Source organism: Acomys minous (assembly GCF_964271855.1).
Source record: "Acomys minous genome assembly, chromosome: 14".
Taxonomy (NCBI): Eukaryota; Metazoa; Chordata; class Mammalia; order Rodentia; family Muridae; genus Acomys; species Acomys minous.
The window spans coordinates 103459935-103604113 of record NC_140496.1 but is presented as its reverse complement, the minus strand read 5'-3'; the positions used below and the strand labels follow the sequence as shown (position 1 = coordinate 103604113).

Genomic DNA, 144179 nt, shown 5'->3' with positions numbered 1-144179 from the left:
TATATTCTCTATAAAGTAAAAAATATATGCTCTGAGTCTTGATGCAGAAAGAGATTGTCAACTTTATTAGACTTCCTGACACCTTTTTAAGAAAGCATATTCCTGGCTACAGATTAGCTATCTTCACAGACATTCACTTTCTTCTTGGGTCTTTTCAGTGTTCATGTCTATCCAGGTGATACCCTGAGCCTTATTCTTTTTCTTAACCCACATGGAAAGTTCCTCTTTGTATACATGGTATCTCCATACTCCAGCTGGTCTCCATGTCCAATTATATATGCCCAGCCCATCCATCTCTTCTGTGATGCTGCCATCAGCCTTCCCCGTAGGTACCTTCTGGGCTTCCAAAATTTCACAAAGCCCACTCTGAGCTCCGCATCTCCCTCGCTCTTCAGTCTTCATTTTCCCTGCCTTCTCTATTACTGAGAAGCTCTGCTGTTGCACAGACTGGACAGGAAACAAGTTACCAGGGCAACTCACTCTTGCCTTCCTGTCTAGTGTATCGGAACCGTTTGATACTCATTACCCTACAATGTGTCTTCATACCCTCTGTTCCAGTTCATTCCAACAGCCAGTTCTCCATTCTTCTCATTTTGGTGGCTATGACTGACACATTTTCCTCTCCCTTGTTTCTTCCCACTTCCCCTGCCCTCCCAACAAACATTCTGATGTATAAAGTATAAATTAAACTTACTTTTTTCATGAAAATCTTCCCCATCCCTACAAACTCTCCCAGACTATGGTGGAGTCTCATTTTAATGTTTGGCAACTCTTCTATGACTACTGTTATAACAGTACTTTTATAACCCATTCTCTTTGACTGATAAAAATTGAAGCTCCCCTCATTAACATGGTGTACAAATTGTACAATATTTCATGCAGAGAAAGCTCACAGTAATCTTGACTGAGTGAATAAGTTACAATGTTTTTTTTTAAAAACTCAGTATCATCCCTAATATGTTTCTGAAGATACTTGAGGAAAACAAGGAAAAAAATCACTATTAATTAAGAGGCTGTTATTTTAGAAGGTGCTTCTGGGCTACATGATGCTGGAAGTTAAAAAATAATACTAACTCTAATTTAAAGTTAGTGAATCTACATTTTGTAAATGCAACATAGCTGTGTATGTATAGTCATTTTTTTTTATTTATAAACATCATGGTATAACTGTGACATATTTACATTATTTTTTGTAGATTGGTCAGCTAATTCTATAGTAGAAGCTAAAGTCTTAGAAAGTATTTAAGAAAAATTAGTTTAATAATCAAGTCAAACGGATAGCTATAATGGATCTCCTCTCATAGAAAACTTATGTATTATCACATCAACACTCATCTGTTGACTGGATTTACTCCAAAAAGAAACCATAGCACATTAAGCCTTTATTTTATTTTTATTTTTATTTTTTTAGATTTTTATTTTCTTTTTTTTTCAGTTTTTTTTAATTAATTTATTCTTGTTACATGTCAATGGTTATCCCATCCCTTGTAACCTCCCATTCATCCCTCCCTCCTATTTTCCCCTTACTCCCCTCCCCTATGACTGTGCCTAAGGGGGACTTCCTCCCCCTTTATATGCTCATAGGGTATCAAATCTCTTCTTGGTACTCTGGTGCCTCATATTTGACCATGTCACCTGGAGGGGGAGACCTGGTGGCACTCAGAGGAAAGATAGCAGACTACTAAGCCTTTATTCTTAATTGGATACAATGCCAGCCACTTCAAGTTCGTAAAATTAAAAAAAAAAAAAAAAAAAGAAAGAAAAAAAAAACAACCCATATCACATTTTGCTCCAAGTATCACATACCTGGAACAGAAGCAGCCATGTTTTGACCATACAACCATGATACACCATGGCAAAATAAAAATTTGGCAAAACAGAAAGACATACATCCTGGACAGTGCTCATTGTTTTACTGACCACTGTATAGAGGCAGAATGGTTTACTTTCACACTTGAAGATATTTTAGGAAAACAAGGAAAAGTCCCTGTTAGTTAACATGTTTTCTTGGAGAGATTAAAGGAGTTTCTTGGTGCAACGAAGGTATGCTCAGTCATTTCTAACATGCCTTGGGATTCTATTCTTGGAACTCTAACGCCATATCATGCAACAAAGCCATGGGCTTCTGGGATGCAAGGTCATCAGGAGGCCAAATACCTGGGATATGGCAATGAAAAAATTGGTCCTCTGTGTTGTGAGGTTAGGTAATCCATGAAGCCCACAATAAACTGAATCTCATTTTATATTTAATTAAATGTTCTAATGATGGTAATAATGAGATTTAGGGTGATATTCCTATATGATGGAAGATGGTCTGATGTATTTTGATGCTAATTAATAAAAATCCATCACATCTGGGCAGGGAAAATGAGATAGGCGTGGCTAAGGTTCTCGGGCTTGGGGAAGACAGAGAGAATCTTGGGAAGAAGAGAGTCTGGAGAAGAGGAGGAAGAAGAAGGTTGCACCATCATGGGTTAGGTGGAGGAGAAGTACATGGCCAGTGTGGATGGAGACATTTGCCCAGATGAAGAATATTAGCAAGTATATGGGATTATGGATGGGAGACAGCTTGATAGAAATATTTAGAGCCAGATGGCGTGGGATTGGTGCAGGGGATCCCATACCAACCCCACTATGGAAAGTAGTTTAGGGGATTGATATTTGTCCTCCCCCAGGCTAACTAAGGCTATTTTAAAATATAGTAGGCGTCTGTGTCTTGATTGATTGCTAGGGGGCTATATTGCCATAATAATAATAAGTATAGGCCAAATAATAAGCAATTATTAGACGGTACTGATAATTTAACAACAAGTGGTGCTCAATATGGGACAATTATTAGGTCATACTGGTAAATAAAAAACAATACCTATACATATATATAACATTGTGGTCAAAATCTAGCTTCTTTTTGTTTGTTTGTTTGTTTTGGTTTTTTTAAGAGAGGGTTTCTCTGTGCATCCTTGGCTGTTTGGCTGTTGTGGACTTGCTTTGTAGACCAGGCTTTGTACATCCACCTACCTCTGCCTCCCTGAATGTAGTGGAAATTGAACCCAAGGCCTTGCCATGCTACCCAAAGACTCTGCTATTGAACCACAATTCCTGCCCTTGTGAGGTTTCTTTTTTAAATGTCATCAGAGTATCTTTGCTATTTTAAACTCATATATTATTTATATATAAGCCTCTCATTTTGGGATTATGTTTATTGCAAAAGCTTTTATACAATGCCTATTCTCTCAAGTTCTAAATATTTTGTTACTTATTCACTATTCTACTGCTGTGAAGAGACATCATCCTCAAGTCAACTGCTATTTTTAAAAACTCTCTTAATTTGGAGTGTGCTTAGAGTTTCAGAAGTTCAGTGTATGATCATTATGATGGCACAAAGTAGCTAAGAGTTACATCGTGACCCAAAGGCAAATCTAGGGTCTTACCTGTCTCAACATATATACATTTTTCCATCCTTTAGTCATGACTAATAATCACTAGTAAACATTGAATTGGGCATTTTGTTTTGTTTTGTTGTGCTTCAAAAGAATGAAAGAATTCATTTTCTATGTATTGATTATTTTACTTACCATGCTCTTCATTTTTATCCATTTTGCTGCAAATTGTAGGCTTTCATTCTCCTATATGATTAATATTCCATTATAGTTATAAGCATTTTCCTTATCCTCTCATATATTAATGAGGACCTATGCTGACTTCATATATCAGTGTTCATGAATAGTGTCACTTCACACATGGCCGTGCAAGTGTCACTTTGGTATGCTGACTTTATTTTCATTGAACATACATGCAGAAATGATATTACAAGAGCACATAGTTGGAACATATTGCCTAGTATTCAAATGATGAACAACTAATATCCTCAATACATATGACACTCAAAAAAATTTAAACAAAATAAATTCAATATCAAAGTGGGGAAATTATTTAAACAGATACTTCTCAAAAGAAGAAAATCAAATGGCCAACAAATATATGAAAATGCTCATTATCATCAGCCATCAGAGAAATTCTAATCAAAACTACAGTGAGACTTTCTCTGACCCCAGTCAGGACGGCTGATGAGGATGTGGGGATGAAGGGACTCCTTGCACTGTTGAGAATATAAATTAGCTCAGTAGTGTGGAGGAAAACATGGAGACTCCTTGAGTCAGGAAACAGGAAGCACTCTAGAAAAATAAAATACAATCTTCTTCACAACATTCTGTATTGTATATAATATCAACCACTAAGAAATTAGGAAGTTTCCTTTCCCAAACTATTAGTTTACAGGAAAATAGCAATTAATTAAGACAGACTATATTGGGGTGTCATTCATTCCCTCCTTCTGTTCAGCTTCTTTGCCCACTCTTCCCTCTTCCTTCCTTATCACTCATTCCCCATCATTTAGAAATAAAAGTACTGAAAATAGGAACACTAAATTACGTCACTGAGTTGTTTTGTGTCACTTAGAAAACAAAACATTTTAACAAGAATATCACATGTAACTCTTAGCACAACAGAATTTCCCAGGAGAGTCATCTCTACAACTTGAAAACTGTAAAGGGTGATATTTCTAATTATTTATTAATGGCATTATTTATTCCGTTGAATTTAAAAATACATATTTGACACGGAACCTAGTAACACAATGATTATATTTTAAATATTTTATAATTAGAATGAAGGGGAATAAATTGATTAGTATTCATGCAAAAAGAAAAGCATTGAACACTGCACCTAATCAGTACAACACAGGAACAATTTAGAAATACCTGCATGCTTTAAACTCCTGGATACAACAACTCTTTCTTTTTTTCTTTTTTCCAACCTTTACCCACAAGTTAGCAAAATGAACCTGGTCATTTACATGCTTTCAAGTAAGATTCAGGAGATATATTGTTGCCAGATCAAAAAGTTCTGAATAAGTACTGTAATTTTCAGAGAAAATATTATGGGTGTTTGCATCATATTCAGTAATGAAAATGGAAATTATTTACTCTGGGGGCCCTCACCACATTATAGTTAAATTATTTGCATCTTGATAAATGATTTGCATGCTAATGAGCACTTATTCCCAAAACAACCCTACTCAAGTTTTTTTCTGTACTTTCACCCCTAGGTATATATGATGCCGTGTGATACAAAGATATACGAAGTTTAAAAGGTCTACAGAGTAAATTACCTCTTCTTTTTATCTTTTTGCAGATTGCTTTTTGTTAAGCCAGCAAATGTTTTATATTAACTTTGCCGGATTGTTGAAGAGGCCATTAACTCTCTTCAACTCTATAAGATTTCTCAAGCATTGATTTATTTATTCTTTTCCCATCCTAGTGTTTTGCCTCAGACTTCTATGCTCATGCAACCACAAAGAAAAACAGGATAAAAAGCTGTCTTTAGATTGCAAATAAGGCTTTTCCTATTTGAGTAAATTTTAATCCATCTGTTCTTTTCTTGAATAATATTCATCATGCTGCTCTCCCCAGAGACAGGATTTCCAGGGTCTAGTCAGATTGAGCACTGCAGGGAGAACAACACACATTTGATCTGAGCTCTCTGTGGAGTGTGTGTGTGTGTGTATGTGTGTGTGTGTGTGTGTGTGTGTGTGTGTGTGTGTGTGTGTGTGTGTGTTTATATTAAAATAAGTTGATTCCCTCAAGGGAGTTCATACATGAGCTAAAATATAACTTGAAATGTTAGTGGGAACAGGTCAGTTCCCAAAAGGGAAGTCGGTTTTTCCACACTTCCTTGTTGGAGAATGAATAAGCTAATTGGAAAACTAAAAGTTATGGGGATTTGAAAGTAAAACAGGTGAAAATATAACTGGTGATAATTAAAGGCTAATTATCTTCATCCCACAATTGGCCACAGGAGGTTATTCTGAGCCACATGAAGAGGGAACAAGGGAAAAGAGCAGGAGGAGAATACAGGTAGAAGAGCCTACGACTCTTTAACTGGGAGGTTATTCTGAACCACTTGATAAGCAAACCTGGGAAAGAGCAGAGGTGACAACATACAGAAGAGCCTACAGTTTCATTCATGTTCACTGTTAAACAACAGGCTGGTATTGAAACTATGGCGTCTGATACCAAGTTCCTGCCATACACTACCATTCATTTTTTTCCCTCAAATCCCCTTAATAATTTGTCCATGTGACTTATCATGGCAAGGATTTCTGAAGTTTTAAATGTCTCTGTAGGCAACAAAGTAGAATCAAGAATTACATTTTAAAGAAAACAATTTCTGACACACAATACCATTGATTTAACTTCTGAGTAGCTCAACCGTAACAGTATGGTCTGTGGATCTCCTCTTAATTGACAAGTCTTAGACCATCTAGGTCAAGAAAAACTTAAATTCCCCTTTACATTCCAGGAAGAACTTAGGAGAAATTCTGAGAACCTCCTCAGCTGTGCTGAGTGGATACAGAGGGCACAGGCTTTGGGAAGCATCGTAGCAGGAGCCAGGTCTACTAAGTTCTTCTTGGACAGGTGGGAATAAACTATTCCTTATAGTGATCATTTAATGTGTTGGGAAACATGCTTACTCCTCGGCAATTCTCTTCCTGTTGCTATATGTGTGACTATCTCAAAGCCAGCAAGCATCTATATAGCCATACATGAATCTTACTAGAATTGAATGATCCAGAAATGGGCTCCAACCCAAGCCAGTCAGGAATGTCAGGACACTAGAAGAATTCTAAAAAATGAACTTGAATGACAATGACATGTGTGGTTCCCTCTCTCTCTCTCCTTCTTTCTCTCTCTCTCTCTCTCTCTCTCTCTCTCTCTCTCTCTCTCTCTCTCTCTCTCTCTCCTTCATATTAAAACCAGTTTATGCCATAAGATTCTGAAACAACAACCTTCTGTAATTTCTACTATGTGGAGAAATCCACCCACAGCAATAGGACACCAAGCTCACAAGCAAAAATCACAAGAAATGAAGGAAAGCTTTGATGCCTTTCAGGCTCTGACATTTTTGGTACCAAATATATCAGTTCTCTTGGTGATCTGGTCATTCCACTCTTCCTGTAACCATGAGTCAAAGACTTCCCTTTTGGATTAAAATAACTCCTATCAGGATTTTGAAATTCAGAATTTAAAAACTTCCAAATAAAGGTTCATGTAACAAGATATAGTTTAGGAGTATTATCCAGAGGGATTGTTGTCACAGTGTTGCCAGCCTATACACCTTTACCATCAATAAAGAATGCTACCTCTTCCCTATGGTGAGCCTTGGCATTGAATGCAAGGACAATATATCAGTAATTTTGGAGAGAAGAATCAATTATATAATGAAGCTTTTTTTTAATAACACAATGATCCTGGGATCTGGGAGCATCAGACTCAGTTCCCTGAACTTAGAGGTTAATAAGGTGGAGCAACTATAAAGTCAAGGAGAAAGAGAGGAAGAGTAAAGTCTGGTGTGTCAGCACAGGTCCTCAGGGAAAGTAGAAGAAGAATGAAGATGTCTCATAGTACCAAGAAACACTTCCTTAAGCTTTCCACAGCTCGAGAAAAAATAGTCTATACATTTTAAATTCATTTTCGGGCAGTATAGGGTGGTCAGAAGGGATGAGAATTATGTGAGACAGGATAGGAGACAAAGTCTACAGTGACATTGGGACACTGAGTGTGGATAGGTGGACCAGGTGGTCAAGGACCATCTGTGTTTAATTGTGGACTTCAGGGTTGGATGCTATAGAAAACAATACCCATAAGCAAAGACCAGAACTCTGATTTCATTCTTTTTTGTTTTGTGTTTTTCTTTAGGGTTTCTCTGTGTATCCTTGGCTGTCCTAGACTCTCTTTGTAGACCAGGCTGGCCTCAAACTCACAGTGATGGTTTCATTCTTATACTTGAGAAGTAAGTGCATTTTCTCAAAGACCAGAAGGCTGCCATATCCTTCTCATTCACTCCCATCCAAGTCAACTGAACATCACCTAGACATTCAGCTTAGGTATAATCTCTTGGTGAAAGAGAGAAGAGCCTCATAGAACCCTCGCCACCCATGGTGCAGTACTGAAGAGATCCTCCCTTAGGAACCATTGGCAGTTAGTGGTTTCTGGGAGAGAAAGTGTCATTTTCTTCAGAACAGCAGCCACTGGCAAGTTGCCCTTCCTCCAACAAATGTCCCAGCAACACTGGTCAAAAAAAAAAAAAAATCAAACTCACACAATAAGACAAGGAAGTACAAAGGAACTTTTTGAGAAGGGCTCCAGGGAGAAGGAGATGATACAGTGAAGTGGAGGATGAAAACAATTACAAGTCCTTATATAAGTATAAATAAATATATGAAGCCCTTATTTAGTGCATCTCAAAATGCAGATTGCAACCCCTTTGCAGGTTGCTTGACCCTTTCAGAGGGGTTGCTTACGACCTTTGGAAAAACACAGATAGTTACATTATGATTCACATCAGTAGCGAAATTATGAAGTGGCAATGAAAGTAATTTTATTGGTTGGGAGTCACCAAAATATGATGAACTATATTAAAGGGTCACAGCATTAGGAAGGTTGAGAACCACTGCTTTAAACAATAGTTTGATAAAAGGAAAGAGGAATGTGCTTTGAGTAAAATCTGAAAACATCTATCATTTATTTGTCTGACTTCTCTTGTGGAAAATTGTCTAAGGTGGACAGAGAAGCTCAAATAATGAAAATTCAGTTTTGTATATTGATGATGTTGATGAACATTTATATTTAATTATACACTCACATTTAACATGAGGTTCTCACTGCCTATGGCCCATATTCATTATTAAATTTATCTACTATTTCAGGATGAATATACAGTTGAACAGAAATTTTAGCTTTATATGCCATGGTCTTGCATATATAGATACCAGAAGCATGCTAGAAACACTGTAAATTTGTCAACTTAATAGACACAACACCAGGGTTTGAAAATAAATAAGGAACTGATTAGAAACTGATATGTCAGAAAGCTAATTATTATTCCTGGCTGGCTCTTCACCCAGGCAACTTTTTTGGGCATGCTCTGCAGTTGGAGACCAGTAGTCTTGCAAATGTGTGTGGTGCATTAAAGACAAGGGAAAGCTCATTTTAATTAATGGCACAGAGCTAACCCTTCCTCACTGGAGCAGCGTGAGGAGAGCCAGCCGTGTCATCCTCCCTTCTGCTCCACAATATATTTACCTTTTACAGCATTGTCTCAGGAGAGTTCCACCCTGTAGATAGGGACTCCCAGCCAAACGCCGACAGTTAGGAACAGAACTGAAACACTCAAGGCCAAGTCAGAAGTTCGGCTGTCAAGTGTAGTGTTTGAGAGAAGACTTAAGTAGAAGAGTCAAGGTGTGTAGCCCTTTGAAATAAACCATTTGGTGATTAAGATAACGTTCGGCCACAGGCGTCTATTCAGTGAAAATTCAGAATTGAACTCCAGAAGAGGCAAGAAATCAAAGGTTTCTTTTACAGTTGCTGTGTGTGTGTGGGTGCTCAGACATACTCAGAGTCAGGGATTTCCAAGCTTACTATAAAATGATGAACCAGCCGTAGTTGCAATGTAAAAAGAAAAGAAAAGAAAAGAAAAGAAAAGAAAAGAAAAGAGAAAAAGAAAAACTAACACGCTGAATTTTTACCTTGATCACATTAGATAATAACATGTAGAATCACATTCACTCTGCTAATCACTTAGCAGTTGAAATCCTCACATTTGAGAGAAGCAAATTACAACGCCAGCAGGTTAAAATGCTTACCAATTGTGGTAGTTTCTTTCCCATTGCTGTGATAAAATACTCTTGAGAAAAAGCAACGTAGCAGGGAAGAGATCTGTTTTACTTACAGCGTCAGAGGGGATGCCGTCCATCGTCCATCGTTGCAGGAAAGGAGGGTGCGGGAGCCTGAGCCCTGGCAGTCTGGAAGGAGAGAGAAAGAAGGGAGATCAGGTTCAAAAGCCTCCAGGCCTGACCTCAGTGGCATACTGCCTTCAGCTGGGGCCTCCCCAGACAGCACCATCAGCTGTGGACCATGTGTTCAAACATTTTCAGCTTTGAGGAACATTTAATATTCAAGCCACAGCACCAATATTACCAAGCCAATTATTGAAGAGTTGACTAGGAATACTGCCTATAAGTAGTGATGGAACTTGCCACTAAGAAAAGATTTCCTCGAACGGGAAGTGGAGATTATGGGTGGCTTTTTTTTTTCCAGCAGTATTTTGAGGAAAGGGCAAGTGGATCAGATTTCCGGTAGGATCTGAACGAACAGCAAAAGAAATAGGTGAAAAAATAAGGAGGTGTAGATTTTAAAGCAAAGTACAGGACAAAGTTGAAGGTCACAACCATACCTTAGAACTATTTCAGTTTCATTTCTGTTTCCTTGATTGAATACCATGTCCCAGAGCAAGTTAAGGGAAGAAAAGGTTTATTCGCTTTGAAAACCCATGAAAGCTTTAAAAAGCCCCTCAAGGAGGGAAAAGATAGAAACTTAAGGATCACAACACATTGCACCCAGAGTAAAGAACAGAAGGAACGTAAGTGCATGCAGCCTGTCTGCTTGCACTCAGATATCTTTTGTCTTTTTCATACTGCTCAGGACCAAGAGCCCAGGGAATGGAGCTGCCCACAATGGGCTGCATCTTCCTTCATCAATTGACAGTCAAGACATGACTATAAGCCAAACTGTCATAAATTAATTCCTCATCCAGATAATTCTAGGATGTATCAAGTTGATAGTTAATAACAATGAGCACACAGGGAATTAATTGGTAAAAAATTAAATTAGCAAGACCTTGTGGAATATCAGTACTTCCTGTTTACGTGGATGGCAGCACTTCAAGAGAATTTGAAAACTAAACTTACAAAAGCAACTTGGCAAGAAGAGGCGATAAGAACCATGCTTTCAGGACTGTCTCCTGGGTCCCAAGCATCCAAAGTTGTTATTGAATACATGACTCAGACTTAAAAGGCAGTTGTGTAAAGGAGGTGAAAAACATAAAGTGCTACAAGGAGGAAAATGATCAGATCTGCTGATAAACTGAGCTTCTCAAATATTCCTAAAACTCTTATTCCCTAAACATGCTTAAAACTTAACTCCATGCCTGAAACATTTGGGGCTAGGCATGGTATTATAAGTGTGTAATCCTAGCACTCAGAAGGTTAAGGCAAAGAGTTTTGAGTTTGAGTCGCGCCTGGGCTACACTGAAAGATCTCAACAAGCCTGGGATACATAGCAAGCAAAAACAAAGCAAAACAAACAACAAAAAAACTTTTGTTTTATTTTTATAAACAAAATATGAGTTTTTATGACTAAAATAATAATTTTTTCAGGTATTATTAGATGTACAATTATTTCAAACTAATTTTTAGAAACAATTCTATTACTACTGATGACTTAAAGTCACTATTTATTTCAGAAATCCATTTAAAAACAAGTTCCTAATAGGAAATAATAATAGATTCATCTGATTTTTGAAGAATGAAGGTTTCAGAGTTCTATGAGTTTTTAGTCTTAGATTTATTAATCTTATGTACAGTCACGTGTTATGTGGTTTCATAATTTTCCCATGATCCTGTGATTTGTGAATCAGTTGATATTAATTTAGCCATTACCTATGTCCACGTGTGAATCATAATTTGTTTCTAAGTCACAACTGTTTCAAAAGGAGAGAAAGAAAGGGAGAAAGAAAGACACGATCATCACTTAGTTGTAATCGCTGACAGACATGGAGGTATTAATCTTCTGTTTTCAGTGAATATTTTATTAAATTAATTTAGAAAAATATGTAAAAATTACATTTATTATAAAAAAGCTTTCTATCTGTGACAGTGAAATGTAATGAAATGCATTCAAGGCCAGACATAGGCACCTGCCAAAGTTTGAAAAATAAATGACTGTTTTATTATTTTTGTCTCTTTTCTTTTAAATGCAAAGAAATCCAAAGACTGGGAATTTGCTGAGTGAATGGACATAGGCGTATTCATCATTTTTTGTTCCAGCATGTTCTATTCACTGCTCACTTGAGGAAGGTTATGTAGAACACAATGGCATAAAATGTCAGGTTTTGATGCCTGACAAGGTAGAACAGGAATCTATACTTTGATCCTCCTAATAAATGAGACTATGCGTAAAAGTTCGCTCCCAAGAACACTTGTATGTTCCCTTCCTGCATTCATGTGTGCGCATGTTTGTATGTGCATGGGCATGTATACATATGCATGCAAGTGTGGAGACCAGAAATTAAAATCAGGCATCATCTTCTATGATTCTCTCTCTACCTCACACTGTTGAGACTAGGTCCACTGCACCTGGAGCTCACCAATTCGCTATGCTGATTGTCCCAGCAAGCCCTCGGGATCCTCCTGCCTTTACTGTCCAGCACAAACATTACAGTAACCTGCCATTATCCTGGGACACTAGCGACCCAAACTCAGTTCCTCATGCTCCCGTGACCAGCACTTCACCCACCAAGGGATGAGCTTCCCACCCTGCCCACTCCTCCCTTCTATGTTTGTTCTCTTAACTGGAGTTTCTTACATATATAATTATGTAATATATATAATACATATATATATTTATGTATATATATATATATAATAAATATAATTATCAATTTATAATTAATGGAATTATAAATTTATAATTATAAATTATAGATAATTTTGTCAGCATATATTCTTTATATACAGTGGTAGGTTTAGTAAAGACAGTTTTATACAAGTTTTTCAAATATTTTGAACTTGCTCACCTCACCACTTGCTCTCCTACTCTTTTATTTCCTGACTCTCCTGCCTACATTAGCACACACACACACACACACACACACACACACACACACGCACACACACACTTACGTGGCTTTCCATATGCAGTGAGTGAACTACACCTGCCCTACCCTAGGCTATGTATTTGGCTCCTAAGAAGTCATAGATCTATGATGTGTTCATTTGATTATTTGAGAAACTGTTTAGGAATGTGTGTGTCCTTCCTCATACACAGAGGGATTAAAGAAAATCTATTTACTATTCATTATCTACACATATAAGGGTCTCCATCAGCATTTCTCACCCCCAGTATTGGTGTTATTGGGTCAAGTGTGGGTTTTAAGCTTGTAATATCTTGTGCTTCATCTCAGTCCTCTTTAAAGATGTGACATGTCCTGTATTAACGGTGTCATCATCACCCCTAATTAATGTACTGACACTATGGTGCTCAACCTCTACAGAGTAGCAGTAACCTCATTTTTTTAATCTGTTTTCATCCACCCACCACCCTTAAATTCATAATGGAGTTGAGCTTTACTCATGTTTTGGGATATAGATATCACATCAGGCTTCTTGCCTTTGGTTGCCATTCATAACATATGCTTCTCGCACTTAAATTCTGCTTATGGCTCTGATGTCACAGCAAATGGTGTAATGAAAGGAACACAGTGACTGTTACTGAAATTAGGTCAGCCATCAAGGAATATTCTGAAGCAAGCTTATTATTTATCTTACATTAAAATTATTATAAAATTGAAGTCATGGCATGATTCAATTTAGTTTGGCACAGAACTATTGATCTTGATTTTTGCACAAAGAGGTCCTTTTGGACTTAAGCTCTACACCGAAAAAAAAATCAATTTGTTTAAAATGCTTCCTTTGTACCTAATAGCTCACTCCTAGAGCACTGAAATTCTGCACATGAACGGGCCACAGTCTCCTCGTAGTCACAAGAAGCCCCGTGTAAACAAAAATTAGAGCATCGTGGCAAAAGCCCCAGGCCACAGCCATTTCCCAAGATAATTCAATGTCAGTAACGATCCAGGGAAAATGTAAAGCTGCATCTCAGCATTGCAAGGATGCCTCAGATAGAAAGTATTTCTCCTCACTATGTGCTGTACATTTCCCTGCCCTTGCACAGAGCAGCCTAAGCCAGAAGCTACCCACTAGGAGCACTGTGCTTCTTCGCACAGGTCAGAGACATTTTGTTATAATTGTAGAGGTGTCATTTACTGGTGAACAGATATGTAAAATTGGCCAATTATGTAATCTCTATGAACCTACATTCTATTCTTTAACTTAAGTATTCTTACTTATAAAATTTGAAAATGCCTCCTGAGTGTAAAATGCATCTGCCCTATCAGTGACTGTAATGTATTTTATAATTGACACCATGATATGCATTTTATTTTGGGTTGCTAAGGATGGAACCCAGGGCACAATATAAGCTAAGCTACATTTCCAGCCATGGAACTATATTATTTAAATGTTGCAAATTAGTATTTGGGTTTTTAAAAGAGTTATTCTATTAGAATTTCTAAGGCAAAGCAATCAAACAAGAATTGGGGCACCACACAAATACCCTTATAGCTGTTTTAAACTGCATCAACCAAGTCAGCGCTGAAGAAGCGGGTGCAGTGTTTTTCATTAGTTCAGAAAATTATTAATCAACAAGTTTAATAATGGAGAAATTGGAAAATAATTTCTAAAATGTAAGAAATAAGATTTCTTTTCTGTATTTGTCAGCATTTGTCTTTGAAACTCTATTGACTTTATCTACATTAGTAATATTTCCTAGTGAGGTTTAAAGACAAATTTGATTATGAAAAGAAGGAGATTGCTACTATAAACATTGTGTCTCATTGCAACAGAAATATGTCTTCCATGGTCGTTTTTTTTTTCCTTTGCCTGATATAGATTTAGTTTTCTCTCACATACTGAAGCAAATTGTTTCAGTAGTCCAAAGGTGTTAGCAGATTCTCTGCACAGATATAAACATACTTGCTAATCGAATGGAGGAATGTTGTCTTTTGCCTATGATCTGGTCCCATTACACTTCCTTAAAGCTAATTTCAGAATCATTTTCCCATAAAGTTTTAATTGGGAGTGTCTCTCCACTGCAGATCTAATTATTTCCTACTATACCATGAACATGACATACTTCCTGCTTCATATACCCTAAAGGATTTCAATTAATTCTTGCTATTGTGAAACATGAGGACAGTAATTCCTGGACGCTGTGCGATGAGCCTAATTTGTATATATCCAAAGAAATGCGATTAACATAATCATATTTTCCTGGGGGCCGGGTAGAGGACACGAGTGCGCCGCTGAATGTGAACTCTTACATGACTGAGACTTGTTTTCCTCCTGAGCAGAATTTAGTCAAAAGCTGGAGCAAACGAAGGATTATTCCATTTTCTTATGCATAAGGGGGAAGCCACTAATCTTTTAACTCTAGGAAATAAAGGACGCATTTTAATAAGGCTTTTAACATCTGAAATTTGCATAATATAAAAAGAAATTAGACATATTTATCAGGAACTACGTGCAATAAGCAATTAATGGGAAGCTACGTTTGCCCAAATATTCACAATTTTCTAAATAGATCAATAACTCAATAAACAAATTAGCAGTCAAATAGATTAGTGTAGGCTATAATTATGAAAATCAGCTGCATTTCCACATCTCAGTATTTGTACCTGGAATAATGACTGACAGTATCATCACTTGAGTAAGAGTGACCTGCTGGCCTTCTGTAGGAATTTAGGCAAAGCTTAAACATTCACATCATTAATACCCACAACTGCAAGATTCAAACTGAAAAACAAAACAACAACAATGGACATCACTGAGTCCTGCCTCTGATCAGTTTCCTGTGCTTGTGACAAGTCATCATAGTGAAAGGAACTTAGAAATGAAAGTTTATCTGGCTCATTTTTTCCTAGTTATCATCTATCCTTATGGAGATGTCAAGAGGGCAGGAAATTGAAGCTGCTTGCATTTCCCAGCCACAGTCAAGAACAGTGGATTGATGCATGCGTGTCTGTGCTCAGCTCTCTCTCTCTCTCTTCACTATTAATACAATCCAGAATTCCATGTCCTGGTAATGGCGCTACCCACTCTTGGGAGGTCTTCCCACCTCAATATAGTCATGATAATCCACGCAGACATTCATATAGCCCCATACTATGTAGACAAGCTCTCATCAAGACTTGTTTCTCAGGTGATTCTACAGTGTATAAAGATGACAATTAAAACTAAGCATCTCAAAGAATCTTTAAAATAATAGAGACATCTTTAAAAGCCAGATTCTTTAGATCTCTGAGGTTCTTGAGGACTTTATCTAACTATTTTACTTTATCTAGCTATAGAACCCTATCATCTGTTAAATCTTGAATGTGTATTCTTGTGATAAATATAGACTAGTAATTGGCAGAACCATGATTTGATGAGCTAACAATTAGCTTGTACTACTTATGTATCCTAAACTGCCTACAACAGCACTTTCGAGGTATTAAAAGTAAACCTTGTATTATAACTGAGTTGTATGGGTGTAATATCTCCTATTAGAGTAGCAATATCTATAATGTGTGTGAAGACTAATCTTAAATTTGAAATTCTATACCAATGTATCAAAAGACAGGTTAACTCCTGGCAAGACCCAGCCTATCTCAAAGAAGATGATGAATTATCAATGAGCCTCTTTATGGAGAAGGCTTCAAATGTGCCAAACCAGCCACCAGGAAATATCTTCATTTCTCCCACAGACAGAATTCTGTCTAAAAATGTGCAAGCTTGAATGCAGGCAGATTCAACTGCCAATTTCTTCCTAGACAGGGTAAGCAAGCCCTCAATAGTTCCTGCCTCACAAATATGTCTGTCAGATATACTGGGCCACAAGGCTGAAGATGGTGCCCCAACACTACAGAGAGCTTTGGGTGACTGATCAGGCAGCTAACTGTCTCTGTATTTTTTTTTTTTTATTTTGGAAGCTGCTACTCCAGCTTACTCAGGTAATTAATTTTATTCTTTCTCTAGTTTCTCATGGGGTTGAAGACCAGATAATTTAGTTTTACAATTAAGCTTAGTTGTTTAGGGGCTAAGTTATTTTTACATCTACATAAACGTTTTAACTTGATAGAGATGAGATATGATAGATATTGATTTACATTCAAAACTTTAGACTCACCAAGATGGGAGAGATGTTTTCTTCAAGGTTGCCAAATACAATAACCAAAGCACTAAGAATGTAACATTTATATAATTCCTGATTGTTTCATAGTTCTTTGTGTTGTATGTAGTGTATTGTATTTATTTGTAAAAAGAAAACTGAAAAAAGAAAACCTAAGCATCTCAGGTTCCTTGTAATGAGTTGTTAGAAACCTCCCCTCCCGATGGTACAGCCCTGCAGACATGAATAGTTCCTGTTTCACATTTGGCTTTCCTACACATATGCACCTGGTGGATCTGGGTACAGTAGGGTTAGCCTTGACCTCTGGTTCCTCTATCATGGAGCAGAAAGAAACTGAGTGATCTCCAAATGATGTCACAACACCATTTGAATGAATCAAAAGGCCATCAAAGTCCCATTGTGATCTGCCCTGAACACTGCTGTTGACTGGCATTTCAGATTCCTGGGCCACATGGCTCACAACCTCAGCAATAAAATTCCTTAGAGTCACCCTCTGGCTGCTCCTGGTCTCTGTGCTTTTTGTTCATCATTTCCTCATATCAGTAGTGGTTGAATTTTTGATTTCTAATATTTCTTTCCAGCAAGAAATTCTTCTCTACATTTAACCCAGGTCTGCTTGTGCAATTAAAGCTCCCTTGTTCTCTTCTTCTAAGCTCGTGTGTCTAGGCCCATCAGCATGCTTGGTATGAGAAGTTTCTGTATCTGAACATTAATAATAAAAAGGTGACAGTAAGCCTACATATGAGTTCAATGTTCTGCAATTTTGGCATTACTAAAAATATAAATAGAAATCTATCCTGTTGATAATAACTTTTAGAGCAAGATAAAACAAAACAAAACAAAACAAAACAAAACAAAGAAACAATAACAACAAAAACCACAATTCACCCAGTATGTCAAAACCTTTTTAGTTAGAAGTTCCGATTTATGTGCAATTGAAGTTCACTTGTCACCAATGGAAGCATGTTTCTTTTGTTCTCACTTGAAGAATGTGCAGGACAGTTACTTTCTGTTTTTCTGTAGTTTTTGTCTTTCTGTAAATTCTTCTTACTTTCTTACAATTCTTTGCAATCCTGGTCTCCAAATGAGTCATATTTCTATTTTAAACCTCTGTATCTTCATAAAAGGGCCATATAAGTCTTCAGGAGTGCTCCAACTTGATAAAAATACAAAGCAATGATAAAATACAACTGGTCTTGCTCTTGCTACATAGCTAACTGATACATATTTGTGACTTCTTTCTACTACAGTGTCAAAACACTTTGCTTGGAATTGGTGTTGATAGCAACTCTGTCTTACTATATCATGGGCTATTTCATCATATAAAGTTTATTAGCTTGACTTATTTCATTCTCATAGATTATTTTGTAATGTGTTGTAGTATATCTTTAGAATAGTGTCTATTTTAGTATAGCATAAAAAGTATCATAAGAAAAGCAAAATCCCCTTATGTCTCTGATCTCCACATCCTGCAAAAGTGAAAACACTAAGCCTGCATGCTACCCCTTCTTTCTTCTTTCATCCTTCCTTTCTTCCTCCCTTTCTTTTTTCTTCCTTCCTTTCTCCCTTCCTTCCTTTCTTCCTCCCTTCCTTCCTACTATCCTTCCTTCTCCAGCCATCCTTCCTTTACCTTCTTGGCATAGTTAGCTTTGCCAGTATCTTTCAACCCTATTGTCTGAGATTTCCTGGGATTATCTCCCTTTTCTGGAGACTCATTCATAGTGTTTATTTCCATAGATAAAAATCACAAAGTCTCCCAACTTTATCCTTTTGGTTGAGAATTGTTCTCTTGCTCCAAGATACTTTGAGTGGGAAATTACATAGGCAAGGATAGGTGACAACTTGGGCAACGCTGCCAGTCAACACTGAAGGAAAAAGGAATGCTCACCTTATAGTGTTTCCCTCCATTTCTTCAATTTTCTAAAAGAGGATTAAAAATTACTTTCTGTTTTCCACTGATCATTTACTAAGTACACATGGATGTCAAGTAACAATTTGCAAATTTTATTCATTCTGAATATTATATTGTTTTTATCCTTTCAGGGTGAGAGTATCCTTAGTCTTAAGTCAGGTGCTGATTTTTGAGTAAGCATGTAATGAATATTAATCTCCAAACTTGCATGTAGCACACCAATGGAAGTACTATCTTGCCATTCCTTTTATGATGATGGAAAACAGATCCTTGTCTCATACAAAACATCCTGACCACAGTTTTCCTTCCCTCCACTTTCCCAGGCCACCCAACTTCCCAGTGTCCATTCCCACCCACATCAACAAAAAGGAGGCCTCTAAGAGACAACAATCAAACCCAACAAAATAAAATACAATAAGACAAGGAAAAACTCTCACACCAAGGCTGTACAAGGCAACCAAACAGGAGGAAGAGCCCTTGGGAGGATAAAAGGAGTCAGGGACACACCCATTTCCCCTGTTAGGAGTTCCATAAAACCAATGGGCCTTCACTGTCAGTTTGCAGAAACCAATCCTCTGTCCTAGCATCAGCCTGTGTTATTTGATGATCTCCACAGGGCCCCCTTGGTCAACAACTCAACCTAATTCAACCGAGTCCTGCCATTGGAAGCCTTGTCTGGCTACCAGAAATGGCCATTTCATATTAGGATCATCTTAGATGCCAGGATGTTTACATTGCACTAGGCTTCTATTCCACTCCTCAAATGCCCCTAATTCCAACAATTTCTCCCTCCACATTCTCCCTCCATCATCTCTCTCTACAGCCTGATCCCTCCAGAAACCATCCACACCCTTCCCCAGTCTACCCACAAAATCTGTTCTCTTTCCCCTTCTCAGAGAGATCCATGCATCCTCCTTAGACCCCTCCTCTTAATCTAACCTCTCTGGGTCTAAAAAATATAGTTTCCTGATCATTTACTTAATGGCTCATACCCACCTATAAGTGAATAAATACTCTATTTGCCTTTCTTGGACTGTGTTAATTCATTCAGGAAGATTTTTTTTCTAGTTCCATCCATTTGTCTGAAAATTTCATGATGTCATCTATTTTATCAGCTGAGTAATACTCTATTGTGTAAATGTAACATGTTTTCTTTACCCATTCTTCTGTTGAGGGATATCTAGATTATTTCCATTTTCTGGCTATTAGGAATAAAGCCACAATGAACATAGTTGAGCAAGTGCCCTTGTGAGAGGATGGAATGTTTTTTGGGTATATGACCAAGAGTGGGATAGCCAGGTCTTGAGGCAGTTCTGAGGAACTACCATATTAATTTGCATAATGGCTGTATACATTTGTACTCCCACCAGTAGTTGAGCAGTATTCGCCTCGCTCCATGTCCTCTCCCACTTGAGCTGTCACTTGTGTTACCCATTTTAGCCATTCTGACAGGAATGGGATTGAATCTCAAAGTAGTTTGGTTTGCCTTTCCCTGATGACAAAGGATGTTGAACGTTTCTTGAAGTGTTTCTCAATCATTTGAGATTCTTCTATTGAGAGCTCTCTGTTTAGATCTATACCCCATTTAACTAGATTTTTTTAAAAAATACCTAGTCTCTTGAGTTCTGTCATCTATTGGATATGAAGTAGATAAAAATACTTTCCCATTCTGTAGTCTTTGACTTAACAGAAACTTTTCAGTTTCATACGGTCCCATTTATTCCTGGTTGTTCTTAGTGTCTGGGATAACAGTGTTCTGTTTTAGAATGTCATCCCTTGTGCCAATGCATTTAAGGCTATTATTCACTTTCTCTTCTAGCAGGTTCTATCAGTGTATTAGGTTTTATGTAGAGGTCTTTGATCCACTTGGACTTGAGTCTTGTGCCAGGTGATAAATATAGATTTATTTGCATTCTTCTACATGCAGACATTCAGTGTGACAAACTTCATTTGTCGAAGATATTTTCTTTTCTTCTAGTGGGTATTTCTGGCTTCTTTATCAAAAGACAGTTGTTCATAGGGAGTAGATTTATGTCTGGGTCCTTAATTCAGTTCAATTGATCAACATGCCTGCTTTTATGCCAATATCACATGGTTTTTATTACCGTAGATCTGTCATACAGATTGAAATCATGGATGGTGTTACCTCTAGAAATTATTTTATTGCCCAGGATTGTTTTAGCTAGCTTGGGTTTTTTGTTTTTCTATATGAAAGTAAGTATTGTTCTTCCAAAGTCTGCAAATAATTATATTGTAATTTTGACAATGATTGTTTGAATCTGTAGATTGCTTTTGGTAGGATGGTCATTTGTACTCTGGTAATTCTACGAAATCATGAACATGGGACATCTTTCCATCTTTTGATATTTTCTTCAGTATCTTTAAGATTTGAAGATTTTCATCATACAAAATATGGCATACAAAATATTAGCCCAATATTTTTATATCATTTGTAACTATTATAAAGAGTGTTGATTCTTTTCTCAGTCTGTTCTTCATTTGTATATAAGAGGGTTACTAAATTTTTTAAGGTTATCTTATATCTAACCACTTTGCTGAAGGTTTTTATCAGCTGTAGGAGTTCCTTGGTAGAATTTTAGGGGTTGCTTATGTATACTATCATATCATCTGCAAATAATGATACTTTGACATCTTCCTTTCCAATTTTTATCCCCTTTATCTTCCTTACTTGTTTATTGCTTTAGCTAAGACTTCAAATATTATATTGAACAGAAATGGAGAGACTGGACAGACTTGTTTTGTTCCTGATTTTAGTGGAATTGTTTTGAATTTCTCTTCATTTAATTAGATGTTGGCTATAAGGTTGCTATAAATTGCTTTTATTATATTTAGATAAGTCCCTTATATGCTTAATTTCTCCAGAACTTTTGTCATGAAGGAGTATTGGATTTTTGTCAAAGGGCTTGTTTGCTTCTAATGAGATGATCACTTTTTCCTTCAGTTTGTTTAAATGGTGCATTGCAGGGATTGGTTCTTGTATGTTGAACCTTCCTTGTCTCTCTGGCATGAAGCCTATGTGATCATGATGAATAATCTTTTTATGTGTTCTTGGATTGAGTTTGCAAGTATTTTATTGAGTATTTTTGTATCTATGCTTATAGAGAAAATACTTCTGTAATTTTCTTTCTTTATTGAGTCTTTTTGTGGCTTGGGTATCAAAGTAACTGTGGTTCATTGAGTGAGTGGGGTAATATTCCTTGTGTTTCTATTGTGGAATAATTTGTGGAGTATGAGAGTTAACTTTTCTTTCAAAATTGGTAGAATTCTGTGTTGAAACCATGTAGACCTAGTGTTTTGTCTTGTTGCCTGGGAGACTTTAATGACTGTTTCTATCTCAGTAAGGATTATATATCTATTTAAATTGTTTGTCTAGTCTTGATTTAAGTTCAATCTTGAATTAAGTTTAGTAAGTGGTACCTATGGAGAAAAGTATTGTTGTTGTTATTGTTGTTGTTGTTGTTATCATTTTAGAATTTCCAATTTGATAGAGTACAGGTTTTTAATGTATGCCCTTCTGATTTTCTGGATTTTCTCAGTGTCTGATGTTATGTCCCCTTTTTCATTTCTGATTTTGTTAATTTGTATATTCTCTCTGTGTCTTTTAGTTAGTTTGGATGAGAGTTTGTCTATCTTAATGGCTTTCTCAAGGAACCAAATATTTAATTCTTTGATTCTTTATATTGTTCTCTTTGTTTCTACTTTATTGCTTTCGGCCCTCAGTTTGATTATTTCTTGCCATCTATTCAATTTGGGTGTGTTTACTTCTTTTTGATTTAATGATTTCAGGTGTGCTTTTAAGTTGCTAGTATGACATCTCTCCAATTTTTAAAAAGCAGATATTTAGCTGCTATGAGCTGTCTTCCTAACTTTGTTTCTTATAAGTTTGGGTATACTGTGTATTCAATTTCATTCAATTCTAGAAAGTCTTGGATTTCTTTCTTTATTCTGTCTGGACCTATTTTTCATTCAGTTTCCATTAGTTTGTAAGCTTTCTGTAATGTATGCTGTTGTTGATATCCAGATTTAATCTGTGTTGATCTGATATGACATAGGGAGTTATTTCAATTTTCTTGTATCTGTTAAGACTTGCTTTGTGTCTGAATATATGGTCAGTTTTGGAAAAAGTACCTTGAGGTGCTGAGAAGAAGGTATATTCTTTTGTTTCTGGGTAAAATGTTCTGTAAATATCTGTGAGGTATATTTTGGTTTATAACGTCTGTTAGCTTCAATATTTCTTTCTTTAGTTTTTGTCTGATGAACTGTCCATTGCTGAAAGTGGGGCATTAATATCTCCCATTTTCAGTGTGTGAGAGTCAATACATAATTTAAGCTGTGACAGAGATTCTTTTACAAAAGTGTGTGCCTTTGTGTTTGGGACACAGATGTTGAAATGCAGCACTGGAGAGTTGGCCCAGTATTTAAGAACATCTGTCATCACAAAGGAGCTGGGTTCAGTTCCCATCACCCATATGGAGGCTCACCACCACCTCAAGCAACAGCACATGTTGTGCACAGACACACATGAAGGCAAAACACTCATGCACATAAAATAATAAAAGTAAATCTAAAAATTAATAATAGTTGAAATGTCATCTTGGTGCAATTTACCTTTGAAGAGTATGTAGTATCCTTCCCCATCTTTTTTGATTAGTTTTGGTTTGAGGTTTAGTTTGTTAGATATTAAAATGGCTTACTTCTGGTTAGAACATCTTTTTCTAACCTTTTAATTTTATAGCCATTTCCTTCTTTAGGTTAGAAAATTTTTCTTCAATGTTTTGTTGAAAATATTTTCTGGGCCTTTGAGCTGAGATTCTTCTCCTTCCTGTATTCCTATTTTTAGCTTTTATTTTTTCATAGTGTCCCAGACTTCCCAGATGGTTTGTGTTAGGAATATTTTAGGTTTAACATTTTCTTTGACTGATATGTCCATTTCACCTATTGTATCTTTACTGTCTGAGATTCTCTCTTTTGTTTCTTGTATCTTGTTGGTGAAGCTCGCATCTATAGTTCTTGTTCAAACTCCTACATTATTCATTTCAAAAATCCCCTCAGTTTTTGTTTTCTTTATTGCTTCTATTTACATTTTCAAGTCTTGAACAGTTTTTTTTTCTTTCACTTGTTTGTCTTTCTTTAAGGGGTTTATTTACTTATTCTAAGTGTGTGTGTGTGTGTGTGTGTGTGTGTGTGTGTGTGTGTGTGTGTGTACATGCGCTCCTGTATTTCTTCATGAGGTTTCTTCATTTCTTCTTTCAAGACCCCCATCATCATCATGTAGTTGGTTGTAAGGAACTTTTCTTGTGTTTTTGCTATATTGGAATATTCAGGCCTGATGTGGTAGGGCAGCTGGGATCTATTGGAGACATATTGTCCTGCTTGCTATTGAATGTGTCCTTACACTGGTACTTGGGTATCTGGGTTTGGGGTGGCTTTAAGTCTAGGTGCTGATTTCTGGGTTTGTCTTTGTTGCATGGGTATTTTTGTTCCTTGGCTTCTGTTTCCTCTCTGGATTCAGAGAGTGCGATGGCTTTGTGCTGCCTGTCCCACTGACCTGCTCGGCTGGTGGCTGATGTGTTCACAGGGAATGCCGGCGGGTGTTGGAGGCTGAGATGCAGCAGTGAGTGTGGTAAGTTAGAAGAGGATGGTGCATGGGGGCAGCAGAGAGAGTACAGAATGTCTGCGGGCAGCCCACCTGGCCTCTGTGCAGGCCTGGCGTCTGGTTTAGCCCACCTGGCCTCTGTGCAGGCCTGGCGTCTGGTTTAGCCCACCTGGCCTCTGTGCAGGCCTGGCGTCTGGTTTAGCCCACCTGGCCTCTGTGCAGGCCTGGCGTCTGGTTTAGCCCACCTGGCCTCTGTGCAGGCCTGGCGTCTGGTTTAGCCCACCTGGCCTCTGTGCAGGCCTGGCGTCTGGTTTAGCAGAGGGTGTCTGGGAGCTGGTACCCAGCAGTGAGTGGGGGAAGGGAAGCAAGGAGCCGATGGTCTGTAGGATCCACAGAACAGGCAGACATAGAAGAGGGAGGCTGAAGCTGGTAATCTGTTGTAGTGCTAGGGCAGAGCCTAAGTCATTGGGTCTCAGGTAAAAGGGAGAGAAAGAGAGAGAGTAGAGGTCTCAGAATTGTCATTTTTTAAAAATTGTTGGCCATTTGATATACACTGTTTTGAATTAGGCTTACCTTCAGTTACTCAAACTTACAAACAGTTAGGTTTCCCCTTTGCTGTGTTAAAAGATGGACCCAAAAAAGCTTAGAGGAGGAAAACGTTTATTTCATCTTGCAGCTTACCATTTATCACTGAGGGAAACCAAAGCAGGAACCTGAAGGCAAAAGCTGAAGCAGACAAAGTCCATGGAGGAATGCTGCTTACTGCTTGCCATTCTTCATTCCTTCCTTACACAACCGAGGACCACCTGCCTGGGATGGCTCTACCCGTAGTGGGCCCTCACATCAAGCAGAACTCAGGGAAATGCCCTATAGACTTGTGCACAGGCCACTCTGAGGATGGCAGTTCCTCAATTGAGGTTCCAGGTGACTCTGGTTTGTGTCAAATTGACAGAATATAAACAGTATACATGCCACCAGGATAACTATTGTCCTTGCCATTTTTTTCTCACTAAAGCTTAGGTTTTACAAGCTGCATTACTGTTTTAAGTGATATAATTGCATATTTATCACAGTTATAAATTGAAGAATTTATATCTAGTCAAAGAACAAAGACTTACCATCAACTTTCAAAACCCTGAATAGCTTTTAACAGCAGTTCCTGTGAGTCTGACAGGCAGAGGGAGAGTGTAAGGGAGCTGGTCCGAGACAAATAACAAATGTGTTTCATCAGAGCTACTTTCTTTATAGAAAAATAATGAAAAACTATGTTGGCTTAGTGGTTTCTTTCCTGACTCAGTGATGTAAGATCTTTAATGTCAGGTTTCTATTTGTTAAGGAGGAAATTTTGGCACTTATGGCTCAACTTTGGGCCTTTGACATCTATCCTGGAATTCTAACCTCCCTCTTTCTCTAACATTCATGTGTGTTTTGATCTCAGTTCTACAGAGAAATATATTCTGTTCTCATCCTTTCACTCCCTATTACTCCTTGGCTGGCCCAGGCTAACACACTGATATATAATGACATTTTTATTCTGTCTGAGTTCTTATATATTCAACATCAGCGTTCCCACACATACACATTTGAAGGCAGCCTGACACGTTAAAAATCATTAGTTCCCAGCTCCTTTCCTAGAGTGTCTTGGATGTTTTACTGTTGTTTCTACAACATCAAGTTTTCTTTATAGACATATGAGCCAACTGGACTTTTTATGCTTGGAAGTGATTTGGCGAATATTTACAGCTCATATGTCTGGCAACGAGTTAATGTCTCTGTTATACAGAGAATTCCTGTAACTCAACAACAAAATAAAAACCCTGATTAGAATGAGCAAGGAACTCAAATGGAGTGACAGTTCATCTTCACTGTCAACCTGCTGGACTCAGAGTCACCTTGAGACTAATGAAGTCTGAGCTGTGACGATGCTCCCCAGGGGAGTCTCTGAAGAGTGATCTACTCTGAAAGTGGGTGGGAGCATCTTATGAGGTGGGGGGTCACAATGGAATCCAAGTAAAAACATCCTGCCACCAGCACTTTCTCTCTGTTTTCTGGCCAGACGTGCTATGAACTGCCCTGTTCCATGCACTCATACTGCAACAAGGGCCTGATGCCTCTGTAACTGTGAATAAAAATGAGTCCTCTCTCAAGTTGTTTCTGTCAGGTTATTCTGATGACAGTACAAAAAGGAGACAGTTGTAAGTCACATAAATAAATATATGTACATAGAGATGATATAATATACATAAAGATGTCCAACAAGCACAAAATATATGACATTCAGAGCTGTCAGAGAAAGGCATATCAAAATCACAGTGAGGTAAATTTCAAAACATTAAATTAGTTGTTATAGAACAAACAAAAATTGAGAAAAGCAGCAAATACTAACAAGGATGAACAGAAGATAAAATCATGCATTGATAGTAAAATAATGCATATTTTTGTGGACAACAATGGGTGGTTACTCACAGCACTTGCTGAATTACTATGTTATCAAGGGATCCTTCTGACTATAGAACCAGAAGGCTTAAATGCTCAAAACTCCAAGAGACATTTGTTTATCTGTATTCACAGTACACCAGAGAAATAATCAACCTAAGTATCCATCAAAGAATTAAAGGAATCAACTAAACTAAAGAATGTCTTGCCTTTAAAAGAAGAATGAAAAACTGACTTAAACTACAACAAGGATGAATTTTCAGGACATTATTCAGAGTAAAATAAGGCAGTCTAAACAAGATAAATGTTCCATGATCCCTCAAGTAGCCAGAAGACAGTGCAGAACATGACATGCGAGTTGTCAGACTCAAGGAACTGACCCTCTGAACTATGGACCTGTTCCTCTCATGGCGTATGTGTCAACCCCATGTGTATATATTAAAGAACAATTTAAATCCCCAAATAGAAACAAAACTGCAGGTAGAATTCCTGCATTCACTTCTTCAATGAATGGCTTCATCATCCTCACGTTAAATAAGCCAAAAAAATTCATCAAGAATCCTTTGTATTTCGTTCATCTTATAAAATATATTACCAAGATGTTTTTATTTCATCTGAATGCCTCTCAAGTCTATTTTTCTCTTTATAACCATGGTAACTGCATAGCCATAGCAACTATTCAAGTGAAAAATTCATCACCTCTAGCCTGAGCTACAATAGGCCCCTAACTGCCTCACTCTTTATGCACCCATCTTTTTTTTTTTATCACAAACCTAATCTCTATAACACAGTGAATTTTTTTTCTGTATGTTTGATTATGTCACCCCCTGTATTTAAACCTTTTCAATTCAGTTTTCTTGACCTTGAAGTAAGTTCTTAAACCCTCTGAGGCACAGCATGTCCATATAATGATCTTACCTAAGTTCATCTTGAAAGTGGATCCCTTCAATCTCTGCATTCAAGTATTGCTGTTTTATTTTGGTATGTTGCATGATTCATCCTACATTTTTCCACAGAGATCATAAAAGTGTTCTTAGATTTTCTTTGTACTGCACATCTTTCCTTCTTCATTTATCTCACTTTATATTCATTTTTACTACTCATCATCAGTCATTACTTTGTGAGAAAAAAAAAATGGTTCAACCTTACTTACCTGGTCAGCATGTACTGTCTTGTTTAATTTCTCCATAGGACTCAACTACAGAAATTGCAGATGAACTTCACAAATTTTAATACTGATTATTATATTTACGCATGCCCTAACCATCCTAATTTATTCCATTTCTGAGGAAGGGCAATTATTTAATTTGGGGCTGGCATTAAAAAATAACATAGGCAAACTGCTTTCCGTGCATGTAGGATAACTTGGATTTGGATCCCCAGAGCCCACACTAACATTCCAGGCATGGAGGCACAGATAGGCAGATGCTGAAGCTCATTGGCCAGCTGCCCAAAACTAAACTGATAAATGTTCAGTAAGAGATCCTGTCTAAAAGAACAAAGGTAAGGTGTGATAGAGGAGAGATGCTTCATGGATTCATTGGCCTTCCAATGTGCACATGTACCCACAGAAGATTTGCACATATTACACAGAGACAAAGAATTTTTTAAAAAGAGCATTTATCTCTTATTGGTCTGGAAGCTGAGGGGCCCAAAATCAAGGCACTGCTAGATTCTATGTCTTGATCTGTCTCCTTTCTACAGAAGGTCCCATCTCACGAGTCTTTGCATGATCACAATAGCAAGACATCTCACTGGTACCTGCCATAAAAATATTAACAGCATCCAAGAATGCTCCATCATCTCTCATGAGCTAAAAATTTCCCTCAATGCCAGTCACCTAATGTCAGCACTCTTGGTGTTAAGATATTAACACGAGTTTTTAAAGTACACAAAAATCCAGACCATAGCAGACCGTCCCATTTTCTCACAAATTGCTCCATGGCAGTTGTGGTTTAACATTTGTGCATTATACATATGAATGATAGGATATGGCCCCCAGTAGCATAAACCAAACTGGGGCCACATTGTGAAGAATGTCACCACAGGGCTGAAGAACTCATACATAATTTGGTAAAGAATAGAAAGGCTAGATCTGGGTAGGGGTTTAAAGTTTACAGCCTGTATTGTCCTTGGCTGGTGCCTTAGTTTGAGCGGGACCCCTGGACCCAAATCTGCCTATCATAATGCTCTACTTGTAGGTTTCTAGGACCCTCTGGATCCTTCTACTTTGCTATTCTCCCATGCTTGTCTCTTCTAGAGTCCCAATAGGATGTCCTCCAATGGTCAGAACAGTCTCCACACTTGAGTGGAGAGTGGGATATGACTTTCTCACGCACTCTGGTGCCTCACATTTGACCATGTCCCCTGGAGGGGGAGACCTGGTGGCACTCAGAGGAGCATATACAGGGGGAGGTAATTCCCCTCAGGAACAGTCATAGGGGAGGGGAATAAGGGGAAAATGGGAGGGAGGGAAGAATGGGATGATACAAGGGATGGGATAACCATTGAGATGTAACAAGAATAAATTAATAATAAAAAATAAAAAATTAAAAATAAATAAATAAATAATAGAAAGGCAAGGCAGGCAGAGGGATTGGATACCACAAACTGCTCTTCAAAAAGACTTGATGATTGGTTAGCAAGAAAAACAATGATCTGTTAGAAAGTAGTCTTAAAAGTTTTTGTAAAAAAAATTCTTATTAAATTAAGTTGTGGGAATTAGTGTTTATGTATGCAGACACACACACACACACACACACACACACACATGTATGTGCCATAGTGCATATTATGGAGGTCAGATGACAACTTCCAGGTGTGCTCTCTCTTTCATCATGTAAGTTCTGGGGGGTTAAAGTCAGATTGACAGGCTGACCTGTCTTACCTGATGAGCTGCCTCACAAAACCGAGCCTTACAACATTTTATACACACACAAGGACAATAAGAAACACAAAGAACAATAGTGCTGGGCCACAGTTAAAAAATATCCATTCAGTGCAGCACTGTATGAGTTCAGGCCCAGAGAAGGAAGAACAATTGGGCTTGCTTTGGACATGGTGTTAGGTACGAACACATAAAAATGTAATAATATAGAAGTTAATGTGGTTTTTGCACACAATGTGTAATAGATATAAAAAGTGTGAAGAAAATGGAAATAATACTGAATAATGACAATCAGTCTGATATATTCCAATTTCAGACACAACTCTGTCAGGGCTCCTAGCGTGTTTGCTATTTTTTTTTTTTTTGTAGGCCCCCTTTCATTCTCCTTGGTAATGCCCATGCTTGCATCTACATTAAAAGTGTTTCCTAATAAAATCTGCTTCTCACATTTAAACCATTAACAACACTGATTTCACCCCGGTTCTTCTTATCCTCAAGAGTGGTTAGGGCCTTGATCTACACTGTTTCAGCCCCTTTATGTGTACAGAAGTGCTAACAATAGCTCCTCCTTAAGGAAACATTAGGAGGCTAAATTAATTAAAACATAAAAATATTTTAACATGTTAGAGACTATTAAAAATATAGTAATCAGTGAGGAGAATGGGGTGAAGGCAGGAGGGAGTGAGGAACGAGAGGATACAAGTGATGGGATAACAATTGAGTTGTAATCTGAATAAATTAATTAAATAATAAAAAAAGCAAAAGGAAAAAATAATGACAAGGTCTCTCTAAACAAATTATTAAATAAATACAGTAATCAAAATGTTTTGTGGTAAAATTTGAAGTAGAAACTATAAAACAGGAAGAAAACAAGTTCGGTGCCTAGAGTATGTTTGATCCTGCATTAAAATTATTTCCTAATAAAATCTGCTTCTCACGTTTAAACCATTAACCACACTGATTTCACTCTGGTTCTTTTTATCTTCAACAGTAGTTAGGGCCTTGATCTACACTGTTTCCAGCCCCTTTCTGTGTAAAGAAGTGCTAACAGTAGTTCCTGCTCAAGAGAACGTTAGGAAGCTGAATTAATTAAACATAAACACATTTTAACATGTTAGAGACTATTAAAAATACAGTAATCAAAATGTGTCCTGGTGAAATTCAAAGAAGTAGAAACTATAAAATAGACAGAAAACAAGTGTGGTGCTTGAGTAAGAGTGTTTCCAACAGGCTCATCTGTTTGAGTACTTGGTTCCCAGGGGCTGGAACTGTTTGGGAAGAGTTAGAACACATTGGAGGCGTCGTGTCACTGGAGGGAGGCTGTGAGGTTTCACGAGGCTTGCAACATTTCTTCTACCCCCCTCCCTCCGCCATTTCCTAGTTGTAGGTCAAGATGTGAGTGCTGAACTGTTCCTTTGCTCTGCTATCATGGACTCTAACAATCGCCATCTGAAACCCTTAGCCCAATTACATCTTTTTTTTTCCAGAAGTTTCTTTGGCCATGGTGTTTTATCACAGCTGTAGAAAAGTAACTAAGACAGTGAACCAGAATAGGAGGAATAGAAAATATATTTTCAGAACACTGAGAATAATAAAACCAAGCCAATGCTCATTGCAAATCTTCATCATCTCAAAAAAAAAAAAAAAAACAACAACAACAACATAACACAAAACAGGACAAAACAAAAACCAAATGAATTCTTGGGCTGGCAGGATGATTCAGAGGTAAAGGGTCTTGTTGCTTGAGATTGATACCCAGAGCCCCACATGGTGGAAGAAGATACACAAAACACACACACAAACACACACACAAATCCTATACTATATAAGAGGAATATATATCACTTACAAATAAAAAAGTTATACTAGTAAGTGCAGACTAATAATTGCAGACTTTTGTCTCTCTTTTAAAATTTTTATTATTTAATTAATTTATTCAGATTACATTTTAATTGTGTCCCCTCACTTGTATCCACCCATTCCCCCCCTCCCTCCCACTTTCACCCTATTCTCCTTCCCTAGACCTATGAGCGAGGTGGACCTCTTCCCCAACTGTATGGTCACAGGCTATCTATCAAGTCTCATCTTGGTTGCCTGCTTATCCTTTCTCTGAGTGCCACCAGGCCTCCCCATCATGGGGAACTGGTCAAATATGGAGCACCAGTGTTCATGTTAGAGTCAGCCCCCACTCTCCACATAACTGTGGAGAATGTCCTGTCCATTGGCTAGATCTGAGTAGGGCTTCAATGTTTACTGCATGTATTGTCCTTGGTTGGTGCAGCAGTTTGATCAGACCCCCTGGGCCCAGATCTGCCCATCATAATGTTTTTCTTGTAGGTTTCTAGGACCTTCTGTGTCCTTCTATTTTCCCATTCTCCCATAATTCTCTCACCTAGGGTCCCAATAGGCTGTCCTCAGATCTATCTCAAGCTCCTGGTAATTGAAGACTTTCATGGGACATCCCTTTGGGGCTAGTGTCAATTATTGATAATATTGCCTTTAAAACAGTAAGAAATTCAGGGCAAATTCATGTGGGGAAAAAGGTTATATAAAGTAGTAATAAGTAAATAATCAATAGAAAAATTTTGCAAACTATTGACTGGCAATTAAAAGTAGTTTCAAAAGGGCAGAAATATTTTCTGTTTTTATAGCTATGAAATCAAACCCAAGCCTTTCATATGACAGGCAAGAACACTACAAGTTGTATTGTAACCTTAAAAACAAATATTTCCACTTCAAATTATAAACAAATTAGTGTGGTTGTTAAATTATTGTTTTTATTATAAATAGAAAATGGTATTAACTACATGGATGGAAAGAAGGAAGAGAGCAAAGTCACTGGATTCTAATTAAAATGGAGAAAGATGGCAGAATTCAAGGTGCAGAAATCAGGTTCACACATAAAAATTCCGAATTCAGTGGGTATTTTTATGCATTTAATTAAATTGTAGTGCACTTAAAAGCAGCAAATGGGCTCAGATGTTGAGAAATGGGTGATGGACAATTCCAGCCAAAGAGAAGCTCATCAATGTTATTTGATGTTACTTGCAGGAAAAAAACATAACTTAAGAGTGACAACAGTGGTAGAAACAAGGAGAGGACTGAAACACTGAAAACCACTGTCCTTTGTCAGTAAGAAGTTATGAGTGTAGACTAACAAGTTCCCTGAATGAAGCTTTTCAAAAGCTCGATGACTCAGGTATCGAGAAACCTGGCATTACATTCAGAGATGTTACTAGAGCACATTTAGAAATGAATAAATGGGTAGCCCACTTTCACTGTCCTTCCCATCCTCCAATTCTGACTCCCCAGACTCAGGCATAGGTTGGTAGCAGACCCCTTATGGCAACCCCTCCTTTCTCTTGCCTCCATCAAGGACTAAACTGGTCTATTCCTGTAGCCTCCCTTCCTCATCCTTTGTCTCACTTGTCAACACCAAGGCAGCTTTTGCTTGGAAACACTGTCCAGGTCTGATAGAGACCGAGCACTGAGATGGGACATTGACACATGCTCACATTGCTAACCAGAAGCTATCTTCAATTGATAATTCTCACAAATGAGTCATTAGTTTTCTCCAATGAAGTCTCACTGGGTATACAAACTACTTTCAATCTCACCCAGAAGGGGAAATGATTAGACAGTGGAAGTGGTTGAGAGAACGAACGGAGTAGGAGAAGGAGTGCAGAGAGGAATTAGGGTGGGTCTGACCTGGAAAAAAATGGGAGTTGGGAGGACAGAGGGCTTGCACAGAGAAAAGAAACCCTGGTGGAAAAGCTGGAGACAGCCTAAGATGCTGGTAGGATATGAGGTGACTCTAGCTGAGATTTTTGGTAGCCAGGGTCATGGAGACTGAAGAGGATACCGTCTAATGAGACAGAACTGCTAGTGGAGGGAGGAGAACACCAACCCACCCACCAAAACTTTGATGTAAAACTTACTCTGCCTACAAGACATGCAAAGATAAAGATAGAGCAGATAGAGAAGGGATTGAGAGAATGTCCAATGCTTGGGCCAACTTGAGATCTACCCCAAGAGAGAGAGCCAACACATGACACTATTATCTTCTACTATGCTTACAGACTTGAGCCTAGCCGAGCTGGTCTCTAAGAGGCTCCACCCAGCAGCTGATAGAAACAGTTGCTGCGACTGACAGCCAAATATTGGACAGATTGCAAGGAAGTCTTGTAGTCTTGTGGAAGAGTTGGGGGGGGGGGAAGAAGGATAGAAGGACCTGGAGGGTACAGGAGCTTCACAGGAAGACCAAGAGAACCAATTAACCAGGGCACAGGGGAGCTTTCAGAAGCACCAACCAAGAACCATTCATGAATTGGACCTAGGCCTTCTACATATATGTAGCCAATGGACAGCTTAGACTTCATTGGGGTCTTCTAGTAAGGGAAGCGGGGGATATCTCTAACAGGAACTCTCTCTCCTACCTTTTGATAACTTTCCTCTGGCTAGGCTGCCGTGTCAGGTGATAGGGATGAGGATGCTTCAGTTCTGATGTGATTCGATGTGCTGGGGTAAGTGGTTAGGGAGGACTCCCCTTTTCTGGCTCGTAAAAGAGATGGCCTTCAGAAACATGATGGTGTCTTCAAGGAAATATGCATCATATTACATACAGAAGTAACTTGATGACAGCAATGTGGGAAGAGTCAACAAAGCCCTTTAGTGAATGAATATAAACTTGAAATTGAACTTGGAAATTACAAAAATCAGGGGAAAAGAACAATACCAATGCTAAATCCTATCCAAGAGAATCTACCTTAGCAACAAAGGATATTTATTCTTGATAAATGCATTGGTGATATTTATATTGAAAGGATGGGCTATACCATTGTATAAACTAAAATGTTTTAAATACAACTAGTTAGTGGAAAAATAATTATTGGGGAAAAAAGAAAGATTGTTTTAGTCATATAATTGGACAATGCAACATTTAGTCAGAAGGCAGAGGGCTGTCTTCAATGTTCAGATAAACAGACAAAACTTTCGTCTTAGTTTTGCACTTTAATACTTTGCAATGGATTGAGCTAGAAATGATCATAATGAGTGAGTTAACCCAGAAGCAGAAGAATCAAATGGTATATACTCACTTATATCTGCATACTAGCCCAAGGGGCATGTCCCATGAAAGTCTTCACTTACCAGGAAACTGGGATAGTGGGGAGGACATCCTATTGGGACTCTAGATAAGACAAGCATGGGAGAATGGCAAAGTACAAGGATCCAGAGGGTCCTAGAAACCTACTAGAAGAATATTATAATAGGCAGATTTGGGCCCACGGTTCCCGCTCAAACTGTGGTACCAGCCAAGGACAATACAGGCCATAAACTTCAAGCCCCTACCCAGATCTAGCCAATGGACAGGACATTCTCCACAGTTGAGTGGAGAGTGGGGTATGACTTTCACTTGTCTTTTGGTGCCTCATATTTGACCATGTCCCCTGGAAGGGGAGACCTGGTGGCACTCAGAGGAAGGATAGCAGGTTACTGAAAAGAGACTTGATACCCTATGAGCATATACAGGGGGAGGAAGTCCACCTCAGGAATAGTCATAGGGGAGGGGAGTAAGGGGAAAATGGGAGGAAGGGAAGAATGGGAAGATACAAGGGATGGGATAACCATTGAGATGTAACAAGAATAAATTAATAATAAAAAATTTTTTAAAAACCTGACGTAAAAAAAAGTTTAAAAGTACTTCAAGAGGAAACATGCAATATTTATAAAGGAATCAAAGATTTGAATGAATGGCAAGGTACATTATATTTTGGGAGGAATTCATGTCAAATATATCAAATGTGACAAAATTAATCTATATTTTTAAGTTATGATAGAAATCCATTATATATTTCCATGACACTTGAAAAAATGAGCCCTACAACTTATGTAGAACAAAGGGTCACACAGAGCTAGAGACTGCAGAACATATTCAAAAGCAAAAAGTTTTACTTCATAGCTTCAATACTTAAGAGAGCATCACTTCTCCATAAAGAGAAATAAATGTATGTGACAGAACAGAGCATCAGGAAATTATATTTGATGTTTTTGAGGAAAGATGGCTTTACAATTCATTTTTATATTTTAGAAATTAAGTTACATATTTCAAACTGGAAGAAAAACTCATACCAAATAAATTAAAGCATTAAACATGGGAGCAAACTTTAATACAGTGAGAAAATATAGACACAGAATAAATAGCAGAATATGTCAATACAGAAAAAGTAATGAGAATACTAACAAAATATGAAAAAAAGAGAAATGAAGAGTAATAAGTTTTTAACAAAATATTTGGAGGTTGCTAAACAAACAAATTATGGATTAAAATAAAGTTTGGGCCTCCTAAACATTTAAAAATGTCAGTGGCTCATTTCTGTTTTTCAAGAGGTCCATAAATAAAAAGGTAAATAGTAACAAAAACAGTAATAATCAATAAACAGTTTCTATCCCACTACTAATTAGAAACATGAATTATAAAACAATGGTAAAAGGCTACTTGCTATCAACCAAAGTGACAGACACTTTACAATAAGCTAAAAACAATTTGTGATGGTATGACTGAAAATTGAAACTTTATATTCGTGATGTCCAATGAGTAAAGCAAAAAATATTCTAGGCGTTGGAAAGATGGCTCTTACATAGTAACATTTACTGTGAAGTTATACAAACCAAAGTTCCAACTTCAAATATCCACATAAAAAAGTGGCTATGAACTCATGCCTGAGGGTGACTCCAGCACTGGAGCAAAGGTGGGGGTACAGTAGGATCCCTAGGACCCCCTGGCCAACACCCTAATGCCAGGTACAATGAAAGAACCTGTTGCAAGAGAATGAGCCAGCTGCATGCACACCACATGCACATGTGTACACACACACACACACACACACACACACACACACACACACACACTGGAAATACATTATTACTCAACAAATCTACATCACATAGATTAAAAATAAATCTTAATGTGGGCTCCACAATTTTAGTAATATGATTAACAAAACACTACTAGAGATCCTGCTAATTCAAAGACCCAGTGACTCATGTTTTCCTTTTATCTTACCTATTTCTATTAAGTAAAGACCACCATAAGGCCATCTTTTGAAGCACCCATCCCCATCCATGACATCTTTCTGAAGCCAAAAATGCATATGGAAGCCAGGGATGGAAGCACCAGTAATGCCAATGTCTCTGAATGGAATCAGGGGATCATCAGTTCTAGACCATTCTGGACTACAAAGGTGTCCTTTACCTTTAAAACAGGATAAAATGGAATAAGATAAAGAGAGGTAGGGGTGGGGAGAGGGAGAGAAAGGAGGAGGGATGGCTGGAAGAAAGATAGTTAGATGCTGGCTTCACTTTCTTTCCCAGTGTCTTTTTTCCTAGTCTTTACAAAGGCAGAAACTCCTGTGGGCCCTCCTAAGGAAAAGTCTGATATCCCTCAACAGTGTTAAAATTGTTACTTGCAATGTGTTCACTTCTAAAATTTACCTCTTTTAAAGCCTTGAGACTTCTTCCACGACTCTGCAGTAAGGATAAGGTTTTGGTTTTGTTGTTGTTGTTTGTTTGTTTATTTTATATAAAGAGTCTGGCAATAATTACTTTAGACATTGAAGGTCACACAGCCCAATTCCACTCTTCTTTGTTTGTGGGTCTCTGTGTTCCTTGAAATGCCCCTGAACAAGGAAAAACATATTCTATCTTTATGGTTATAAAACAAAATGAAATGAAAACCAAACAACTGTGGGTTACATTTATTCAGATGCAGTAATTTGTGTATCCTACTGTGCAGATGACAGAGTCAGCCTCAACATCTATTGGGATGTCACCTGGCTTCTCTGGTGTGTTGGGACTACATTAGTCATTGGATTGTTTATAATCTTTTCTAATTATTAAGAACAAATAGCAATATTTTTACATGTATATTTCTTATTTGACTTACTCATGGTTTAATTGTGCTCTTCTTCTTTTTTTTTTATCTGAATTCTTTTTAATTCCTAGTAGAAGGTCTATTTGTTCACCCAAAAGATTGTACTTTGGGTTTCACTGACTTTGAACTTCATTCTTCTCTATCTACACCCTTATAAACACCTTTTTTCTCATTTCTGTTAATATTAGGATAAGCTAACACCAATTTTTCTACTCTTCTAATATGTAGAGTTAATCTTCATTGGAATTTTAACGTACTATACTTCTATAAATTACTTCTTAAGCATTGCCTTTATTGCATCTAATAAATATTTAGTATGCTCTGTTTCCACTTTCATTCATCAGTGGTTTCTATTTGTCTCTTGGGATTTACCATTCATTTGTTTAAGCATGCACTACCTCATCCCTGCATGTTGATTAACTTTTTGGTTTTTCTTTTACTGCTATTGATTTCTTGACACAGTCCTTGTCATTAGATACTTTCCTTGGTGTGATTTTAATTTGAAGATTTAATGGGTTTATTGTACATAATTATACTATACAATGTTAATAATTTTTAGCAAACTTTAGCAAACCATTTTCTCTGGGATCAAAATAGCATACAGCAAAAATGTAATTATTGAATTTTGTTCATATATTTCTTTGCCACAATAGAAAGCATTATGGTTCAAAGTTATGTGATGTCATAGCAAGGAGGTTGTCTTGGGACAAAGCAACCATATATTGAAGGTCAGTCTGTTCTTGTATATGTAAGCTGAAACAAGAGCTTCAGAAGATCAGAGTTTCTGAAGATGGAAAATTTCTGGTTCTGTTGTAGTCAAGATGATGTGGCATCAGCATAAACATAGATAAGAAAGTCAACAAAACCAAATGGTCTGAGAGACACATATCTGTGCAATTGTCTTTGACATATGAACCAAAGAAATTTAATGGAAAATATAATCTTTGCAAGTAATAATGCAGGAAGAGTAGGCAAAACATGAAATAAAAGTCACACAACCTCTTATCATTCACTTTATATGTTTATAATGAGAATGGGCACAGATAGACTTTAGCTAAAACTGAGAAATTTCTGGAAGAAAAGACAATTTTAGTAACTTGGTATTTAGTAGATTTTAAAAAATGCAACAAAAACTCTTATAGAAGAAAAATCAATAAACAGAACTTCATCAAAATGAAATGCTCCCATTCTTCAAAAGATATTGTCAAGAAAAGAGAAAGTCTTCTGGAAAAGGCCTGCCATCCCTAGAATCATGGAGACCTGCAGGTCCCCAGGAATCATCAAGTTAGATCTCTGTCCATCCTTTCTGCTTCCTGACAGGCCCACCTGGAACACAGCCAGCAGAGGAACATACAGGTCAACAGGTCCCCAGAAACACAGAACCAGAAGCATGCTATTTTCTGAACTTTACCATCAGAACCAAGGCTCTGCCTGCCTCCCCAAGGACTTCTATCAGCCTCAGAAACATCCAGCCAAGACCAGGGTCAACCAGAAGGCTGAAGGCCAAAGTCAGAATCCAATCAAGAACCAGGACAATGTGTTATCACCAAACCCAGATGTCCCTCTACAACAGTCCCTGGATACACTTACACAGCAAAGCAAAATAATATGACCTTAGATCTAACTTTATAAAGATAATAGAGGCCTTAAAAGAGAAAATAAATAAACCCTTTAAAGAAGTACAGGAAAATTCAACCAAACAGGTGAAGAAAATGAGTAAATCCCTTAAAGAAATATGGGAAAACACAAACATGTGAAGGAACTGGGAAAAATCATTTAATGAAATACAGGAAAATACAATTAAATGAGTGAAAGAAATAGAACTATCCAAGACATGAAAATGAAAATAGGAGCAATAAAAAAGAATAAAACCTGAGGGAATACTGGAGATGGAAAAACCTAGAAAACAGAACAGGAGCTACAGACACAGCATCAAAAACAAAATACAAGAGATGGAAGAGAGACTCTCAAGTATAGAAGATACAATTGAAAACATTGATATATCAGTCAAAAATGTTAAATTTGAAATGTTACTGACTCAAAAAATTCAAGAAATCCAGGACATTATGAAAATACCAAACCTAAGAATAATAGGAATAGTAGAAGGAGAAGACTCCTAGCTCCAAGGTCCAGAAAATATTTTCAGCAAAATCATAGAAGAAAACTCCCCCAACATAAAGAAAGAGATGCCTATAAATATACAAGAAGCTTACAGAGCACCAAATAGATTGGACTAAAAAATAAAATCCTCCCACTACATAATAATCAAAACACTAAATGTATAAGACAAAGAAAGAATATTAAAAGCTACAAGGGGAAAAGGCCAAGTAACATGTAAGGCAAACCTATCAGAAATACACCTGATTCTCAAAACAGACTATGAAAGCCAAAAGGGTCTGGGCAGGTGTCATGCAGACCCAGGAGACCACAGATGTCTGCCGAGACTACTAAACCCAGCAAACTTTTCAATCACCATAGATAGAGAAAATATGATATTCCATTATAAAAACCAAATGTAAACAGTATGTATACACAAATCCAGACCTACAGACTGCAAGGAAAATCCAACCCAAGTGGGCTAACTAAACTGAGGAAAACACAGGAAATAAATAATCCCACACCCCCAAAAAACCATGAGGAAAGGAAGCACACAAACACTCTACCACCAGAAACATCAGAATAACAGGAATTAACAACCACTGGTCAATAATATCCCTCAACATCAAAGGCCTCAACTGCCCAATAAAAATACACAGGTGTAGGCTCAATTTTCTTAACAAATACATTTTATTATGAACTTATTAACTGAGAGTACCTCACTTATAACCCAACTAACCTAAACAATAGGAAAAGAAGATTAAAGAATACAGTAACAAAACTGCAAGGATATCAGTTCCAAGGAATGAATCTCCTGGTGTAATCAACAGGATTTCTTCTGCTGGAACCTGTAGTAACCAGAACCTGGAACCTCAGGAGCACAGAGTCCTGAAGCCTTCCTTCGAGTGGTTCTTTCTGGGAGCATCTCAAAGTGGAGTGATGAACAGACAAAACTATCCCAAGTCCCCAAAGGCCCCGCCTCCTGTTTTGGCTCACATTTATACCTCCTCTCAGCATTTGTTCAAGGATGTTTTCAGCTGCATAAAAACCAATCTCCCCCACATGGTGGTTCAACTTCAAAGGGGATAAACATTACCTGCTCTCTCACAAGTCTTTTTCTCATCCTCCACTTGTGATCTAAACAAGAAAACATGTTTATATCTCCTTCACACAGGCTACCAGAATGAATGAGAAAACAAGACACATCATTCTGCTGCATACAAGAAAAATGCTTCAGCAATAAAGATGGGGCTAGAAAAAGGATTTCTATGCAAACAGACTTAAGAAGCAAGCTGGACTAGCCATTCCAGTAACTAATACAATAGACTTTCAGTGAAAATGAATCAATAGAGATGGAGGAGGACACTTCATACTCATTAAAGGAAAAATCTACCAAGAGCATGTCTCAATTCTGAACATCTGTGCCACAAAAGCAATAGTACCCACATTTGTAAAAAGAAACATTGTTAAAGCTTAACTCATGCATCGAACCCCACATATTAAAAGTGAAAGACTTCAGCATCCATTCTAATGAATGAACAGATCAAGACAGAAACTAAACAGCTAAATAATGAAACTAATAAACATCATAAATCAAATGGACCTGACATATATCTGTAGAACATTTCACCCAAACACAAAAGAATATATTTTCTTCTCAGTACCTCACAGAACCTTCTCCAAAACTGACCATGTACTTGGTCACAAAGCAAGCTTCAACAGACAAGACAATTGAAATTGCATTTTATCAGAATGCTATTGATTAAAGCTGGAACTCAACAACAAAAGAAAACAACTAAAAGCCTACAAATTCCTGGAAACTGAACAACTCCCTACTCATGGATATTTGGGTAAGAAATGAAAGGAAAGAGAAATTAAAAACTTTCTAGAATTCAATGAAACTGAAGGTACAACACATTCAAACTATGGGACACAATGAAAGCCATACTAAGAGGAAAGTCATAGCACTAAGTTCTTTTATAAAGAAATTGGAGAGATCCTATATTAGCAATTTAACATCATACCTGAAAGCTCTAGAACAAAAAGGAGGAGATCCAAGAGGAGTAGATGGCTGGAAATAATGAAACTCAGGGCTTAAATCAATAAATTGGAAACAAAGAAAACAAAAGAATCAATGAAACCAAGAGGTGGTTCTTTGAGAAAATCAACAAGATCGACAAACCTTTAGCCAAACTAACTAAAAGGCAGAGGGAGGGTATTCAAATGAATAAAATGGGAAGAAAAATGACAGACAATGAGAAAATCCAAAGAATCATCAGTTCTTACTTCAAATGCTTATGTCACAAAATGTGAAAACCTAAATGAAATGGATAGCTACCAACTACCAAAACTGAATCAAGATCAGGTAAACAAATTGAATAGTCCTACAATACCTAAGGAAATAGAAGCAGTCATCAAAAGTCTCCCAACAAAAACAGAAGCTCAGGACCGGATGGATTCAGTGCAGAATGCTACCAGACCTTCAGAGAAGAGCTAATTCCAATTCTCTTCAAACTATTTCACAAAATAGGATCAGAAGGAGCATTACCAAACTCATTCTATGAGGCCACAGTCACCTTGATACCTAAACCACAGAAATATTCAACAAAGATAATTTCAGATCAATTTCTCTCATGGACATTCATGTGGAAAGACTCAATAAAATACTTGCAAACTGAATTCAAGAACACATCAAAACTATCATTCACCACAGCAAAATAGGCTTCATCCCAGGCAAGCAGGGATGATTTAATATGCAGAAATACATCAATGTATTCCATCATATAAATAAACTGAAAGAAAAAAACCCACATAATCATTTCCTGAGATGCCAAAAAGCATTTGACAAAATCCAACACCCATTCATCCTTTTTTCTTTTTTTATAATTTTTTTATTTTTTTACATATACATTTATATTATTACATATATAGAATAACCCCCCTACAATGAGAAGAACCATGAAACAATCAGGAATCATGTAGAAGTTACATTCCTATTATTTTGACTATTTGTATCTGGCAGCCTTGAAGAAAATATCTTTCCTATCTTGGTCATCTAAAATTCTGAATGTAAATCAATCTCCATTACATCTCATCATTATCAACTTAAAACATCTATCTAGACCTAAAAACATCTTAACTCCTAAACAACTAAGTTTCATTGTAAAACTAAGCTGCCTGGTCTTCAACTCCATCAGAAACTTGAGAAGGAATAAAATTGATTACTTGAGTATATCAGGAGGGCAGGTTGTTACCTTCCCAAATGAGAAGATGACAGAGACAGTTTGCTACCTGAGCAGTCACCCAAAATTCTCTATAATGTTGCAGCAGTATCTTCAGCCTTCTGGCCCAATATATATGACAGATATATTTGTGAGATAACTATACCATTCATCTTAAAAGTCCTAGAGAGAGCAGGGATACAAAGAACATACCTAAACATAATAAAGGCAATATGCAGCAAGCCTAAAGCCAACATCAAATTAAATGGAGAGAAACAAATAACTTCCACTGAAATCATGGACAAGGCTGTCCACTCTCTCCATAGCTCTTGAATATAGTACTTGAAGTCCTATCTAGAGAAATAAGACAACTAAAGGAGATCAAAGGGATACAAATAGGAAAGGAAGAAGTCGAACTATCACTATTCATGGATGATATGATAATATACATAAGCAACTCCAAACATGCTATCAAGGAACTCTTACAGCTGAAGAACATCTTCAACAAAGTGGCTAGATACAAAATCAACCCCCCCCCAAAGAAATCAGTAGCCCTCCTGTATACAAATGGTAAACAGGCTGAGAAAAAAATTAGGGAAAGTACAGCCTTCACAATAGCCACAAATAATATAAAGTACCTTTGTCTACTCTAACCAAGAAAATAAAAGAGTTGTATGAAAACAGCTTCAAATCTCTGAAGAAAGAATTTGAAGAAGATTTCAGAGATGGAAAGATCTCCCATGCTCATGGATCAGTAGGATTAACATATTAAAAATGGCCATCTTACCAAAGGCAATCTACAGATTCAATGCTATTCCCATCAAAATCCCACACAATTCTTTACTGACCTTGAAAGAACAATTCTCAACTTTATGGAGAAACAAAGAGCCCAGAATAGATAAAACAATCCTGTACAATAGAAAATCTTCAGGAGGCGTCGTCATCCCTGACCTCAAGCTATACTATAGAGCAATAGTAATAAAAACAGCATTGTATTGGCATAGAAATAGGTTAGTTAATCAGTGGAATTGAATCAAAGACCCACAAATAAACCCACAGATCTGTAGACACTTGATTTTTGACAAAGAAGCCAAATACATAAAATGGAAAAAAGATAGCATCTTCAAAAAATGGTGCCAGTCTAACTGGATTTCTACATGTAGAAAAATGTAAATAGATTCATATGTATCATCCTGCATAAAACCGAAGTCCGAATGGATTAAAGACCTCAACATAAAACCAGAGACACTACATCTGTTAGAAGAAAAAGTGGTGAAGAGCCTTGAGCTCATTGGCACAGGAGACAACTTTCTGAACAGAACACCAACATCTCACGCCCTAAGATTAGCAATTAATAAAGGGGACCCCATGAAACTGATATGTTCTGAAGGCAAAGGACACTGTCAAAAGAACAAAACAACAACCTACAAACTGGGAAAAGATCTTCACCATGCCTACATCTAACAAAGGGCTAACATCTAAAATATATAAAGAACTCAAGAAATTTAACATCACCAAACCAAATAACCCAATTAAAAGATAGGGTACAGAACTAAACAAAGAATTCTCAAGAAAGGAATATTGAAGGACTGAGAAACACTTAAAGAAATGCTCAATATCCATAGTTATGAGAAATGCAACTCAAAATGACTCTGAGATTCTATCTTACACCTATCTGAATGGCTAAGATCAGAAACTCAAGCAGCAGCACACGCTGGTAAGAATGTAGAAAAAGGGGAACACTATGTAATTGCTAGTGGGAGCGTAAACTTGTACAACCCCTTTGGATATCAATCTGGTGCTTTCTCGGGAAATTGGGAATAATTCTATCTCAAGACCCAGCCGTACCACTCCTGGGAATGTACCTAAAAGATGCTCCACAATACACAAGGACATTTGCTCAAGTATGTTCATAGCAGCTTTATTCATAATAGCCAGATTCTGGAAATATCATAGATGTGCCTCAACTGAAGAATGGATAAAGAAACTATGGTACATATTCACATTGGAATTTCTCCCTCTTCAGCTATTAAAATCTTGAAATTTGTGGGTAAATGGCTGGAACTAGAAAAGATCATCCTGAGTGAGGCAATGCAGACCCAGAAAGACACGCATGATATATATTCACTCATAAGCAGATATTATCCACATAATAAAGGACAACTACACTACAATACTTACATTCATAACAACCCAGGACCATGTATGATGTGGACCTAGACTTAGACCCTCTTCTCAGATGTTGTAGCAGAGTCTCTTTATGGGTCCCACCACGTGGAGAGAAGGGAGTACTTTGGACATGGACTCTGGACACTGAACTTTGTTCACTTCCCTGTCTCTGACTTGGACTCTGTTGCCTCCCTCTGGATCCTTTTTCCTTAGCTGGGTTGCTTTGTCTTGCCTCAGTGAAAGTAGAGGCATTTAGTCCTGATATTACTTGATGTGCCAGCTAGGTTGGTACCAGGGTGTGGGGGGGATAAGGAGTAGGGAGAATGGCATATGGGGAAGTGAGTGGGAGAGTGGGACTGGGAGGAAAGAATGGAGTGAGGTTATGATTGGAATACATAAAAACAAACAAACAAACAAATAAATAAAATAATGAAGAAAAAAGAAAAGGAAAAGATACAGTGGGCACCAAAAATATTTCTAAAATATACTGTTGTCCTTCTAGGTTTCATCATCATCCTTGTATTAAAAAAAAACTATGAATTAAAACCCCTTCCCTGACCCCAAATTCCATTTATCCTAAACACATGCAGGCATTTCCTTGTCATCATTCTATAAACATTACAGAACAATAACTTCACAAATAGTATTTACATAGACTTACATTATAATATGTAGTTTAATATGAGTTAAAACACACAGTTCTATGTGGAGATCATATGCAAAGGCCACCTTGTGTTATTTGAAAGGGATTTTAGAATTTGCAGGTTCTGGTACCCATAAGGAGTGCAAGGACTCAGCCCTTCACAGATGCTGAGAGGCAACTACGTCCAATGAAAATTAGCATCTAGAATACACAAAGAACCATTGCACATCAGCAAGAAATTGTTTCCACAGAATTTAAAAATAACCAGGAGTAGTCTGTAAGAAATTCACTATGACAAATAATAGAGAACATGACTCGATGGCATTGTCATTACAAAAATGTAAACAGAATCCATGATTGTGGCTAGAATTAAAATAGTACTATAGAAATAATACAACTGAGGCTCTCAAAAACTACTGATTGAAAATGTCTTAGCGGCTTCTCAAGGAAAGTTCTAACATAGCTCAGGCAACGAACTTGGCTAGGTGTTTACTCAAGAGTATATAGCCATGTGAATGTTCATAACAGTTTCATCTGTAAGAGCACAAAATTGTAGCCAGTGAAATGTACATAAACAAATATATGTTAAAATAATCATCATGTGTCCATAAGATTAAAAATAATAGGCAATAAAAGGAATAAATTTGTGATATACTGCATACATAGAAGAGTGTCAACACCATTGTATTGGATGAAAAAAGGTAGGAAAGAGACAGAGAGAGAAAATAAATGGTACATATTTCAATTTGTTTCATCTATTATCTCCATCCTTGCTGAGACAAAATATATGAGAAATAACAACTTGAGGGAGAGAAGCTTATTGTAGCTCATGGTTTGAAGGGATTATGCCTATTCTGGAGAGACAGACCTGGCAGCAAGAGCAGGAGAGAAATTGTAATTTCTCATCAGGCTCTACAAACAGAGGGTAAGACATGTTCTGAGCCATAAAGTCTCAAGATCCCATTCCTAGTGGCCAACTTCTTCCCACAAGGCTCCAACTCTTAAAGGTTCCGTAATCTTCCCAAACAATGTCACCATCTTAGGCACCAAACACTCAAATGAATGAGCCTTCAGGGATATTTCACATTCAATGCACATCTACACACTGTAACATACATCCCATAATTGGGCATCTGTATTGTAAAGGAACAGGAAAAGTGACATCACAATGGCCATGAGGAGACTTTGAGGTTGATGTGAGGTTTGCTATCTTGATTGTGGTGGGTGCACAGACACATACAGATCTAACACTTGACCATATAATGTTCTTTATATGTGTACAGGGCTATATACACCAACAAAATTAGCAAAAAGAAAATTACTTACACAAAATTATAGCTGTTAAATACTACAGCTATAGAAAGAAGGGCAAGGTCTGAATTACCAAAAGGGAAATATCCTCAAGCTCAGTGAAGACCATGTCATCCAGTGAAACAAAACTGAATCTGAGAGACTTGGAAGTGAATTAAAGAAGTGATTTTATAATAGGTAGTTATGGAAAATATACTGGATCTGCGGAGACAATGGCAGATTTGTAAGAAAGAAAAAAACAAATGGCACACAGATTCTTCCTGTTCAATTTTTAGGTAGGAACACACAGAAATCCCTAATTTATTCATCTAAGAATAGATTCTGATCTACACCATACCTATTGTTAGAATTAGTTCAAATGAATATTAAAGATTCCTGCTACAATAGAATTGTAAAAAGCAAATGTTATTCCATCAAAAGAGAATGATCTTTTATATCAAAATATGTGGCCTTTTATGTGTTTGAGGTCAAATTTACTAATTACATTAATCTTGATGATAGAGATTGTTGTAATGACTGTCTGATTGAAGAGTCTTAATCATCTGCAAAAATGAACTTAAGGCCCTCTTAGTCACTCTAACCTGATCAGCTGACTTTAAAAAACCTGTTTCAGTGAAGTTCTGAGGGCCTGGGTTCTACTTTATCAATTAGTTAGTAGATTAAGAGACTTACTGCTAATACAACACCTTTTAGAACACTGAAATAATATGTCTATTACCTGGGCTTTGTTCTCAATTATTCTTCTCATCTTACATTGCCCAGTAAACCCTTTGCTTTGACGTAATAATATGATCAGTGTGATAAGGTCAAACAGATCTTGTGAAAAACTTAAAATTTATTCAAAAAACTTAAAGGACATTCAAAACAACAAAGTAGTTATTACTTTTAAAAATATCCTTGAGCTAGAGTGTTTTACCCACCGTTAAGAGCAAGAGCACTTGGTTTGATTCCTAGCCCCCACATGGTGACACACAACCCTTGTAACTCCTGTCCTGGGGGACCTGATGCCCTTTTATGGCCTCTGAAGGCACCAAATCCTCACATACTGCACCCACATACATGCAGGCCAGGCATTCATATACAATCAATAAATAAATAAGTCATATATATACATATATATTAATTATTACAAGAAATTGAAAAATGAACACTTTAAATAATCAAGAAATACAAAAATATAAATTCATTATTAAATAAAATTTCAAGTGCATAACTAGACTCTTACAATAAAACCAAGAGGAGGAAGCAGGAAAAATTCTTGCCTAGGAGATTACTTTAAAAAAAAAGTTTGACAATAAGCAGCATAAATAGATATATTTTATATTTAAAGGGGATAGATTCTTCAGGGAAAATAAATGGGTTGGGAATGGAGGAGTCGGTCAGGAGGAGGCAAGCAAGGAGAGAAAGATGGAAACTGTGAAGGGAGGAAGCAGAACAAAACATACTGTGATGGGACATTGGAGAAAATCTCTGAGCATATGGGAGACTCAGCCATCAGATATTTGGACTGTGTACAAAGACCCTCAGGAACCCACAGTGTTCACTGAGATCCAGGAGGATGCACAGATAGAGAGGGAAGAAAGGTAGGACAGTAGTCATAGTTGGAAAGGGGAGATCATTTGGGAACAAGGTCAGGGATTCCTTCGCCAATGGAATGCCTGGACAGAGGCAGAAGTGGGAAGACTTTAAGCTGTTTCAGTAATCAAAGCGCCATTCTAGGAAACAGAGATAATAGGAAACAAACTGAGAAATTGGATCCTAAAAGTATGTTGATGCAGCTGTAGATTTAGAAATGCGTGTGGTGGATGGTAGATCCACAGGTTTTGCCGTGAGAGAGAGTAAAGTGAGTCTAAGTAGGAGATGGAAGACTGCGTGGAGCAGGCTTCAGTGGGCACACATCAGCAGCACAGGAGCATGGAAATTCCTGTTCAGTAGGTCAGCACCACAGACACCCTGCTCAGCACCAGTTCACAGGCGCATGGGAGTGAACAAAGCACACTGCACATGGCTCAAATAAAACAGAGTGGAGAGTTCTCTGTCTTAAAGAAGACTGTGTGTGAGTTGTTTCTGCCTCACTTGCAGAATATGGCCAATCATAGGATCCCAAAGAGAAAGCAATCAACTGTAGAGTTTCCAAATTGCATCTCATATTATAATCGGAAGTATATTTACAAAGTGCCGGGAGTGATGACCTATGCCTTTAATCCTAGCATTCTACAGGTAGATGGAGACAGGTCTCTGTGAGTTCGAGGCCAGCCTGGTCTACAGAGAGAGTTGTGGGACAGTCAGGGCTACAGAGAGAAACCCTGTTTTTTAAAAATTAGAGAGAAAGAGAGGGGGTAGAGAGACAGAGAGACGAAAGAACTGCATCTAACTAATGTGTTACAGACTCCAAACTCCAAGAGCTGTGCAGCCTTACTTCTTTATGTTTAAATGTTACTGCATACTAAACTCATCATTGCTTAGGATGTTTAAATAGATGATGTGAAAGTGACCCTACTAAGTGATGTTAAGGATTGGATGAAATAGAGCTAGCCATATGACTCAGTTAGTAAAGGCCTTTGTTGTACAGGCTGGTGCCTTGAGTTTGATACCCGCAAACCTATGTAAAGATGGAAGGAAATAACTGACTTTACAAGTTGTCCTCAGACTTCCACACCTGCTGAAATATGTATCATGCACATGCACATACACACAATAACAAATGACTAAAGAAGAACTTAATTAAATATTTTCCTTTGTATTTGACAAACATGCCCATGTTCTTAACTTTTAACTTTTATTTAATTTTTATTTACTTACTTACTTGTTTGTTTTGAGGCAATGCCACATTATATAGGCCAGAGTGGCCTGGAAATCACTGTGTGGATGAGGCTGGCTTCAAACTCATTTTACTTATTTATTTGTTTATTTTCAGGCAATGTCACATTATATAACCCAGAGTGGCCTTGAAATCACTGTGTAGATCAGGCTGGTCTCAAACTCAGAGATCTACCTACTTCTGCTTCCTTAGTGCTAAGATTAGCATGTGTCATCACACGCAGACCATTTTCTTAAGTTTAATGAACTAAGAATTTAATACCAATTGCTATTTTCTATCACAAAAAAATTTGTTTAGAATATATAGGATAGCAAATATTCTTTATTTCATAATGGAATGAGAAACACGAAAATTAGCAACTGATAATATTTGGGTGCTTATTTTAAGATAACATGTGTGGTGAAGTATATATTTAGAAGAACCATAAACATGGATCCTTGTGGTAACATGTACTAGTTCTTTTGAAAATGAGGGAAGAGGAATGATTTATGTATTTAGCCCATGCATTAATGAAAATAGTGTTGGCTATAACAAGCACATATCCTATATACATACATACATACATATATGTTCTATGTAAAACATTTTATCAGAAACATATTTTAGGAGAAGTAGGACTCTAAAATAAAAAGAAACTGGCATTTTAACAAAATTAATATTCATAGTGGGGGTTTGAATAGGTATGGCCCCCACAGACTCATATGTCCAAATTCTTGACCCATGGGAGTGGCACTATTGGAGGTGTACGCTTGTTGGAGTAGGTGTGTCCTTGCTGGAGGAACTGTGTCACTGTGGTGGTGGGCTTTGAACTCTCCTATGCTCAAGCTCCACCTGGTGTGGAATGCAGTCTCCTTCTCGCTGCCTGGGGATCAAGATGTAGAATTCACTGGAATGATACAGAATGAAGGAAAGGTGAAGCAGGAAAGTGCTCGAAGCAGTGATGTGACAGGAAGCTTAGTGTGGGGCTATCATACTTGGTGTTTGTGCTCTTGTTTATTGGCCAGCCTAGACACCACAGCATCTCCAGTACTCAGTGGGCTCTGTCAGCACTGCCTGGGGATGAGACATCATTCACAGAAGCAAAACATCACGCCTCTGCTCGTGCACAGCACGTAGGAAGAGACAATGGTCACAAACCCTCCAGGCTGGGCTCTATAGTATGTTCGCCTAACTGCTGCGCTCACACTCTGTCGTGTCCTGGTGTCTTTGCCACTCAATTTATGTTTTTGCACATGAGTAGCTATTTTTAATTATACCAAATACATATACTTACAAATAATCACCAGTTACCAATTTAATTTTGCAATTATTCAATTCATTTACATTTCTATTTTTTTTCCATAAAAGCAAGGAAAATTTTCTTAGATTCTTTTAACACCTACTATAACTTCCCACTATTTAAATATCCATTATTTTCCCCCTCTGGCTTGAAAAATAAACTGTTGATAAATCAGCATTTCTGGTAGCAATTAGCAAATCTTCGTTAGTTGACCTGGTCAGGCTGTTTCTTAGGGGATTACTATGTGCCAAGCACTCTACTACTTGGTATTTAAATAAATCAAAGCATGGGTCTTTCTCTGAGAATTTACTTTCCAATTAAACAGTAAATGTCCTACTCTTCAGAAACGAAACTGTTGTGTCAACATTCTCTCTCTCTCTCTCTCTCTCTCTCTCTCGTTTTACCCTGAAACTCAAAGTAGACCATGCATTCCAATGAATAAGCACTGTGGATGCTATCCAACCTCTATTTACCTACTAAGGCGTCTCGCTCTTCTTACAGTACATTGAGAACGGATAGCACTGTCAATAGAGAAATAAGGATGGATCACTCTTACATCTTTTTTTCTTCTTCGGGTTTATAATTTTTAATTTTCTTGGGTTTGTTTAGTAATAAATTACTTTAAGCTACTGACCTCTTGGCTTAGAATAACAATTTCAGCCTTCTGGAGGGTTTGTATAATCATGGAGAACCATATTAAGAGCATAGGTGTAGAAATTGCTTTTCCGTTTCTGTACTGAAACACCTGGGGCTTTATACTTACAATGTAGTCTCTATTTTGGCTTGCAGCACTATTCAAAGGCTGTTAGCCACATCTGTGATGGCTTTCTTGCAGACATGGTCCAAGATGGAACAAGATTTTACATGACAAGAGATGGAGTCATGCTACTTTGTCTTCCAATCTCTTCTTCTGAAGCTAATGGCAGCCACAGAAGACTCACTTGTCCCCATTATAGAGCTACAGAAAGATCTATAGGATGATCAAATTATCAGACTCTGTATACTTCACAACATAGATTATGCCTCCACAAGTAAATGCTTGAAGAGCATGATCAAGTCTCATTTGACCTATAGCAAAGGAACTCAGGAGGCAGTCACCAGTGCACCCCTGCCCCTACTCCATAGAGGGATGCAGGAGGCAGGCATGAGCTTACCCCTGCTCCTACTCCACTACAGCCTGTCACTGCTGCAAACTTCTTGCCTGTTTTTCCTGGTCAGTTTTGCCTTTTTTTAGATCTCAGTAGTTCAACAAACTAATGAATTAGTTTCTGAACTGCAATGTAATCAGAAATGGATCATTCTGGGAAAAGTCTCATTAAATACTGTTATCACTGAGCTGTGATGCAATCTGAGGGATATGTTGTTTCCTTACAGTTTCATAAACAGTTGCATTTCACCCTGTAAATATGTCCTGTGTCCAAGTGTATTTTGAAATTCCATCAGAGGTCCATCTTAATTAAGCTTCCTTTTACTCAGTTCAAGTTTTCCCCTGTCTTAAAATGCAAAGATCAGAGGACAGACTATTTTATGGCTAATATTCTCATAAATTGGAAAACTTGTGACACAAAAATCTGGATTGTACTTTACTAGAAAATAGACCTTTGATCTGTGTGCTATGTTAGGCAGAGATCCAGTCTAAAATTTATGTAGGCTTCTATAAATAATTTGAGGATAATAAAACACAGTTTCACATTTTCATGAGAATCATAGGAAAACAAGTAGAACAAAAGATTTCTATAACCATTAGCAGCCCTGTGTATAAGATTGTATCCAAAATCAATACTGTCTTTTTGTTATTAATGCAGAATATGTATTCTCAGAATAATGAAATAGTACTGTTTAGTTCACGTCCCTGACTTTATATTTCCATTGGCAATGGTGACATCACAGTTTCATATAGAACCAGAGTAATTAGAAAATGTACCACAATTCTAGATTATTGTCTTCAATTCATCCCAGTGGAGTGCTCTAAAGCATGCCTCATCTATAGTGCAACTGCAATGCATCATGCCCAACATTGTGCTGGGTGAGGACATCTGTGTTGCTCTGGGATTCCACACTGTCTTGTGGATTTTGAGAATAGGAACTAGATCACAATTGAAATGTGTCCTGTCTCAGTGCTTGCTCACCTGAGGGAGCCAGACTGAATTCAAGACCAGCCAAGCTACATGGTCATTTAAAGGCTGACCTGGATCATGTCTCATAGCAAAGCAGCAACAATCCACTATGTCAGTACATATGGCAAATTTTCATGTGTTTATTCTAATATTCAGTATCTTTTTGTGTTTCTGTTCTGACTACATGAGATGCTATTAGTATCACTTTTATTCATACAAGCAGTGTTTTAGCAAGAAAACAATTTTTCCTGATTGCATGAAGGTAATAATTTATTTATTGAGAGAAATAAAGATGCAAACACTAAGCGGAGATGCTCTGAGTGCACAAGACAGAGGCTCTCTAAATGGAGAAGTATCAAGGACAAGAAGAATGCCAAGTTTGAGACATTCTGCAGAAGGGGACACAGTTCCCCAGAGATGCCACCATCATTACAGGGGGCAGTTGCCATGAGCAGACAGTTTGCACTTGCTAAAGAAACATTGCTGTCACCCTTGAATTCAAATTCTGAAACAAGTATTTAAATTCAATTCCAAGGTCTTGGGGATTTGATTGTTTTTAATATGGAAAGGTTGAATTAGATTTATACTTAGAAATTAGCCAAAGAACAGTATGTGCAGTTTCAGAGGTGAGGAGAATGGCAGGAAGTGGTAACTGTGGGGATGTATTTCAAAGATCCACATGATAAATAACAGAGCCTTTCAGTGGAATTGAGAACATGGAATGGAATCTATACATAAGGACCTAAATGCTGAGAGGCGGGACGTACTGAGTAAAATTTAGGGATCAGAGAATGCCAGTATGTAGTTCACCCAGAAAACACTGCTCATGAGGAGTGAACCTGGAATGTAGAAGAAGAGACTAGGTATGAGATAAAGATTGGACACATTGATTTTCAGCCCTCACTAGGTATTCAAGTGGAGCTGAGAATACAATTTTAGAAGCTGATGCTGTAGAGAGAGAAGAGGCAAGCAGATACGAGCAGAGGTCTTCTGCCAGCAGTCAATGGAGCAATTTAATGGTGCAGACAATTCTCAGCACAAGATACACAAAAGGCAATCATAAAAATGTAAATTAAAACTACTTTGCGAGTCCATTTTACTCCAGCCAGAATGAGTAAGATAGAGAAAGCAAATGACATTAAGTTTTGGTGACACTGTTAGCAAGGAAAGATTCGTACTCACTGTCGGGGTATGAACTAGGATGACTCATTTTTATCACTCCTGGGCATATACCTAAGGAGCTCTTTTTCCTTATATTAAGTAAAGAAATTCAGTTCTCAGGAACACAAGCTCTGCATGCATGTTCTCTTATATGTGGATCTTAACTTTACATATTTTTATGTAAGCAAACAAGGGATTATCAGAATAGGGATAGAATATGAAAATAGACAGGAAACCATGAGAGGGGAACAAGGGGTATTGAAGGAGGGAGGACAAGAGATCATGGTTGATATAAAAACGCCGAGCAAGGATAGGATGGCAGAAAGAAGGAGCAGGGGTGGAATAAAACAAAAGAAAGAAAAACAGCAACAAAAATGAAATGTTTAAAAACTGCCACAATAAAATCTAATACTGAGAATAAAGACATAGAGCAGTGGCTAAGAGCACTTGCACCAAGCTGGTCTCAATCACACAAAGACCCTCCCGCCTCTGCTTCCCAGTGCTAAGATTAAAGGCATGTGCCACCATGCCAGGCACAACAAATGTTTCCTTAAAATGTTACCTGCCACCAACATCCCTTTGACTCATGCCACAAGCATATCCTATGCAGCTAGAGCTGTTCAGTTTCCTGTGCATCCCCCAGAAAGAGTGAAGCAGCAGGACACTAGGGATGCTAAGTTCCATTTGCTGAGACACCACAGGATAGATAATTTCATTCAGGGAAACCAGTGTAAATCATGGCTCTGTGATGCCAAGTCTTCTCGTGGTTTAAGTCTAGTATCTAATGACTCGTTCTGGGTGTCCTTATACCCTCACAAACTTGCCTTCAACATCTATAAAGCCCATGGGAAGAATCCAAACTCAGGCTCACATATCTTAAGTCTGAATGTTGTATTTATACGACACAGTAAAAATAACCGAAAACCTACTACACATTATTGTTGCAACTCTGTCCATCTTGACAAATGAATCTTCATTAAGACTTGGATGTTTGGCTCCTCCTAGAAACATGATGGAGGTAGCCTATGCAGCCAAATAGCTCGAGGCCCCTTTGGTACATTTTCTCCTGTCGGCTGTAGCTCCCTGGAACAATCCTAGAGGACACATCCTTTCACATTAGTACATTATTCTCAAGGACTGCAAGTGCACCACATTAACCATAGTAGGGGAAAGAGCTCCCAGTCCTGAGAAATGGACTCAGTAAGACCTTGCCTAGCAAGGGACTAGGGAGATAAACAGGCAGAATGGTTTAGACCTAAGACTCTTTTCTCCTGGACAAGATGTGGAGAAGTGAGGCCTAGAGAAACCTGAATGGGAGGCCCCTCAGCCATGGGCCGTGTAGAAAGAAGCTTCATTAAAGAGAAAATAAGTTCCAGCAATGTGGACTGTGTTACCTCTGAGAGTTCTAAACCCTTGTCAACACCATGTCCTGGGCTCCTCTCCCTCTTCTGATCATCTGTAATAACAGGCTCCCTATGGGCATCTCACCTTGACATCAAACAAAACTGAGCCATTGGAGTATTTTAAGCAAACTTCCCCACTCATGTTCCAAAATGTATGTTCCTCTGAAGAGGAAATCTCCCTCAAAGTTTCTCAAAAGAAAAAAAAAACAGTTTTATGACTTCACCTCAACAATTTCAGTGAAAGGCTTTAACTGTGCAGCTCAGACCAGTTAACTGTGCAGAACAAGACCAAAGGCATGTTCTTCCTGCCTCAGCCTAAGGGTCCTTAGAATTATAAGCATGCTCTACTATGGTCCATTATATTTAATATTATTTTTAAGATATGGTTTTACTTATGTAAATAAGCACTTTGAAAATACTTCTAAATATCTACTATTTTTAAAAAGAGTCTGTTTCTCTTTGAAAACTCAAAATAAACTCTAAGTTTTGTCTTAGAACATGATATTAACTGATTTGGATGCCAGTGTTCCTGAGATGATTCCCTGTTGACTTATCTTCCTTTCTTGGCATGATCCTGGCTATGTGAAAAAGGAAATGCCTTTCATACATATTTGGCTAACATTTAGCGGCTGTGCCTATGGCCAAGAAGAGTGGTTTTGGTACGGATAAAATTAAATGAGACTCCCAGTGTGGCCTCACCAATACCCAAATGCTGAGTTACCTGCTCCTACCACATACAATAACATGTGTTTAAATGAGTAAGTGGCATATCTGATTAACCTAGCAATTTCTTCTTAGAAGAACACGGTTTGAATTGTTTTGCAAACTTGAGTTAAGTGAGTTAGGATTGTGCTTGGGATAAGAACATCCATTTTTCATTTGCTTGTCACTGGATACCAAAGCAGAAGTTTTTTTTTTTAAGTAAAACTGCCAATTTGCTTTATTTCATATGTACTTAATTTTTTATTCTCAAATGAGGAAAACATGAAACAGAGAATCTCACATGTAACCACGTTGAAACAAGAAAGACCTTTCCCTTGTGAAATGTCCCATTTCCTTGGTCGGCTGTTTCATTAATTTTCCAACTTCATTTTATGCTGATGTAGATTTTAGTAGTTTTCCCTGAACACAGCTTGAACAAAAGATGCTTGATTAATTTGAGAATGTGTACTGTAGATCTGCAGTGTGAAAGACAGTTTCCTATAAGCTGGGCAGTGGTGGAGGAAAGTTCAGTTTCTCTGCTACTCAAATTTGGTTTTACAGCTGGAAACAGGGAATTACAGCTCGGAAAAGAAATAGGAATTAAATGTAGAAATAATTATGAAACATAAAGTTGGGAGATAGAGAATGGCTGGAAGGGAAATACTTCAGAGAAAGGCCCCTCTGACGCGTGAGGTTTGGGCTGAGAGCTTATTAAGGAGAAGTAATAAGGGAATATTTGCAGAGAAGCTCAGGTACCCAGAGTGAACATCAGGCACAAGTGCCCAAGGAATGAGGCGTTTTGATGCTTTTCAATATTGGGAAGGAAGCCACTGTGACGCGGACATCATGAACAAAGGAAAAGCAGATCAGATATGAGGAGGGAAAATTGCCAACAGGTCAACTCAATTACCGTATTTCATAATATAATAAGGTACGTTATATTTTGTTATTAGCAGGGAGTCCTTTTTTTTTTTAGAATATTGCTTACACTGGCATAGCATAATGCATTATATACTTTTGGAAGAATGTTTTGGGTGCTGAGAGTAGGATGCATTGTGAGTTTAGAGTGTGAGCTGGCTGGCAAGTACAATAGGGAGAAAGTGAAGAAAGAGGGGTGCTAGATCAAGACAGATGCGGCCTGGGTCAAATTCTGACTTGGCTTTTTCTAGCAGGAAATGATAACATCTATGCCTTGTATTCATGCAGTTGCTTTCCTCCTCTGCCTTTCAGTGGATTCATTGTTTGTTGTCCCCTTCCTTTCTTGTTTCTCATTCTTGTTTTTCCCAGGTAACATTTCATCATATTTCTCCAAATGTCAGAAGCTTGTTTCCTGATATCCTTAGCAGATGAATGTTCTGTGATCTCCTTATTCTGGTGAACATACATGCGACTGAATTTTAAGGTAGTAATCTTGCTGTCCAGATGGGTGACAATATTTATGGTAGGTATGTACTATTTCCAAGTAGTTGCTAAATATTCAGGAGTACATCTGTGATCAAGTAATTTTAGGCCACATGCAAAAACTTTGTATGTTTGTAACCTTTTGAAGTAGTCATTTTTGCATCTTAAATTACGACTGATGAGAAAACCAACTTCATTAATATAAACATCCCATCAATCAGGAAATCTAAACCTTGTCTGATTTTTTTTCCAATGAGCCATTGAATGCTGGCAACTGGGTAGTGATAGGATGAACAGCAGCTTCCATGGTCTTCTGCTTACCTTTCTGTCCCCATCATATATGCTTCGCCTATGTTATGGAATATACCTTTGGTTGTCAAGCATTAATTTTTCTGATGTGTAATACTTAGTGGATTTGATTCAATCAATAACTTAAATATTAAAATTCCATCAAAATGTAATGATGCATATGTTCCCCTTAATTTAATTTTTGTCTGAATATATTGGCCAACCATTTTGATAGAGGTCATTCAAGGGACACATCATAAAACTGTTTATGAAAACTAAAATTTTCTCTGGGCCCAATAGATAAGGGAAGGTGTTTCTCCATCTGTAGGAGGCACTGAGTGCTGTTTATTCTTCTTTTCTCCAAAAATATTATTATTGTTATCTGCAATGCTTTTTATAGACATGTGCTCACAACAGAGATGAGATTGTTGTTGAGCCTAAAATGAGCCTTAAATAGGAAGAATGGTGCCATATTCTCAGATGATGCTTGCTCTGACTAACCTGATTCCATCAAATTATTTAGAAATGTTCTTTGTAAAGTCATGCCTCGATTGGTAACAATGAATCACAAAACTCAGATTCACTGTAACTTCATTATTTTTCTATCATGGTGACAAAACACCATGACTAAGCAACTTACAAAGGAAAGCGTTTAATTGTGCTTTTGTATAGGTTTAGAATCATGATGGCAGACAAAGGCATAGTGTTGGGAACAGCTGAGAGCTCACATCTTGAAACTCAAGAAAGAAAATGCACTGGAAAATGGTGCAAGTGTTTTTGACACCTCAAAGCCCATTCCCAGCGATAGGCCTCTTTCAATAATGTCACACCTCTTAATCCTTCCCAAACAGTTCCAGCAGTTTAAAGTCTGTCTATTTTAAAATAAATTCATATAAGAGTCATTCTCATTAAAACAACTATAGATGTTTTGTATCTAGGATTTACTGTGACATCTGAATATTCAAATGGTTAAAATAATCTTTTAAGGTATCAACATTTTCTCTCTCTCTCTCTCTCTCTCTCTCTGTTTTTTTTTTTTTTTTACTTGCAACTTGCTTAGGTAATTTTTTTTTGCATGCTGGCCTATCCAGCCAGTGTAAATTCTTCATATTTAACTCTCATCATTCCATATCATAGTTGGCCTACATATACCTCAGATAAATATTAGTTCTAGAGAGAATGGCAATCTGCAGCTGAAAAAGTAAAATTTAGCACAAACTGGGAAACTGGATAATTGTCTACCTTACTCAGTATTAAAGAAATAGTTTCCCATTTCTTACAGTAATTAATCCGTTATAACATCCTGGATACTGACGGAGTGCCCTGGGTCAATATGCTTCTATCAGCCATTATTTCTAATTAAGTCTCTGTTTGGCAGCAAATGACCTTAAAAGAAGAACATTATTACTGGTAACTATCAAGTGCAGGTTCTTTGGGGGAAGTAAAATTGGATCAGGATGGGCTCGGATTCTACAGGGTCCATGCCAGTTCTAACAGTTTAGATTTGAGCAAGAAAGCTCTTCTGCCTCATAATATGGCCACTGAAAGTAGACAAGAAATGTCTGGTTCATTATCCTCAATAGGGGCTCCAACTGAGGAAGAGATAAAAACAAAGAAAAATGAGCTATCACGGGGAAAGGGGTAAAGAACAGACACTGCCCTTAAATGATGCACTGCTGTATGACAAGACTTTTCCTAGAGCTGAGATGGCTCAAAGACAACTACATCACCAAAGCCCACCCCAGCATGAGTGGTGGCTCACAAAAGCTAGAAACATGAAGCACACTGCAAAGGCTGCAGGCCACTCACCAGGTTGGAGAGTGTCCTTCCCAGAGCTTCAGTTAGTCTAAACCTCTTTCAGACAGCTCTGCTGCTTTCTGCTTCTTTCAGGCAGCTGGTCTTGTCTGAGTCTCCTTTGCAGCTATGCAAGTCTGAGAATGACTATCAACAGTCTTTGCTGCTTATTGTGGGAGGGATGGGCCTAATGGCTCTGGTCAACTTCATGAACTTCATGAAAATATTTTTGAGTTGTTTAGTGTCTACCTAAAAGAGCTTCCCTGCAGGATGGAATGTTCCAATCTCAGATAAAAGTGCTAAACATTCACCCACTCTTCGTCAGGCAAAAGCAGTCATGGGACCAAAAGGATTGAGTAGTGGGAACACAATGCTTGCTCAAGTTCAGTCTTAGGGCATGGAATTCTCTTCCTAAAGAAGAGACTGAGAACTATGCTGATAACCCTCCGAGGTCCCCTCCTTGGGGATTTCTCTGGGTTGCTATACTGAGTGTCAAACATCTTATTGCTTTGTAGCAACTCAGCCAGAGGAATCAATCCTCCAAAGAAGAGTGGATCCAAAGGCTGTTAAATCAGAGCAGGAAAGCTTTGGACACTGCTTGCACTGGACTCTTACTACTTATAAAATGCAGGTTGGTGCTCCTATCCTTATTTTACTAGCACGAGCATCACCATAACTTGGTGAGAGTACTCGTTTGGCACGTGTCCCAATGATTGTATAAACAGTCCCCAAAATTTCCTTTGTGACCACTGAGTTTATCTAGCAACTTTGGACTTCCACTTCCCTTGGAAGTATTTCCACATTAGGTAATCAAAAGCCATTAATAATCATTAACTTGGAAAGTGAAGCATACCGAAGGAAATTTTCTGAGTAGTGCTTTGGCCTCAGGGCTGGAGGGAATTCCCTTGGCCCCTTCCCAATATCATTTTAGCTCCTTGGATTTCATATGGCCATGTTAACCGTCCTGTCAACTACACCTTCTGCTAGGCAGGCATCCATGCATTCCTCAAGTTGCAAGCATGTGCTCTTTGCTATGTAGGGTCATCAAGAATTAGCTGAATCCCTTTTTCTTCCTGTCTTTGTTGAACAAAATGTTAAGAGGGATGTACATGTAATTATGTATATGTGCATTATGCATGTATAAAGTTCACCATTCTGGGTGAGTGACTTGTAAAACATCCTTGAGAGTATCAGCAGTGAGAGAACGGACCCATATATCTCAGTGAAGAGAGTGGTAGTACTGACCTATTTTCTTTCTTGAAGGTTGTAGTTCCTCTGTCATGCCACACCCCACCCCCCGGCTATGATGGTCACTCATCATTTCACACCTCGATCTCTCCTGTCTATCCCCCTTAGCTTCTAGCTGCTACCAGACTATTCTCTTGTATGAAATAAATGTTTTAGCTCCCACATATGAGTGAGAATGTGTCGCATTTGTTTTTCTATATCTGTCTTTTCTCAGTATGATCTCCTCCAGCTCCCAAAGTGAGAGCATTGCACTCACTTTAAGCCTGATGATCTCCATCAATTAGATAATTCACTACTGCAAGTTTTATTCTCGTAAACATGAGAGTATGTCTCTTCAACATACTAACTTCAATTCCTTTGCATACGTACTTATTTATATGACCAACATTGGTTATGGTAGCTCAGTTTTAGCTGCCTGAAGAACTCCACCCTGTTTCCTACAATGGCTGAACAAGAGGTCTCATTTTGGAATCCCTGTCTCTGGCCCCATCCTTAACAGTCGTTGTGTAGTAAATGCTCAGATTTATATCACCATAGAATTTTATTTTCTAGAATGCTACATAAAAGGTTTCATCATGTGAGTGTGAGCCGCCTAGTGTGTTGCATTTCTTTCACTCAGAATAATTATTCTGAGACTCATCTACCTGGGAATGTGCTTAGACAGTTGATTCCTTTTCACTGCTGAATAGGTTTCTGTTGGCTATGGCACAATCTGCTACCCATTCTCCTGCTACAAATGTAATTTTTATTCTTTATATTACAAATAAATCTGCTATATGTGTTTGTATATTTCTCTGCATAAAGATAGTTTTTATTTTTCATGGGTAAAGGCTCAAAGTGAGATTATTAAGTGATATGTATTTAATTCTTTTAAAAATTGCAAAATTAACTTTCAAAAGTGCTATCCCACAGCCTTTTTTCAAAAGCACAGAGATTCATTGCTTCATTTTTCTCTCCAGCTGGTAATACCACTCATCTTCTCAAGATTAAGTATGTGTAGGGATATTTCCATGTGGTTTTGATTGGCATTTCCATGGTGACTAATTATGGTGAACATCTCAAGAGACTTCTTTGCCATTCCTATATCAGTTGATGGTAAAATATCTCCTAAAATCTCTTCTTTTTTCATTTCAGTTTTTATTCCTAGTGTAGAATTTGCTTTTAGCTTTAAATATTTTATTCGTTAGACAATTACAAACATCAATATGCACTTGTGGCAAGCCTAGAAGACTTACCTGACCACCACACAGCCTGCAATTCCAGGAAATTAGCATAGGTGCGTAGTGTTCATTCTTTACTAACATGCAGAAGTGGGAAAGCGTTATCTACTATTGTTTGAATGTCTTATGAAGCACATATATCACATCTTTTGCCTTTCCTTTTATCATAATCATAAATGCAATCCTTTTATCATATCATAAATGCAATACCAAATTTTAAATCATAACATGTTGAGTTTTACAAAAATGGTTATTAGGTTTGATAACCTTGTGCACTCACATTTAAGATATATTATTGAGTATAAATTATTCTCTATTTAAAGTGTTACCAACTTAAAAGTGATAAAAAAAATTACTGACAACTGTTCCTGTAGTATTTGGGAATACTTTGGTATCGCTCTCTGGAAATTTCTTCTATCTTCAGAGGGAAGATAATACTTTTTCTCTCAGTCTGGTTTAGCTTATATTTTCTAATACTTTACATAAATGGAATCATACAGCATGTAGTTTTAAAATTTGGTTTCTTTCTTTGCCATGATTATATTTATATTCATCCGTGTTATACCACTGATCAAGAGTTAAACATTTTTACTCTTAAAAACAATTATATTCCATGATGTAACTTTTTGATGGGCATCTGAGTTGCTTCCAGGTGTGAATATTAAAACGGAGCTCTGTGTCTATGAATGCACAATATGGTAAATGTATATGTAACAACAAGAAATTGCCAAATATTTGTGTGAAGTAGTCAAGCCATTTCAAATCTATCAGCACCACGTGAGCAATTCTCTATGTTCCCTTCTTCACCAGCACTTGGTAGGATTTTTTAGTTCCAGCCATTCTATGGGGGGAATTGTATCTCATCATGGCTCAGTTTGTTTCTCTAAGCAATAATGGCAAGAAACCTCTGATGGGTTTTATGAATGGTTTTTAAATCACTCAAAACATGTTTTTGTGGGTCTTGAAAGCACTAAAAAATATGTTTTGTTTGAGATTTTTGTTTTGTTGTTGTTGTTGTTTGCAAAATTTCAATGCTCTTTTAAAACCATATACTACAGCTCTGTCAGATCTCTCCATCTCTGGCTCTCTCTCTCTCTTTGTTTTTTGATTCTTCCTTCTTTTTTGTCAAGTTAGTTTAAACATATGTTTGATTGTTTTCCAGTTCTGGAGGGACTGGAGTCAATGAAATGATTGACAGCCTAGTGGTGTACCTGCATTTTTTTTTTTTTTTGGAGTCCTTCAAAATTAGTTACTCCCACATAGAAGGAGTGTGAGTCTCCCATAAAGAACCTTTTGTGAATTGTTAGGGTCTGTTGCTCTCTGACTTTTGATTTACAAGGCCAGGCTGAGCTTAATGACTTGGAATAGAGGTCACTATTGTCTCATATAGAAAGGTAAAGCAATTTTTGTTATGGTTATGGTGTGTGGGCTGTGTGTCTGTGCACTTGGTGCCCCAACTAATTGAAGTGTTTTCAGAAGGTTAAGAAAACTTTAGTACATGAATCTCCAGTGGAGACAGTCATTGGCAATGTGGAAGTGGCTTAAGGTATTATATAATCCTTTCAACTCCCTGTTCACTCTCTATTTCCTGGCCAGATATACATTGTGACCAGCCACCTCATGTTCCTGACACCATACTTTCCCTGTCTTTATGGACTGTATCCTCTCCCAGTATAAGCACACATCTACTCAATCCAGATAGGGATCACACAACAAAACAACGCACGGATACATGAAAGTCCAACTTCGTGACCCAACGAGTTTTATTGAGGTTATATGCAAGAGTCTAGGTCAGGGGTTACTTACAGGAGAAGAAATGACTCACGGACAGCTGCATCTCCAGGGTCCACCCCAGCGTGGGTAACAGTTCTCAAATACTGGTAGCCTGGAGAACACTTCATAGTCTTCAAACAGCTCAACAGGTTGAAGCACATCCTTTCTGGGTGCCTCAGTTGGTATAAACATCTTCCAGCGGCTCTACTGGTTTCTGCTCCTTCCAGGTAGCTGGTCTATCTCAGAACCTTCTTTGAGATTTTACTCCTCTGAGAATCTTTGCAGTTCTGCTTATATGAGTCTTCTTGCCAGCTTGCCTTCAGTTCATCTGAAAGGGACACCCAGCTTCTATTACTTACTCTGGAAGGGAGGGGCCTAGTGAGTCTGGTCAGTTTCAGGGACTTCCTGAAGTTATTTTTAATTGTCTACCATATTGTTTAAGGAGCTTTCTGCAGGACATAATGTTTAAATCTTGGAGAAAATGTTGTACAGGGTAAGCCAAATTAAACATTTCTTGCATTAAATTTCTTCTTGTGAGTTATTTGATCCAAGAAACATGAAAAATAGTTAGTGCACTTCTCAAGTACTTTGTTGGTTTTCTTTCTCAGTCGACATCGCTCAGATTTTTTTTTTATTTCCCCAACCTTAAGTTTCATGGTAGAGTCTTGAAAGTGTGAAAATTAAATATCTAATCAATGGTTTATATACTTTGAGATACAAATGATGGCATCATGAACATAAGCAAACTGTTTCTTCTTTGGAGGAAACAGCTGGCCCAGTGAGCCTACTATCCCCTGTTAGTGAGTTCTGTGTGTTCAGTCTTGTGGCAGAATTCCAGCCAGTGGAACATAAGTAAATCCAGTAGACGGTAGATGCTGCCTTAGCTCCTCTTACTGGCACCCACCCACATGCTCTCCAAAGTCCTCTAACCTACAAGGATGGAGCTGCTGTAGGTGTTGATGATGGTGGCTCATCACAGCAGAAGAACAGACACCTGGTAACTTGGTAACTGAGTCACCTTCTGGAATAGGACTGCACATGATCAGGAAGAGCAAGTTGTTTGATTTAGTGATTAACTTCTACTGACATAAGCCACTAGAGTCTGAGCAATTCCTTTTTACAACAGCTAGTATTATGCTAACAAACACAGAAAAATAATTATAACAAGAAAAATCTTGGTACCAAAACTTCTTGATTTTTCTGCTGGCACTTTTTTTTTTTTTTTTTTTTTTTTTTTTTTTTTTTTTTGGACTTGAGGCTTCAAGCCCTTGGTGGAATGCTGAAGCCCACTGAGACAGCAGTGGTTGGAGTTTAATTGAAAGGCAGAGGTACTGTGCAATAGTCCTTTTAATCAAGATGTTAAAGGGAAACTTTATTAAACTTTGATTGAATATATAAAATTAAGATGTAATACACCTTAAATATATTAGCTCAAATTATAAAATATTAAATTAAGATTTAATATATTAAATTAAACACAGATTAAACTAGATTGAAAAAAATGCTTTTGAAAAAAATCTCAAATACACCAGAGAAATTATTAACCATTTTATTTAAAAGTGAAAGTGTAGTAAGTGTCCAAACCATGAGAAAGAGCTGTGGGAAGTGACCGAGCCTCACTGGGTATAAAGCATGTGATTTAGGAGGCAAATGAGATTTTCAAAGGACAAACTGAAATTTAGTCCTGGATTAAAGCAAAATGTAGTAATGTAATCCACACCCCCAGATCCCATGAGACCCTGTGGCAGTATCCTGACTAATGTGAGTTCACATCCTCCACCCAGATCATCTCTCTCTCTTTTTTTTTTCAGTTAAAATTATAATTTAATTAAAGTTTATTTTGGATTGTTGTTACATTATTTTACCAAAACCACTCCAAATAATGTCACTTGAGAATTTATAGTCTAACTGAAAATTTTAATGTTTTTCTTCAGGAAATAATGAAATAATGGTTTTCCTTTTTTAATTTTAATTTTATTAATTTATTCAGATTACAATTCAATTGTTATCCCATCACTTGTATCACTTGTATCCTCCCGTTCCTCCCTCCCTCCCTCCCACTTTCATTCTATTCCCCTCCCCTAGGTCTAAGACCGAGGGGGGCCTCCTCCCCTACTATATGTTCATAGGCTATCAAGTCTCATCTTGGTATCCTGCTTATTTTTTCTTTGAGTGCCATCAGTCCTCCCCACCAAGGGGAGGTGGTCAAATATGGAGCACCAGAGTTCATGTCAGAGTCAGTCCCCACTCTCCACATAACTGTGGAGAATGTCTTGTCTACTGGCTAGATCAGAGTAGGGGTTCGATGTTTACTACTTGTATTGTCCTTGGTTAGTGCAATAGTTTGAGCAGAACCCCCTGGGCCCCAATCCACCCATCACGATGTTCTTCTTGTAGGTTTCTAGGACCCTCTGGGTCCTTCTAGTTCCCCATCTCCTATATTTCTCTTATCTAGAGTCTCAGTAAGATGTCCTCACATCTATCCCAATCTCCTGGTAAGTGAAGACTTTTGTGGGACATGCCTTTTTGCCTAGTGCCCAATTATAAGTGAGTATATATCATGTAAGTTTTTCTGCTTCTGGGTTAACTCACTTATTGTGATCACTTCTAGTCCCATCCATTTGGACAACTTGGCAGACAGGTCATCTCTTTTCCCACACTAGACACAAAATGCTGGAGTCGCACTGCACCATGCTAGGTTTACCTCTGTCAGATAGGCTGTAGGCAGACACTGTCACTCAGATTCACCTGGGGACTTCACAGCAGGGAACCTCTACCCAGATCTAGCCAATGGTCAGAACAGTCTCCACAATTGAGTGGAGAGTGGGATATGACTTTCTCACGTACTCTGGTGCCTCACATTTGACCATGTCCACTGGAGGGGGAGATCTGGTGGCACTCAGAGGAAGGACAGCAGGTTACCGAGAAGAGATTTGATACCCTATGAGCATCATACAGGGGGAGGTAATCCCCCTCAGGAACAGTCATAGGGGAGGGGAATAAGGGGAAAATGGGAGGGAGGGAAGAATGGGAGGATACAAGGGATGTGATAACCATTGAGATGTAACAAGAATAAATTAATAAAATAAAAAAATTGCATTCAGAAAAAAAAAAAAGAAAGAAAGAAAATCAACACAGAAGGACCAGAGTTATTTAAGACAAAATAATAATACAGAAAAGACAGAATGACACAGGAAATTTAAGAATAAGAAATATGCAATTTCATTTTTTAATTCAATTCTAATGATAAATAAATACAGATATACTTAACATTAAAAATGCTAGTGGTAAATCTTTTCAATAAATGGTACTACATCCAGTTTTCACATTGGCCTTATAACAAAAGTATTATTTCCTTCTTATAAGTGAGGAAGCTGCATATCAGACAGACATGAGCTTTCTCAGACACACAAGGAAGTGATGCAGTCAGCCTCTATCTTACTGCAAAAGACCTGTCTTTCCACTAATGAAACACTGTGTGTGCTTGAGTGATTGTATGTGTATGCATGTGTACATTTGTACACATGTACGTGGTATGCACATGTGTTTTGTGTAAGTGTATTAGACCATAAGAGTATATATTTATGACTGAATTACATCCATTAAAAAATAGGCAGCTTCCCCAGAGGACATGTCCCTATTCATACTTACTAGCAATTAAAGTACAGATTATAATAATAATAAATAATAATTATAGCAGTTACCATGTATTAAGCGCTTAATGGTGTGAGACACAATGATAAATACATTGCCTGAAATAATCTGTTTGATCATTTGAACAACTTATGAAGTCAACATGAGCAGTATGTGCTTGTTTCAGGTTGGACACTTAAGACTTAGAGAGTGCAAGGAAAATGTCCAAGGCCACAGTTTTCAGCCACAAGGTTGGGCTCAAATTCAAGCTTCCTGAACTCCTGCACCCTCCTTCTCCCAAGTGGAACACTGGCTTAAACATGATAGGGATATGTAGATGGGAAGAGATGGGACAATAGGAATCATATTTTTCTGTTCCAGGTCTCAGAAGTTCTAAGTACCAATAGGCTGATATTCATGTGAGGGTGGCCTGAGGCATTTCTTAAATTTCTGGCTCACTACTAAGTATTCACAATGTCTGAATGGTATTATAAATGCCAACAAGTTAGTAACATCTGACATACTTACTTCACTGTGCCATGGTGCTGGGGCAGAACCCATAGCTTTGCCTAAGCTGGGTAGGCACTCTACCACTGAGCTACATGATGAGGAATACATTGATTTCAACACAGAATACACTTGTGTTTTTTATTCTTCAGCCCACACAATCAGAACTGAGTCTTGTCCTGTGCACCTAATCTTGCCAATGACAACTAAATACTGAAGCACAGCAGTCCCTCTCAGCCCTCCTTGCTTTTGCCATATGTAGCACAGCTAGTATACCCACCACCACCATCATCACTGCTACAACCTTCACTACCACCACCACCGTCATCCTCCTTCTCCTCCTCCTCCTCTCCTCTTTCTCCTCCTCCTCATTATCATCATCATCATCATCATCATCATCATCATCATCATCATCTATCCCCAAGTCTCTTCTGACTTCATTCTGAAATGTTCATTTTCTTGGCCTTCTTTGCTTTCTAATTGTTAAGATTTTAATGCTTATTTTGGTTTTTCACCAACCTCACAGCTCTATTTCTGTGCTTCTCTGCTTGATAACCTACAACCACAGGCACCAGCTGTGTACCTGTAATACAATATCTTCCCTGCTGGAAGAGGAAGGCATTGATTTCTGGATTTGGGCATGGTGGCATCCACACCCATATTTCTAAATGTGTATGCCACTAATGCTTCTGCAGAACTTCCAAGTCCACATTTGTAGCTCCTTCCTTTTCTAAATTCGGGCAGCTCTCACCTATGTCTCCTCCTGTGTCTTGACATTTGCACCTATACATTCAACAAAGACTGCTGGAAAGGGGTCTCACGCTAACCAGGGGAGGTTAAGAACACTCTCACTATGCCTGGGGCTTGGAAAATGGCTCAGTTAGTAAAATATTTACCTCGCAAGCACGAGGACCTGAGATGAACTCCCAGAACCTCCATGAAAAAGCTGTGTTGGGTAGAACACTACTATAATCCTAGCACTGGCAGACAGAGGCCTCCCTGTGTTTCTCTTGTTAGCCAGCCTCGATGAATTATACAATTCCAGGCCAGAGAGAGACTCTGACTTAAAAACATAGATGGATTGCATCTGAGGCACCCTAGGTTGACACCCAGACATCTGGCTCCCACATGAATGAACATACATGTACAAGCATACACACACACACACACACACACACACACACACACACACACACACACTAATATACTCTCTTATGCTTCCTAGTTCAAAAATTGACTAATTATTTAGTAACTGTTACTTTTCTACTCTAGGCTGAGGTAGTTGCATGGTACCCACATTTGATGATGTGACCAGGCCTTGTCATCCCACTCTGCTCCTTGTGTCCTTGCTCTGTCTGGTGACTGCCAATCATGCTATTTTCATGCTAATAGTCACTGTTCTGTGCCAAAACCATCAGAGTAATGATGAAAATACACCTAGAACACCTGCACATCATCAAACACTCAGCAGCATAACAGATAGAGAGGTGCAGTCCATGATTTTCCTGAGAGCCACTGAAGTTGCTCATGAGATATTGGGAACTAAACAATGTCAACTGGTGTAAGCACAGTGCAGTGTCTGAGACATGTGCAACGTGTCTGTGAATGGCTTTGTTCTGTGGTAGAACGCACTTGTAAAAAATGTAAGTTCTGTAAACCTGAGAACATTTCTACTCCAAGAAAAATAAATCATATCTGACTCTGTCCCTCTGTGTCTGTCTTCTCTCCCTCTTGGTCTCTCTCTCTCCCCCTTTTGAGGTGTCACTAGGTGAATCTGTGAGTTATTTCCATGTTCATCCACTACTAGTGAATTCACCGACCTCCAGATGTGTAGTTCAACCTGCTAGGCTTGATCAAGTGAGCCTGTGTCTGTGCTGAAACAAGTCTTATTCAATCAACACATTTCTGTTCATATTCTAAAACTTACTCTGCTCTCCCAGTTGTGCTATGCATTGTTATTTCCACTCACGTAGAACTTTAGCCCTACTGCACTTCCTGGCAATAACACTCTTTGTGTGTTGTATGTATGTATGAACACACACTAGCTTGTGGAAGCACGGGGCATAACAGAAACCAGCGCCAAGTGCTTCCCTTTGTCTCTTTGCCTTATTTTTGAGACTGAGTCTCTCACTGAGCCTGGGGTTGGTTCAGAAAGCCCAACAAACTCTTCACTTCCTGTCTGCCTCATTTAATATTATATAATTTAGAGTTCACTGAATAAAGCACTAGTCCTGCAAGCTCAAGAACTAGAATTCAGGTCTCTACAACAGACAGAAGTCAAGCAGGCATGATGGCTGCCTGTGATTACAGCACCCCGCTCTGGAGGCGGGCAAGGAATCTCCGTGGCGAGCTGGCTAGATAGTCTAGCTGGAATTGACGAGCTCCGTGTTTAGTCAGAGAATCTGCCTTAACAAATAAAATGAAGAACAACTGAAGAAGACAGTGACATCAACTTCAGGTCTCCACAATAGCATGCATACACATGCTTGCACACACACACACACACATACACACAGGCATATCACACACACATACACACTCACATGCAAAATGTATGCAATCTCAAGAACTAACCTTGTCTTCCTTTTCCACTTTCTCCAAGCATATCTGTCCTTTAAACCAGTTTTAAGTATTTATTGAATGATCTGGTCAACCAAAGAGTAATCAACTACCATATTTGTAATGAACATATATTGCTACAAAAAGTAATGCCAAGAGGATAGAAAACTCTGAGTTCTGCTTCAAGTGTCTTTAAATCTTCCCTCACAGCAGTGTTATAGAAGAGTAAAAATATACAGGACTAGATTAAAAATCCATAATTTTTAACTTTGTAGATATTAGGACTGGGAAAGTCCTGTAATTTTTTTTTACACAGATTCTCCAAATCCAAAATGGTAGAATCACAAAGAAATGATTTTTCCCACAGCTTAACAGCCTGTCATTGCTCTCCAAGAAAGTAGATCTGTACAGTACTACGTAATTCCTTTATGTAATTCACCAGCATTCAACAGAAATTTGCTTTAAAAGCTTGCAAATGACAAAAGATGCCAGTTCAATTAAGAGTCTTGGGAACTTATTTGTGGTGAATTGGTTTACATAAAAATGTTATTTTGTGATTTTATCCATCTTAAGCTCTGAGCTTTAATTTTTCTCATATCTGCAATGGAGTAAAGTTATAACCAAATATGACCACCCAGTGCAAGGTTTAAAAACACCAGTTTCATTGGTGTAACTGCGTCTCACTCTACTGTCATCACAGGCATTTAAAACTGGCCATATCCACTGAATACAGAATACAGAGACTGAGTCTCAGGACGGTAGGGGCTAGGATGGAGCAGCAAGAATAGAGATGTGTTTCATCGCCAGGTTCAGTTCCAAGCCACCTGTAGGGTCTGGGCAGGTTTATTTTGCTAGATTGTAGCCTGTGCACAGTGTGTTTGGCCTTCATGTGTAGAAGTCAGCCACTTTGTGTTATCTAACTTAGACCTATCTCTTCACCCCACTGTCTCTCAGCTATCTTGTAGGGTAGAGCAGGACATTCATATTTAATCAAAAACTCCCCAAATAACAAGAGCCAAATTATTGTGTGTTACACTTTCTCAACAACTCTTAGAATATATAATTTAATTTAAAAATTGAAAAAAAGGAAAAAATAGGTTTTTCCATATAATTGTAAGGATTTACCCAAGCAACAAATAGTTCCTGAGCATGTGTGTCACAGAGAGTAGCACCAACCTGGCAGCGAGCAGATATGAAGCATGCTGCAGAAAGAGAAACCTCAGCTGTGTTCTAGGCTCTCTCTAACTAAATACAAACTGCAACATCTACAGATGATCACAGATATGTAATGACATGAAATTTTAAGTAGCCCTTGACCATTCATAATAAAACTTGGGTGCAAATTCCTCAAATTGTTACCAGCAAACACTCTTGTCCAAAGTATTAGTTATGTTGATAAAATAAAGTTTTTTTCCACACCACAATATTGTCAAGGATAGTCTTCAGTATGGCGGGAAGTTTACCTTCTTTAATTTATTTATTTTATTTGTTTGTCTAGTCAGTGTTTACATACGTGTGTGTGTGTGTGTGTGTGTGTGTGTGTGTGTGTGCGCGCGCACAGTCTTAAAACTGTGCAGAATACCCAGGGTATTTTTCATCCTGATTTTCAATACAATAATGTACAGCGTGGAAGCACTGGTTGAAAAGATGCCAAAGACCACTGCTGGTCACGACATGAAGGCGTTTGGCATTCCTTAAGTAATGGGTGATAGGGGAAATCAGTCACTAGTTGATCGTAACTTGGCAGAAAATTGCTAAGTATACAAAACTATATAGGCACAGAGTGGAGAAAAAAGCTTATTAATGAAATGTCACAAAATACCACAGTTCATTAATCCCAACTTGCTAGGGTCTACTCAATTAAATAAATGGTTTCTTTCTTATACACACTCTTAAGTTTGCTAAAAATAATAAATAATTGTTGAAACATTAATTTCAGTAAGTCTACGGATGCCTTACTTGATTCCCCTATGCAGAATATCTGTATTCAACTAAATTAATTATTATGAGCAGCTTTGAGCTTTATTTTAATTCTTGGATTTACTGAACTCAAGAATCTATTTGGCAGCCTGTTTATGTGTTATGTATGTTGTAATTAAAACTGTAAATGTATTCATAAGCACATTTATAAAAATTACGATGGCATGTGTTTAGAATCTTTGATTTTGTTAACCTTAAATTTGGAAGGAGAAGAAAGAAACTTTTCAAAGGACCACTTTGTGTATTGCTTCCCTTGCCCCTCTGTTCTCCTGTGGTTTGAGGAGTTTCTGGATTGGTAGCTTAGGAGTTCCATTATTTCACAAACTCGCCGCGCACAGAAATTTTGTCATCTCTTAAGTATAGATGTCCTTTTCTTTGGTGAACTTGTGATTCTGATGTTGAAACCGAAGTTGAATGAAACAACACAGTCTGTGAGATACTAACATCTGGTTGTAGTGACACACCATCTCAAACTCTCAGTTTTGCTAGTTCTTAGAATGATTTTCACCTGAGTGTAATCCAGAGGAAGTGTTCTATGGCTCCCTTTCTTTCTGTCTCTCTAATATTCTTTTCTTCTAAATCACCTAAAATGGAATTTTAAAAACACAATAATTATTCTTCAATAAATATCTCTACCTATAAAAATTTTAAAAGCATTAATTTGGAAAAATATTCTAATATCAATCTACTGATATTATTTTCACTTTAACATATTACAAAATTAAAATATGCCACCGATAATATTTCCCTTAAGGGGCTCTTTCTATCCACTTTCCATAATTAATTTCTCACATTTGCCTCTAAGGACCATATTGCTTACAAGGATTATAACTGTAAGCATTGTGCTTGTAAATACAATATTTAAAAGACTTAAGCCATGTCTCTGTAATTTAAGTATGCTTATATATGCATATTAAAAGCACAGTTTGGTAGTTGCTCATTTAACTAAGTCATTTTTATTTCAATCATAGTGAAATCATGTATTCAGAATCTGAGACTTCAATTTTCTACATTCAATTTCAGAAACAAAGGCCCTCTTTTCTCTGGACTTAAGAGGAAAGCTTAAGTTTAGAGTTGATTGTACAGTCAGCAAAGCTAGCCTCTCCTTCCTGCTTAAAGGACTGATCTAGTTAAATATCATGTGGGCATTTTGGCTAAATGAAACATTTTCCTGGGCATAAGCCTTGAACCTGCAAGTTTGCAAAAGCAAGCTGTCTGAGGTGATGGCACTGCAGTGTGTCCATCACTAGACCCTCTGTTGGACTATGTTCACATAAAATCCATTCTGAGAACTGAGTCATTCAGCTAATTTGAGCACTTTAGGACAAACCTCTGACCTTCTGCTTTGTCTTGTGGGGTGAAGAATACAACTGAATCTGTAGAAAATAAGGAATTACTAGTTCAAAAATTACACAAACACATGGTCTGGAAAAAATGTGAGATTTACCAAGAAATCCCATAAGAGAAGCAAGAATCCTTCAATCAAAAGTTTGTTGTACAGAAAGATGCCTACTGAAGGTCACAGGAGGCAGTGTTGGGTGTAAATAGAGCCTTTGTTCCTGTGTTCTGCTCACAGCCTGCAAGCTAGAACTACACCCGACCTAGAGTGTACGTGCATAGCAAAGAGTAAAAAAGACTGGGGCCCACAGAGATCCCAGATGTGTGAAGAAAGTTGCTTCAAATTAACATGTGTTTTCATGTGCAGCCTTCAGCAACAAGCCTGGTCTACAGAGCAAGTTCCAGGACAGCCAGGATTACACAGAAAAACCCTGCATCAAAAATTAAAAATGGGGAGAGGTTGTACAAAATTAACAATCCAATACTCAGCTTCAAAACAGGAAAATTTCCATGGGACTACAGTAAAAAAGTAGAAAGCTGTGGGCTCTCAGGGTGTCTTGTTATCTAAAGACATGGCTGCTAAGGACGCAACACAAGCACCTGAACACACACACACACACACACACACACACACACACACACACACACACACCTGAACACACACACCTGAACACACACACCTGAACACACACACCTGAACACACACACATACAGACACACACACACACTAAATGAAATGCAATAAAAATTGTTTATTTTACTAGGGTTTAGTCCAGTAGTGGTGCCTTCAGCTGGCATGTGCAAAGCCTGATTTTTAATCTAGAGAGAGAGAGGGAGGGAGGGAGAGACAGAGACAGAGACAGAGAGAGGGGGGAGGGAAAGAGAGACAGAGAGACAGAGAGACAGAGACAGACAGAGACAGAGAGACAGAGACAGAGACAGAGATGTGGGGAGGAGGGATAGGAAGAAGGATGGAGAAAGGAAAGAGGGAGGGAGAAGCAAGTGTATTCTCAAAGCATCAGATTTTTGCCAGGCATGGTGGAGTGCACCTTTAGTTCCAGCACTCTAGAGGTAGAGGCAATTGTGAGAGTTCCAGGCCAGCCTTGTCTCACAGTGGGGTTCAGGACAACCAGAGATATACAGAAAACCTTGTCCTTAAAAAAAAAAAAAGGAGTTTTTGTTCTATTTTGAATTAAGTAAAGATGAGCTAAGTATTGAGATGAAATATGTAGATGGTTTTTATTCTTTCCAAATACAGAACCATTTTTTGAAGCTCAACGGTGTGTGATTTATCTTTAGTTTACCAAGAAATGCTTTAGTGTGCAAAAGGAGAAATCAATTTTTATGAGTTTTAATAAATGATTTTTTTTCAAGCTAAGAGCTTTGGAGTCAGAGTCCTGATACATCTGTGGGGTGCACTTATCACAAATACAGACTCCAACCTCTGAGTTTTTTCTTCAGTACCAAGAATATTAAAATAATGGAATTTAGCATTGTTTTCATAATGCATTGGCTTTTGGTAGCTGCTCAGTAAATGCTGCTGTGTTAAAAAAAGAAAGGGTTTAGTAATTAATGCTGGAATCCTTGATGGTAACAAGGTGTGGTGTGTGTGTGTGTGTGTGTGTGTGTGTGTGTGTGCATACTGAGACAAGAGGACAATGTTATGTGCCATTCCTCAGGCACCATCCACCTTTGTATTTGATGCAGGGTCCTTCAGTGACCTGTGACTCATCAAGTAGGCTAGGCTGGTTTGTCAAGAAGTCTCAGGGATGTGGCTCTCTCTGTCTCCCTCCTCACACCATCCTCCACAAGCCAAGCTGGGATTACAAGAGCTTGCTACCCCTACTTGTTTTTTTTCCATGTAGGTTCTGAGGGTTTGAACCCAGCATCCTCTGTTTGTATGGCAAGCACTTTGCCAACTGAGCTATCTCCCCAGCCCTGGGAACAAAGGTTAAATTTATCATGTATCTATTTCCCACATGTTCACTAGTTTAAATATTGTGAACAAATAGAGAGGCAGGGGTATGTTACTCTCATGTAATAAAACCAATTCTATATCGAAGGCAGGGTCGCATTGATCCTATATGGCAAGACAGCTCCTCAGGCCTCTTTGCACCATGGCATATTTGATTCATGCACTTTTCTTGCCTACAGTAGTACGGTGACTGCTCAGCAGCAGCAGCAGCAGCTAAAGAGCATGCAAGTCGAGTGAATGCAGTCAATCAGCTTCTTTGGAGGGATGAGGACATGGAAAATCCTCCGTTTCCAAGAAGCTGTGAGATCATGTCTGAATTAAGTCCCAATCCTAAATAAACCCAGCCTCACACTGGGTTTCACGTGTAGAATTTCATGTCCAATCCCTGTAATGAGGTGATAAGGCCGTGTGACAGTCAGTCGGTAGCAGGCAACGGCAATTAACAGGATTGCACTAACCTGGAGATACGCCAAGCTGGCAGAAAGGGATTAGGAAGTAAATGAAGTGAGGAACCATGAACCAGCAAATAGGGCTTAATGGACAGTACAAGGCAGTGAGGCAAAGAGGGGCCAATTTGCTCGCATTGATTTTCACTGCCCACTGAGCTGCATTTCTCTTCTGCTTCTAATGCATTTATCTTGGCCTAGGCAAGCTCCCTGGCTGTCATCCTAAGGACAATTCCATTGACTGCCCCGAATCCAGGAATGGCTGGAGTCCACCAAAGTAGAACCTGGCCCACAGGAATCTCTTTTGAGCATCTTGACATGGTGTTTCTGTGACCTTGAGAGCTATAGATCCTCCAGTGAGGTCATACTGGATACACACAAGATTGCTTTGGGTGAGTAGATTTTTTTGTAAGAGTAATGAATTATTTATCGTAGAGGTTCCTTCAATGTGCATATTTCTCCTTATTTACAGAGAACTCACAAAAATAAATGAGAGTACTCTCACCCATCAATTCCCCCATGTTCTGAATCATCTCTGCTGCACAAGACAAGTGATTTCTGCTGCCCAAGATCACTTAACCTTGGTGCCATGTACTGGTCACTAATTGTAAGATGACAGGCATGCTACTTTTCAGTGTAATAAACAGAAAAGTTACAGTGCCATGAAAACTGTGCCTCTAAGAGTGCTTTCTTGTTATCATCTCCTACTTTCTTCTCTGTCTTTTTCTTTCCATAGCATATCCTGGCCTCTGTCTGTCAGTCTGTCATCTGTTTATTTTGTGATCTCTATTTTCCACCAAATTATCTGTTTCTTCTTTTCCTTGTTTCTTTTTTCTTTGTTTGCCTCTGCAAAGCAAGTAAACTTATCACTCTACCAGGACACAAGTTAGAAAACTTCATTGTCCCCTGGAGTCTGCATGGATGCTGCTTCACGGCCTTTCTTCTTTGGCCACTATTTGAATATAGTCCTAGGATGAAGTGGCTTCTGGGATTTTGAAATGTCATCATTTGCTTACTGAAAAGAAAGAAAGAAAGAAAGAAAGAAAGAAAGAAAGAAAGAAAGAAAGAAAGAAAGAAAGAGAAATAACCTACCCAACTTCAAGTGCTACTGGATCTGTTATCATGAACTGAGTCAAGATCTTTGTCTATAAAATAAATTTGGATAGGAAAGAAAATAGTTGCCTATCCATATCAAAAAGCTGTTCTTAAGAATTATACAAAATTACACAGGGAATTTCAGCTCATATTTACCTCAGATAAACAAATTCATACAAGAGAAGAGCAGGGATAGCAGGAAAGTCTGCTGTTTGGACATACGGTGGGATGCCGTCGGGCCTTCTTGTTTTAAGCTGTGGCCAAGGTACACAGTGTTGCCCTCTGTGATGGGTACAGAAGTGATGCTTGCTTTGGTGGAGTCCCTGCTGATGACTTCTCTTTTCAACCTACTGTTTGCTTTCCAGTAGACCGTTTTCACCTTTCCACAAGCAGTAATATATTCCTTAAACTCATATTACTGCCCAGCTTCTTTGGTGCGTTCTTAGGGTTGCTGCTACAGAAGCCAGAAGGAGAAAAATGAGGGCATTTCAAAATCCAGAAAATGTTAGCTGCAGCTGCTTCAGCAGGAGGAACAAAGGTCATCTTCTAAGCTATACATGACATAACATGTTGATGGGTGTTTCCTTATGAGTTCTGAGACAGCATGTATACCTATCGCACAAGCCACTTAACGTGAAACCTCCAGCAGTACAGAGGCAAAGATCCCAGGACGGAATCTCTCTAGCATACAGGTGTCCTGCTTGAGGTGCCTAGAAACAGGCAAACTTCCAAACATAGGATAGATTTGAGAGGAGGGGAGGGAGGGAGAGAAGGAGGGAGGAGAGAGTGAGAGAGAGAGAGAGAGACAGAGGCAGAGGCAGAGACAGAAACAGAAACAGAGACTGACAGACAGACAGAGAGACAGACAGACAGACAGACAGACAGAGACAGAGAGACAGACAGACAGACAGACAGACAGAGACAGACAGACAGAGAGAGAGAGACACAGAGACAGAGACACAGAGACACAGAGACAGAGAGACAGAGACAGAGGGTGTAAGGGACAGGAGGAGGGGGAGAAGAAGTGAGAGAAGAACAAAAGACACACAGAAAGAAAAGAAGGAAATAATTTAATGAAGCCAAATGAACTTAGCCAAATAGAGACCTATGGATGCTTTCTCTCTCTTTTGGATTATCTTGATATTCTTTGAAAGATTTCCCCTCTATCTCCTTTCCATTCTGTAAAATTTTCTTCATAAAATTTTAAAAAAGAACACATTTTGTTTTTCCATATCACTCCTTTTCTTACAAATTGTCAATGGTGTCTTGTTGCCAAAACAAAGCTCAAATGCTTTAGTGACATTTAAAGTTCCCTGCCATCTGGCCTCATTTCACTGCTGGCTGCTGCCTGGTTCTTGGTATAACATCTGAAGATAAATCCTGGTTGATGTGACCTAATCACTGTCTCCCTTTTGCCCTACTAACACAGAATTCGGCAAAGCAACACAACTTTTCTCCATATTAATTCTCTTCCTCCTTGCTTGAAATGAGTGCAACATATGCATGCATACACACACACACACACACACACACACACACACACACACACACCTTGAATGTGACTTTATTTTTCTTTGTCCCTTCCCCAAAATTCTGTGAAGAATATATCCACATCTGCACACCTCTGAGAGGCAGTAGGGCCTGCTCACAAGTGCAGTTCTGGAATGAAAAAACCTTAAGTTAAAAATGAGAAAGACCAAGTTTTCATACCAGCCTTAATAAAAAGAACACACCGTTGAAGAAGAGTCCTAATTCATTTCCTCATTATTAAAGTGGGATTCATACTTACTTCCCATACCAAAATGTTAAAATAACATAGGGGTGATTAAGAATGTATTTTGAACACAATAAAATACTTTTGAATATTACTTATAAAGATTTTCTCCACGAGAGCTAGCATTTGCTATGAACTTCCAGTGCACTGGATGCTGCTCCACATCATACAAATATTGTATTATTTATAATCTGTAGATAAGTAATAGAGCAGAAATTACTTTTCCAAACTTTAAAAATATGGATGAGAAGAATGGTTTTGCAAACCAAGGTAACCCTAGGCTTGGTTTATGACCCACATTCCATTGCTTCTATGCTGTGATGGAATCAATCGTTAACATGTCTTCCTCATAGACTTACAGAACCATTTCTTGTAACCTCTGTGTCTCCTCTCTGACGCCCCCACTGCCTACACATGGCTCAATCTCCAATCTCTTTCATGTCTGTTCAAACAGTACACCAGTGAGGTGCTGTGACCAGTGTGTCTGAAACTGCAAACCTTCAGCCATTCCTACTAACCCCATCCACCTTACTTCCTCCATGCTCCTCGATCTTTGGCATAGATAAAGGCAATAAAAACAAACACTGCTGGGTTGGGGATTTGGCCCATTTGGCTAAGTTTTTGCCATGTTCACTGTAATGATTTTTTCCCATCACAAACCAGGTATGTCCAATGTCAGTCACAGAACAAACTACAAAGTGTGCTTATAAGCTAGAAGTCACGTTGGATCAGAACCCCCGTGGGCATTGCCTCCAGATATGCTGTCAATCATTATCACTTCCCAGTCCAGAGGCAAACTGGCAAAGTTAGAGCCAGTACTGGTAGGAAACTACCTGTGCTGGCTGCTGTGCTCATCGCTCACCTCATCCAAGCCTCACATCCCTCTTCAGTGAAATGGAGATGACTGAGTAACTATCGTCAGAGTTGTTATAGAAAGAAATGGAATTAGCCGCACAAAACACTGTGTACCATTTGGCCCAAACTCGGATTTAGTTTAGGGTTATTGTCATTGTATTAATTTCGACTCCCAGCTGCCCTTTCTCTCCAACAGAGACTCATGGGCGTTTTCTCTCTGGATACCAGGTATATCTTTCTCTAACTCATCAAATTCGTTAATTTCTACTAGCCTTTGGTGCTCATCAAGATGCTGCTCTCAGACACAGTGATTACCCTCAGAAGCTCAATTGCAGGATATATGTATGTGAGTTCTAACCTTTAACATACACCACTAGTTTTGTTGAAATCTGCCTGTACCCTGGGTTTAGGCAAATCTTAAAGGCCAAAATCACAAATTTTATTTTGTATCACCAGTGCCTAGCACTTAGTTAGCATTCAATTGAAATTTATTAATTGAGTTTTTAATTATGTTTATTTTTAGTGAGTTCAACACAAAAATAGAGATATTTAAAACTTAACTGGTTCAATATTAAATGATTATGAGGATTTTTTAAATATAAAAGTATAGGTTTTCTTTTTCACTGGAAAGAAACACTGTTTTGGACATGAGAGGATATGTAATGTGTTTGCCACATAAGCATGTAGACCTGAGTTTGGTCAAAAGTACCTACACAAAATTCAGCACAACAGGTGCAAAACTGTTCCCAGCACTAAGGAGGTAGAGATGGGACTGATCCTTTGAGCTTGTCGGTCGTGCAGTCTAGCTGGCTATGTATGCTCAGGGTCCAATGAGAAGCCCTGGCTCTCCACTCTAAGGTGGAGAGTGATAGTGGAAATCACCTGACATTGACATCTGTCTACCACATGCATGTGCACACACATACAAATGTATCTACTTATGTATGCACATGACCACACACCCCAAAATAAGGGAACATTTATGCCCAGTGATATTTCCTTCCTTGTAAAGCAGATTGACTTGCCCTAGTTTGATTTCTGTGCTGTGATAAAACACTTTGACCAAAACAAACTTGGGGAGGAAAGGGTTGATTTGACTTACACATCATGATCACAGTTCATCGCTGAGCAAAGTCAGGGCAGGAAGCCAAGCAGGGACAGAAACAGAAACTGTAAAGGAAAGATGCATGTTAGCTTGCTCCCAGGCTCATATTCAGCTGACGTCTGTTTTGTTTGTATTTTGAGACAAGATTCCTCTGTGTAAGCTTGGCTATCCTGGAATTCAGTCTGTAGACCAGAATGGCTTTGAATTCACAGAAGACTGCTTGCTTCTACCTTCCAAGTGCTGGGACTAAAGCAGTTAGCCACCACTGCCTGCTTTCTTACATAGTCTAAGATACCTGCCTAGAAATGACACTGTCTGTTGTGGGTTGGACCTCCTACATCAATCAAGAAAAATCCTTGACAGACATGACCACAGGCTAGTGGCAATTCTTCAGCTGGTGTTCCCAGTTATAAGAGTGGGTTGACAGGTTGATAGATGAAGCTAACTGGCGAACCCACTTCACCCAGATTCCTGGACTCTAAGCATTGGTTCCTTCTTATGTTTTACTTTTTAATCAGGTTGAAGAGTTTGGAATGAAATGGTTCTGCCAGGCTAAGCCTCTTGTCTTTTTATTTTTTTCAAATGTGGAACTACCCAAAGAATATGTGTTCTTTTAAAACATTTTTGCTAGCATGTATCAAATCTATAGAATAATAAGGTCTCACTTGATTATAAATCACAGACATATGAGAGTATTATTGTGATGGTCAAATAGTGCCCTGTGGTAGAAGACTTTGTCTTCAATATCAAGATGCTGATTTCTCTTCAGAAATAATTCATACCAACAGCTAAGAGTGGTATCAAATAATAAATTGGATAGTTTGATTACCATTTTTCTATCCCTTTGGTCTTATTTTGCAAATGGCTTAGAATTCAAGTGTGGAAAAACGAGGCTTTTCACAGGACCTTCAAAACTATAGGAATCAGACTGGAGAGACAGCTTAGTCATCAAAGGCTCATAACCAAAACTATAGTCATCTTATCTAACTTTATTGCGTTTATGCTACAGTATGAATTAAAATGCATTGCATGGAGTTTGTGTATCTCAGTCAATGTTGGGTGCATAGATGAAGATCAGCATTAAACAAACTGATTATGAAAAGTGAAATAGTACCATTTGCATGTACTTAGGAAACAAGCTGAGCAGAGCCTGCATCCCAACTCTTCCCATTCTGAAAGAATGCCTCAGGGAGGAAAAGCTCACAGACCATTTCTCAGTGGGACCTTATTAGAGTCTTCAGACTCTCCAGATACACTCCGGCTCACAGATTGTATTTTCATGGGTCCTAGCATGCTCTATATCTAGTGTGAGTTTCATATCTATGCATGTTTCGTGGCTCTTCCTATTTCACATTCCTCTGAAGAGAGGCCTCTAAATGAATAAAATGTTTGTCTGCCCACTTTATTAAAGAAAGCGTTCAACAGCAAGAGAGAACTTTTGAATTGAAGTGTCATGTCAGACTCAGTCGGCTTACTAATCATGTATTACTACAAGTAACAGAATTTTTTTTAATTTGATAACATTAGAATGGTATAAAACACGAGAATAAGAAACTAAACAAATTGCCATGATATTAAAATGTATTTTCAGAGAGATTATGGGGACAAGTACCTCTTCACTATATAAATTACAGTTCTCCAGTTTCACTAAGAATCCATTGTGGGGTATCAACTTTTATTTGGCAATTTTGATTTTCATATAAGATTTTTATATTATAGTCATGCTGCATGTTTTTAGAAGTAAAAGTGTGAGTTGGCCATAAATGACACATTATGACTCATTATTCGTTACATTCAACTAAACTGTGCTTCTTTTTTAAACATGGCCCTTGAGTTGAAAAATTTGGCAAATACAGATATGTCCCACTTACAAATTATATATTTTTTCCTTGGACCTAGAAGTTTTAGCATAATGATTAAGTATTTGTAAATGTAGAGCCTATATAATTATCAAATTTTCATTGGGTGGCTGACTGATTTGTCTCAACAAGGCATTATCCTACATCTGTGGAATTTCAAGAAGTACAGATCAAATATTGTAGTTCTAGACTTTCTCAAGACTTTCCACATATCTAGTTAATTCACTTCTCAGATGCTGTAAGTGGCATTGTTACACTAATGACAATTTGCCCCAGATTTAATAGCATGTATCCTTCATGATATGTGCATTCTATAAGAAGGTTTGGTCCTGAACAGTATTGTAAACAATCATTCTCTTTTGTGTGTATACTTGTTAGTGTGAATGCACATGTGTGCAGGCGCAGGTGTGAGTGTGCACTAAGAGGGCAAAGATTACTACTAGACATCTTATCATTCTTCACCTTGCTGTTATTTTAGTTAGTTTTTGTTTGTTTGTTCGTTTGTTTGTTTTAGACAGGATCTCAATGGAGTCCCAGTACGCCTTTTTTTATTTAATTAATTTATTCAGATTACAACTAAATTTTATCCCATCATTTGTATACTCCAATTCCTCCCTCCCTCCCACTTTCACCCTATTCCCCTCCCCTCAGTCTATGACAGAGGGGGACCTTCTCCCCCACTATATGGTCATAGGCTATCAAGTCTCATCTTGGAAGCCTGCTTTACTTTGTCTTTGAGTGCCATCAGGCCTCCCCACCAAAGGGAGATGGTCAAATATGGGGCACCAGAGTTTATGTCAGAGTCAGTCCCCACTCTCTTCATAACTGTGGAGAATGTCCTGTCAGCTGGCTAGATCAGAGTAGGGGTTCAATGTTTACTACTTGTATTGTCCTTGGTTAGCAGACCCTCTGGGCCCTGATCAAGCCATCATGATGTTCTTCTTGTAGGTTTCTAGGACCCTCTGGGTCCTTCTATTTCTTCATCTCCTATATTTCTCTTACCTAGAGTCTCAGTAGGATGTCCTCACATCTATCCCAATCTCCTGGTAAGTAAAACTTTCGTGGGACATGCCTTTTGGGCTAGTGCCCAAAACTTGCTATGTAGACCAGGCATTTTAGGCAGTGCACCTGCCTCATAGACACAGTTCTTCGAAACTCATATAGCCTTACATATATCTGCTGAAAGCTGGGATTAAAGGTATAAATAGGCCACCAAGATGCATGTGGAAACTGAAGAAAAATTAAACAAATGTTATTGCACTTATCTTTTTAATTATAATATATTCTCAAGCTAATGAAACTAAAATTTCAAAACAGCCATAGGAAAAGATCTAACCTTGATTCATGGTTAGCACTGTTATGCTGAAAACTGGAAGACAAGACACAGATAATGTAGACCAATCAGCACTCTTAAAAATGATTGTTTAACCTGCATGTCACCTTTATTCCTCATGATACTTGGTGAAAAATTCAAGAGCTTAGAAAGAGTGTGATTTTTACAACTAAAAGAAAATGGAATTTTATTGAAAGCAGCAGGAGAGTCCTTATTGATTGAATAAAATCTCAAATATTTATAAAAGGGCTTATGGTATGCAGTTATACTGTATTTTAGGAAGCTGACCTCAGATAATTCCTGAATTTTCCTTTCACTTTGCAGAATGTTTGCATTAGGTTATACTACGTGAGATTCAGTCACCTAGAAACACACCATAATAACTCCAGCCGTCTCCATCCATCAAGAATCTTTAGATTTCAAGAGAATAAAATGCTTCTGAAACTCTCTGGAGTAAATTACCACTCTGTGTCTGTCCTCACTTCCTTTCAGAACATACATCTCTACATTAATTACTGCAAAGTTAAAACTAGACACTGTTAAGCTGGGCTTGGGGGCATGTGCTTTTAATCCCAGTACTCAAGCAGCCACTACAGATAGCTCTCTGTGAATACCAGGCTAGCCTCATCTACATAGCAAATTTAAAAGCCAGCCTGGGATGTCTAGTGAGAACTTTCCTCAAAGAAACAAAATAAACCAAAACAAATATATGTGACTCTAGATTTCCTGTGCTTTGGTTTCTTAGTGGGAAAAAAAACAACAAAAAAACAAACAAACAAACATTTGCTCCAACTGGAGGCACTGAATGGCAGAGGGGAAGAGAGGCTGGGAAGCCTGTTCATGATTATCAGCATGGTTAAACTGAAAAGGGATAAAGAAGTCAAAATTCTCTCCCTCAGCATCCTTTCCTGTCACTTCCAGCTCTGTGGTATGAGGAAGCCCCTGAGGGCAGCATGCAGGCTCCAACTTTGAGGACACCAAACGAAAATTCCTTTTGCAATATTTCCAGTATTTTGTCATGGACTTGAAATGACAATTCTGCTTGCTCCGCCATTAGTAAGTCACTGTAGCCTGCAGGTGTAGCTTCCGGGACAGGACAACTCTCTAATGTTCTAGAAGACTAATCTGGAGACACAGAACTTCAGGATTTTCAATCTTCTTTGTTTGAGATAGTATTTAACTCACTCCTTTAGCCTTTTCTGCTTCTGCATCTTGTGCTTTCAATTTTGTGTAGCTGATCCTGGTCACTTGTGCAGTTTCAGTTATACTGAGCTAAGCAGACGATCCATTGCTTAACACTGCTGAGAAATCTATCTTAAGTGCAAGCCATTAGGATGGGTTCTGGTCTAACTCTGCTTCAGTACTTGCTGTCAAAATTCAAATTCAAAAGTTAGCTGGGACATGGCAAGAGTAGCCCAGATTCTCATCCTCCAATGTGTTGTTGTAACGGCTTCAGCAGGGTGCATTGCCTCAGTTAGTCTGTTAGCTGTGGGCAGCGCATACACTCAGCACTACCCTTGTCATCGTGGCCATCAGAGCTTGCAAAGCTATGTTGCCCCAGTTTCTGCATTGTGCTCTAGCCCTAGATTCCAACCAATATGAATGAGCTTCAAGCCAAAATATGTAATCAAAGAACAAAGATTTCTCCCAGCAAAATTAAGTACCCATAGTACTAACAGAAGAAACAAACCAGGGGTGAGGAGACAGGCCTGAGAATAAAAGCTCTTGCTGCCGAATCTGATGACCTGAGTTTGACCTCTGAGAAAGCTGACTCCTTTAAGCTATCTTCTGACCTCTACATATGCACAAATAAATAAATAAACTTTAATACATATATATATACATGCATGCATACATACATACATACATACATACATACATACATACAAGGTGGTACATGCCTCAAGTCCCATCACTTGGGAGGCTAAGGCACAAGAATAGAATCTAAATCTCAAGGCTACCTAGTTATTACAGCAAGACACTGTCATTAATTTAAAAAAATTAAAAAGGACCAGTGGGAAAAAAAGAGGTGGAGGGAAAGATGGAAAGGAGGGAAGGAGTGATGGACAAAGGAAAAGAGTGAGAGTTAGAGGGAGTGCAAGGTTCAAAGCTTAGAGGCAGGTGTCTTCAGCATCTCTTCTATGAAATGCAAACATTCTTGGGAGATTATGAATCTTAAGTATTTTACATATTAGTTGGAATTTTTTCAATCTGATTAATCTTTGTTTCAGTTTTAATGAAGAATTGTTAAATAGCGAGCATTAATTTTAAAATATTCATTAAAAATTTCTACTCTGCTGTAGACTGTAATCTCTCCCCTTATGAATCTTGCAAATGAACTGCAAGACAATGGCATAACTCACTGAACACATAGGAAACACTATTATATTTGGAAATAAAATGTTATGCATAATCAGAAGAAGAGAAACTGCCTCCATTTGGAGAAACCAAGTAAAGCCGCAGGGAAGCAGAGACATCCTGTGCAAGCACACAGGATAGGTAGGACTGAACTCAAGGATAGGGGAGGGGCCATATTGTAATGGATTGAACAAAAGAACTTATTGAGAAGGTTCTTTGAAATGTTCAAAGACTTGCAACAATTTTTTATAGCTTCCATTGTTAATACCATTTGTGGAATATTGCCTTGAGAAAACCAGAAGTGACTCTTGAATAGTTTGTGGTGATTATTGGATGAGACTTAATGGCATGATGTGTTTAATTTCTTTATCCATATTTCTGTTTTAAATGGAATTTGAAATGGTTGAGCTGGTAATTGAGTGAATATACAGGCTTCAGCACAAGAGAAGAGGCCATACATACTTTGGGAAAAAGTGACTTAATCTGAATTTTGGTGAAGCGGCACTGGAAATGTCACACTGAGGCTATGACAGTCAGAATAGAAATCTTTGAAAGATTAAAATGAATTAGCAAGAACAAGGAGGCCAGGGCTTCTTACATCTGTGCCTGCAATTACTTGTACCCAAAAGGTAGCTGGTTGACTTGTGAAAGTCTTCACACGCTGTAACAGTGGTCTTCTGAACTTCTACTGCGGTCAGGGCAAGGCAAGGTATTTCTTTCCCCAACTTTCCTAGGTAGACAAGCAGCAGTTGGTACTGACAGGGCCCTGATATAGTGAGGCCTCCAAGTCCTCCAGTATTTTCAGCTGCAACTAGAACATTGCTTTGCGCTATTTGGAACCAAAGAGCCTACAGTGCTTGCTACAAAAGCATCACACTGTCCCTTCCTTATTCTCCTCTAAAGCCTGCTTGGACTCCACGTCCCATAATTCTGGACACCCAGATAATAAGATTAAGGAAGAAAGTCTTTGTCAGATGTACATCTGGGGTTTAACATCTTAAATACACAAAGAATTCAGAAGATGAGAACCAAAATCAAAGGTGACAAACAAGCCAATTTAAAAACGGGCTGTGGGGCTGAAGATAGAATTCTTGAAAGAAGAAAGAGATGGCTTTGCAAAGGACCAAAGAAAGGGTTCCACATCCTTAGCCATCAGGAAAATGTAGCTCAAAACTACTACAAGATTCTGTCTCACCCTGATCCAAAACCATCAAGAACACAAACAACAAAAAATGGTGGTATTCATCTAGGGTAGTGGGACCCTTATACCCTGCTGGTAGGTGTGTAAGTTAATACAACCACCTTGGCAGTCAGTCTAGAAGTTCCTTAACATACTAGAAAAATATGTGCCATATAACCCAAATAGACCACTATGGGCATGTGCCCAGAAAACTATATCCTACAAAGATACATATACATCTATGATCATTGCTATACTATGCACAGTGGCTAGGAAATGGGATCAAACTGTCAACTGATGAATGGATAATTAAATGAGGTACATATACAGAATAGGATTTTACTCAGCTGAAAGGAAGAGTGAAATTATGAAATTTAGACAAAATGGATGAAGCTTAGAAAACATACTGAGAGAGATTATCTAGAACCAGAGAAATAAACACCACCTGCTCTCACTCATTCTCTCAGTCTCTCTGTCTGTCTGTCTCTCCCTCTGTCTCTGTCCCTCTGTCTCTGTCTCTGTCTCTGTCTCTCTCTCTCTCTCTCTCTCTCTCTCTCTCTCTCTCTCTCTCTCTCTCTCTCTCTCTCTCTTTCTCTCTCTGTGTGTGTGTGTGTGTGTGTGTGTGTGTGTGTGTGTGTGTGTTTCTCATATGGATTCAAACTTTGAATCTTTAGATGTGCGTATTTAACTTGGAGTCGCTGTGGAAATGGCCCATTGGGGGTATGAGTGCCCTAAAGGAAGGAAATAGTGGAACACAGTAAAAAAAAAATCTACGGATGGGATCTTGGGGGAGGGGCTAATCAGGGATGTAAGTAGGATAAAGCACATGAAGAGACAGTTGTGGGAAGGAGGTTAACCAAAAATTGTATGAGAAAGAGATGGGGGGGGAGGGACAGAGGGAGAGAAAGAGAGAGAGCTTACTGTCTTGCAACCAATTTGTAAATATAATAATATGTAAGATGAGAAATACACTACATGTCTAGAAAACTATTCCTAGAAGCCATGGTTACTAAACAAAAATTCCAGTTCCAAGTGTGGGATATTTTCATTTTTGCTGCTGTGATAAAATACACAGACATCACAATTCCAGGCTACATTTCATCACTGAAGGGAATTGAAGGTGGCTGGAACTTAAATATCACATTTGCAGTCAAGAATGAGAGAATGAGTGTGAGCATGTTTACCCATTTTAAAGCCCCTCTCAATATGTATAGAGCCCAGGACCTAAAGCTAGGGAGCAGAGCTGCTAACAATGGGCAAGACTCCCTACCTCAATTAAAGCAGTTAAGACAGGCCCCTTTCTCTGAGACATTCCCCCAAGTCAATCCAAAACCTACACATTCCCTACTTAAGAATCTCTTCCTAAGTAATTCTAGACTGTCAAGTTGGCAAGTAAGGCTATTATACCTCTATATGAATTGTTTGTCGGGAAAACCACACAGACCCACCCACAAAAAAACAAAACTAAGACTTGACTGTGCATCAGAACTAGAAGATATAATGCCATTGCTGAAGAGAAGGTATCAGACCACTTGGTTACAAGATACAGACATATCTTTCTGGAACTGAGCTGAAAGCTTCTGCCCAGTTGTCTACCTTTCCCGGTGCTGGAAGGTTCTATGCATCCCACTGAGAGGAAAGGGTATCAAACTTTCTTTCCATCTGTGAACTCTAAAATCTTCAGTGTCAACCCACCAGAAAAGATTTGTCCACATGTGCAATAATGTATGGATGTGATGGGGCCAACCACCCACTCTGCATTAAATTGAAGTATGCACTGAAGAAAGGGGTCCATGCTTTGTACTGTAAACCTATCAAAAACACATAGCTGTAGAAGTTACATGATTTAGTTAAATTGACATAGTATCAAACTGAACTGCTTATTAAGTATTTATATTTATACAATAAACAAATGTTACTCTCAGACTTAGAGAAACCTCTTTTCAGTGAACAGAGTTAAATTCAAAGATGCAAAGTTTCTCAGTTCTCTGATAAGTGATGGTTGGCCCTAAAAAGGACATTTATATCATTTATAAAGGTAATCCTCTAAAGCTCATAAAACATCACAGGAGTATGAAGGAAAATGAGAGATGAAAGATATGGAAAAAGGCTACAAAATACTGTCTTCTGAGTAGAATTCAGCCATTGCAATTGTGAGTGCACAGCAGCTGCTGGTATGTTTACTGAGCCTGTAGAAGGCTAACGATCATACAGTCTCCCGTGTGTGAGAGATGGGATCCTAGGGCCTTACTCTTCCATGCTGCAACATTGATAATGGATAGATTCAGGAAAAGGGATAGTCAGTGTCTTCAGTTGTGTGCCCAACAGAGAGTCCACCAAGCTCCACTAGATAGCTCCAAACCCCTTGTCACACATATAGTCTTGGTTAAGATCAGTGAGACACACACACAAACACACAAACATACACGACGCACGCACGCGTGCGCGCGCGCGCGCACACACACACACACACACACGAATTTGGGGAAAAGGCTTGTAGGGAGGAAGAAGGGTTAACAGGAGTGTGAAGAAAAGAAGATGAGAGAGGGTATGGGTAATTAGTAATTAGAATGCAGTAGACACATGCATGAAATATTTTTAAATTTTTTAAATATCTCAAATACAAAGTATTACATTGTTCCTCTTTTATCCTTCTCTCAAAATATACATAAATATAGAGGAATATTTTGAGAGTCATGTTACATGATTCTCATCCTTATTATATCATTACAAATATTGTCACATAGAAGAATGTTGAACTTCCAATTTGAGAAACATATTTCATGATATGTTCCCTAAATACAAGTAATACTATTGTAGCATATATAGATGGCTTTATAGAATCTAAACAAAAGAAGGACAAAATGTATTTGAGATTTGTTCCTGTTAGAAAGACCACCATAATCCAAGCCAAAAGGACCTGGGTACTACTAAAATCAGTTATGTCTACTTTCTCTTCATGATCATGACCATGAGTTGTCCATAAGCAGCAATAAAGACAGGATATGCCTCTCATGACCTTCTACAAACAAGATAACAAATTGTAATTTTGCCTAGTTTAGTGTAGGTATTTCACATCTACATTGAAACCCACAGACACCAGATAGCAATAACTGGTTATACACTAGGTAGATGATGTCAGCCTCATATTTTTCATCTGCAGAACAGAAAAAATAATTTCTTCATATGATAACTATTGTTTACAGGGTGCGTGCTGGGCTTGACATTTAGTGCAAAGGCTCAACCCAGTATGTGTTCCGAAACTGGTAGTTATTATTCTTGATGAGTGTCTCTTTCAATAAAAAGGCATGTCTTTTTCTCCTCCTGAGAGATGTCTCCAATTTTGAATTCATTGTTTGCTTGAAAATAATTAGCATGTTCGTCGTGCTCAGTGTTGTTCATTTTTTTGAAGTTGGGAACAAGAAACTTTAGCCCTATGCAACCACTTCAGGAGTCATCTCTCTAATGACAAGAATGCTCTGTGATTTGAATCTTTCATTACACACTTGTGTATAGAGCATTGAGGAGGATTCTCATCTTGCTTAGATGTGTAGAACAAAATATGCTTAGCTGCAGACCAATTATAACATTCAAGTATTTTCAAGACAGCTGAGTGGGATGTGTTGAACTGTTCTTGTGTGATTAGCTTCATTGATTTCTATAGAAAAAATGCAGTACTTAACTTCACTAAGTATATCAGTTCAGTAGTTCAAGGAAGTTTACTCTTCCTTTGAAATTCATAAGAAATATACTGCACAAAGCCATCCATTGTATGGATCACAACGATAATTCACCAAACAAGGTGCCTCAGGAAGATCTGTAATTGGTCTCCCAATTTGAGCATATTAGACTATCTCTTAACACAGATGTGTATTTTTCAGTCTTACTTAAAGATTATGGCATGCAATTACTTGCAAACAACTATTGATTACTTTAAAAATAAATACAGATCCATCACATGGGAGTCTCCACTGTTCCTTTTGTTCAAAAGTGTTTTACTGTCTTGTAGTTGAAATAATGATGTCTTGTGCCTGGAAGATGATAAGCCATTCATTAAAAAATATGGAGGCTTTTAACACAATGGAAAAAAAACTAAGTAGAGAACTGATGGTTAATGGATCCGCAAGAATAACTGACATGAAACTTGGTGAACTCTTAACTCATCAGTCTTGCCATCTAATTATTTCCATGGCGCCTATGATCAGAGTCATTTAGGTGAGCTGACAGACATATGAGAATTTCAACATAATAAATGAAAGAAGTAAGCTCTACACATGTCCATACTTGAATGAAAGCACATTGATATATGTTGGCATAATGACACAATGTCTAGAATATTCTCTAAGCTCCCCGGGCAGCAGTCAGTACAAAACTTCAGACATGAACTTCTTTGCTTTTCTTGTTTTGCTTTGGAATGGGTTTTTCTTTGAGACTTCATGGAACAGTTGACCAATTAGCTGTTCTCAGCAGTTTAATGGCCATTAGGTTCAAGGTCAGGTGAGTATTTCTGATTGTGAAATACAGCAGTTCAACTGTTTTGTGTCAAATCAGAGATAGTCACCATAATAACCCCTGCAGAAACAAAACCGGGTAACTCCACACCTGCTCATATCCCTGCCACAGAGTCCAGCCTTGAGGCACATGAGTCCTAAGGAACTAATAAACAGTCCCAACAGATTCGGAAACACACTGTTTTCAAGTGTTTGCACTGATTAATACTGAAAATGTTTTCTCAGGACTCTTCTGATTATTGGATTTTATTTTCTTATAGTATCAGAGATACTGGAGATTCAAAAGTGGAATTCCAAATCAGCTCCTCATAGTCCTTTTATGTTTGTCCTAGTTTGTCTTTCTTGAGATAATAAGAATGAAAATTTTCCATGGCAGTAGCCTATCTACCAACTATTGTCTCTTTTGCTTTCCGCTCTATAGACTCATTTAAAAAGCTTTGTCTTTGAGGTCTTAACTCTACTCAGTCTTTGAATGAAGACCAAATGACAGGGTGCAGTGCATTTATGGACCACTATTCCTTAAATCATCACCACATAATTAGTAAATTATATACAGATATATATTCCTTTGATTTCATCATCTGTGTCCTTCTGATAGAAGGCAGTATAGCACTCCCAAGGTTCTGTGAGACCCCCCCATCACCATACAAAACAAACATGGTATGTTATAAGTAATCATTTCAAAAGGGCTCAGCTACACAGCATTAAGTGCAATAGTGTTCTGAATTCCCATCTGAGGATAATAGTATATATTTGACTGGGTTGTGTTGGCAATTCTCACAAGAACATGAGCTGCTTGTCTTATTCATTCAGTCACTCACTCATGAATTCAGTCAATACATATCTGCATTCATTAAATCTATTCATTACATATAAATCTATTCTGGAAATGGTGGCGCCTAATGTTTCAATTGGAGATTGAATTTTTATGAAAAAGCTGTTTCTTCATTCTTTTTAGATTTCAAAACTTATAGTTAATATGTAAAAATTTCTAATAAATTGCACAATTTTTCAAGTGCTTGCGATTTCTAAATCCTGTTTATATCAGAGCAGCATGTAGGTTGACATACTGTCCTCTGTCACCTTTCCTGTTATTATAAAAGGCATGTGTAAGACTGTGCTAAATGCCTACTCTGACAACACACACCTTGGCTCTGCGCCCCTTGGACCCTTTGTAATTCTCTCCCTGTCACTACACATCCTGCAGGCTTAGGCCAGAAACAGAAGCTTGACTAAGGGTCTCTTTCCACAAGGTTTGGTTCTCATTTGATTTGGGGTAGCCAACATTTCTCCAAACTCTCACCAACCATCTGTCAGAGGTAAAATATCATATAGTAAGTTCATAAATGTGTGGTACACATTGATTTTATTTATTTATTTTTATTTTTTAAATTTTTTTTGAAATTTTATCTTATTAATTTATTCATATTACATCTCAATGGTTATCCCCTCCCTTGTATCCTCCCATTCCTCCCTTCCTCCCATTTTCCCCTTACTCCCCTCCCCTATGGCTGTGACTGAGGGGGACTTCCTCCCTCTGTATATTTTTATTTTAGGTGTAATATCTATTTTAGTGACAGGCTCTGTTTGGATAGGAAGTTCTCTCAGGCATAATGTCAGGCTCTCAAGGTCTACCCAAAGAGTCCTCAGTTTTCTCTGAGACGTGTGCGAAATCATTTGATGGCACTCAGGTATCAGTTGAAAAGATGCTGTCTTTGGTTGTTTATTTGTGCTATCTCCATTTTGCAAATAAAACTGTTGTAAGTATTATACTATATTGGAAGAAAGATTGTTTAGAGCTTATTCTTTTTAACTTGTCTCTTGAAGCTACCTGAAAGAAAAGTTTAAACAGAGACTCATTCAGCCTCATAGGGCTGGAAGGAGATGGCTAAGCCCCATGACTCTTCTCCTACAAAGAAAATGGTGTTTGGTGCTTAGCAAGCATTATCTTCCAGAGGAAAATCGATACAGCTCATTTTATCGTAGGCTGATGTAGGACTAAAATCCAGACGAAATGTGACTTTGTTTCCTTTTACAAAGCCAGGGTGGAGTACTTGGTACTCTTTGCTGGGAAGATGCAGCAGCTGTCTGTCACATCAGCCTACTCTAAAACATCTGCAGTTGGCAGTACCTAACATATGGAGATAAAGCCTTTTTTGTTAAGTGATTAGATGCTCTGGGCTTCAAAGAGAGTTGCAGCATCTTAATTACTTGGTATATAGCTACTCTGGTTAAAACAAAATATTCAAGGTGAAAACACACAGCAGAATTAAGTAGTATTATTTCAACCCTGAAATTGAAGCTTTATCTTATCACAACGTTACCCTGCAATGGAAAACTGAACTTATGTTAATCAGTATTCCTGATTACAGATAGGGAAAGTGTGGGGATTTTTTACAGCCTTCTTTTTTTATTACAAATGAAATGCCACAAGATGGTTTAGAGAGAAATGTTTTGCAAAGGATAAAAGGCTCTTTTGGTTCTGATAAATAGACTAACTTCTGAAATTTACAACTTCTTGAACTTTTTTATGCATAAATAAAACATTTTAGTTACTTCGTTTACACAAATGATTGGACGGCTGTGCTGTCACTGCCTTAGATGAACCTACATGGCATTCCTTCTCTATCAAGTACATCTAGTGACTTAAGTACATTAGAATGCAATTTGTCTTGAATAAGGAAAACCTGAAGATGAAGTAGTTGTAAATAACTAAGTAAATAAATAAAGCTGGAGCAATGCAAAGGAGAGACACAGAGCTGGGAATCGAGTGGATGGGAGAATTGCAAGCACTGAATACTGATTCAGCTCTCAACGTATCTGCCTGTCTTATTTGTTCTGTGTTTCGTATTGGTAAGTAGGTCAAGGAAAACCATAAGCATATAACCATCCTCATTATTCTATATGGAATTGAATGAATGAAGTTGAATATCCAGAATTCGAGAAATTAATTATAAAAGTAGCACTGTTTCAGTATGAAGTTATGTTTAAAATATACAGACTTGAACAATTCTCTTCTTTATGACTTGATAAGATTCTCAGGACTTTCTTCAGTGTGTCCAGTAGTTATTTCTGAATGAGGAGGGAAGCCATCACGTAAACTGCAAAGCTTGGTCACCATCTCCGTGGTCAGACAAACAACATGGGGGCGGGGTATCCCTCGATATCAGGCAAATTTTATGCTTTGTATGATTCAGTACAGACAAGAGTTCACTCATATGAGTCAGTGACAGAAAACATTCACTGTTCCATGGAAGTCCATGAGGAAAGGACTTAGGTGGCCCAAGTCCTTAGAATTATATTCCTAATAAATTGAGTATATGAACTAGCAGGAAGGTAGATTGCAGAAGATGAAATATTTGCTAAAAATAGTTTGAGAGTAATGATTTCTAAATTATCTTCATAGTAAGAACTGAATTAAGCTTGGGGCTCGGGATGTGGCTCAGTTAGTAGAAAACTTGCCCGTCATGCACAGAGGAAGTTCTCATCAGGTCTCAGCACTGCATAAAGCAGGGATTGTGGTAAACACTTGTATTTTAGTACCATGGAAATACTGGCTGTAAGATTGAAAGTTCAAGTTCATCTTAAGCTAGTCCACTATGCATGAGAGCTTGTCAGAGAGAGAGAGAGAGAGAGAGAGAGAGAGAGAGAGAGAGAGAGAGAGAGAGAGAGAGAGAGAGAAACAGACAGACAGATAGACAGACACTGACACACAGACACAGAGAGAAGAGGGAGAAAGGAGGAGGGAGAAAAGAAAAAAGTAAAAACCAGGAGAGGGAGAAAGATGACCATGACAACCACCTTGGTTAACTTTGACTCATCAGTGGAACCTTTTCTGCTAAACAAGCTTTAAGGTCCACATCTCACCAAAAACTCAACCAACCAGAGTGGAGATGCTGCCTGAAAGTCTGTGATTATGGCTACCAGAAGCACAGGATGGATACTCCATCTTGAGAGTGATTCTTTCTTACAACCTCTACTTGGTGGTGTCCTCAAGTTGAGTTCCTAGAAATTATGACTATCTAAACATGTCATCCTTTGCACAGGCTCAGTCAAATACATAGGAGGAAGAGCAAGCAGCTTTTGAGCAGTGCCAAAGAAATGCATCATGGACCAAGATTGCAAACAGAATGATTGTAATCTATGTGCGTGGAAGACAAAAGAAAACATGTTTAAACCATGTCCAGATCTGTATTTGATTTGTTTAATCACATTCTCTCTAAGCTATATCCAAAGCAAAAAGAAGTAAAAACAAGTATCCCACATTGGAGTCATGTTTAAGAAGCTATTAGTGACAGTATGTCTATATATTCCCATGTATAAAATGCCCAAGTGTTGACACTGATTCCCAGTGCTCAATATAGTCACATTCTACTCCAAATTTCTTTCCTCTTTGGATGGGTCTTACTTACAAAGAAAAAAAAGAAAGGGAAAGGGTTTTCCCCTTGGTGGAAATTCTTATTTCTTCTCAAGCTTTTCTGCCTCTCACCGACCTTCCTTGCCAGATATTTTGGGTTAAAATCTGCAGTTTAATTTGATCATGCTTAGCACAGTGAGAGAGCAGACTAACCTGTGGTTCTCCTTTTGTATTATTTACTACAGAATGTTCTAGATCCTACCAATTGACAGGCTTCTCTGACAACCACACACATGAGAAACATCCTTAGACATCTCTGTAAACTTTCCTTCTAAAACATTTGAAAGTAAAAACTCAGAGACTAAACATTCTCTGCAAGAGGTAATTAGTTCTCAGTCTGAGCTGTGTTATTAAATGTTCTTTGGAAAACTCATAAATCACACAAATCATGAGAGAAAGAGAGAGAGGAAGGAGGAGGAGAAAAGTGGAGGGAAGAAGGGAGGGAAAACTTTACTTCTAGTTAAAACACAAAGTTCTTTAATGAAAAGAATAATCTTTTATGTGTTGGGACTTGTAAAAAGATTCAATCCATCCCAAAATTCTTTCTGGACAATAGAAGAGACACATTAACATAACTGATTTATTTGGAAAAGGCCTAGGAAATTGAACCAGTTGAATTAGGAAAAGGGATTGTCTTATTTGTAAAGTGTTTGCTGCTTCAATGATGTACAGTGTCTATATGTGTGAGTGTGTATGTTCTCTATACCATTAATAATACATTTTATAATATCTGAGAAATGTTTCAGTTTAAAATACAACATCATTTTTCATGGTTTTGTTTTGTTATTTTGCAGTACTGGGGATGGAATCCATGACCTCCAGTGTTCTAGGCAACAAATCTACTTCTGAGCTGTAGCCCGTTCTTTTTCTTATTTCTTATTTTAGCAGAGGTTCTCACTATGCTACCCAGGGTAGCCTTGAACTCTCACATCATCCTCCTGCCTCAGCTTTCCTAATAACTGGTTTAACAGGCCTGTGTAACTACCTCAGCTATTCATGCTGGCTTACGTCTCACAGTTCTTCATATGCCATCTCCTTGAGCACATGAGCTGGAAGGATGTTTCCGTGGTTAAGCGAGTCCACTGCTCGTATGGAGGATGATGCTCAGTTCCCAGCACCCACTTGAGGCAACCTACACCCTCCTGTAACTGTAGCTTCAGTGAATCCCACAATCTCTTTTGACTTCTAAGAGCCCCTACACTGAGTGCACATGCCTACACATAGACACAGGCACATCTACACATCATTAAAATAAAATAAAATCTCTTTTAACAGAGAAAAATTATTTCATCCCTTGAAATGATTCAAAATGAATTCTGGTAGTATGTAAGTTCAGTATCACTGTATTTTTAAACACAGTTTTGAGTTATAGTTTAATGTATCACAAAAGAATAATAGCAAAAGCATTTGGAAATGAATCTGGTGCTTTTCCTCCCAGAAAATTTAGATTAGTGCTACCTCAAGAGCCAGCTATACCACTCCTGGGCATATATCTGAAAGATGCTCCACCACACAACAAGGACATTTGCTCATCTATGTTCATAGCAGCCTTATTTATTTATAATAGCCAGAAACTGGAAACAACCTAGATGTCCCTCAAAGAATGGATAAAGAGTAGCACATTTACACAACGGAATATTATGCTATCTAAAACAAGGAAATCTTGAAATGTATAGGCAAATGGGTGGAACTAGAAATGATCATCCTGTGCGAGTTAACCCAGACCCAGAAAGATATGTATGGTATATACTCACTTATACATGGATATTAGCCCAACACAGATGTCCTCTGAGAGACTCCACCCAGCGAGGGATTGGCACAAGTGCTGGGATTTGCTGCTGGACTCTCGGTGAGAGTGATATGGAAGAATAGGAGGATGGAAGAACTCAGAGGTTCCATGTATGTAACTGTCAAACTTAAATACGTTAAAAGGTAGTTTGGGAGGGTCAAAGTTCAAAACAGCCCATTATGAAGTCCAGCACAAATATGTTTATATTTTGTTTGTGTTTTTATATGCATGTATATAGTGTATATGTGCATGAATATATGTTACTGAAACTGGGTGACTTTCTCAATGACTGTCAATATTATTGTTTGTGAGACAGAGTCTCTCACTGAACAGAGATCCCTGATTCAGCTAGATGGGCTGGGCAGTAAACTCTAGGATGATTCTTGTCTTCACCTCTCCAAATATGTCATATTTCTATCCAGTTTTGTGGCATTCCAACTCAAGGCCCATAGGAAAGTCTCACAGATTGGAGTCTTTGTAGTGAGAATTTTTGTCTTTAGAAACCCAGTTATGCTGGGAATATGTTTTTGCTTTAGGCCCAGGTGTGGAATATGGGGCTGCATCACACTGTCCACAGTAGCTAACTATGATTTTTCTCATGCTCTAAAAGGGGCATGATTTTGTGAGATGAATGGAATTCTGGGGACTCTTGAGAGGGTATAAAAAGTGCCGGAGCCTCTAGAGAAGCTGCAGCTGCTGCTGCCCCTGATGGTGCCCTTGCTGTGGGTTTTTGTGGTTGCTAATTGCTTTTGCTATATGTTGGATTGCTGGTTGCTGGTTGGAGATATCCTGACGATGAAAATTGGAGTTGCCCCCCAAAACCCTATGCCTCTAACCAGCAGGAAGTAGTCTAAAGAGATCTACACCCATCTTTTGTTCTCTTTCTTTTTCTCCTACCTCGTGTTGAGAAGTTGGAAGGGACAATAGGGGTGGTGTAGGGAGGTAGAAGTAAAAGAACCCAATAAAATAGCCCAAAGCATGGCTACAAGTTTTAGTGTTCCTCATGAGAAAAAAAAAATCCATGGCCCCATTATGACTGCAGACATTGCTCAGTAATTTGGTAGCCCTACCACAGAACATATTAACAGAATGATTAGCATGCTCCTGCCATGTTCTTGAGTTCTTCCATTATTTGAACTCCATCATTACTTACATTATAGTAGCCAACTTCTCTCTGTTTTATGGGTAAGAAAACCAAGGTGTAAAGAAATTAGTACCAGCCTATAATCACAAAACTAAGGAAAGGAGCCAGGATATGATTCTAGATAGCCTAAATCCAGTATGTGGAATCTTAAAGATTTAATTTTTAAAAGGTATTTATGTGTATATGTTTTTGTTTGGTTGATGTCATGTGTTTGGTGCTTGCAAAGACCAAAAGAAGGCAGCAGATCCCTTGGAGCTGAAGTTACTGGTGGGTGAGAAGCACCTGGTGCTGGGAACCAAAACCTCCATCCCCTGGAGGTGCAGCACCACTGACTCATCTCCCCAGACTCAGTACATGGATTCTTAAGGTGATTTCTCAATGCCTCATGAGAATTGAATACATAGGAAAGCTTCCCAGGAAAGTGCCTGACCATGTGTCTAAGCACTTGCTGTCTCCCCTGTGTGCAGACAACCTTCAAACATGAGGAATTTAATTGAAAACAAAGGTTAACTTGTAGCTCAAGGGAAGAGAAGAGGACACTAAAAATTGGTAAACTTTTTCTGCCCTCATATCTCCCTCCTATCTGTCTGTCTATCTATCTATCTATCTATCTATCTATCTCTATCTATCTATCTATCATCTATCTATCTATCTATCTCTTGCCCCTGCTCCCTCCTCTGACACAGACACAGAAGTATCTGTGTGAACTATACCGCATTTTCTGGATCTGATATTTGTCTGATTTCTCAAAATAATTTCACTCTATGCCAGAACATTTTCATGATATCCCCAAATTACTCTTCTGAGATCTGTAAAGGTGAAATCAGGGTGAAGCTTTTGAAACATAAAATTTTCTATAAAGCACACAAGTCTCAATACAACCAACTTTTACGTAGATTCTTCATCAGAAATATTTTCCAGTCACTAAATATTTTTCATTTAAGTTAAACAGCAGGGGGTTAATTAACACACTATATACCAAGGCACAGTGAAAAGCTTTAAGAATACAAACACAGATTACCCATATTGCAGGACTCGTTACTTGGTGTCATCTTTCTCAATAAGGGATTACATTAAACTGACTTTACGAAGTAAATCCTACCCTTTGGTTAGTCTTTTCTCTTCAAAAACAGGCATTGTCCTCTGAATTCTATCATATGGCAATCCTCTGGCCAGCATCCTTTGTGCAGAGGTTTCTGGGGGAATGACTCCTACTGAATATTGGGGAATTCAAAGTCCTTACACCTACCATGATACACAGTGCCACCCCCAGGACACCTACCCTTAGTAAGAAATCAATCTTCAAGATACCAAAGTGAAGAGATAGAAATAAAGCTAGTTCTAGCTCTCGGCCTTTTGGATTGATTTTTGTTAGATTTCTTATGTCACTGACAAGAATAAACTTAGGAATAAGCTTAATACTGGAGCAGTTTTATAACTTTGCAGGATGGCTGACAGGTACTTTTTTTTTTTATAATAAGTGCCTGAATAAAAAGAAATGCCTGGACTTATGTCTTCAAAGATAGCTTTAAAGGCATTGCAGTATGTCTGCTTTGGTCAAAATGCCCCCCAAAGCACTGATCAGTTTAGGAAGAACACAAACCTCTCTCTCTCTCCTCTCTCTCCTCTGTCCTCTGTCCTCTCTCCTCGCCTCTCCTCTCCTCTCCTCTGCTCTTCTCTCTCTCTCTCTCTCTCTCTCTCTCTCTCTCTCTCTCTCTCTCTCTCTCTCTCTCTCTATCTCTATCTCTATCTCTATCTCTGTGTGTGTGTTTGTGTGTGTTAAAATTTCTCTAGTTCTTTGTTATTTACCCCTTTTCCTTCTAACAAGCTCTGGTTATGACCTTACCCTCCTACATTTCACACAATATTCCAGGAATGTTTCCACCCTAGAGATTTTGTACTGGGTCTTAATTTCTATCTAGGAGAAACTAAGTGGCGGATCCCATTAGCTTGAGCTCCTTCTCTCAAGGCAATATATATCTATATGATGTTCTTCGTTGCTGTCTAAAGTCTTTACTTAAATAACACCTTTCTATTAAGTTCTTTGGGTCACCCCATTAAAACTATTGGCATGAGTCTACAAACCTGTGCCTCACGCTCTCTGTGGCACTTGTCACCACTTAGGTCTGCATGAGCTTCATTTCTTTGCTCATGGTCTATCTGTACTTACTGGCATTGAACGCTGACAGGGGACAGGGAAAATGTCCCTACTGTCTAAAAGAGCCCTGGGTCTTAGCTAATAAAAACGTGATTATTAAACAGAGGAGCCGAACCTTATACCAAACGTGTATCATCTACATTCATTGTCACACTGCAAGTAAAACTTTTTAAAAATAAAAGATTAAGTAGACAGATCCAAGAACATATGAGAGCAGGTAAAAGCAGAAGAGATTGTGAGTTCAACATCAAACACCGTGAAGCATTTTTGAAGTTTAGAAGAAGTGGTGTGCATTATGTGATAGAGTACCCCAGAACCTTAGGCAGCAGAGTGTAACAGGTAGTGAGAACATATTCTGTGTGACCAGACTCTGGATTAAGGGGAGACCTACATAGTTGCATCTGCCCAAATTTTTCCAGAGGCAAAGCAGGAGACCCAGGTGGGAAAGAAATGCTCAACACCCATTCCACAGGCAGGGCAGAGGAGACACGGCATGTGGGTTAGCCTCCTTCTTAGACACAAAGTCACAGGGCAGAATTCAAAGAGATGTTTCTTATGCCCATCTGCAGAAAGGGGTCAAGAGCCACTGGCAAGGGAATGAGCCTGGAAGGCCTTTCCAAGTGTTTATAACCTTCCTTGCTTTCCCACGGTTGTTATTTTTATCTCTGCAATATTTTCTCCCAGAGGATTTAGCAGTAAAGCCCTTAAAACAAAAGCAGTCTGTGTGATTCTATCAATGGTAGGTAAATAAAAGGTCATCCTGGCAAGACTTCACAAGTTTCTGTCTTCCTTCTTTCTGGATAAGGAAAGCACACAAGATAGGATGGGCGGCTGTGAGGCTATCAGAAGGATGAAAGGGGAGGACTCTTGCCAGCTTGTGGCAAGAAAAAGGGGAGGTTCCAGTGCAAAGAGAGTCCCACAGCTGCACCACATAAGTATCTGCAGGCTCGTCAACCCACAGCAATCCATGTGTAAATGAAATCCTAGTGATAAGTACATGTGTGTTATAACTACTATATAATGGCCATCGTAATCAAAAGAGTGATACTTTGCATTCATTATGGAGTGCAGTGTCACATAAGGAATGTTAAAATCTTCAAACATGGTTAAGTGAGCCTCAGAGACCAAGTCACATACTGGCTGCATGAGACCCTGTTTGACCAGGCAGGCCTAATGTGATCTTCAGTTATTGTGTTAAAAACTGCTGTGAAGTTCATGTGCCTGAAGAAATATATTCTTTGGGAGAGAAAAAAAATTCTACATAGTTTAAAATATCAAATATACTAGATAATGAATCAGAATTCTGCATCATGATTTTAAAAGTTCATATATTTATGCATACATAAATACCTAGCATCACTGCTATGATTCAGCAAATTTACTAAATACATTAATGATGATACATCTTTGCATAATTCTATAAAACTGAACTTGAGCTGTAACTCCTGAGTGACCATCCACTCTCCACAGTGCCTGGAGCCTGCTGGGTTTTCTGCTTCATCTAGAGGGTAAAGGGCAGGTGTTCTTTTTAGCATTCTACAATTGTATGAAAAAATTAACAGTACCATGTTGTGGGGAACCAACAGAGAAACACGTTCCTTGGACATTAGACAATGAGATAGCAACAGTCAGTTAAAACAGACCAAAACCTCTGGATAAGTGGTATGTGCCAATTATAAGTTTTATTGTAACTTTTTTCACTTGGATAATTTTTCCTTTGGATTAACATCAGAAAAGGAATACAACTGCTTTCAACCTGTTACCTAATGTTAATAATCCCAGACTGCGGAAGGGTGTGCCCTTCTCCCAAGTCAATTCAGACTGTTTTCCTTTCCAGTTCATCAGCACACTAATGACTCAGTCTCTCACTGGCACTGCATGCATTCTGTTCACCTGTGGCATCCGCATCTGGGTGACATACTTTGGATTACTAGCACCCTACAGGTCATGGCCTCCCCGCTCACACAAGGTTATCAGCTAACAATTGTCTGTTGACTTCTTGCATGAAAAATTCCAAAGAAAACAGGGAGGGCCTGAAGTGAAGTGAATGACACTTCTTCTGTGAGCCTGTTGTTTCATTTTGGAATAAGCCTGCCATAACGTGATGGGGCGCCCCATATGGCCGGCCAGACACATTCCTTGAATGATGAGACAGGTTCCTAACAATAGTGAAGTGTTCTATCAGTCCCTGAGTGATGTAACAATATACACATGCAAACATTCTATCCCTCACAGAGGATATCTGGGAAAACGATTTGGCCCAGGCTCCCAAGTCAAACAACTGCAGATACATTCCAGTGTGTCATTTTCAATAAAGACAGGTGGCCTGCTGGTTCTTCGTTCCGTAACTCCGCTCTTTGCTGTGAGTGATATGTCCGTTGCAGTTTAACCATGCATGTGGGTAAAGTATTTATGGTGACATAAATCAGAGGCTCTTCAACTGGCCTTATATCAAACATTTTTATTCTCTGCACACTTCACGGAGTTATAAGGTACTCCTTTTTTTTTCTAGAGTGCCAAGTATTAAAATGTGAGTCAGCTGCTGCATGGATGTTATGAACTTTCCCATGGGAGACTGAATTAAGTGGTGGCATTAATACACAGATCAGTTCACCTCTAGTCCACCTAAGCCTGAATGGCTCACTATAAACTGTCCATGTTTGCAATATCATGTGGCAATACTGATGTGCCTACTCTTAGGATCTGTAGGTTTAGCCTCTGTAGAAAGTTCCCAGAAAATCAAGCAGGTACCATCAATATATAAAGTTTCACAAGAAGCATGCAAGTAAGATGTCCCTGAAGCTGTGGTGTTTCTCTGCTGTGTGGTCAATTCCCTATTACATCCTTTACGGGATAAAGAGTAAGGTATGCCTGACTGGTGCTTTGTCTTGAGGTAGACTTGCTGAAGAAGGATGCTCAGAAAAGAGATTTGGCTTCCAGTCCTACATCCTGAGGTAAGCAGTTACTTTCAAAGCTACACACATCTGTTATATGATGGCTGCCATTAAAAATCTCTGAGGGCAGGCCAGATGGCTCAGCAAGGAAAGGTGCTTTTTCCTAAGCTTCATAAGATAGATCCCTTGTGGAAGGAGAAAACACACTTCTGTGTCTGACCTCTATATGTGTGCTACAGCATAACTCTCCCCCCCAACACACACATACATAAATAAGTAAATTCAATACTGTTTTAAAAGTAGTCTGAATTTAAATAAAATGAAAATCATAACTATGTGTCCAAGCTTTAAAGCCTGTCCATGCATACCCAGAAAGAAGCATGCCTCCCATCTGTGTTCTCCTTCCTGCACTCTAGGGCGGGGGTGTTTTTGGAGGTCTCCAAGAGTTAAGGACTCTGTCTGGTGCTCACTCTGAACTTGCGTTGTAAATGTGGAGATTAAAATAAAGAATCCTACTTGATATGTATAATTTACATAAACAGCTATTGAGACACTTTGATCCAAAAGAGGAATATAAAATGATTCCTTCCAAAGAAATGTCATTAACTGTGTTATCATAGGCAGTTAAATAGATAGATAGATAGATAGATAGATAGATAGATAGATATGTTTTTTTTCAGTTTCCACTCTGAATTCTTTATCTCCAAAATTGGTGCTGCATGCTTTTTGTTTTAGCTAATACATTAGGTTAAGTGAGTATATCTTATTCTTAACCGTTTCAGGGATTTACACATTTAAAAAAGGGGTGTGTTTCATTTGCTCTGAGAGAAAATGATAAAATAAAGGCATACAGACCCCAGAGAAATATTGTCTAGACTAGATCCAGACCCGGAGTCCTTTGCTCTGGCCACCTCCTATTTCTTTGGTATTGTCAGAAAAGATTCAGTTCCTGAGTATTGGGGAAGAGGGAGAACAGGTCGTGGGTTTCCTCTAAGTACTGAGTAAACAATTTAATTTTTTCCCTTTTTAAAGTATTTAAAAATAAATCAATTACCATCCTGTGCTGTACACAGCCTTTTGACTCCTGACACTGATCTGAGGAAGAGAAGCATCATCATCGTTGGAAGGACTGCCTCACTTTCTTCCACCTTTTAAGTTTGGCTTCTCTCTTGGGTACTGAACTGTTGGTTCTGGAGATTGAATTGGTCCCAGGGCCAGGGTGTGGACCTGAAAGATCCTGCTCAAGAAAACTACAGATCATCAGTGGGGCCTCTGGAGTGGCCCTTTGCCTACCACTGGTGCCCAGTACCTGAAAACTAAATGAGATGTGGTAAGGAACTCAGTGGATGTCAGGGGAGATTCTCACATGCTGGCGTCCAGGCCACTCTGTGATGTTGTAGACCATTTCATCCATCAGTACAAAGTAGGTGACCTTGAGGCCCAACATGCTTGACTTGGCCCAGAAGTCTCCTTCCTCAGCAGGGTGTAGCCTATTGCACTCAGCACAGTATCTGGTCCATTTCAAACGCCCTATGCTATCCTTGGCATCGGCTGTACATCACAGTGTTCATTGTTTCCTGGAGGTCATCTTGTAGCTTTGTCAGAAACTCATTCACTGACCAGCTAAGTTCATTCTCTGCTATTCGTTTTATCTCATACTCCTTCCGCCTCTCAGGGTTACTGACAATATCCCAAGCTGCCTGCAAAACTTTGAAGGCTCCCTCAGGCCGGGGATGGTGATTTTTATCAGTATGAACCATCGCTGCCAGCTGCCTATAGGCCTTTTTAAGTTTGGTATCTGATGCTGTAACGTCAAACCCTGGCACATGAAAAGGGTTTTGTTCATTTTCAGCAACCCCAGCCATGGTCAAAAGTCGGGCCATTTCCTCTTCTGGCTGGCGGTAGCGTGCGCTAGCTACAGGTGCGCCACCCTGCTTTTAGTCCTCTGCTTGACCCAAGGCAACTCCAGCCAGCCACGCTGAACCAATTGTACCAGCTGCTGCCGTAACCTGCTCTTTCAGCAGAGTCAAGGAACGATGCAGGGTTAGGAGAACAGTCGTGTGGTCTTATTCCTCTAGCTTAACCGGTCACCCAGTCCCACACAAACTAGACAGCCCAATTGTAGACAACCCAAAAGGAGAGCTAGAGCCAAGAGTAGGAAAGCATCCACTAACCCAAGAAAATGGGTCAACAACCCTGCCACACAGTAAAAGCTCTGAAGTAGAAACTAGAACATCACATGGGCCCAGCACACCAGTCACCCTGCCCAGAGTCCCACCCAAACTTGGAAAAGGTCCAGATCACTGCCTCTCATCTGCATGCATACATAAATGAGATGGCCACAAGTCTCCACATATTCTCCCACCAATACCGGAAATTCAGTCAGCCACTAGAAGCCTGCCTGTCCATGCTGACATCGTTCCTCCACTCCCCGCAGCCCCAGGCCTCTGCGCTTACCTGTCTAACTTCTTTTCCGCCCAGGCTACGGTGGTCAGGAGGCATGGGATCTCTGTGTCCACTCTCCCTCCTTAGTATCCTCCTTAGTCAGAAAGGGCTACATCTTCCTCTGGAATGAGGGTTTCTTTCTGCTGGACACATGTGAAAAATCGCTGGGAAATTTAAGAGATTCATCTCCATCATATTCTTCTTCTACCTCTTCATCTTCCCTCAGGGTAGGAGAGGGGCAGTGGTGGCCAGTGTTGCTGAAAGAACCATCTCCTTCCTCGGAGCAAGTCCCTTCAGGCACTCCAGGGTTTCCCTAGACGTTACAAGCAGAGAGAATGGAAATAAAGATGGCCTTGCATCTTGCTGGTACCCAGTCTCACTCTCTCTTGAGAGGTCCTGGTCCACTCCTGACTCTTCTGAAGATGCCTGACTCTCTTCAGTGTAGCCTCCTTCTCTAGGTGATCTGAGAAAAGATGCCACACATAAATCTGCCTTATTAATAGGAAAGTTTAGGAGACCAATCCTGTCCCCTCTGGGTTGCTCTCTGTTAAGTAGATCTGTAGGTGAAATTTGTCTCTAGATCTACTCTGCTTACATTCTGAGATCTGCAGCAACGTAGAACTTTGCATCCAGTACTGTTCTCATTGAAAATAATTTTGAATCTACACTGGAAAAAATTGCATTGTCTAGACACAGGATGATACCCTACAACACCTCAACTCACTTGTTATATAGAAGAGACATTTATCATTAGTTTTCTCCATGGTCAACCCACACAGCGGCATCCTGAGCTCATGATATTCAGACAACATGTGAGAACCTTGGGCTCCTCTGCCCTTTCCTGGTATTTGGAATTGATACTTATCTCTCCAAGAGAGCAAGTGCTTTGTTAAGGTGAAAAACTCAGTCCTAACTTTGTCTGCATTCACTCTTATTAAAATTTTCAGATACATACCAGGTTAACGAAGGCTAAGCCACAGTGGTCTAAGATTTTTTGATAAACATCGAAGTCTATTTTGAACCTGATAAAACAAATGTTCATCAAGAGTGAGTTTTCACGGCCAGCATGCTTTGGTTTGGATCTTTAACTTACTCTCTAGCCCAGTGTGGCAGATTTTGCTTATATGGATGGAATGCTTATAAATAGGAAGCAAGAAAAGAACGGGAACAGCACAAGGCTATCTGACATGATGTCGCTGGCACTTTCACCCACTTGGATAAGAGCCTGCATCGTTTACTTGTGACTTCAAGGGCTCTCCCTTTGTATGTGAGCTGCTTTGAAGTAAAACAAACAAGAGCTCAGAGGCGGCATCTTCACTTTATTTGAGCAGCCCCTGACTGCTTTCCTTTATGAATGTGTCTCCCGTCAGGACAAAGCCTCTGACCCTGACCAGGTGTCTTTCTATCACCTGGCAACAGGAGGCCTGAGAAGGAGACGATGAGGTGGGTTAAAGGTGTACAAATGGATAATGGGCTGGAAATACCTCTTAACTTTCAATGCTTAAGTAAGTATAAATAGCAACCTCAATAAATGCATCCCAAACACCCCAGTTCCGTGGTTTTATTTTGCTCAGAATAAGTTATCTGTCCAATGAGAAGAATAGAATAGAAGCTGGAGGTTGCATAGGAGGAGCAAAAAGCTTGTATAATTTACATAAAAATATATATGTAACTTATTTTGGGGTAATTTTGGTTCTCTTTAATTTTTAAATTTGCGTCTCTCTCCTCTCTCTCTCTCTCTCTCTCTCTCTCTCTCTCTCTCTCTCTCTCTCTTTCTCTCTCTCTCTCTTTGTATGTGTGTATGTGTGTGTGGGTGTGGATGTGTGTGTGTACATACGTGTGCCAAGACAATTGCATGGAAGACAGCAAATAGCTTTCAGGAATCAGACCTCTCCTTGCACTGCCAGTTCTTAGGCTTATACACCGGTACAGATTTATGTGTTAATGTCACTCTTCCTTTCATTCCTGTACTTAGCTTCTGAGTGTTTCAGTTATACATCAATAACCATGCATATATTGTACATATGTGTGTGTATACATCCCCCAGGCTTTAAGTCCTAGCAGTACAGCAGCCCACCATCATCACTGTGGGCTTGTCTATGCATTGTAGGATCTTCACAGCACGTCTTTCTGACCTCTGTACCAGATGGGGCAATCACACATCTCCAGTCTCTACAGCTGATTAATATCTCCTGCAGGCAGACATCTCTTGAGAACTGTGGACGAAGACTATCATTGTAAAACTCTGCAAGTGGAGTGGTAGAAGAAATAAATAAGATTACTGCTTCATAACCATAAATAATATAACCAGAGTTGAAGAAAATCATGTGAGTTGGCATTACCTGAAGTCCATGCTGTCTTAGGAACCATTAAAGTTTATTATGGTTTCGAAACATCATGTCCCCCACTGCTTAACGCTCAAGCATAACATCCGTAAATCAAATATAGCCAGTTCAGAAATGTTCCTGACAGCTGATTGATTGATTGATCTCCGTTTTGAGCAGAATAATTGGCAGGAACTGGGAACCTATCACAGGACTACATTATTTATAAAAACAAGGAGATTCAAATTTTCCAGCAAGACAAATATATGAGAATCTTCTCCATTCTAACAGCAAAACCTGACTTTACAAATGTCTATCCAGGAAGATGGAAACGGAATCGGAAAGAATGGAAGCTGCTCAATCTCCAGGCACAACAAATTACTAATACTGGTTCAGATTTTTCAAAACAACCGATAAAATTAGTAGTGACTGGGTTATTATGGAGACAAGCCAAACAAGAAATTCAGAGATAAAGGACTATAGATAGAGAGTCAAACACAAAGATGTTTAAGAATAAACATTAACATTCCAGGCGAACTCCTGAGAGGAAGGCAGCAAGCAGATCCACTAACACCCAGCAAATCTTGATAACTCTTTTTATTAGGGCAAAATGATTTCTGTTTAAAGGGCATCCGAAATGTATTTGCTCAGCTTTTGTTTTGGTTTAGAGGTTTTTCTATGTGTATTTTTTTTGAGACGACTTATAGCTTGAAAAGAAAACAATGCCATTTAAATTCAGTGTTTTCCCTGCAACAGTTTATCAGTGTTTCATTATGGGCACTCGGAGTACAAATGATTTTTTTTTTCCTGAAGTCAGATTTGGATCATTCACTTGAGCTGGGCCTGGGGGAAGAACACAGCATGTATGATGAGCTGATTAATTACCAGAAATCAAATGCCTTACAGTCCAGAGCTCTGTGCTAGAAAGCAAGTACCGAGACCAGAGAATGGTGAGATGCACTGCCTGCATGGATGGGTCTGAACACCGCGGGGATCAGGGCTCACAGTGGCCAGAAGCTGAGAGCTTAAGAGTGACTATTTATTCTTGGCAATGTCACCTGTGTTGCACCTCCCCCCTTTTTTAAATTTACTTTTTCTGAAGCAGAGTTGACGATTCTATTAAAGATATTTTAATACAGGTTAAGCGTGGGGACAGGAAAGGAGCGTATTTGTGCATGCATATATGTGTGCGTATATAGTGCATATGAAAGTCAGAGGTGACACTGGGGGTGTTTCTCTATCAGCACCCATATTACTTTGTTTTATTATTTTGACAGAGTCTCTATCTGAACCTGGAATTTACTAGTTCAGAAAGATGGGCTGGCTATAGAACTTCCACAGCCTAGATATTTTACATGCGGTCTGTGAGATCCAACTCAAGTCCTCAGGCAAGCACGTTATACACTGAGGCCTCTCCCTGACCCCCATCCTCACTGCAGCCTTTTAAAAACAGAAACTTTAAATGTTTGACTTTAATCTCAAAAGTCTTAAATCAACCCCCAGATTTTTTTTTCATCCCTAAAATCATACATGGCAGCATGATTGTCTCCTCACCATCTCCTCAACCCCCTCTCGCCCTCTTCCTCAGTCCCCCTCACGCCCTTCCTCACCCACTCCTCACCTCCTTCCTCGCCCCCCTCCTCACTCCCCTCCTTGCCCCCTTCCTCACCCCCTTCCTCACCCCCCTCCTCAGTAATTCCCAATTAAAGGTTAGAATCTGTCTTTTCTCAAGCTTTGAGCATGTAAATAGAATCTTTGAGGACATCTCTTAGGAAGAGCTTCTCATTAAAGTGGAATGCGTATCTGCCAGGGAGATATAAACAGAGACAAAATAACATGAAATGTTAGGGACAATATACTGCCAAACTCTGAAACCTCAAAGGTCACTAATAATCAGAAATGGACAAGATATGCTTGACGGCAAACTTTTTCTGTCTTCAAGATTGCAGAAATATTCTATATACTTCTTCAGTTCACAAGGTAGCTTGGTTTCTCTTCTCTATTCTGTACCTAATATCCATAAAACTTCCATTAGCCTCACAGATCCATTTGTAGGTCAAAAGGTCCCACCCAGAATTCTTACACAGGCAAGTTTGCCTATTTTTAGATGCTGTGTTTTAATTTTTTGCTTCTAGGGATCATTTGTTCTCCCAGAAACTGTTTATGCAATTTACCTTCTGCCTCCAAGAAGCTTCCAGGCAGAGAACTTGGAATTGTGACTCAGCCATGCTCGACAAGGCCATTGCTCAGAACGCTGCATGGTAGCATTCTGCCCCATCACTGCTGCTTCAAGTCACTCAGCAGAGATGGCATCCCTTCCCTGAAACAGAATTTTAACAAAAAGATCAAAACTATTGAGCAAAACAGCACCAGGCCAAAGCCTTATTCTCCAAGCCAAGCTTGCCCAACAGAGAAAAGGGGTGATTAATGAACTTCAGCTGCAAACCAGGAAGCTGCTTTTGAATGTGGAGAAACAAAACAAGCTGAACCTGGAAGAGGGAGTCCTTCAAGGTTCATGATGGCTATTTTTAAGGTTAAATGACAATAGGAGTGGGACTCGGGAACAGAAGCTACTGACAAGAGAAAACCTACATCACAGAAATAATTGTGTTCTAGAACACTTGTGGAACTGGGCTTCTGACAGTACAATGAGTAGTCCTCCTTTAGAATTCCCCTTCGTCGCATCCCCAGAGTCCAGCATCCCACACAGCTCAGTGGCTCCTCTGACTAGGGGTAACACTTCCATCTGGCTCCTGGGAATTACAACCCCACAGCAGGACCTTTAGTTAACCATCTGAACCTGGGATTCTTTCTCTCCTAAACTAGCTTTAAAAATGTGAAAAATACAATTATTGAGCCACAGATTACAACTAGTCTAACTAGAAAATGCTAGAAAATACGGGACACAGGCAGAAACTACTCTTCAAAATCACAGTAGCTAAAGAACTTAAAACATAAAGTTTGGCTACACAATTAAAATTAAAAAGAAAACCACACGTCTTTTTAAAAATTAAATGAAGACAAGGGAGATGCTTAGGTAAAAATGCCTGCTGGGCAAGTGTGAGGACACTAGTTCAAGTCCCAGGAACTCACATTAAAGCTAGACCATAACAGTTATCCGCAGTTTCAGCAATCACACTCGGAGATAAAAGGCAGAGACAGGAGAGTGCCCAGAATCTTTCGGCCAAGCTAGCCTGATAGAGGTAGTGCTTCTGTGTCCCTTCTCAAGCAAACTGAAATGTGCCAGCAAGCACCCAAGGTTGTCTTTAGACCTCCAAGAGGTTGCCATGGTACAGGCATACCTACACCCACATGCAAGCAAATACCTGTCACATGCACACACCACTAAAGAGTGACATCAGCCTTCAATATTTATTCCTGTTTATTTCTTCCTGTCACTCCTCTTTTCTGCCGTAACAGTTGGCTTCAGACTTTACTTTTTAGCCCTTCCACCCTATTCTGTGATTCCTTTGGGATGCCTCTCTATTGTGAGGAAAAACCCTGAGTGTGGACAAGACCAGCTCTGGTTTGCTCCTCGTGCGTATCACTCCCATATTCCCAGTACTCGGCCGCTCACTCCTCTCATTCAACACACCTTCTACTGGATGGTTTTCATCTCTCCAACTGCCATGTCCCCATATGCCCGTTATGTTTTCATTGTTCAAATACTTAAAATGCCCCATTGCAGACATTAAATATTTAAGTAGTTCTCCGTATTTATTTATGGTACAGCAATTTGTTGATAAGTAGGATATGAATTGTTGACTATTTTGCAAGAAAATGCCTGATCAGTAACCAAAAAAAAAAAAAATCTTCGAATGCACCCCCTCTGTTAGAGAAATGTATTAATATGTGGATGCTCTTAAACCTGGGCCTCTTTGGTATAATATGCTTTAGAAAATTATAATACATATTTTGTTACAAAAATTACATTTGAGTTTGAAGCACATGGCATGATTTTTCCACTTTTGGCGCAAGAAAAAAATTTACCCTCCTAATTATGTTTACCTTAGGCTAATATTAAAATTGGTTTGCATTACTTGACATGAAAATTGCCTAGGGGTAAGGGCTCAGAGAGAAGGACTTGACCCAGAAACATACAGGCAAGGGAGAAGCCAGCCCAGGGGTATAGATTTAACCTACATAGTACAGAAAGTGCATGAGCCACAAACATGTAACCAAGAGGCCTTATCTCTACAGAGAAAAGAAGACATCTTATTAAGACATCTCAGTCTTGCTGGCTTTTTCCCTTTTTATAGTTATTTGTCTTTGTTAAGATAAAGTCATACAAAATCTCTTTATTCTCTACCTTCCTATTTTATAAGTTTTGCTTTTCCTCTTTATAAGAAAATATTTTGATTCTTTGTCAAATAGAATCTAAAGTATAAGGATGGGCTTACTTTCTCAGTGAGAGACACTTGTTTTCCTCTTCTGTCTGTTCCGTCTGAATGCCTAGAGACATTCATCAGTGAACTTCAAGGGCTCTATGATGTTAGTTTTAAGTGTCATCCTGAATGGATTAAGAAAACTGTAATTGAATCTTTAGGTGTGTCTGTTAGGAGTTTGCAGAGGAGATAGTCAACTGAGATTAGGGCACTGAGTGCATTAGCCCTCAGTATGGCAGGCCCCATATGCATGTCTGTGAGCCTAGGGAACACAAATGTATTGACATCTCTCAAACCAGGGATGCACTCTTTGTTTGCACTTGTTGGACATGAGAACTCTGGTCTCTAACTCAGGGACTCCAGGACTAAAATCACAATCCAGCTAGGCTCTTAGGCTCTTGATTTCTCATTCAGCTACTGCAAAGACCTTCAACTTTAAACAGACCAACTGAACTACCAAGCCAGGAGCTCTGTGTTCCATGTAGCCTCTAAAGATCACATGAACCAATTGTCCTAATGAATCCCTTCGGTGTCGCTTTCTCCCATACACTATATCTCTCTGGAGACTTGAGTTACACAGTCATCCTTCTCTGGTTGTTAACTTTCTCTGAAACAGCAATAACATTTGTAACTAAGCAGTGTGATTTTTTTCCAAGTTAATTCCAGTGATTTACAACTATGATTTCAAGTCTGCTCATAAGATTCTCATGAGGCAGGAAACAGCATTATCTTTATTTCAAAGATGGGATTCTATTGTGTGCTCTCTTCTCCTTGAAGGAAGTATCCATGTTGTATCTTAGTGCAGTGTTCACTGTTGCTATTGAGTATTTAATTGACATAAGGATTTCTTTTCAATAGTCTTCTAAATGACAGAAAGTAAGTAGTTGAATAAATGAAAAGAAAAAATATATTCTTCTTAATTGAAAAAGTAAACTCAGTCATTCATTACCAAGGGTGTTACTGAGCTCTTATTGGAACAGTGGATTTACTGACACTGGCGATAATACTGTGACAGCTCAGTTTGGCTTGAATGTGTGCAGTCCTTGAACATGACGACACTGTCTCTGTGAATTCCTATATGTATCAGTCCTGTCATGTCTGGAAGGCACTGTTTCCTTGGATTTATCCACAAACTTTGGCTCTTAAAATCTTTCCTCCTCCTCCTCTTCTGTGGAGGTCCTGAAGCCTTGAGGTGAGGACTTCCCGTTAGAATTGAGTATTCCAAAGGCTCACACCCCTCTCTGCACAGTGTCCAGTTCTGGGTCACTGTGTCAGTTCCCATACTACAGGAAAAAGCTTCTTTGATGAGGATTGAGTGAGCCACTGATCTATGGCTATAGCAGTATGGCATTAGGATTCACTGTGTTGCTGTTCCTTTAGCAGAATGATGGTCTTCCGTGCTGTCTATAATTGATATCTGCTAGCAGGAAAAGTTAATTTTCTCCAGTGGATTGTCAGTGAGCATATTAACTGCAATTCAGGGTATACTTCATGCCCAGGATGGGAGGCCAACAGAAATCAAACTCATTGGTATTTTTGTAGACAATTTTGCCTCATTTTGCTTTGCTTTGACTTTTTTGTCTTATTGGTCTTCTAATTTTTCATTTTGATTTATTTTTTAAAGTTTTCATTGAGGGTTTGTGTGTGTTTCTTGTCTTACTTGCCTTTGTTTAATTGTTTTAAAGAGAGTAGGGGAGAAACAATATGAAGTTGAGGGGGTTGAGTAGGGTCTTGGAACAATTAGGAGATGGGAAAAACATGATAAAATATAATGTATGAAATCTTTTTAAATTAGAAAAATATGAAGACCTTGGATGCTGCCTCAAGGAATTACATTGATATTTAAAGTCCTACCACACAAGGATAAGTGACCATGTACTCAATAACTTCATGAACATGTTCTCCAGATTTCTTGGCTTCCCTATCAGCTTCTGATTTTCTCCACTGTCCACATGAGGTATTTTATTCTCATTGAGATTCCACCTCTGATTATTGTTATGAAAGCCATTTCTAATTCTATAAGCTATATTAAATGAAGACTAATGATTTTAAAAACTATTCAATTTATGTAAATTATTTAAAATTTTTTTCTAACTTGTATCAGAACCATGGGAGCTTCTTTCATGGTAGATAAATAAGACTTGTTACTAGATTTTTTTTAAAGGCCAATTTGTGTAAGTAAAAATATTCCTATTAATTAGAATATCTTTAGGCTGGGTACATTCTCAACCAGTGCATTTGTGTTGCTATTTCCTAATTACTATATTACTTAACATATATTAGATGATTCAGTGCTCATGATGCTTCTTCAGGTTGTTGAAGAGATTTTCCATTTCCTTGTCACTTTGCAAACATAGAGCATCTTTCTGGATTGTTTCAGCTTCTTCATTTTGCCTTCATTTTGCCCGCAAGATGATGTAATAATGAATATGGATACGGCTGATGACGTTTTAGACAGTTCACAGAATAGCACAACACGCAAGGCTTAGAGGACATCAAATACTCTCCTCTGAATCAAACTCACAAATTTCCCCTCATCACTGTAATGTTTTCTAATTTTGTGCCCAGGAAGTAAATATTACCAATACCTGCTTTGTAGTCTCCGTGTCACTAAAATTAAGATGATCTCTTCACGTGTACCTTCCGATTCATGTTGAAAACTGTACACCTGTACAAAACATGTGTACAAAATATATTATTTTCAAGTAGGTTTTCATTTCCTTATAGTTAATATCAAAGCCTACCTCAACTTATCCAATAAGGGAGTCTATCATCTCCTTATTTTTCAGTTTCCTTCTGCAAATCTTTGTAACTATTCTTTTGCTTCCTGGATATCATAAAAGTATGTGAAATTATACATTTTAAACATGGAAATCATCCTATCATTCTATTATTGCTTTTTGCAGATTTTGCACCAAAACAGACAAAAGAATTTCAACACATCTTAGAAGAAATCAAATATTCCAAGGAAAACTGCAGTGTCCATATCAATATTCACTCATCTATATCAGTTTTCTACTACATTTCATCTACCTAAACCTAAACTTTGATATTTAGAAAAGTTAAGGGTCACATTTTTAGACACTCCTCTGTCTTGTTTGTGATCAATAATGCCCTAGTCCCTTGAGTGTTTAAGAAGGAATGCTTCCAAACACTTGAGACAATGAACCTTGAGGTTCAGTTTAAGAACACGGCATTTCTCACAGTTCAAGTAAGCAAAGGCATTTTTGTTCCCTGTGGTAGAATCAATGTCAAAAGGTTTAGCCACCATAGAACAGAGCAGTGATGTGATTCTCAAATAACATACCCAAACTAAAATGTCCAAACACTGTTTCTAACTGAGCTCACAATTAATTAAAGGTAAACCTCAATAAGAAATAACTAGAAATAGAGGGGAATTCATTATTGTGTTGACTACTTACGCCTATTTCATATTTTACTTATTAAATTCACCACAAGATATCATTATCCAAGGGATAAAGACACAAATCACCAAGAATTCTAAAACCAATCTTCAATGCAAGAGAAAGAAAAGTTGCCTTTGGTCTGTGCACTGTTGCTTTTGCTATTGTTTTATAATAATATTAATTGCTATTGTTGTTGTTGTTGTTGTTAGTGCAGATGTAGAGAAATGTAATGAAGAATGGCCTTTTGTTTGGAGAGACACCTTCAAATGTTTATATTTACTAGGCTTGCCATTTTCTGGAGTGTAGGTGTCTAATTATTGAAAAGGCAGCAAAATACTTCATGGAGTGAACTCTTCCTTTTATGCTTGTCTGTATTTCTTTTCTCTTTTCCTAGCAGCTTTTAGCAAGGCAGAGAGGGCTCACGAATCTCACTCACTGAGTCAGGTGCATCAAATATTTATCACTCACCTGCCCTGTATTTCCCCCTATTCTGCTGCTGGGGGTGTAAAGGAGAATGGGAACTTTTTAGATAGGGAAGTTCATGTTCTTGGGAAATGAGGAGGTCAGATGGAAAATAAAACGATTGCAGACAGTAGGCACAGTGGTGTAGAGAATAGATGACAGCAAAAGACAAAGAATGACTGAGTTGGGTTGAGGTCCTCCTTAGAAAAGGTACCAAAGAAAGAAACTCTGAAGTCATGATCTTGATGCTGACAAGAATGCAACAGGCAGAGTCTGGGAAGAAAATGTAGTAGACATGAAAAATAGCAAGTACAAAAGGACAAGATAATAGAAAGCATTATATGTATACACACACACACACACACACACACACACACATAAAGAAAAGAGGGGTGATAAAAAAAATTAAGCCAATTCCTGGCAGCAAGGAAAAGAGGCCAAAGAGTAATCTAGAAGTCACATTAGGATAGATTTGAATACTATGGTAATTTTTGTTTGTTTGTTTCAATCAAAAGTCTTAGTAAAACTTTAAAGAAAGTGTGTGATGGTGGTCCTTATATATGTTAAACACCAGTTTATGGAAAAAGACGTTAAGAAAATGAGATAGAAAAGCTAATGCAGTAGTCGAGATAAGGTATGATCCTAACTTGGACTAAAGTAGTTAAAAGGGGAAATCAAGGATTGTGTACTCCAGGAGATGCACTGGCATAGAGCTAAAAGGACGATTCTACAAACTCCACAGAAGCCTGAGGAGAGATAGGAATGAAAAATATATCCTGATACTTTGGCAAGACAATACTCCATAGGAAGATGTAGAAAATAATGTGGAAGAAAGGGCACAGCAAATTTTTAAGAAAAATGTATACTCTATGTTCTACAATGAAGATGATTACTTCAATATAAAGACTAGATAAACAATAACCTTTACTACTGCTTCGGCACCTTCATGTAGGTGTTTCATGGTTTTTGGAGGAATTATACCTAACTCATATTTAAATCAAAATTAACCCATGCCATGTTTAAGAGAGGGAATTGTTCATTTTATTCCCTACACCAATAAGAAAATGCACATTAAAAATTCACACTTCATGCTTTGAAAATGCTATAACAAACTGTTTAGGAGAAATAAGTTATACAAATTAAATGTTAGTAGATTAAATCATGGTAATGTCAATTGCTAGTCTACCCTTATCACAAGAATATGCATCTTAGGTGCAGCAGATAGATATGACTCTATAGAAAAATAAGGAAAGATAGATAGACAAGGTTTTAAAAAACCTCAGAGACATGCAGAATATGGTATTTAAAGATGTTTTTATTACTTTAAAATTTCATTAACAATGATACAGGCTAACTCCTGGCAACAACCACCCTACCTCAAAGAAAATGATGAGCATCAAAGAACCTCCTTATGGAGATGGCTCCAAATGTGGCAAACTAGCCACTGAGAAAAAAGTCCTCATTTCTACCACAAACAGAATTCCGCCTAAAAAAAAAAAGGGTAAGCTTGGATACAGGCAGAGTCTATGGCCAAACTCTATCAAGGTAGGGTAAGCAAGTCCTCAATAGTTCCTGCCTCACAAATATGTCTGTCAGATATATTGGGCCAGAAGGCTGAAGAAGATGCTTCAATGTTATAGAGAGTTTTGGGTGACTATTCAGGTAGAAAACTGTCTCTGTCATCTTTTCATTTAGATAGCTACTAACCTGCTCTCCCAGCATACCCAGGTAATCAAGTTTATTTCCTCTCAAGTCTCTGATTGACTTGAAGACTAGGTAGCTTAGTTTTACAATGAAGCTTAGTTGTTTAGGGGTTAAGATGTTTCAGGTCTAGATAGGTGCTTTAAGTTGATAATGACAATATGTAATGGGGATTGATTTACATTCAGAATTTTAGATGCACCAAGATAGAAAAGATGTTTTCTTCAAGGCCATCAAATACAAATAGCCAAAACACTAAGAATGTAACATTTATATAATTTCTGATTGTGTCATCGTTCTTCTTGCTATAGGTAATATATTGTATATATGTGTAATAATATAAATGTATATGTAAAAAAATAAAGAAAGAAAAGAAAAAATGATTCACACCCTAAGCTGACTGGCTCCAGAGGGAGATCTGAAGTGCTAAGTGACTTAACCCATGCTCAGTGTCAAGACCAACGTCCTCATATACAATAGTTTATCCAAGTTTCAAGGCACAAACAAAGCAGTTTCAATCTGAAGGGGAAGAATCAGGACCTAGGAGTCCTTGTCACAAGGATCAAAATGGAATCCAGGAAGGAGATCCAACACTAAAGAGAGCTAGAGCAAACTGCTGTTTGGCTCACTGCAGTAGCCATTAGCCTAAAGAAGATAAATGTCTTCTCTCTGGGAAAAATATGATTCCAAGAACCAAATATGGCTCTTAACTTGCCAGTTGGCTGTTGAAGGATTCCAGTTACATGGACTAGAAAGATGTTGGCTTAGAAACACTCATCAGTTCGAAGAAAATGTACTCATTCACTCTCATCATCTACTTGGACAGGGCATCAGTGAGTTATTCAAGTGCATGCTGTTCTTGGCTTTAGTCAGCTCTGACACTAGGTGTATTCGGACAATGAATAACTGAACAGAATTATTCTCAGAGCATTCTGCATGTTGCTTCTACATATGAGTGTATATGTGTATAACACACATGTGTGTGCCAATGTGCATAGAGGCCACAGGCCGCTGTCACTGTCATGTGCCAGTGCCTTTCTCAATCACTTTCCACAGTTTTTGAAATAGAGTCTCTTTTGGAACCTGATGTACACCAACATGGCAAGAATAACTGGCCAGAATGTCCCCGAGATCCACCTGTCTTCAACAGCACTGGAATAATAAGAATGCACCACTGCTCCTGGCTTTTTATGTAGAAGTCGGGATGTGAGCTCAGGTCCTCATGCTTATGAAAAAGCCTCCTTCCTAACTGAGGCATCTTCCAGGGACCCTCATATTATTCTTGAACAATGACCAAAGAAAGGCCTGTTGAATATTAAATTGGAAGTAACCTGATCTCATTCCCACAAGTAGATGGATTGTTTCCTCTTATAGAGTTTAGTTATAGTCCTGTAATTATAATTATAAAGTGAAGACTGTTGATCACTGAGCATTAATGAAGACTGAGGAAATTTGTTAATAAAAAATAATTTTAGGACAGAGAAGAATGTATGAGCAAAAAGAGGAACTTCTAGCTCAAATCCGTAACTGGACTGGACTGTACAAAGGAAATCATTGTTGTTTTTCTTCATATTATAGCAAACTTTGTCTTACTGACAATCTCTTAATTTTTTAGGAGGGGAGGAAAGGGTTTATTTCAGCTTATAACTTATAGTCCTGATGATCTCTATAATGCTTGGAACAGTACGCATCTCAATAGGGCTTATGGACTTGAATTTCCCTAAATGAAGAGACTTAAATTTTATACCTGCAACAAGTGATCCATGTGATTTAGGACACCACTTACATTGCTTATAAATGACACTACTAAATAACTAGCAATCACAGCAGATAAGCATAAGGATACTATAGAAGTCAGTCACTATGGTGTGTGTCATAATACTCCTGCCCATATATTTGTCCTCTTGGAGCCACAAGCTTGATGGAGGAGGCAACAAAACACATGCGCTTGTGAAGCTCCACAAATAGGAGGAAGAGCAAGGAAGAACACTGTAGGGAAGACTAATGAAGCAGGAGTACCACCCTGGGTTGGGTAAACTAAAAGCATTTGTCTAAAGAAGCAAGAATTAACTTGGGTCCCGAAACAGATTCAATCAAATGAAGCCATGGTGCAGAAGAAGGAAATCCAGGCAGTTAAAGATACAGCTCAGTGAGGAACCAGGAACTTCTGATTCAGAGAACTGACAATTTTGGGCGTAACTAACGAGCAACAATGGAGTTTGAATGCCATGAGTCTGGAGAACAGCAGGCAGCACACAGAAAGCATTATTAAAACATGGCTACTTGAAGCCATTGGTTTTTCAAAGACAAGAGAAACTAAGAATGTGGCATAAATCAGTAGAGATACCTGAAAACCCACAGTGACAGCTGGCTTACCAGTGCTTTAAAAGTCGTGTACTCTTAGCTCAGTTCCCAAGGGTGTGGATGATTAGCTAGAGAGATTAAGTGGGAAAAGAAGGAAAGAATAAAGAGTCCACAGTGGACTTGAAGATGAGAGGAACTGCTTTGCCCTAGTAACTTAAACCATTTTAGTTTATCTCATTTTTGACAGACAAGGGAAAGGCCCTACCTGCAGTCTCCTGGCCTGAGGAGAGGAGGCCGGCTTGCATTCTTGGAGTGCTTTCTTCTTGTATTCCTGGGGAGGAATTATCACAGCGTCCATTCCCCATGACCACACCACAGTCCATAAAGGGGCACATGAGGTGGCCAGACCTGTGAGAAGTAGAAGGGATCCCACAACACTGAAAATCTGAAGACTTTCTCTGGGACTCTGTTACAGTGGGCAGAAAAGGTCCTGCTGGGCTTTATCACTGGATAGGGGGGAATCATCAGAATTGACCAAGAGATCTCTTCAGTCCTGGGAGTCCAACTCTACTTGAAAACTGCAAAGGGAACAGAAAAGTCAAACCCTTACCCTAAAAAGCTCATTTTGTAAACAAACTCATGGCTCATCTATCATTTGATACCTCAACTATATAAGTGTTTCTAGAGCACCCCGTATGCACAAAGTCAAAATGAGCAAATAAAGGAATCTAGAAACTAAAAGTACAAGAGAAGACAGCTACACAGAGTGAGAAACAGTCCTGTACCCCCTGATTTGCCAGGCATGGCTGGGCAGCGTGTCCAGGACTTAAAGAACTGAATGAAATACGAACCATCTTGATGGGGCACTATTTTCCACCACGGTTTAAATTTAATACACCTCTTCATTCAGGAGTCATTCTAAGTTAAGAATATACCTGCTTGAGGTAAAGATTAATCATTTTCATGATGTTTGAATAATTCTCAAGTCATTCTGGCAATGGCTGTTTATGGAAGTATTCAATTATGAAAAAATTTCAGTAATACTTGTTTAATAAAATCTGGCCCTTGCAATTATCACTATATACAGTTACTCATACGCACATAGTTATCCATACCCTTTGGCCTTAGTTATTTAAATTCTTGGAGTTCATTCGAACCCACTCCTAGAGTCCCAATTATCTAATTTCCATATTCATTACTCAGAAAGGAATCTGATCACATTAGATGTTTCACAACCCTCTTGAGAATGGGAAAAATAACTTTTGTGTCCTGATGCCTACTTAATGTGAACTTGAAGACACTGTGGGAGATCCTCACTCAACAAGCATGCAGTCACTTCACTGAAGGAAGGTGGAGACTAGAGTCCTATCTACAGGCAAAAATGCATATTCATCACTTTTCCAAATTTGGATGTACAGATGAATTTCTCAGCATTTAATTGCTCAGCGGAGCCTTCCCTAAGAACCCTGCAGAGCTTAAATGATAGAAAGGAGAATTAAAGGACTCCTTAAGGTTGTGAGCTTCCTTCAGCTGGTCCTTTAGTCTTGTGCAAACTCTGCTATGCTCTGAAGACCTGCTTACAGGAAAGTAAAGGGGGTGAGGGTTAGGCTGTAAACAGCTTCTTTTCCTTTGCATTGAGTCATGCATAAAAGCCACTTCCATGTTGGAAACACTTCCCAAAAAATCATCCCTCTGCATGACTTTTTGACAGGTTTTCAATGTGGTAGGCTCTGATTTTTTTTTAATAATCAACAAAGCCATGTTCAATATGAACTTTCTACTTTTGTTACATTTTTAACACCAAGGGTTGTTTCATGAGATTAATTTGAAGTCATCATTGAGGTCTCATTGGCTTATAATCTTACAGCAAGGAGACTAGAGTTGGTGCTGTATCATGAAGCCAAGTCTATCTCACACAGGTTGATGTGAGTTTGCAATGAGGTGTGGAAGGTTTGATAAAGTCAAGCATTAGCTCGGTGAGCATTTCATTCTGGGTCAAGATTGATGACAAGAAGCCAATGCTCAAGAAATCTTGAATTCACTAACTAATTGACTCACTAATTTGTGTTTATAACCACAGAAGTCTTCATTTTCTTAAAATCTTTAGTGCTATTTCCAATAAAATTTAGAACTCACCTTAATCTCCCTTTAGAATAGATTAGAAGAATCTCCTGTTCTGTGAACTTAGAATGCCATGTTGCTACATGTTGCTACAGCTTTCAGGAAGGAGGTAATGTGTAGGCAGACACAGCTTCCAGAAATTGAGCTGGGAAATAAATCTAAATCATTTCAAATAGCTTTTAACCACATCCAATCAATGTGTGTAGCCCAGTGAAATATTAAATATGCAAAGAAAATATAATAATAAAATGAACAGAATCTTCCCAGTTTTAAATTATTAGAAGTAGAATTTAGTCTCTAGTCACAGGTTAGACTACAGTGACATTGTTCTATGCAGCATGATATAGTTTGTGCTTTGATTTGTAATCTTAAAGCTTTTCTTTGCTTAAGCAGGGTGTGGTAGCTCACACCTTTAACACCAGCACTGAAGACATAGAAGCACATGGATTTCTTTGAGCCAGCCTGTATTACTCAGGGAGCTTCCATGCCTGTAATTAGGACACTAAAGACAACTTACTTCTTGGATAGTATATTGAAGTTATTCAATATTATGGTAACATGTGAAGGGGTCTTTGTTACAGATTGAGTTACTAGTCCACAGCCCACCTCTGTCTGGAAACACATTAGGCTTAAAAATCACACTTTCACTTTCAAGAACTGAACAGAAATTGTTAATTCCTTTAAGAACCAGAAGAGTAGGAGGAAAAGACATAGAAGCTCAAGTTTCATTTGTTTTTAGTGTGTGTGTGTATGTGTGTGTGCACATGTGTGCTCATTTGTATACATATGGTTGTTAATGTGTATGCACATGCGTGTATGTGTGTACACATACAGTGTGTACCTGTGATACTATGTGTGTTTATATGTGTACATGTGCACATGTGTCTGTGTCTGTGTGTCTGCGTGTGTGTCTGTGTTTTTATTCGGAAGCCAGATGTCAACTTAAGATGCATGTCTTCCTCTATGTTATTTGTTTGGTATTTTGTCTGTTTTGTGAGATGTCTCACACTTACTTGAATCTCACCATATAGTCCAGATTGATCATCCAGTGATCCCCAAGGAGTTTCCTGAACCTCCTTCCCAGCCCTTGGGTTGTAGGCATGCACCTCTATGTGAGTCTTTTGCATGTGTGCTGTGGATCACAACTTGGGTCTTCGTAATATGAAGCAGGCACTCGCCCACTCTCACCTTCTCTTCCAAGACTCCATGTTACGTTCCCATTTTTAAAATGCTTTAAAAAGATTTGTGCCCTGAGGCACTTATTATAGTTAGATATGGAGAATTATGAGACCATGTAAACTGCAGTCAAAAATAAAGTGGACAAAGTGCTGATGCAACAATGCATTAGACACACGGAGAGTGGGCTGGAGAGAAGAGAGGACTCTCTAGTACAGTGCTTGCCTCAGACGCACGAATGCCCAAGTTTGGTCCCCAGTGTTGCCAAAAACAAACAAACAAACAAACAATATACATACATATATACTTACATACATACATACATACACACATATATATATTTAGAGACTAATAAATATTATTATAATGATTATAATCTGACTACTGAAAAGAATTTCTAGACCAAATATAAAAGGGAAGGACTCAAAAACAAGTGTGAAATACGTGTTTTTGCAATGGTTCTGGATATCTCTTTTATATTTTTAATATATTTTATTTTATGTGCATGGATGTTCTGCCTGCATTTGAGTCTGTGCATCATGTTCATGAAGCCAAAAGAGCGTCTCAGATCCACTGAAACTAAGTTATAGGCAGTTGGGAGAAGGTACGAGGACTTGAACCTCAGGGCCCTTATCTGCTGAGCCCTCTCTCCAGGCCCTTCGGACCATTCTAACAGAAGATACACTACAAACTAGAGCATTTCAAGCCATCCTTGTACTTCTTAAGTTTTTCTTGCGGTTTCCTATGACAAAACAGGACACCTACATTGTAAGGAGAGTGTGGCCCCATGTCACGATGCGCCTGACACTACGATGGCTTCCTCCTAGAAGCGCTAACCTTTGATACTTGTCCAAGAGGAACCCATTACTTCCCTTTCTACCTACACACTGTTCTGTGGAAGTGAGCTGCTAAGTCTACTCCACATACGCGGGATGAGCTAAGTCCTTTCTTGGAAGGAAAAATAGCAGGCAATTTATAATATTTAATAAATATTTGAAGATTATAGAAGAGTTCGAGGGTTTGCAAATATTCCATTTGTCTTTAGGTTTTTTTTCACCAGTTGTGCATTCATAAGTAAATATGTCTGTCCCAACTTTTATAGAACACAGTAACTGTTATTTCATATTTTCTTCAGTCCTTGTTCATTTGTGAGAAAAAATTACAACTTAGGGCTACAAAGATGCCTCAGTGTTCAGGATTACTTAGTGCTTTTGCATAGCCCTGGGTTTGAATACAATCATTCACATGGCTCCTCACCATTGTCTGTAACATCAGTTGCAAAGGCTCCAACACCATCTTCCACCCTCCAGAGGTACCAGGCATGCACATGGTGCACAGAAAGAGTTGTAAACCGACACTCCTACACATAAAATAAAAATGAATAAATCTTTTAAAGGCCATAACCATAATTAATATATTATTGTTTTATCAATATATAAATATTTGGTTTTAATTATATATAACTTAATATAACTTGTGTTGCTGTCATAAAATACTATAGGATGGAAACACATATTTTTTTCATGATTCTACCCACTGAGATACCCAAGATAAGCATCTTAGCCAGCTCCATTGTCCAGTAAAGCTAATCCTGTACTTCCAAGATGGCTCCTTGCTGCTATATCAAGTGGAAGGAGGAATTCTGGGTCTTTATGATGGGAAAGAAGGAAATAGGACCAAAAATCATCATGAAGGCATTTTGTAAGGGACTTCATCTCATTTCTGGAGAAGGAACTTTCTTTACTTAAGCTCCTCTTGAGGCCCCACCTCTTCATACTATTCCACTGGGCATTATTTTTCAAAACTTGAATTTTGGAGAGGAGCTATATATATACCACAGCATGATCTAGTACTGCACTTGTTAACCTATTGATCAAGATCTTCCAGTTTTGAGGCCTTTTAGGATGACTCTCCCATCCTTTTGGCATGGATCTGTTCATTTGGGAGACTATAGAAACGTTCTTTGTGTTTGTTTTTATTTTAAAATCCCCCACAGTCCTAAGCTGAGTACATCCCCAGGCCAATCATTTCTCTAGGGATCTTGTCTCCCAGAACTAGATGCCAGGTACCTCTTACTGCCTTGAGCACATGAACACACGCAGTGCAGCGCAGCTAGGATATACATGTGTGTATTTATTTTTCTACTTATTTCTTTATCTGTGTCTAATTATTCCAACATCTATCTGCTTATGCATATTTAAAATTGTGACATGAAGCTGGTATCTCCAAATACGTAAATATTGCAACTGCAAATTTAAATCTGTAAAGGCTTTATTCAAACATCTATATATTCTGATTGTAAGGGTTTGTATTTCTATTGTTGTTCATTTTGAGGATTTTTTGGGGGGGCTTTTTTGATTTTGCTTTTTTGTAGTCCCTGTGTTTTCATAAATTCAATCAGGTTCATTATTGTCAAGTATGTTACATTTTATGTGCTGTCAAGTATATTTGGGGAATGATAGATGCTACATAGTAACCAGAGGATTATACTTACCATGTGGCCAGTGCCATCAGCATTTTCTGAGTACATTGTGAGCATTGACAGATGCACAGCCTTTGAGAGAGATGGGCATTGCTTCTATTGCTGTGATTACCTGTATCTTATTGAATTTGTTGTGTGCAATATTACAAACATACCCTAAGAATTCTCCTTTATCTCATAATAGTTGTGCTCTAAGGGGAAAATCAGAGACTTTATTAAAGTTTTTCCTCTTTTATTTGGAGATGTATGTGTGTGTGTGTGTGTGTGTGTGTGTGTGTGTGTGTGTGTGTCAACATTTTTAGATTTGATTCACCCTAAACACTCTTTTTTCTGCCTTATTTTATACTTAATAATCACTTAGTAACCAATCAAACTTTGAAATATGTATCAGAATAAGCATTTGTCTTTGGTGCCTTGAAAAATGTCACAACAGCTTGTATGATATCAAGACAAACAGACGTTAGCAAGCTCTGTGGGAAGTGAGGCCCCGGTACCTATGTTTGCTGTATACACTTGGCCTCTTGGCTGAGAATCCATGCCCATCTGTGTGAATGGCGGGTTGCCTGCTTAGAAGCCGGCAGGTCTCTTATTCTATGACATGAGTTCCAGCCAATGACAGCTAACAAAATGTTCCAGGAGGCAGCTCTTCTTACAGGAGGCTTTTCCTCATGCCAGAGTTAGAGAAGCAGGTGGCATCTTACATTCATTTAAACTTTGTCACACCTGTTGACACGCTCATGCCAAAAGCCGACAATGCAGCAAGCAAATGAATGACAAAGATTCTGAAGAAGTTAACAGATAGCCCTTCCTACCTTCCTACAAACAGATGCTCTGTTTTACAGCCCGTCACTTGTACCATTGACATTTAACTAACAGTGTAGAAAATCTGCCTGGTAAGTAACCAGAGAAGGTCATGCAGTAAGGTGTTCTTCATTTCTGGGAAGTGGGCCTTTAAACGTCCATATTGTGTAATGCAGTGAAAATCAACAATTGCACTAAACACTGCTTTTGTCTACCTTTTTATAAACTGCAGGCAAGCGTCAATCAAAGAACATTCTTTTTAAGATAACTTTGATTTAATGGAAAATTAAGGTAATTATTCCAATGATTGAGCCTCCCAAAAGCACTGAATTACTTAAAGTGTCTCTTTCCTAAAATAAGTTAAAGCTGCTGTGTTGAGATGGTGGAGACGTAGTGTGTCAGTGCTCTAGAATTTTATTTAGTATGTGTCATGTGATCATTTAAATACATGCACATATTCTAATAAAAATCTATGTTCGAATACAAGAAGACAGTATGTTTATGCATGTTATTTCTAACCATTTTAGTTGCCTCTGGTTTCTGGAATATGGCTGGATATTTTATCACAAAAATGCCTGTAACATGTGTTGCTAGAGATAAAATGAATTGTGGTTTTAGTGACTAATACAAAGACAACAAATGTCATTTCCCTCTGCACCTCAGTGTTTCCCTTGAACTGACAGAAAGCCAACACATCCATTCTCTATCTAAGACAATGTAGATGATTATGTAAACAGGGAAAGATTTAATTTATAATAATAATGTTGCAATGATTATTAGATTGAAGGCCCATATCTCCAAGATTATCCACAATGGATATTTATATATATATATAAATATATATATCCACAAATATATATATATATTTTTTTCTGTATTGCTTTTCCCCTGTCAATCAAGAGCAAGTAGCCTTAATTGAGAATTTACTGTATATCAGGACTTATGGTAAATTTCTTAAACTCGTACTTCATTAACTTTTAAAACAGCAGAAAACATGCTGTGATTTCCACATCACAGATCAGGAAACTGTGACCAAAAAAAAGATGAAATAATTTGTGAATACAACCATTGGTGAATGGCACAAAGGAGGCAAAATTTCAAGCAGTCTTTCTTCTCTTTCTTCTCTCCGGACAAAATACAATGAATCTTGCAGACATATTCATCATGCCCTTCTTATTTGAGTCCTAATGGAACACCTGTGCACTTCTGTTCACTTTTAAGGGTTATTAAACTCACATGCCCTGCCCTCCTTGATTCTTCAAGTTCAAAGTCACTGCATTTGTGTACATTACTAGTCTACGTTCCACTTGTGATTTTCATATTTTGTAGAAAGTGAGTCAAGTAATAATGCCTTTCTCATGATCTAATCGAGGACTCTGCTCACTCTGTGCTGTTCACCTTGCTCTTTTCAGCTTCCAGGAAAATGAAAGACCCTTGTATAACCACTAATAAATAACTGTTATTTCATTTTGGCCTTAAGTGCTTGGAGTATGATTAAGAACCTTAAGATACAATGCCAAATATAACAGAGAAATAGTAGCTACAAGATGGTGGAGAAATTCCAGCAGAGGATGAACATGATGATTTAGACCATGAGAAAAGATAACTGGCTAGAGATATAGAGCTACAGGCTTGAATACAGAGGGATGGGGTGATTTCTACAGAAGAAAGCATCCAGTAACAGTCACTTTGTAAGAGCCGGAATTTTCTCTTCCATTAAATGGGTCAAGGCCAAAGGAGATCTAACCTTTGATGTCAGAATCAATGTTTCTTTGTTTATTTCATTGTACTCGGGACCACACATTAGCATTGAAATATAATTAGAAAGGAGTAGGTTTTGTGTGTGTGTGTGTGTGTGTGTGTGTGTGTGTGTGTGTGTGTGTGTTTCCAACAAAATAAGATTCAAAAGTGGCCCAAAATAAAATGATACGGTGAAATGTCCGTTAGAAGCCCACAGGTGACTTCAAAAGCTGCAGGATAATCTCCTCCATTCTAATTCATGAGACCACTACAAGATATGACTTCCTTCCCCATGGCCGTAGGGGCACAGAGATGTAGACATGGGGAGTGGCTACAAACTCAGCCTTCACTACATGAAAGAAAATATGAAGGCTTTCGTGGGACATGCCCCTTGGGCTAATATGCAGATATAAGTGAGTATATACCATTTGAGTCTTTCTGCTTCTGGGTTAACTCACTCATTATGATCATTTCTAGCTCAATCCATTTATCCACAAATTTCAGGAATTCCTTGTTTTTAATAGCTGAATAGTATTCCATAGTGTATATGTACCACAGTTTCTTTATCCATTCTTCTGCTCAAACTAAGGCACCAGCCAAGGACAATACAGGCAGTAAACCTTAAACCCCTACCCAGATCTAGACAATGGACAGAACACTCTCCACAGTAGAGTGGAGAGTGGGATATTACTTTCTCACATACTCTGGTGCCTCAACTTTGACCATGTCCCCTGGAGGGGGAGACCTGGTGGCACTCAGAGGAAGGACAGTAGGTTACCAAGAAGAGACTTGATACCCTATGAACATATACAGGGGGAGGTAATCCCCCTCAGGAACAGTCATAGGGGAGGGGAATAAGGGGAAAATGGGAGGGAGGGAAGAATGGGAGGATACAAGGGATGGGATAACCATTGAGATGTAACAAGAATAAATTAATAAAGTAAAAAAAAAAAAAAGGAAATATGTTCATGCTCACTGCGAGGCTCAGTAGTGTGCTGAAGCTACATCAAGGCTAAATGACTGGCCCCATGACTGGGGCTACATACACTGTAGTAGACACCAATGTGAAAAGAATATTGATCAAATCCTTTTGACTGTGAGGCAGTATACTGAAGTAATTAAGCATGAATGAATAAATTCAAGTTGTGATCCTGACTTCACCTTATTAACTTAAACTCCAGTTTTCTCATGTATGAAATAGGATTCACAGTATTGCCTTCATTTAAGTTTTGAAAAAGGAACATAAAATAGGTAACCTGGCTATCTTAAGAACATATAACATATTGGAATCGACTCCAGGAAAAAAATGTGTTGTTTAGGACCCTTCTACAGTGCTATTTTGAGGTAGTTCCTATCCTTCTGCAAGCCCTCTACTTCCTGAGTTTACAACGGAAAATGAGCAATCTCATGTCCCTATTTGTTTTATGTCAAGCTGACCTGATTTCATCTTCAGGCAGTTGTTCCCGAGACAACGGTATGGGTAGACTGTTGTGAAACATGCTGTACTTTTTCCCCCATGGAGCTTGACTAACCTAGCCATTATTATCATTTCACAGAGCAAGGACAACCAGGATGCTTTAATCTAAATCACAGACAAATAGTGGGTTCTGTTTTGGTTTTGTTGTTATTGAAATATACTGTCACATAGAAGAGGCTGGCCTAGAAATTTACAATGCAGCTGAGTATGACCTGGAACTTCTGATTCTCCCTGCATGTTGAGTTTGCTAGTATGTGCTCTGTTTATGCTAAATAATGATCCCAGAGTTTTGTGTGTGCTTCTCAAATATTCTAGCAACTAAGCTACATCCATAACCCTGAGTATTATCTTAAAATGTGCCCAGGTCAACCAAGATCTGCTTTGGTCTAGAAAACTTTTGCACTAAAAAACAACAACAACAACAAAAAAAAAACACTTCATTGTATGATTTTGGCTTCTTTGTCAAAAACCAAGTGTTCTCAGGTTTTGGCTTTATTTCTGGGTCTTCAATTCGATACCACTGATCAACCAGTCTGTTTCTGTGCCAATAAAAGCCGTGCAGTTTTTATAACTATTGCTCTGAGGTACAGCTTGAAGTCAGGGATGGAGATACCTCCAGAAGTTCTTTTATTGTATAGGTTTGTTTTAGCTATTCTTTTTTCCCATATGAAATTAAGAATTTTCCAGGTCTTTGAAGAATTGAGTTGGTACGGTGTTGGTCCAACTGGACGTCTACATGTATACAAATACAAAAAGATCCATATTTATCACCCTACTCAAAGACCTCAACATAAAACCAGAAACAGTAAATCTATTAGAACGGAGAGTGAGAACCATCCTTGAACTTATTGGCACAGGAGATGACTTCCTGAACAAAACACCAACAGCTCAGGTTCTAAGATGAACAGTTAATAAATGGGACCTCTTGATACTGAAAAGCTTCTATAAGGCAAAGGACACTGTCAATACAATAAAATGACACCCTACAGATTGGGGAAAGATTTTAACCAACTCTACATCTGACAGAGGGCTAATATCCAAAATATATAAACAACTCAAAAAATTAAACACCAAGAAACTAAATAATCTCATTTGAAAATGGAATACAGAGCTGAACATAGAATTCTCAGCATAGGAATCTTGAATGGCTGAGAAGCACTTAAAGAAACATTCAACATCTTTAGTCATCAGAGAAATGTAAATCAAAATGACTCTGAGATTCCATTTTACACCTGTCAGAATGCCTAAGATCTAAAATTCAAGTGACAGCATATGCTGCCAAAGATGTGGAAAAGAGATAATACTTCTCCATTGCTGGTAGGAGTGCAAACATGTACAACAACTTTGGTAATCAATTTGGAGCTTTCTCAGAAAACTGGAGATAGCACTACCTTGTTATACCATTTCTGGGAATATATCCAAAAATGCTATACCATACCACAAGGACATTTGTTCAGCTTTGTTCATAGCATCTTTATTCATAACATCCAGAAACTGGAAACAACCTAGATGTCCCTCAACCAAATAATTGCTAAATATGCTACATTTGCACAATGGAATACTACTCAACTATTAAAAATAAGGAAATCATGAAATTTACAGGCGAAGGAATAGAACTAGAAAGGATCCTCCTGAGAGAGGTAACATAGATCCAGAAAGACACATATGGTATATACTCACTCATAAGTGGATATTAGCTATATAATACAGAATAGCTTTACTAAAAATCGGGGACCCAAAAAACTTGGGTAATAAGGAGGGTACAAGGGAAATCTTCTTTGAATCTTGCTCAGATGAGGAAACAGAATAGACAATAGAAGAAAAAGTAGAGAGTGAACTGGATAGGAGCGGGTATGGAGAGGAAAACAAAGAGGGTATCAGCTGTAGGGAGAGTGTGGAGGGGAAGTTTGAGGGCCTGAAGAAAAGGAAAACCAAAGTCAGGGGACATCACTGAGACAAACTGGAGACCTGTAACAGGTTAGGCTATAGGGAGGATATGGGTATGTCTCTAGCAGCAGGAGACACAAGACTGAGGAGACTCAGGACTGAGGAGGCCACCTTCTAGCCTTCAAGCAGAACCTATAATGGTGGGAGAAGAACACAACTCCACCTATAAAACCTTTGAACCAAAATTTACCATACCTACAAGATGTGCAGATATAAAGATAGAGACTGAGAAAATGACCAGCTAATGCCTGGCCCATTCTGAGACCAACCCCATGAGAGAGAGCCAACTCTTGACATCATTAAAGATACCCTGCTATGCTTGCAGACAGGGACCTAACTTACCTATCCTCTGAGAGGCCCTACACAGTAGCTGATCGAATCACATGCAGAGACTCACAGCCAAGAATTAGGTGGAGCTCAGGGAGTCCTAGGAAAGAGTGGGAAAGAAGATAAAAGGACCCTGAGGGGACAAGAACATTGCAAAAAGATGAACAGAGTCAACTCACCTGGACCCATGGGGCCTTACAGAGATGGAAGCATGGACCGAAGAGCAGAAATGGACTAGATCTAGGCGTCCTACACATATGTAAGCAATGGGCAGTGTGACCTTCATGTGAGTCTCCTAGTATGTTGAGCAGGTGCTGTCTATAGCATGGACTCTGTTGCCTGCTTTTGATCACTTCATCCTGATGGGGCTGCCTTGCTTGGCCTCTGGATGAGAAGGAAGTCTGTCCTGATGCAACTTATTCTTCTGGGTGGGTTGGGAAGCTCCCCTTTTCTGAGGACAAAGAGAGCAGGGATGGGGCAAAGAAGGGGGAAAGGAGGGAGCAGAAGGAGAGGAGGGAGGGGGCTATGTTTGTGATGTAAAGTGAATATATAAATGAATAATAAAATTTAAAAATGTTTCACCAATGGGTGAATGTCTGTGAGTCCACAAACGAGCAGCCAGTGGTGATAACTATTGGTCTAGTCAATGTCTTCAGAGTGTTCAGTTGGGAAACTGATTACATTAAACCCCACCGTTATTCCTTTTCACCCTATCAGAGACTCACACTCTGTCTTATGAAACAATATTTGGCTGGCAATATTTTTGAAGTGATAGCTAGTGGAATAAAAAGCTTCACATTGTCCTTACAGACCCCTTATAAAATGTGTGAATCCTTATTTCCAATGTCTTTTGTTTTTCTATCTGAAGACGAGTACTAATATCTACATCTGATACCTCTAAAAGAGAAATAGTTATAAAATAATTTTCAGAGAATCTGAGAGAGAAAACATCATTTTTGGTTTGGTTTGGTTTTGTGTGTTTGTTTGCTTGCTTGCTTTGATCACCCACAGTTATAATTTTCAGTGCTCTACTACAGTTTCATTGGCTTGATGAGGAAGAAGAGTAAGTGTACTTGTGTATAAACCACAATTTAAGCTTGGGTTAAGGGAGAAATTCTACTTTAAAAGCATGTGTATTCCATGGATTTCATGTTCACTGTACCCGTTCCTCCCTTTCTGCACCAAGGATAAATCCCTCACTTACCTGGAAGGAAGCTTTAAAGATGTGATGCAGGAGGCTGCCAGACAAAGGGGCCCCTGCATCTGAGGCGCTCTTGCACGTTTTCAATGACTGTTTTATTCAGAAGGGAAATTTTTCTGTCTGGGTAGAGGTTCAAAGGAGATTTTATTTTATTTTATTCTTTTAGTCCATATTTGTTACACTTTTATTAGCCTGAAAAATAGTTACCATGGTAATAACTCCACTTACATCATTTCTTACAAACTAAACTATGGAAAGCCTTCCCACAGATTGCATACAATGAATGCTACTTGGCCATTTCGTGTATTCTACTATTTAAAGTAGAAATTATTCTAAGTATTATTTAACTGTTACATTTTATTTGTGACTTTTCTGTAGTAAGAAAGTTAAAGAAATCTTTCTCTCTCTCTAATTTGGGAAGAGCTATGCTTAATTTCAATATGTATTCTTTAAATTTTTAAATTTGTATCCTGAGACATAAGTTAGTGGAACACGTGTGTGCTTTGTGCCTACAGAGGCCGTTAAAAGGTGTTAGATCCCTTGGAACTGTAATTACAGGTGGTTGTGAGCTGTCATGTGGGCGCTAGGAAACAAACCCAGATCCTCTTCAAAAGCAGCCAGTGCTCTTAAATATTGAGCCATCTCTCCATCTGTTTTCCTTTTATGTACTCTTTGCAAGCTTACAAAGAAATGGTAGCTTGTTCTCTTTTATATCTTTATACTGAAAATTGCTTATCAGAAAATAAACAAATACTTTTAAATGAAATCTATAGTAGATTTTAATGTTAGCTACTGAGAGGAACACTTATTTAGACTTAAGGAAGTAACTCTCCCTAAAAGGTAGTAAATAGACTTAATTAATTAATTAATTAATTAATTAATTACCACCATGAATTTGCCACTTTAAAGGAACACTGAGAGCACACACTTCATTCTCCTAATCCACTCTTCAAAGAAATTCAATAGGGCAGTCTTCTAGGGAACATTCTGGAAAGCTTATTCCTCTGCTACCCTCCACGATAAGATAACATCTTTCCATAGTTCACAGCCCTTGTTTTTCACAGTCCTTCCTGGTGCTCATCTCTGCTCTGTGCTACTGTTTCCTGCCTACTCCTCTTCTGCTCCATGCTGTGACTCCTCACTGATATCCAAAATATACTCTTTTTTTTATGTAGAAAGAAGTCAGGGATCTCTAATGTGTTGTAAATTAGAATATTAAGAACAGCAACCTGGATGTGAAAAAAATATAAGCACAATATGATGACAAAAAGAAAGCAAGAGGGGGAGAGAGGGAGAGGGAGAAGAAATACCTGACTGCAATAACAGCCGTAAGCAAGCCCGACTAAAAAGACTACTTCTAAATATTGAAAAGTCTTAGATGCATTTTCAGACGACAATTATGTGATGTGATATGATTACCACCAGATTTTAAAGCATGCGATTGTTGAGGGTTATACAATAATAAGATATGTAAAAGGATAAATACTATGTTATTGAAATGGGGACAGCTTTTATATCCTATTGGCCAACTTTTTACAAAGCCTAATTATCTGTAACTTCTAAGAGGAGGGGATACATTGCTTGAGGCTAGTATCCTGTAAAGACAACCTCCTTTCGGCTTGTCTCTTCTCATGTTAGCCTTGACTTTAGACGCTAAAGAACACTGGCTTAGCCCAGCCCTTTCTCCATCCCTTACTTCTTGGGGTGGGAAAAAGTGTGACTGGAAATGTCTGGTTTCTTTGAAGACTCAGCTGTGGCATGTGATGTTTTTCTGGGATCTGTCTTTTGACAGGGCACATGATGTTTTTCTGTGAAATGTCTTGTGAAGAGGAATGAGATGTTTTGCTGGGGACAGACACGTGGGAGGGTGCGTGATGTTTGGAAGTAGTATAAATAGAACCCCACGGACAGTGGGATGACACTTTCTGCATTGCTATGCACTGTTAGCCATGCCAAACTTTGCTGGGCTTTGTTGGTTCATTGGTCTTCTCCAGTCTTCACTTCACAAAAAAAGAAATGTTCCAGAGCACTTCCTGTGGTACTCCGGCTGATTCTGGCTGCTTCTGCTGACTCTTGCCAATTCAGCACAGCCTTGCTGCTCCTGCTGGCTCATGCCAACGTTATAGTTTCCTGGGCCGATTTGATGTTGGCTATTGGATGGAATTGTGGGTATCCTGACAACAAAGAGTGGAATTTACCCAAGGAACTACGTCTACACTGGTCACAACCTCTTTTTTGTATTAACATTATTTCTCTGCTTGCTGTGGTCGCTGAGTTAGAAGAGAGGTTGGTGTGGTTAAGAATCCTAAGTAAAGTAGGTTTTGGACCGTAATGACAAGAAGACATGAGCAAGTGCGTGTCTTGCTGGAAAATGGACAGACAATGACAGTTTGGGGCTATTTCATTGTCATTCACCTGTGAAGCTTCAAATGGAGCCTTTGTGACTAAACTACAGCCCATAACTATTCTGAGATGTTTATAAAGAAAGAAAAATAAATATCTACTTCTTTATTACCACTGCTGTTAACAAATTTTACATCTTATAGCTCAAGTTATTGTTCTATCATCTAACCTGGCACATACATTTTCAGTATCTGGTGTCTTTTTTTTTTTTTTTTTTTTTTTTTTTTTTTTTTTTTTTTGGTTTTTTGAGACAGGGTTTCTCTGTGTAGCCTTGGCTGTCCTGGACTCCCTTTGTAGACCAGGCTGGCTTCGAACTCACAGCGATCCGCCTGCCTCTGCCTCTCGAGTGCTGGGATTAAAGGCGTGCGCCACTTCGCCCGGGGAATCTAGTGTCTTTTGAGTCTCTGTATAAGAAAATATTTACCAAATTTAATTTTCAAGTTCTTGGATTACATACTAACTTGATATTTTTACACCTGATTGCATTAGGGTTATGTTCTTTGTTATTATTACTTTTTAAAAACATTTCTAAGAGTAACATATTTTCAGCTGGAATATTTAATGGTTTCATTATACATGAGCATTAGTCTCACAAAGATTTTGGGCATGGAAGAACATATGATCTAAGTTGTGAGCATGCTTGTTGTGAGCCACTCTGCAATACTCAAGAGAAATAAGGCAGACAAATGGACCATATTTTCTGGTGTATAAGACAACTTTTTAATCCCGCCCCCCCCCAAAAAAAATTCCATGCCTAAGTTGTGGGGTCATCTTACATGCCAAGTACTTACCTGTAGCTTGCTTCCCCTTGTTTCATACATCTGGCACATATGGGGGTGCTGCAGCTGATTCCCCACTCTATGAGGGGGGGAGTATGTAGCAAGGAGGAGCAGGCTGCACACATTTCCTGTACCTTGAGAAGAATGTGAGCATGGATTGGCTTTCCACATGAACTCACCCATTCGACTCGAAGGGCTTTGCATCTTTGGCTTGAGTGTGGAGTGTGCCTTAAAGGGGCAGTGTAGGCTGCCACTGGCTGTCTGCCAGCATTTAATAAAGCACCTGGCTTTCTGTGCCCTACCTGCAAATAGGCACATTCCTGAGTCTGTTGCACAGGGTGTGAATTGGAAGAAAAGTAGTCTTATATGGTAAGAAAAGCTGGCGTGGGGGATGGGGTGGGGGGGTCATCTTATATACCCAGTCGTCATACTCCAGAAAAATAAAGTAATTGTCATTTACAAAGCATAGTTATATCTGAGTTATTCAAGTTTCTGCCAAACCTTTAATAATCTCCCTAGTCTGACATCATCAACAAACTGCTCTCTAAATGACATTTGAGTAATTAGTAATCCATGATGGCCAGTGTTGACAGATATGACACTCCTTGATGTTATCTGTATGCTGGACAGGTCACCTACCAGGCTAACAACTTAGTTAAGTTGACTCCAAGAACAATAAAAGATGTTCTGGGCCATTATAAACTGATAAAATATAGGCTGAAGCAATGTCTTCATTTTGATACATCTCCTGAGCTATGTGATAAAGCTGGTGATAAAGTACTTTCCATAAGTTCAGTTTCAACTAACATGGGATTCTCTAGGAATGAAGGGTTGCAGAGTCCTGGTGTCTGCCCCATCCTTTCGGCCTTCTGAGAACCCAAGATCACACTCATATAACTGACTTGCTCTTTTACTGGGAATCATGCAGACAAAGAGGTTGCCTGCTATGAGTCTGTCCACAGCTACACCACTTTTCTTGCTGGGATAGAGTTGTGCTGCTTCCCTTACTGTTTCACTTCTGTGCATCACACACAAGCAATAATCTCATCTCTTGTTGCCTGTGTCAGCCATGACAACTGCTGAAAACAAGCTCCAGAAGGTTAGACCGACATTCTGCAAGGAAAAGATTCTGAATTCTAATTCATTCCATGGCGTAGAGCACACTGTGAAAACAATTTGAATGCACCTCTGATGGTAATCCTCCATTTCCCTCCCCTCTCTCCTCTCATCTCACCTTCTCTCTCCCTTTCCTCCTCCCTTTACGTCCCCTCCTCCCTTCCATTTTCCCTGCCCTTCTCTCTTCCTTCCCCTCCCTTTCTTTGTTATCTCCCCCTTCTCTACCACTGTCCTTTTCTTATCTCTATAACTGATGCCTATGCACTTCACCAATGGAAAATGGTCTCCTTAGCAATGAATACAATGTACTGCAAACACAGAAGGTATTAACAACAGTAGTGGTACACGGCTATGATACTAATACTCAGGAAGCTGCTGAGGCAGGGGTATCATGAGTTCCAGATCTATCTAAGCTAGATAAAGAGGGAGGAAGTGAGAGAGACAGAATTTTGAACTTAGGCTCATAAATGTATTATGAAGTAATTAGTATGTTTTGTCATTAAAATATCAGCTTTTAAAATACTATTTTACAAGCTTATATTTGTTGTTTTATTTTGATTAAAATAAAATTTAGTTGAGCTGCCAAGTACATGAAAATCAATTTTTTAAGTGTTTTTCGTGTGTGTGTGTGTCTGTGTGTGTGTGTGTGTGTGTGTGTGAGAGAGAGAGAGAGAGAGAGAGAGAGAGAGAATGTGTGTGTGTGTGTGTGTGTGTGTGTGTGTGTCTGTTTGTAGGCTGTGACAATGTATGATACAGAGCACATGAGGAAATTGGAAGACAACTTGCAAAAGCTAGCTCTCTTCGTCTATCATGTGGGTTCCTCTGGATAAAATTTAGCGTATCAGGCTGGCCTACAGAACACCTCTACCTGATGAACCATCTCACCATCTCCGGTCACCTTTAACTATATCATTATTTTTAGTATTTTCTCATAAGAATAACAGCCAAAACATTGTATGTGTATGTAAACTGTAACACTTCTGTTCAGTAAAGGAAACTGCCAAATAGAAAGACCATCTGTGCAATGGGACAAGGACTTGTTAATTATATATCTAAAAAGGGTTTAATATCCAAAATATATAAGGAATTCTAACAATTCAATAGCAAGGAAATGGGCAACAAGTCTAAAAATTGGGCAAAAGACAAGAATAGCTATTTCCTATCTTTAAAAAAAGACATTCAGATGACAAACCAGTAGAGGAAAACACATTGCTCTCTAATCATATGGGAAATGATTAGTAAAACTTCACATAAATAGCCTATCACACATGTTAGGATGGTTATTACAAAAATTAAAATAAAGAGGCAACTATTGACAAGGATGTGGGATGTGGGTTGGGGGCAACAACCCCTTGTGCACCATCATCATAAACGCATATTGGTAAACATCCACCGTGGAAAGCAGTGTAGAACTTTCTCTACAAGATGAAAACACACAATCGCCATATCAACCAGCAATCCCACTGCAGTGTAGGGAGCCAGGGGGGAATGAGCCAGGGTGTTGAAGAGCCATATGCCCTTCACCATTCACTGCGGTGTTATTTACAATAGATGAGACAAGGATCAGACTATCCCAGCAACAGGTGAGTGAACCAAGGAGATATCATGTGTGTCTGTATCCTTACATCAGATGAAACGCTACTCAGCTCTGAGAAAGAAGAAAATTGTATCATTTCTCACAGCATAGAGAGACCTTCAGGAGAATGCAGGACGAAGTAAGCCAGGCACAATAAATAACACATGACTTAAATGTACATGAAATTTTTACAAGTTAAAGTTATGAAAGTATAAACACTGATTACCAAAGGCCATGGGCAGACTAACAGGGATCCAGTGTTTCAGGGTTGGTTGAGTAACTTCAATATGCTTGTTGTAAAGCACAATGGTTACAGTAAACAATGATGTGTTGGACTCTGAAAAAACTAAGAATAGATTTTAACTCTTCTCTCTCCCCAACCTGTTGACTATTAGAGTGAAAGTGCAGACTAATTCATCTAACTAATTTATTTCACAGTGTGTATATATTTCAAGACATAGTATATATAATAAGTATATGCAGTTTGTATCTATCAGTTTATAGACGCACCATCAAGTTGGTATCTGGAAAAATTCTGAAATTTTAATATAGCTTGTTTAGCGATCTAAACTTTCCTTTCAGTTTCAGCAAATTTCCCAGCAGGATCTTAAAACATGTTTAATTATTAAGTAGCTCATGCATGACTCGAGAATCATCTGCTCCTTAGTCTTTGTTGCAGAAAATTCCCCTGTAGTATCCAACCCACTGGCCTTTTCCCCACACTAGTTGTAAATACCTTCAGGTGTGTACAGACTTCAACAGACTATTAGAAGCTAAGCAAATTCTCACCACCAGAAGTGGCGCCCAGCCTTAGGAGCAGCTGGCTAAGGAAATAGAGTCATGCTCTGCACAGCAGCATTTCAGAGACTGGACCCTGTATCAACACTCTTGTAAAATTAAAATGAACTGGAAGAAGTGAGATGCCCTGTGATGCCACAGTGGTAGCAACATGATGGTACAACACATCCCACACATGTTCATGGCGTGGCTGATAGAAACAAGCGTACTGGGATATGTTGTATACACAGACAGTGCACACACTTATGCACAGTATGTTACATGACTACAATAATAAACATCACAGCCAGCTGTTTATATACTCAGCATATTCCAGCTTTTATTTTAGTATTCTCATTACAATTAACAATAGAAACAACGCCTTTAGGATTAAATAGCCTAGAGAGGTGCCCTAGATGGGGCTAGAGAGATGGCTCAGTGGTTAAGGGGGTTAAAAACGCTTTCTGCTGGTGTGGTGGTGCACACCTGTAATCCCAGCACTCAGGCAGGCAGAGGCAGGCAGCTCTCTGTGAGTTTGAGGCCTCAACCTGAATCCAGGACAGCCAAGGCTACACAGACCCTGTCTCAACCCTGCCAAAAATAATAATAATAATGATGATTAAAAAATAAATAAATAAATTCTTTCTGCCTTTCCAGGGGACCAGAATTTAATTCCCAGCATGATAGGCAATTCACTACTACCAATAACTTCAGTTCCAAGGCACCTGATATAGTCTTCTGGCTTCAACAGGCAATTGAACACAAATACATATGCGGGAATGCATACATGCATACAGACAGAGAGAGAGAGAGAGAGAGAGAGAGAGAGAGAGAGAGAGAGAGACACGCATGCACAGGTGAGAGGGGGGTAAGGAAGAGAAATGGATAAAAATTCAGTAATTTTAAAAGCCTACTGCTGTACCAGCAACAGCCAGTGTATCATTTTTCTATACCTCTTATATCAAACAGCATGTGGGGCCATAGACCTACACAGTCTAGATCAACGGAAGAACACTGGTAGAAGCATGGCAAGAGAGACACTCAGTGGTGCATCTTCAGAACATCTCCCATCACTAAGTGAGCGTGCCTGGCAAAGTTGGCACAATAACTCCAGGCAGATAAATATTTAAGAAACCTTATCCATATGCTTGTAAAGAGATAGCTGGTGGTAATCCTAACAAACAAGTTTTAACAAGTGCTGTAATATCTCCTGCTTAAGGGACTCTTTTTCCTACCCATGAAGTGGGAAGTCATCCCAACCTCAGCAAGGGAGGAAGGGTGGGGTGGGGGCGGGGGTGTGAGGGACAAACTCCGAGATGACTTACATCAAGAAAAGTGACTTTAGTATTTCTTTCATCTCTAGCACTTTTTTTTCCCATGTGTGTAACTAGGGGAGCAAGGTGAAATGGAAGGCGAAACAGCGGCAGGACACATGACCTCTCCCAAAACATCCTCCAGGACCTGCAGTGGTGAGGGCGGGCCTCCATCTCCAGGTGCTGTCTGGGAAGGTGCTGGGAACCTTGGAAAGTGGGCCTAGCCGAAACTCAGTCCTTGAAAATGTGTACCATGTTTCTGGCACACCCTGCCTTTCTCTGCACTTGCTGGCCAGCAGGGGTTGAACTGGATTTCCTAGTGTCTGTTACCACTGCTGAGATGCTGTCTCACTTCACACAGCGTGGACTCCACCTGCCCTTTGGGCTGAATCTGAACCCACAAGCACAACACTAAACTGTTTCTCTCAGGTGTTTGTCACAATGAGGAAAAAGTGCCAAATCCCACTATCTGACTGGAAAGACAGAAGAACTGAAACCAGTTAAACCTGAACTCTGAGGAAGGTCTGGCTTTTTGTATGTCTGAGAAATAAAATAGCATCAGGTAAAAGACAACATTTTATTGACAAACTTTCCAGAGAGCTAAATAACACCTTAACTGATGCCAGGAGTACGGAAAGGAAGAATCTTCCTACCTGGAAAGACAAGAGAAA

General features: G+C 38.6%; 3 long non-coding RNA genes and 1 pseudogene across 7 annotated transcripts; 1 reads left to right on the top strand and 3 right to left on the bottom strand.

Annotated features, from left to right (window-relative positions):
* Window positions 1-72674: 72674 nt before the first annotated feature.
* LOC311583024 lies at window positions 72675-112598 on the bottom strand. 3 transcript variants are annotated; one of them, XR_014774353.1, is made up of 6 exons: window positions 112503-112598; window positions 112188-112333; window positions 109767-109905; window positions 107702-108152; window positions 81599-81666; window positions 72675-73597 (listed from the first exon to the last, which is right to left on the bottom strand). It is a non-coding gene; the product is annotated as an uncharacterized lncRNA (long non-coding RNA). The 3 variants fall into 3 exon arrangements; XR_014774354.1 differs by having other exon boundaries at window positions 107702-108002; XR_014774352.1 differs by having other exon boundaries at window positions 107702-109905.
* Window positions 104113-142963, top strand: LOC311583026. Its single transcript, XR_014774357.1, has 3 exons — window positions 104113-104712; window positions 105248-105304; window positions 142853-142963. It is a non-coding gene; the product is annotated as an uncharacterized lncRNA (long non-coding RNA).
* Window positions 106359-107690, bottom strand: LOC311583083 (dnaJ homolog subfamily C member 14-like; annotated as a pseudogene). Its single transcript has one exon. The product of its transcript is annotated as a dnaJ homolog subfamily C member 14-like (transcript).
* Window positions 116986-126926, bottom strand: LOC311583025. 2 transcript variants are annotated; one of them, XR_014774356.1, is made up of 4 exons: window positions 126827-126926; window positions 122681-122850; window positions 122538-122603; window positions 116986-117066 (listed from the first exon to the last, which is right to left on the bottom strand). It is a non-coding gene; the product is annotated as an uncharacterized lncRNA (long non-coding RNA). The 2 variants fall into 2 exon arrangements; XR_014774355.1 differs by having other exon boundaries at window positions 122538-122850.
* Window positions 142964-144179: the final 1216 nt, after the last annotated feature.